At 38.1% G+C, this 144,179-nt stretch overlaps 1 protein-coding gene and 1 long non-coding RNA gene across 6 annotated transcripts; one reads left to right on the forward strand and one right to left on the reverse strand.

Moving 5' to 3' along the window:
- Nucleotides 1-27,389: 27,389 nt before the first annotated feature.
- LOC109274862 (uncharacterized) lies at nucleotides 27,390-82,290 on the reverse strand. Of its 2 annotated transcripts, none has more exons than XR_002083867.2 (6): nucleotides 82,180-82,290; nucleotides 76,307-76,426; nucleotides 76,081-76,192; nucleotides 73,102-73,229; nucleotides 29,589-29,634; nucleotides 27,390-28,734 (listed from the first exon to the last, which is right to left on the reverse strand). It is a non-coding gene; the product is annotated as an uncharacterized LOC109274862 (long non-coding RNA). The 2 variants fall into 2 exon arrangements; XR_002083864.2 differs by having other exon boundaries at nucleotides 27,390-29,033.
- Nucleotides 82,291-82,413: 123 nt separating this feature from the next.
- On the forward strand, nucleotides 82,414-97,207 carry ARRDC3 (arrestin domain containing 3). Of its 4 annotated transcripts, XM_019462790.2 has the most exons (8): nucleotides 82,417-82,911; nucleotides 86,876-86,957; nucleotides 88,870-89,017; nucleotides 89,996-90,098; nucleotides 90,443-90,699; nucleotides 91,036-91,198; nucleotides 91,727-91,881; nucleotides 94,455-97,207. In XM_019462790.2, the coding sequence occupies exons 1-8, from the start codon at nucleotides 82,632-82,634 to the stop codon at nucleotides 94,509-94,511; spliced, it is 1,245 nt and encodes a 414-aa protein (XP_019318335.1). In that variant the 5' UTR covers nucleotides 82,417-82,631; the 3' UTR covers nucleotides 94,512-97,207. The 4 variants fall into 4 exon arrangements, with proteins under 4 accessions (XP_019318336.1, XP_019318335.1, XP_019318338.1 ...); XM_019462791.2 differs by lacking the exon at nucleotides 94,455-97,207 and having other exon boundaries at nucleotides 82,414-82,911; nucleotides 91,689-91,868; XM_019462793.2 differs by lacking the exon at nucleotides 88,870-89,017 and having other exon boundaries at nucleotides 82,888-82,911.
- The last annotated feature ends 46,972 nt before the right edge of the window (nucleotides 97,208-144,179 follow it).

Consider the following 144,179-nt stretch of genomic DNA (forward strand, 5'->3'; position numbering starts at 1 on the left):
CCCAATGGTAGAATGACCATGTATGTATGATTGATAATAATGCTTTTGCCAACTCATCAGAAGGATTAAAATACAAAAGATATATTATCAGCACAAATTTGTAAATTATGTGAAAAGGCTTAGGATAATTAAAAACAAAATCACAGATCATTTTAAAAAAAGTTGTCTTCAATTCCAAATGATTATTCTTACCCTTACTGCAGAGGTCATATCAGCCACCAAGCAACTTCAGACTCACTAGTTTATTTAATGCACACAATAAACATTTCAGGTAGGGGCAGATGAGAGACCAACACTCAGAGAAGCTGAGTGGCTTGACAATGTTATGCATCTGTTCACTATGCCAGGACTCTCTATCACCCATAGCTAAAGATAATCACATAAGTTGACCATGAAAAACCTTCTAATATAAGGATACTTTGGTACACTAATTATAGAAAACCTTCTACTCCTTGCCTTTTTGAAGGCTGGTTCTGAGGTTTTAGTACACACTATAGTCAGTGAGACTTTAAAACATTTTATCATGCAAAATGTAGCAAAATAATCTATTACAATAACCATCTGCGATTTCTTTTGGCTTCTTTGAAGACCCAAAAAGAATGAGAGATGTTTTTCTCTTCCACCTACCAGACAGCAAATGGACATTAGAGTGCTGGAGGTCTGGAGATTCTCTTGCCAAAGGGGAAAGTTAATGGGCTCCATTCAGAAATGCTTCTGCATAGGGGAGCCTGGGTGGCTCAGTCACTTAAGCTTCTGACTTCAGCTCAGGTCATGATCTCATGGCTCATGAGTTTGAGCTCCACGTCCGGTTCTCTGTGCTGACAGCTCAGAGCCTGGAGCCTGCTTTGGATTCTGTGTCTCCTTCTCTCTCTGTTCCTCCCCGGCTTGTACTCTGTCTCTCTCTCATTCTCTATAAATTAAACATACATTAAAAAAAATTTTTTTTCAAAGAAATGCTTCTGCTTACAGAGGCGATAGACTCTGGTGAAGGGCCTAGGGATGACAGCTCTATCTGAGAGCATGAGGATATTTTCTCTGAGCCTGGAAAAATAAAAGGTATTGGGGATGTATGAGGAGTAGAGACCTCTCCTTTTTTGCACATAGTGCCTTGGATGAGGCGGAAGGTTTTGGGATGGACTTTGGGAGCTAAGATAGTGGCTCTTCACTCTGCCTAGAACCTTCTCCCCCCAAATATTCATGTGGCTGGTTCCTCACTTTATCCAGGACTCTATTCACAGGTCATGAGCTTCTGAAAGGCCTTCCTGATCACTCAAAATTAGTCCCTCCTGACCTTCTCTCTTTTTTGTCCTTTATTACTTTCCAGTTCTAACGTCAACCTGAAATTTTATAACATACATGTTGTACCTATGTATTTATATATTTATTTATGTAAAGGCTTATTGTTCTTCTCCCCCACCAAAATTTATGCCCTTTGAAGGCAGGGATTTGGGGTTATTTTTTTTTTTCAACATTACATAATACACGGTAAGGTATCAATAAATACTTGTTATGTGATAAATTTCCCATATACCTTGAAAGGACATGAAGCATTAAAATGTAATTTTTAGGGTCCCCCAAAATTTAACTTTTTGGAATTTTCAAATTTTTTATTAAATATTGTGTGTGTGTGTGTGTGTGTGTGTGTGTGTGCGTGTGTTTCTTATACATGTTAGGTACAAAGAATAAAAAGAGCAACCACGTATCACTGAAGAATTGGCTGAAGACTTGGAACTTTTCAATCTCTTCAAGGCCCCTTGTGAGCCCCTTCCTTATTCCACAGGGAATCACTGCCATGGATTTTTGTGTACTTTTCATCCACTTGCTTTTCTTTATAATTTTGAATGTTTATATCCCTTTAAAAATATTTTATTTTGCCTATTTTTAACTTTATATAAATGAATCATACCCTATGTATTTTCAACTTGTTTCTTTGCCTCAATATATTTGAATGAACTCAGACTGCTGCTTTTAGCCATGGTCCCTTCATTTGTATTTCTTCATAGTATTCCATTGTATGAAAAACACAGCATAGTCATCGAGTGTTCTGTTGCAGGATATTCACGTTTTTCCCAATTTTTTGTTACTACAGACAACACGGCTATGAAATGCTTGTACACATCTCCCATACACATGTTCAAGAGTTTCTCTGATCTATATGCCATAGAGATGAATTTGGGCATTATAGGTATGTGTTTACTGAACTTCATAAGATAACACCAAATTATCTTCCAAAGTAGGTGTATGCAGAGCTATTGTTCAGCTAGTACACACCAATGTGGATTCGCCAGCTTTTAGAATATTGAAATAATTTCCACCCTTAAGAAATACTTGCTCCCCTGAGGGCCCCCTATAATTTCCATGACCATAGGATGACTAAACCATCTTGGTTTGCCTGGAGCTGAGAGAGTTTCTGAGACAAAGGATGTTCAGGGTTTTGTGTGTGTGTGTATGTGTGTGTGTGCATGTGTGTGTGTGTGTGTGTTTGATTTTATGTTTATTTATTCTTAAGAGAGAGAGAGACAGAGTGAGCAGGGGAGGGGCAGAGAGAGAGGGAGACACAGAATCTGAAGCAGGCTCCAGGCTCTGAGCTGTCAGCACAGAGCCCGACACAGGGCTTGAACCCATTAGCTGTGAGATCATGACCTAGGCCAAAGACGGACGCTTAACCGACTGAGCCACCTAGGTGCCTCAAGGATGTTCAGTTTTAAACCAGAAAAGTTCCCAGCAAACCGGGACAAGCTGGTTACCCTACCTGGGCCTCCTAGGCATCAAAGACCATCCTTCAATTCAGTAACTAAAGGGTAATAATGCCTGACATTGGTTAAATATTATGACTGTTGTTTGTTGTTGCACCTGCTTATACTCCCAATAACAGATTATGTGTTTCATTTCTCCCTCTCTTTGCCATCACCTGTTATAGTCCTAATGTTTCATTTTTATTATCCAGCAGTATAAAATATATTCTCATTTTAATATTTTCATTTTCTTAATGTGATGGATCATCTTTTCATAGGATAACTGGCTATTCATGTGTGTTTACAAAAGTGTTTCACCATGGCAGAGAGGGGCTGATATGACCAGGCTAAGCAAATGGCTCCAGGCTGTTCAAAAATTTCATTTTCAATAGTCTTTTAAACACCAAAGCTTTGGAGGGGCTCCTGGGTGGCTCATTCAGTTGAGCATCGACCTCTAGATTTCAGCTCAGGTCATGATCCCAGGATCATGGAATCAAGCCCCACGTCAAGCTCCATGCTGAGCGTGGAGCCTGCTTGAGATTCTCTCTCTTTCTCCCTCTGACTCTCTCTCTCTCTCTCTCTCTCTTTAAAAATAAAAACAAAATAAGAAATAAAAAACAAAGTTTTAGAAAAATTCTCTGTCCCAGCCTTACTTAGAGTGACGTGGCTCTGCATCTCCAAATTGGCCATAGTTTGCACCCTAAGCAACTATCACAATGGCAAAAAAAGGTAAACTGATAACCAAAAGCCCTTTCTTCCTTTTTTCACATTGTGTAGGCCACCTGAGCATCCTGTACCATAGTAAAAAAGAAGAGAGTGACAAATTATGGCTAATATTAAATACCTAGCCAAAGCAAGGTGGATAATTAATACATGGATTTTATTTTACTTAGAAACATACAGCAGTATGGTACTGTTGCTCCTTCATCTTGTGAGCCATATTTACACTCCCCGCACTAGACTCCTGTGACCACCAAAATAAACACAGTAGAATCTGCTCTAAATGTGTAATCCATACAATTATATGTCCAAAGTCAGGATGATAACTAGTACAGTCTTGAAAGGAAAAGCAAATGTAAAGGCAGTCAGAGACTGAAAATGAAATACCATAGTTGGTCCTCTCATCTTTTTAAAATGTTTTATGTCTTGAGGAAAGAGTTAGGCTCAAAGAAGGTAACTGAGAAGGCACCATGGAATTGCTGCAACCCATGTGTGGTCTGAAAACAGTGACAAAACCTGGTTTAAAAAATGTTTGCCCAAGTTCCATGGCTGAGAGGAATAAAGCATGATTTTAACCTTGATAAACAATATTTCTGTGGCTTTTACGTCCTCTCAAATCATACATTCATGATCTGTTATACAGATCTTATATGTGACTTGTATAATAACAGATTTTTTGCTTGCTTTCATGATGTCCTATTTAAAAGAAAAAGAAGGGGTGCCTGGGTGGCTCAGTCGGTTAAGCGTCCGACTTCGGCTCAGGTCACCATCTCGCGGTCCGTGAGTTCGAGCCCCGCGTCGGGCTCTGGGCTGATGGCTCAGAGCCTGGAGCCTGCTTCCGATTCTGTGTCTCCCTCTCTCTCTGCCCCTCCCCCATTCATGCTCTGTCTCTCTCTGTCTCAAAAATAAATAAATGTTAAAAAAAATTTTTTTTAATAAAAAAATAAAAAAAAATAAAAGAAAAAGAATTTCTTAGGCAATGTTTATAGTGCATTATTCACAATATTTTGGTACGTAGATAGCGAGAGTGGAGGCAGTAACAGAGCTGGAGTAAGAGAATAAGTGGCTCACAAAACTACTTAGAATAAGCTTACTCCTGAGGAACATAATTTAAGCTTGGAAAAGAACCATCCAACCCCAAATACCTCCTAACTCTTTGTTGCAACGCCTGGACCTCCATCATTTGATCCTAATTATTAGGCCTTAAAATTTTTCAACAAGAGTACCCTACATATTTCTTTTTAAAGGCAACTATTTTCAGAATATGTAACTCAACAATAATACAGCAGGTGAGAAGGAAATGCCAAAGAAGCTGCATCATCCAACACAGAAGTAAAGTTCTTATAATTCCTATAAATGTTCCTTCTGCCCCTACTCAGTGACCGAAGAAGTATGAAGGAATCAAAGGCAAGACCTATCTTCTTTACAGCCCACCCTGATCAATACTAATAATGAGTCATTTCCCTACCAGCCCCATTGCCACTTGTCATAGCCAAGTAATGATCTGTTCTTCACCACTGCATCTTAAGACACCCAGAGGAGCCCAACCAGCATCCGACCATTCATTCACCAAGCCATGAAGATGGAACATCTGGCCTGCATGTTCTAGTTTGTAGGAAATCTTACACTGACTGTCTCATTTCATAAATACAACAAATGTGGGGGGGGGGGGGGTTACTTTTTAAATATTATTTTAAAAATATAACCTATTAACAGAAATAAAATATAAGGAAACAGTTAAGAATCAGAAAACTAGAGGGATGCCTGGGTGGCTCAGTTGGTTAAGCTACTGACTTCGGCTCAGGTCATGATCTCGCAGTTTGTGAGTTCGAGCCCCGCGTCAGGCTCTGTGCTGACAGCTCAGAGCCTGGAGCCTACTTCAGATTCTATGTCTCCCCCTCTCTCTATGCCTCCCCTGCTCACACGCTGTGTCTCTCTGTCTCTCAATAATAAATAAACATTAAAAAATTTAAAAAAAAAAGAATCAGAAAACTAGAATCAGAAAACGGTTAAGTGTCCGACTCTTGGTTTAGGCTCATGTCATGATCTCACGGCTTCATGGGTTTGAGCCCCGCATTGGGCTTTGCACTGGCAGCTTGGAATTCTCTCTCTTTCCCTGTCTTCCTGCACCTCCACCACTCATGCTGTCTCTGCCTCTCTCAAAATAAATAAACTTTAAAAAAAAATACAAAGGAAAGAAAGAATTAGAAAACTACTTTTTCATTAAAACCTGAATTACTATTCATGTTGAACATCTGAAGGATTTTCATGACTAGCATGTAGCTCATTTACTATTCTGTTATTTTTATATACCATATCTTTTCATTTAAAGAGCTAAATCCAAAGTCACTTGGAGCAGTAAGAGAAATAAGACAAATCTCTACACACATGTAAACATGGAAACTCATGTCTCAAAAGGAAACTCCTTTTCTCTTTAGATGGGCTTTATATGGGCTGATATTTGGGGGTGGGGCCGAGGCCTTTGGGAGGTAATTAAGTTTAGATGAGATCATGAAGGTAGTGTCCTCATAATAGAATTAATGCTCATAGAAGAGGAAGAGCTCTCTCTCTGTGTCTTTCCATGTGCACACACTAAGGAGAAGCCGGGTAAGGACATAACCAGAAGACAGCCATGTGCAAACCAGAAAGGGGTCTCTAATCAGACACCGAATCTGCTGGTACCTTGACCTTGGACTTCTCAGCCCCAGACCTGTGAGAAATAATGCTTGTTGTTTCAGCCACCCAGTCTATGATATCTTGTTACAGCAGCCCAAGCTAACTAAGACACCATGTTATACAAAGGCAGGAGAATTGTGCAGTTACTAATATCTGTGGTTATAGACACAGAGACACCTACACACACATAGGAAAATAAATGTCCCGCTATTTGAAGGGAGGAGATAAGTCAGGCAATTTATATTTTTTAAAATCAAAAGAATAAACAAAATCACATACATAGGATGAACACTGGGGGTGGGGGGAAATAAAGGATTTGGCATAAATATAATTAGTCATATCAGCAGAGAGAGGTACAGGTTGGTTTTAGTAAACACAGGGTAGTTTTTTAGTGGAAAGTAAATAAGTGCACTGAGGTACTGTACTAATCACATTTGTTCTAACATTGACCTTATAATAATTAAAAATTGATGCTTGCAACATAATACAGCTGTGCAATCATATTTAAACCTAATCATTTCATAGAGAGAGGAAAGTTGTACAAAAAGGTCAAAAACACTTTAATTTCATGACAGTAAATTTACTCTTTATTCCCAAAGTGAAAATGTCTAATTTCTAAAAGAGCAAACCAATAATTACTTATTATAAAGCTATTTTAGTCAATACTTAATTTCTCTATATTGATTAGTGTTTAGACATTTAAAATGTACCCTACAGCAAGAATATGTGTTTACAATACTATTCTCTCTACTGATGTTTGTAAGTATTACAGGTATCGATTTAAGACATGTCTCAAAAATGCCAAACTTAATAGAATCATATAAAATGGAGTTTGATTCTTTCAAAACTGGAATTTAATTTTTAAATGTTTGAATAATAGTGTCCTTAAAGGTCTCTGTATCATGATCATTGTTTCTTCCATTACATATTTTAATGACGAGTGCTCGATTAAACTGTGTGTTATAAATTCTGCCCCTCTCCCAAAAGTAATATGGAAAGAAAATATAAAAATGATCAACTCTACCACTCACAACTGGAACAAAATGTTTTCTCTTTATTTTATGTACTTCTGATTATAAAATAAGGACTGGGATATTATTCCCCCTTAACTTGCATTCTGTGTAACTTAGAGCTCTTTGCAATAAAACGAAATGATGCTTCATCAGGATGTTACTGGGAGTACCAAGGCAATTTACAAACTTTCTATCATTAAGTCTGAGAACATCACTGTGAGGCAGGTATTAATATAACACTTCTCTCTTGAGGAGTTCAATGCACTTTACATAACTTTACTTTATTAACTCTTCCTCGAGCTGGGCTAAAAGGCTAAGTAAGATACCTAACCATGCACCTCATATCCAATGTGTGCATAAAAATAGAGAAGACTCTATCTGGCAACATACTTTAAATTCGCTTTTACTTCTAATCTGAAATTAAAATTTAAGATAAGGCCAATAGGATCACTCAATATATTTGGCTTTTGTTAATACTGATTTTTTTAACAGGTTTCAATTTCATAAATTTGAAGTCAGAGTTAAACACTTAGAAGATGATTAATCCTATTAATTCTTAAGCAGTAATTGTTTTGGAAGATGGATGAAATTCAAGGGTAACAGTCAACTTTTCCCTCTACTAAAATACATCAGAAATTACAAAAGCAGAATATGATCCTGCGGACAGTCATCACAACGTCTGTAAGTAAATCTATGCCTTTCTTAGCAAGAGTGCAATGATGCACAAATACAGACACCCAGAAGACAGATAGAAAGTGAAGGGTGGGGCGCCTGGGTGACTCAGTCGGTTGAGCGTCCGACTTCGGCTCAGGTCATGATCTCACAGTTCGTGGGTTCGAGCCCCACATCCGGCTCTGTGCTGACAGCTCAGAGCCCAGAGCCTGCTTCCGATTCTGTGTCTCCCTCTCTCTCTGTCCCTCCCCCACTCACACTCTGTTTCTCTCTCTTTCAAAAATAAATAAACGTTAAAAAAAAATTTTAGGTGAAGGGTACAGAAATACTAATAATAGCTAATAGTGTTTACCAAGTGTCAGCCACTACTTTAATGAACCTACATGTATTAACCCATGTAATTCTCATAATAATTCCCTGAGGAAGGTAATTTTATCCCCATTTGATAGATGAGGAAACTGAGGCTCAGAAAGCTGTGGCTTCCCAAGATTACAAAGTTACTAAGTAGCAGAGCTGGGATACAACCCAAGAAATATGAAATACGGCCAATTATCTAGAAAGGAATAAAGTTGTTCCCAGCGACCCCATCCATGGTATACCCTATCATAGTGTTCCAAGTCCATAATCTTTTTCCATCCAATTGCAACACTTCCCACCTTGAGGTCAACCTCACAATCAATACAGAACAACTGTTCAAGTTTGTGTATTGTGCTTTCAAAATAAGACACCGAGTATTTAGAAAAGGGTACGAGGAGACAGTATAGTATGATCAGGTGTACAGGACTTTAACAAGCTGCCATTAGATAATTTATTTCTACCCAAGCTTCATAAAGTGGAGATCATGGAATTCACTTCCTGATGCTGTAGTCAGAATCAAACAGGTTAATATTAAGGGTTTAACACAGAGGCTCACATGTAGTAAGCACTAAGTAAGTGGTTGCTATTATATAAGTTAATATAAAATTATTCACGCCATTCTCAAAACCCTGAAATTCAGAACAATGAAATTTAGCCCATCACAATACTGGTGATAAATTGAACTTAAATGATTGTTTTATCAAATATATGTTCTAGGTATTATGAATGATCTTATTTAATCCTCAGAATAAACCTAAAATTGACATTGGTTATGTCCACTTTTTTTTTAATTTTTTTTTTTTTTTTATGAGAGGGAGAGCATGAGCAGGCTAGAGGGGCAGAGAGAGAAGAGAGAGAATCTTAAGCAGGCTCCACACCCAGCGCAGTGCCCGATCTTATGACGGTAAGATCACGACCTGAGCCAAAATCAAGAGTCAGACACTTAACTGGATGAGCCACCCAGGTGGCCCATATGCCCACTTTAGATAGGAAAATAAGCTTAGAGATTTTACTTGCCAACTATCCTGACAGTAGTAATTAAATGATCAATCAGTTACCTAGATGTTTCCCACAAAGCAGGATGAAAACAAATAAGCAGGGAGATTATTTGACAAACTCTTTCCTCTCAAAAACTAATGGAATTGAAAGAGTTCCTGGACTAAAGTTTCACCTTGTTTAGCTTTTCTATAATCAGAGTAAAGCTGCGCCCAAAGAGTAGTCAGAACAGAGATGATAAAGAGAAAAAACACTGCCCCAAAATATATCCTCCATGCCCAGCACATACAAGGTGCTTCTGCTCCTTCCATCAGAGCCACCAAGGAAAACAGCAGGGGCCAAGGTTAGGGCTTTCACAGGGGACAGTGTTAGGGGAAGGCAGGCAAGAACTCTGCGCTCAAGGGCTCAGGCCCCAGCCAAAGGGACTGGGACACTGTAAAGCAGATTTGCCTCAAATTAGCTTCCCCTGAACCCAAAGATCCTGTAGTCTGCTTTTGGTCTAACTCATAGAAATCTGCAGAAAAAGAGAAGATACATTACATCAGTCTTTTTCTAACCTCCCTGAACCTTAACCTACCACTATTCTTTAAATTGGAAATGTCTTAGTTATGCAAAACAAAAATACCTCCTGCTGAATTAGGATACTATTCCCTTTCTCTTAATGCAAATAAAAAAGTTTTGTCATTTCCATAATATCTACTGTATACAGAAAGAAAATTATCATTTTCATTTAAAGAATATGATTCAGAACTGATTATAATATATAATTTATTACTACAATGACTGAAAAAAGCTTGAAGTGAAAGAATGGAATTTCTTCTTTCATTGGCTAACATACAAGCCAATATGGAGGATGTGGTACATATAATGTAATCATATATAAAAACAGTCACAAGCATAATGACACAGGGTTCTCTTACACAAGTGTGAAAAAAAGTGAAAAATAATCAACCCATTGTCAGCAAAACTTTACTTGAAAATATATCCATATTGGGGCACCTGGGTGGCTTGGTCAGTTGAGCGTCTGACTTCAGCTCAGGTCATGATCTCACGGTCCGTGAGTTCGAGCCCCGTGTCGGGCTCTGTGCTGACCGCTCAGAGCCTGGAGCCTGTTTCAGATTCTGTGTCTCCCTCTCTCTCTGCCCCTGCCCTGTTCATGCTCTGTCTCTCTCTGTCTCAAAAATAAATAAACATTAAAAAAAATTAAAAATAAAAAAAAGAAAATATATCCATATTATCTCAAGAATCTCAAAGAGCTTGTGTTCCATTACTAACAGGGAGCATGCAACTTAACCATTTCTGCCACATTTAGAATATATGACCTCTCTCGATAACTCATTCAAACTTCTAATAATTGTCATATAAAAGTCAACCTTTTTTTTTTTTTACCTATTTTCAGTCACTCATATGATATGACTGAAACACCTAGAATGATTGTGAGCGCAAACAAGGTACTCCAGAAACCCCTTGTTGATGCAATGGTGATTTTAGTCTATTTTCCTGTCCTCTGACCTTAGCAGAGACAGGAGAAATGCTTAGACAGAAACACTGTAGAGATAAGAGGAAGTTGATGAGGGACAAATGCAGAGTAGAACTGAGGAAAACAATGTGGAATGACTCACTGTGCCCAAGTACAGTATGATCCATTTCAGAAGACGCAGTCAGCCACCAACAAAATACGCATTGTAAAACAAAACTTGCTAAAGCATACACTCAGAAAATCAACTACTTCACTGCTTTCCCACTCAATTCCATGCAAATAATTTCCAAACTATCAATCCGTTTCTAACCCTGACCACTTATGTAACTGTAGAGGTGTATTGGGTGATAAGATGGGATATTCTTTCTCCCCAGTTCACTCTGTCCTTCCTCCATGGCTTTACTGCTAGCATGGAAGGCATCTTCGGTACAACCTAGTGAAAAGAATTGTTATGGGCTGCCGTCGTGACCCACTGTCATTTTAGTAGGAGAAGTAATCAAAATTAGTAAGGAAAAACTGTTTACTTGTCTTACAGATTCTTCAGTCTTTTGAATCTAACAACGTATAGAAAAGACCTGACAATGCTCACGCTGGAAGAAGTTAGAGAAGCCTGGGGGAGAGGGTAGAGAACCCACTGGAAAAAGTGAAGTAAGCAACTGGGTAATAGTAGGACTCTCTGGTAATGGAACAGACTTGCCTGTTATCCCCTGCAACAAAGAATCCAACAAAGGGATTAAATTTGGATACCCTGAAAGCACCTCATACTTAAAATTTCTAAAATTAAATTTCCCCGAGAACCAGTTTCTGCTGACTTCCTTGTTTGTTAAGGGTACACTTGTTCTCTCAGGCTCCAAACATGAGTCATCCTGCCTCATTCCTCACCCACCCCCACCATATCTAATTAAACACTAACTTGGGTCTGTTTTTCTCTTCGGCACTTTTTTGCAACTTTCTGCTGCTTTCTTTTCCCATTGCTTCAACTCTAATTTAGTTTTGACCTCACACCTGACTCCCTGACTCTTCCAAACATTCTATCCAGCAGGTGGCTTCAGCTTTGAATTTGAGCTCTGCCTTGATTGGGTCACTATTCTTATCACAAATATTCTGGGGGCTCCTGGGGGGTTTAGTCAGTTAGGCATCTGACTTTTGATTTTGGCTCAGTTATGATCTCATGATTCATTCAGCTTTGAATTTGAGCTCTGCCTTGATTGGGTCACTATTCTTATCACAAATATTCTGGGGGCTCCTGGGGGGTTTAGTCAGTTAGGCATCTGACTTTTGATTTCGGCTCAGTTATGATCTCATGATTCATTCATTGGTTCCAGCCCCTTAACAGGCTCCCTGCTGACAGTGTGGAGCCTGCTTGGGATTCTCTCTCTCTCTCTCCCTGTCTCTCTTCCCCTCAGCTCTCTGTCTCTCAAAATAAAGAATTAAACTTATTTTCTTGAAAAAAGTATTCCAGATCCCCCTTTGTCTGCTGTACAGATACTCCAAGCTACTTCCAAATGCACCCCAAACTGCCTTTCAGTCTTACCTTCTCCTGACTTCCTGGGCACCAGCCATGCTGGCTATAATTCTGCTCCCTACCACACTCTCCTGCCCTGACGCCCCACCGCCATTGCCTTCTCCTGTTATACAGTCTCCCAGCCCCAGCACATTCCAACCACACACACACACACACACACACACACACACACACACACACTTGTTTTGGTGTCAGCTCAGATGTGTTCCACCCCTGTTAAGTCTCACTTCACCTTCCTACAGATCCCCCAACAGAAGTTTTTCCTGCTGCCTTCATTTTACAGCAAAACATATTGCTTCATACCATCATTATTATTTTTATTCAAGGATCTCAGTTTCCCCACTAGGCTATCTGCCCTTGAAAGGAAGAATCATGTCTTGCTTGTCTTCTTATATCCCTCAGTGAATGGCATACTGCCCCTCACAGACAGAGGGTTCAGGAGCTATTGTATGTGAACAAATACAGAAACAAAATGATTGCTCCATGTACTGTTTTCAAATAGTGCTTTTCAAGCTTTAGAGTGCCATGGAACTACCTGTGATGCTTATTCAGATATTCTGATTCAAAAGATCTGATCTGAGAAGCAAGGATGTATATTTTAAATGCTTTTTAAACTAAAACTCCATTTGTTTCCATGGAAAAGGTGCTGTCTGTGCAATTTATAGTCTGAGATATTGAGATAGATCCCACACTAAACTATCATTCTAAAAAAAAAAAAAGCTTTCTAAAACTGCACACCCCAAATCAACAAAACAATTGACGTGCAATAGTAGTAATAAACACAGATATCATCTGGGGTTAATATTGTTTTAAGGACCAATAATTAGGTCAAATAAATCAAGCAGGGTAATATTTCAGTTGATAGTTTCTACCGAAGATAATTTTCATTCCAAGCAAAAAAACTGTTCACAAATATTTACTATAATGCACTATCAAAAAGTGTACAAAAATAATAACCTCTTTCCTTACAGAAAGGGTTTTGGTTGGCAAAGAAATTTCATTTCCCAAAAATTCAAAAAAAAAAGTGACTTTAAGACTATAGAATAGATAATAGAAAGGAAAAAACCAAAATGATTATCCTTCTGTTTACAATAGAACAGAACCTTTACTTTGTCTATCTTCAGTCTAGCCTCATCTTGCTTTTTTGCAACCATTTCCCATGTGTGCCAAGTTTACTTGCACCTTGGATCCCCACCACAGAATCAGAGCTCTTTAGCCTAGTTCAAGTTCTTAGGGAACTCCCTAGATCTTAGGGAAGACACTGTCCATGCAAGGTGAGTAAGTAAACAAAGAGAAAATTGGAATTTTTCCTTAAGAAGCCCAGGAATTCAGGAGCACCTGGGTGGCTCAGTCAGTTAAACATCTGACTCTTGATTTCAGCTCAGGTCATGATCTCAAGGTTACTTCCTGAGATCAAGCTCCGCATCCAGCTCTGCACTGACAGTGTGGAAACTGCTTAGGATTCTTTCCCTCCCTATCTCTCTGCACCTCCCCCTGTCGCACTCTCTCTCTCTCTCTCTCTCTCTCTCTCTCTCTCTCTCTCTCTCAAAATAAAGTAAAAGAAGAAGAAGAAGCAGCAGCAGCAGCAGCCGCCGACACGGCCGTCCATGAATTCAGAAAAAACTATCTTTTCCGTAGAACTTAAGAGAGGGGCGCCTGGGTGGCTAAGTTGGTTAAGTCTCCCACTCTTCATCTTAGCTCAGGTCATGATCTCATAGTCGTGAGTTTGTGCTACAAATTGAACCCCAAGTCCAGCTCCACATTGGGCTCTGTGCTGACAGTGCACAGCCTGCTTGGGATTCTCTTTCCCTCCATCTCTTTGCCACTCCCCTGCTTGTGCTCTCTGCCTCTCAAAATAAACAAATAAAAAAAAAAAAGAGAGAGAGAGAACTTAGACAATATAAATTATATCTAATTATAAATTCTGACAATTTATATCCTATTACAGAAATTTTTTACAACCAATATAAAAAATGAATATTTTACCTTTAAAGCATTAATTCTAGTTCTAGAAATATAGACAAAATAAATAATCATGCATGTAAAAATTTTGTGTATAAGCTTTAATTACGATTTTTAATATCAAAATAACTATAAATGTTAAAAAGTAAAAAAATGATTAAATATACTATAACTATTAATAAATCAGAATAGTATATAATCACTAAAAGTGTTGCTGTATAAATCTGCTCTATAAAATAATATATAAAAATTAGAAGCCAATTACAAAATACTATATAAAATATTATACCATTTTACAAGACCCATCCAATCATGGAAAATAAACACTAGAAAGACACTCACCAAAATGTCAGTCGTGGTTGTTTCTGGCTTTGCGGTTATTGTTTTTTTTATTTTGTTCTTAACACTTTATTTTATACATTATAATAAACGCAGTATTTTTGTAACCAGTAAACAAAGAAAGAAAAGTCTGGATTGTAGTGATAGCTGGGTCACCTTGACCAAATTGCTTAAGCTCACTCAGCCAGAGTTAGTTACTTCATCTAAAAAAGTGGGCCAATAATTGTACCAACTTTACAGGGTTGGGTAAAAATTGAAATAAGTGATATAATACATGTAAAATCCTTAGTACTGGAACATGAATAAATAGGAGTTTGAAAATACCAGTTAAAGGGGTTGTATAGTAATTTCAAGTTTCCCCTCTTTTTTATTCTTAATCATTTTAATTATCAAGCCAATCTACCCTGGAGTTCAAACTCTCCTGTATCAAATAATTGTCTCACTAACTTGTGGTGGTTTGTTGATCCAAAGAACATAACTATGGCTGTGGCCCAAGCTGGTATTTTCCACTAGCTGCATTACACACTGGTGATTTTAATAAATGGCCATAACAGCCAACAGGGGAAAGAAAAAAATTATCTTCCGAATCCATGCTCTTCGGGAATTCTATGAAGGAAACGCATAATTGCTAGAATTTGGCTGGCGTATTGAACCTGGCACGTTAAGAAAAGGCATGGGACTTCTAATGACAGAAAATGGTCCAGACTTCAGGTTTGTATGTCATCAAATAAAAATAAATCCTTTAAGCAAAGTACTCTAATGAACCCATGTTTTACTTCTGGGTACACTTTAGTCATTTTAACTGGAAAAATATATTGTTATTCTGCATAATTATTATACTTTCATTTTTCTTGGATGTATGTATCACTGTTAATCAGGTAATAATCTGACTGAAAACATTCACAAGATCAGGCATACACTCCCTCCTTCCTTCCTCCATTCATTCACCCAACAAATACTTATCGGTTACTTACTATGAGACATTCATAATGTAGATAGTGAGGGAAGAAGGAAGATCTCTTCTCACAGAGCACAGAACACAGTGGGAAAAGATTATTCAAATGATTTCATGAAAATATGTCATAATAATGTAATTGATGCTACAAAGGAGAGGTGGTACAGTACCAGGTGAAGAGTACAGGGTGTGGAAATAGAAGCATCAAGCTGTTAAGATGCTGAGAGTTTTAGACCATGTAAGGAGGTTTCTCTCGTACCTCTCTCCTTCCCTCCCCTCCTTCCCTACCTCTCACTCTTGCCCTGTGTGTGTGTGTGTGTGTGTGTGTGTGTTGCCCATCATCCTAAATGCCCATCATAGACTATCTGTATGAATGCTTTAACTTTGTAAGTTGAAAATGTCAGAGGTGCACATTAGTTTGCCAGAGCTGTCATAGCAAAATGCCACAGATGGGGCACCTTAAACAACAGAATTTTTCTTCTCATAGTTCCAGAATGCTGGATGTCCAAGATCAAGGTGCTGGCAGGATTGGTTTCCTCTGAGGCCTCTCTCATTAGCTTGCAGAAATGGCTGATTTTTTGCTGCCTTTTCACATGGTTTTCCTCCTGTGCCTGCCACCCCTCATGTCACTGTCTCTTTTTGTGAGGACACTCGGGGTGGATTAGGGCCCCACCCAAACACCTTCATTTTAACTCAATCACTTCTTTAGAAACCTTCCTTCTTTTTTTTTTTAATTTTTTTTAACGTTTATTCATTTTTGAGAGACAGAGAAAGACAGACTATGAGCAGGGAAGGGGCAGAAAGAGAGGGAGACACAGAATCTGAAGCAGGCTCCAGGCCCTGAGCTGTCAGCACAGAGCCTGACATGGGACTCGAACTCATGAACCGCGAGATCATAACCTGAGCCAAAGTTGGACGCTCAACCGACTAAGCCACCCAGGGGCCCCTAGAAACCTTCTTTCTAAATACCATTATACTCTGAGGAATTGGGAGTTGGGATTTCAAAGTATGAATTTTACAGGGACACGATTCAGCCCATAACAGGGTATTAGGGGACAGAGTTGCCACATACAGTTATGACAGTTATATATACTGCACAACTCCAGGATGTGTCACCCACATCACAATTATAAATTTTTGTGTTTTTTATGGAAAATTTTCTCTCAGAAAGCTTTTTAATTGAAAACTTCCTGGAGGAAGATTTACCTTTTACTGATTTCTGCAAAGGACCTCTTGGGCTAGCAGTGTTGCTCTGTGCTGGGAAACCCTTTTCTGGCCCCCGCTTGGCCCTCCCTCCATGCCTTCCTTGAAGAGTGATTTATTCTGAACGATTAATATAGAAGGAGCTCCATGAAGGTCCTATGTCTGCACTCCCATAATAGAGGCAATGTGGGGTAGGATTAAACAGACAACTTCTAGAATAACATGACCTGGGCTTAAAGACCAGTCCTACCAATGTACGACCATAGGCCTTATTTAACATACGTGTGCTTATGATTCCTCATGCATAAAAGTGGGAAATGTCTCTACTTTTTCGAGTTAGTGTAAGATTCCAACAAGATTACACCTATTACAAAGTGTAAGTGATTTATGAGAAGTGCTCCATGATTACAAATGCTTACAGTGGAGTTCTGGGCAGTGGTGATGGCTGCAAACAACATGACTGTAGTTAATGCCACTGAACTGCACCCTTAAAAACCAGTTAAAACGGAAACTTTTCAGGTTATGCATATTTTACCGCGACTTCTTTTTTCATGTCCACTGTGATTGTATGGTGAGAAAAAAGGGAAATTTTGCTACTGAAATACAAGGTTGTTTTGAGAATCAAGTAAGATACTGGAGTGCCTGGCACGTGGCAGAAACTTGATAAAAGTTCCCTTTTCTGTTAGCTCTGGATCGCAACTGCCCCTAATGGTGACAAGTCACCCAGAACGCTCTCTGTAGTTTCTACTTCCAGATAAAAAGGTTCTTCTGAGGGGAGAAAAAAGTCTCCAACCCTTGTGATGTTTCTTGTCCTGATACTGCAGATGGTGGCAACGATCCCTCTGGAAGAAACCTTGCGGCTTGGCTTCTGTTATACTCAAATCTAATATCATAAATTATAAAGTATCATAGGAAATGCTTGACACTATTCAAAGAAGACATGCTATTTACTGTCCATTTTGGATAGGCAACTGTAACATTGGTTTCAAAGTAACAGATTTTTTTCAACGACAGCTCTAGGGAATTTATGTGACTCATGACAAAGTAATTCTGCAGGGGTTGAGGGATTAGAAAGTAAAGTCATTAACTCTTTCTTCAGAGGAAAACCACAATAACCTACAAAGAAGGCATGAAATATATAAATATGAATTTCACATTTAATACACAGCCAATAGTTTATTTTAAAAGATATATTCATCTTCACCTACTAATCATTCTCCTTGAATTTGACTATTTTTTTAAAAAAAATCAACATATTCTTGATTGCCTGAGTTTAAATAAATCATGCCATGATCCTGAGAACTTGGCAAGAACATCAATGATTTTACATCTGGTATCACACACCAGCTGCATGTTGAGGGAATGAAAAGCTTTTCTATTTCTTTACCTTGCTTCATTAGTGAGTATGTGGTGATGCATGCATTACCGCATGTATTCAGGCTCAGCTCCCCATATGGAGAGGCATCCAGCAAAGCCACAGAATCCAGGCATCATTTGCTATGATGTTGAATTTTCAAAAATACAAAGGTGGTATTTTTACTGAAATATTTTGATCTATAAATGGACATATGTTTTTTATCAATAGGGCTACATAGTTAATGGATATTGGTAGAACCTGTTGCAAAAGTCTCTAATGGAGAAATAACTTTAGCTGTCACAGCTGAACATATGTACAGTATGGTACCCATCTTCAAATCATCATACAGCAAAAAAACAATAATTTCCTTGCCAAATCTACGTCCAACACATTTTCTACTTAGTTCTTGACAACTATACTACTTACTGGAAAAATATCTGCACTGCAAGCTCTGTGGTTATCCAATTAAAGAAATCTTTATGTGTCCTTATCCTTACCACAGTTACTTGCCTTATGTTTGCATATTGTAAGTTTAACAAACACTTGTTCTTATTATTTATCTATTGCTGTGCAACAAATTGCCCCAAAATTTAATAGCTTAAAACAACAATAATAGTTTATTATCTTTGGGTCAGGAAGTTAGGAGTGGCGTGGCTGGGCAGTTATGGCTCAGAGTTTCACATGAGGTTACAGTCTAGGTGCCAGAACTGCATTTATCCTAAGGTTTGACTGTGGCTGATGGATCCACTTCCAAGATGGCTCACTCAGGTGATTGGCAAGTTGTCGCTGACTCTTTTGGCAAGAGGCTATCAGTCCTTTCAATGTGGAACTCTCTAGAAAGTTCCTTAAATGTCCTCAAGACATGACAGCTGAATTTGTCCAGAGTGACTGATCTGAGACCACATGGCAGAAGAGGCACTGTCTTTTACAACCTAGCCGTAAAAGTCACAATGCTGGCACTTCCATCACAGTCTGTTTGTCAGACAAACCAAACCCGGCACAGTATAGAAGGGGACTACACAAGGTCATGAATATCAAAAGTAAAAATCACTAGGGCCATCTTGAAGGCTGGCTCCCACACTCCTAAATATTTTTTTTCAAATTTGTAAGTTTTCATTGTACATACACTTTTGTTTGGCTGAAATCTGATTTTGCATATGTCCACTTTTCTGTCTTGTCAGAACATTAAAATAAAAGTATAAAAGTAAAAATAGAGGTTCTCAACCATAATAACAATCTAAAAATTACAAACACATCCATATTTAAATAAAGAAAAAAACTGAGACATGCCTGGATGGCTCAGTTGGTTAAGCATCCGACGTCAGCTCAGGTCATGATTTCATGGTTTGTGAGTCTGAGCCCCGCGTTGGGCTCTGTGCTGAAAGCTTAGAGTCTGGAGCCTACTTCAGATTCTGTGTCTCCCTCTCTCTCTGCCCCTCCCCCACTCACACTCTGTCTCTCTCTCTCAAAAATAAAAACATTAAAAAAAATTTTTAAGAAAAAAAAATTGATATCATCTAACAGCAAAGCTATTTGTAATCCATTGAAAGCATTTACCTAAGAGTAAAACAAAAATCACTTTAAGTCATTGGTTAAAATTAGAGATCAGGAAATTATTTGGAGAGATTTTTCTGTTTTATCTTACTCGATATTCTGAGGTAATACCAATCATTAATCTCAAACTATTTTTTTAAATAAGATAAAGCTTCTGCATATGTTTTATCTTCTGAAAGTTTTTAATTAATGATACATTAAGGGAAGGGAATTATTTGTTTGGCTTTTTAAAGCAATGAAAAGGAAATATTCACGCAGAACTTATCACTAAATTACTTGCAGAATCTTTAACTTGGTACCGACCTTATTCATTCAACAAATACGTCTGAGCACCTTTTGCTTTGAGATACTCTGGGGATATATAGAAATCTAAGCCACAGTCATTGCCCTCAAGAAGTTATACCTTGTTAGGTTGACAAGGTAGGTTTACACACCTTTTAATGCTAAACATTGTACAGTAATTTTCATAAGAGAGGGGGAAAGTGCAGTATGAGTTAGAAGAGGGAGAAATCAATTCTAATTGGCAAACCCAGAAAAGCATATGGAATATTGGCATTCGAGGCAACTCTTGAAGGATGAGCAGCTTTTAACAGTGGGAGATAGTAGAGTGGTTACTACAATGAAAGGAGAAGCAAAATCAAAGTGTACATGGAGGAAATCATTAAGTTACTAACACACCTCGCCCTCCCCATTATAGGCAAATTCTCCCAAAAGTCCCATATTCCATATTCCCACATTCTCCATATTTCAACTTGAGAAGCAAAGTAGATTCTGTTGCTCTAATGACTACATCCTAGTCCTCTTCGTCCTTCATCCAGTACAACATCGTCATTACCTTCCACTGGCCTTTTGGTTCACATTTTCTGAGTCTAGTTTTCCTGACATTCCATCAGCACTATAGTTTACACACTATACTTTCAAAAAGTTCTTTTTTTGTTTGTTTGTTTCAATTAACCAGTGAAGCCTTCTATGTAAGATTTAAAATTTAAACTATTCTGATACAGCTATTGTGTCAGATTGTATTTTCCAACAAGACCACAAAAATAGCCCAAGCTAAGGTCCCAGTCTTAGCCACCATCTGAATGCCACCAAAAGACTGATCTCCAGTGGGAACTCCCTGGCTGAGCCCAGTCCACACCAGGTAATAATGAATGGACTGTGGTTGTTTTAAACCATTATGGCTTCGAGTGGTTTGCTTCAGAACAGTAAATATTAAGGAAAGATTCTGATACCCGGAAGCAGAGCACCGCTATAATAAAGTCCTAAGACATGTAGCATTATCTGTAGGACCAGATTGTAAGCAGAAAGTGGGATGACATTGAGAAGACTGTTAGTGGAAACCTAAAGAGCCTCCGCAGAAGTATTATAGAAGCCTAGAGGGCTTCACGAAGGCTGTCAGCAAGGGCTCAGGCAAAGTAAGAAAAATGTCATTGGAAACAGAAAAGGCTCACTTGTTAAGCAGAGGCCCAAAGTATGGCAACACTGTTGCCTGTGGTCATGTGGAAGATGAGAAATATACCTAATGAATTCCAACATCTAGCTAAGGAGATTTTCAGGAAGTATAACAAAATCACCACCTGGCTTCTTCTCACTGCCGATGATAAAATGCCAAAGAAAGATAAGCTAAAGAATGAACTATTAAACACAGGAGCCAAGACTTGCTATGCTTGAAAATCAAACTATTTCATACTCTCAGCCTATCTAGACAGCAAATGATTCTAAAATTAAAAATAGTTTCATAAAAGCAGGGGCGGCACACACCTGGGTGGCTCAGTCGTTTAAGTGTCCGGACTCTTGATGTCAGCTCAGGTCATGATCTCGTGGTTTGTGAGATTGAGATTGAGCCCCGCCTGCAGGCTCCATGCTGACAGAGCAGAGCCTGCTTGGGATTCTCTCTCTCTGTCTCTCTCTCTCTTTCTGGCTCTCTCTCTGTCTCTCTCTCTCTCTCTTTCTCTCTCTCTCTTTCTCTCTCTCTCTCAAAAATAAATAAAATAAACTTTAAAAATAGTTTTGGGGCAGAAATGAAATCTAGTGCACTATCAGAAAAACAGTGTCTAAAAATGAAACTGAAGGCTTGATAAATTATTTGGTAGGATTTTAGAAAGATCTAATATAGTACCTCACAGAACCTTCCAATCAGACCAGAAGCTTTTTAAGGATCTTCTCAGTAAAATAATAAGCCTTTAAGAATCTTACGGATGGTCATCCCACAGCAGTGTCATACTGAGCCCAAGTTAGAGAAGTGCTTAGCTTGAAGAAATAAGATTACAAAGTGATACATTTATTTTTTTTTTAATGTTTAGTTATTTATTTTGAGAGAGAGAGAGACTGAGTAGGGGAGAGGAAGGGAGAGAGAGAGAGACAGAATCCTAAGCAGGCTCTGAGCTGTCAGCGCAGAGCCTGACATGGGTCTTGAACTCACGAACTATGAGATCAAGACCTGAGCCAAAACCAAGAGTCAGATGCTTAACTGACTGAGCCATCCAGGGGCCCCAAGTGATACATTTAAATACACACAAACACATTGTTTTTAAGAGAGTTATTCTGGTGGAACCACAGCCAACCTGTATTAAAAAGGACAAATACCAAATATTAAATAAAAAGAGGACTTTTTACTACTCTCTATATTACATGCAAAAAGCAGGCTGAGAAAGCTGCTTCATTGCAAACTCAGAATTTCTTTTTGGGAAAAAGACAAGGATGACTTGGAGGGCAGAACCAAAGGTCCAAAGGGTAGAGCCAATAGCCATGACAAATACCCACCAAGCAGGTGGACTGAGCCCTAAGCCAAGCTCTGGAAACATAATTAGGGGAAAAAGATTACCCACTCTCATTTAACAGTCCAGACATGAGCATTTCAAGGCCGACAAAGTGGCTCTGCTTAAAAGGTTATCCAGGGATACAATCTTTTCATGCTGTTCCTCCTCCAGAAACCTCCTAGGGTTATCTTCATTGACAGAGTCAATACCACCATATTTACATTGTCACTTGCAGGAAGGGGGAGACAGAGCAGAATGGATGACAAAAAAATTCCTTATTAAAATAGATTACAGAACTTCCACCCATTATTTCTCCTGTCCTCCCATTGGCCCAAACTTAGAGCCACCCTAGCTACAAGGAAGGCTAGGAAATATAAACTGTACTTGAGCAGATATATACTTAATTTTGGCACAAAAATTCTAAACATGCCCTGTGATCCCTGCTTCTTGGTATTCGCACCCTTGTAAAATCTCCTCCTCTTGAGTGTGGGTGGGACCTGTAACTTGTAACTATTGGTTAGAAGCATCTAACCAATAAAATATGGTAAATATAATGGGATGCACATGACCACATTATTTAAACCCATTAAGGCCATTCTGATAGGAGAATCTTTCCCTTGCTGTCTTCCAAGATGCAAGCGGCCATGTTGTGAGCTGCCATATAGAGAGGGCCACACAACAAGGAAGTGAGAGCAGTGCTTGTCCAACAGCCAGCATGGAAATGAATGCTGCCAACAACCCCAAAATCCTACAGGTCAAAAGACAGAGAGTAGTTCCACCCTTCAACAAGAGAGTAACAAAACATTGGTACCCAACGGCAAACTTAAGGCAGTTAGTAAAAGACCACAATCACAGGGAACCAACCACTCCGTCTGCCCAGTGAGCCCAAGTCATAGAAGTCAAATTACAATTAGCAGGTGAGCATGTAATCAATATAAAAAAGCTATAGTATGAATCAAATGCTAACCAATGCCACAGCAATTTGTGATATGACCATGGCACAGTATGGACAGATAAACCCTCAAATCTGACTCCCCAGAACAAGGACTGGATGAACAATGTTAATGTTTTTTTCAGTGACTCTCTTCTGTTTGCCAGGTAAGCTGACCAACCTCTTTCTTTTCTGGATATTCTTGTAATCCGAACATGCCAGGTAAGACCACAATGCAGTTATACACATTGTATGGATTGCACCGTATAGAGTGACCACATATAACCTGACAACATTGACTCTCATGTGAATTTAATATATTTGCATATTTATTATGAAATTTATCTGACCAGATGGAAATCATGTGTTTTGAGGAAAAGGTACCATTTTTGGTAGTTCACATAGAACTCTACAGAGGGTCTGAGCAATTGACTAATGAGAACATTTTCTAAAATGCATTCAAAATTTACTAAGTAGACATACTCTATCCAACAAAAAAGTATACTTACAACATTAAGGGAGGGGAATGAAGACAAGCTTTTAGGGACGTGTCCCAATTGGATATTATCTTGCTTTCTAACTCTGAATCATATACTTTCTCATCAACCCTCAGCCTCAACTTGGGACTCCGCTCTGGTCCAGGGTCTCAAATACCCTCCTGAAGAATTTCTATCTATCCCCAAATATGAAAAGTCCCACACTACTGTCCTTTCCTGTGCCCCATGAACTCTGATACCTCCAGTTTCCACCTGATTTTAATGCTCATTTTTCTCTGCTCCAGTTTCTGCCTTCTCTGAAAAGAGCAGTGGACTTTGACCCCATCAGCACAAGGAAGAAAGTAGATGCCATGATTCCATATCAATCTTTCTATACATAATAGTTGCAATACATTTCCTCCTGAATTATCTAAAGGCATACACACCACCTCCAACACCAAGCATATCAGTTCCCTAGGGTTTCCATGACAAATTACCACAAACTTAGATGACTTAAAACAACAGAAATTTATTATCTCAGTTCTGGAGGCTAAAAGAAATTAAGGCAGCAGCATAGCCATGCTCTCTCCAAAAGTTCTGGGGAAGGATCCTTTCTTACGTCTTCCTAGAAATCACTCCGGTTTCTGCTTCTATAATCACATGGCATTGTTCTGTGTCTGTGCCCTAATTTCCAACTTCTTATAAGGTCATCGGTCATTTGATTAGGGCCCAATGTAATCCATCTTAACTTGATCACATCTGCAAAGACTCTACTTCCAAATCAAGTCACATTCACAGATACTAGGGGTAAAGACTTGAACATCTTTGTGGGGACACAATTCAACCCATAACATCATCAAGGACTGATTTTCTTACATAGGCAATGTAATCTAGTTTACCTGAGGAGAGTATACTCCTGCTATCAATGCGACTTAGACCCAACACCCAGCTAAATAATAACTTCAATTGATGGTGCTACAAAATTTACACCTTTTATAGGACTTGAGATGTTTTTTTTGTATGTATGTTTTTAACTGTCTAGCTCTCTGGAGCTGTTGAGTTTGCAACCTCTTGGATAGAGTCCAGTTTGTAGGCCTGGAACCAATCACACTTTTAAGGTGGCTATGTACATATCTGAAATATCCTCTTTTGTGTTGTTCTTAAATTTTAACTCTTAAAGGATAAATTTTATTTCAAACTTCTAAAGGAAATTACCTCATAATAACTGCCACATACTGACAACATAAGCTTTGTGTTGCTTTCTAGATTAATACATAATGGTTCAGTGGTGGAGGTTAATAGAGATGTAGATTTTACTAATTATGAAACAAATTTCTAACCATTAAAGTAATCTGAGGGGTGCCTGGGTGGCCAGTCAGTTAAGCATCTGACTCTTGACTTTGGCTCAGGTGATGATCTCATGGTTCATGAGTTCAAGCCCCACATCGGGTTTGCGCTGATAGTGTAGAGTCTGCTTGGGATTCTCTTTCTCTCTCCTTTTCTCTCTGCCTCTTTCTCTCTCTCTCCCTCCCTCTCTCTCTCTCTCTCTCTCAAAGTTAAAAAAAAAAGTAATCTGAAAAGGTACTGGAGACTGGTCTACAGTAGTGAGTAGTCTGCCCCATAGGTGTTTAGTCAGAGGGTCAACATGCTGTAGATTAAAGAGTGCACAGTGGCCACCATATAGCAAGTACTCAATAAATAATAGCTGAAGCAGTAACAGAGAGAAGGTTCATCTGAGATCTCATCCAAATCTGAGACTGTCAGATTGTCTATTTAGAAGAAAGTTATAGTTGTATGTCTCAAGTAAATACCTATGCAAGGTAGCTATTATCATTCCCAATTTACAAGTGAAGAAATGAAGGCTCGGCCAGTTTATGTGATATATGGAAGGTCACACAGCTAATAAAATACAAAACCAAGACTCAATCCAAATCTGACTAGCTCTAAAGTCATATTTACCACTCATTACATTATTTCAAAGAACAAAATAACTGATTACCCTTCAGAGACATAATATTAAATGGATACTAATTTTCAAGTAAGGCCCAGACAAAGATGTCATCAAAGATACATATTTACATTTTTTACTTAAATCAAGGAGGTACTATTTCTCCTCCTTGAAGAGATCTCATGAAGGAAAGGCATCAGATGGCTAGATCAGAAGGGTATTTTACCTTTGCTGAGACCCATCCTTCGGAACAAAACCCAAGAAAAAGTCTCACTGAGGCTTCCAGCGACCACTTTAAAGGAAGTTTGGAGCTATATACCAGAGATTACTGCTGGGAGAATTTGCAAACTTTGGAAAATTGTCCAGTTTATTTATCTCATTGAACTCTTTTTTCCAAAATGATTACTTGAAAACTCATAAAGAGAAAAGGACCGGGGTGCCTGTCTTCAGGCATATTAAAGAAAAGGGAGATATGTTTTTGTTTTTTTGTTTTTTGTTTTTTTACCAACCATGACACATGGAGAGAATAAAGACCTCTGATGACCCAGTTGGCAGTGGGAGGGTCTAAAAGAAAAGTTCAGTGTTAAGGGAACAAGTTAACTAAGGTAAGTGGCCAAACTATGTGGCAAAATAGAACTGAAACGACCTGGAGCTGATTGGAGCCTGTCTCAACAAACAGTAGAACACTGCACTGTCTCCAGTGGGACACAGAGATGATTGACCAAAGGACATGCACTCCAGTTGCTCCGTAGGAGTGGTTCTCAAAATGTGGTTCCCAGGCCAAAACATTATCATCACCAGGGAGCTCATTTGATGTGCAAATGATGCAGCCCCATTCCGGACCTACTGAACCAAAAACTCTGGGGACGAGGCCCAGCCATCTGTATTTTAACAAGCCTCCAGGTGATTACGGTATCTGCTAAAGTTTGCAAACCACTAAGGAAGAAGATTTGGCTCATTATGGAATTTCACCTCAGGAGGTACTGTTCTCCTGATGCAAGGTAAAAACAAAAACAAGTTTATTAGGAAGTCACTGTGCTGAGAGAGCTAGACAAAATGATTCATTTCCTCAATATTCACCAACAGAAAGTATCACCAAAGAAGCAAGGCAAATAATTCATTGAACAATCATGAGTCATCACTCTCAATAACATCTATACCCTATGTATATTGCTGCACAATCCACATTTGTTTGCTGACAGTTTTACTTGTTAACCAAAACTCACTATAAATGATATAAAAATAGGACTTAAAATTAGTGAAACTTACCATATCAGTTAGCAATGAATTTGGCTGAAAACAACATATGCCTAAGATAAACACATATTATTCATTCCAGTCAGGCACATTAAAGAATAAAAAAAGAAAATTAAGAAAAAAATCCAGACTCTGGTTATCAGTGAAGTATAAGGCACTGATGTCCTAAAATGAAAGGTTAAGTATTCAAATATACTCATGAACTTATTTCAAATGTGACAAATGCTACTGCTCAAGACACTGGTAAACATGTGTACATTCTAATGAGATGGAAAAATAAAGAAAAAACAGTACACATGTTCACACCCAAAACCATCTGAAACCATGATGTTTTGTTACCCAGATTGTTACATGAATTTTTTAATTTAAATTTTTCATAACAAATAACCAATGTCCTTATCATTATATCATATAGAGCCCAATTTCAAACTTTTTTCTTTCTTCAGACATTGAGTACCTCAGAAAAGGAAGAAATATTTTTAAACAAACATTTTTATTGAAGAAAATGAAACACAAGGCCTCTCCCCATTAGTAGAAATAAATCCCATGAGGCTGCATAAAGGTAGCTAAGCCATAGATAAAAGCAGACTCCCGGCTGCAAAACATTACACAAATGTCAATGATGCTGGATTAATGCCAAAACTCCTCAGCAAGAGGTACTGACAGCATGAGTCACATAGCTTTGCACAGTGAGAGGGAAGAAGAGGCAGTCCTGGAATTCTATCTGCTATAACCATGGTAGGTGACAGCAGACATTCCTCATCTTCAAGTGCTTAAAATTTTTCTTTATTACAACAATGATAACTCGGAGAAGATACTAATGTTGGTGGGGAAGGTGGGGGGTGACACCAGAGCAGCAAATGGTTTCAATTTCGTTCATACATTTCTCTTTCCAACCTTGCTGTGTTCAGAGACACCTAATTACATCACCATATGTTTCGAAAAGAACATTTTTTCACTGCATCTAAAACAAACATATGGTGAAATGTTTTTTCAGTGTCATCTTTTAAATAAAGTGAAGAAGAATTGACATAGTATATAATACTTCTAATATACAAGAAGTTTGAAGACCTTTGAGATCTGACATCAGAATAGAAGGATTAATAATTTTCTTGACATATTTTTGCATGTTTGATTAATTAATTGGTGTCTTGAGACTATGTCATTTTATATCAAGATCTGAATGTACATGGGTTAATTTAGTAATGGAGATCATTTTAATTGGATTCAAAATTGGGGTATATGTCTCTGAGGATCTTAACTGGTCAGGGTAGTCAAAAGTATTAATTAATGCACTTCAGAATATTAACTTATTTTCTAACTGCTTTATGGTCCTCAGAAGTTCATAAAGTTTTCCTCTCAGCACCAACTTATTATGCCCATACATTTGGGTGTTATAAAAGGTTAGTCAAATGTAAAATGACAAAAAAAAAAAGCAAAAAAATGTTCATCATAGGCCTTCTGTTACTGATTTTTAAATTAGTTTACTAAAAATGTCCTTGCAGCATCTGGAAGAAAGTCAACTGTGTGTTTCTTGGATAGCTAAATCTACTTTCTATCAAATAACAATGCATCAGCCAGCATTATCAAATTAAGCCATTTAAACAATGATTTTTGTCAATCTGTTTTGAAAATATATGTGTCAAAACACGTCAAGTGGTTTGGAGATCAGAAAACATGACAATTAGTTGTGGCTCTTCGAATGATTTTTGCAACTCTGACAAAGTTACCTGGTCTTTTTGTGTCAGGTGCCCTTATCTGTAAAATGCTGCTGCACTCTGACGCTGCCATGGTTCATTAGAGTCTGGGTCTGTGAAACCTGCAGAGAGAAGAGATTGGGCCTATTTGCTAACTCTCTTGTGCTTATTGAGATACTACCAATCACTTAAGGACACCAAGTACAAGGTATTGCACACCCTGCAGTTTGCAGATGTGAGGTTTGGAGAAATTCTGTAGCCATGTCAGTCCTAACAATAACCAGAAGCCAGCCTCACAGTGCTCCAATACGCATCCGTGAATTCCAATTTATTCCAAGAAACCTCCTGAGGTAAGGCAAGTGGTCCAGGAATACCTTCCAGGCAACATGCAAGGGATGCTGGGCGTACCCTGAGTCCTGCTCTATGAGAAAACAAAGCATAGTCCTTTATGCACATTGTCCTCTGTTTTATATTCTTGTTGCATGGGTGAGTAAAGGCTCTTCAGTATTATCTAGAACTAGAGGGAGACAAAGCCTCACCAGTATTTGACGTGGCCTATAAGGCCCTACATGGTTTGACCACCTGCTTACTTCTAATATCACCTACCTTGGCTAGCATTGGGGATCCCCTCACCCTCCATGCTCCAGTCAGAACAGCCATCTTGCCCTCTGCTTCAGGACCTTGGTACCTGAGGCTTCCTCTAGAAGGCTCCAATTACATGCTCCACAAGCTCCCACACAGTCTTGATCTAGTAACTCACTCAAATCTATTAAAGTATCACTTTCTCAGAGAACCCTTCCATGATCCCCAAGTCTAGATCAGATTTGTTTGTGATGGACGCTAAACAATATGATTCTTTCCTTGACTTACCTACATTTGTAATTATGATTCATTGATGGGATTATTTCAGTAATGTGTGTCTCTACAACCCAATGGTAACATCCATGAGAGTGTATAGTTTGAGCCTTCTACTCACCAGTTCTGTCATTTAAGGTCATAGTTGCAAACATCAGAAACCAATTCTGAAAGATTTACAAGATGGTATAGATAGAGGTTAAAAACTTATGTCTAGCACCAAGCTCCCTGGGTTTGAATCCTGACTCTGCCATTTATTACTCTATGGCCTTGGACTCGTTCCTTAACCTCTGTGTGCTTCAGCTTTTTCATATGTAAAATGGGGATAATAAGAGAATCTACCTATTAGGACTGTAGTGAGGACTGAACGAGTTTATTCAGATAAAATGCTCAGTAAGAAGAGAACAAAGCAAATATTAAATACCCGATAAATTTAAGCCATTACTGTATAAGCAGAAAATAAAATGCATTAGTATTTATTTTAAGGGTTATTAATATAATAATTAAATACTGTCAAAAGGTTATTGGGTAATAGTCTATGATTCTGGAAAAGACAAAACCATAGGAATAGAAGACACATTAGGGCTTGGGGTAGATGAAGAGTAACTACAAAGAAGTGGTATGAGGAATCTGAGGCATGATGGAACTGTTCGATAGCATGACTGTGGTGGTGAGTCCATACTTCAAACGTCAGAATCCAGAGAAATGTCTACCATGAAGAGTGAATTTGTTGCATATGAATTTAAAAAATGAAGTTACTTGACAGCTCATATTTTTATCACTGCAAGAACCAGACCTAGAGACTGAGCAAAAATTATTAAAAAGCAAGTCCACACTGAGAATCACAGCCCAAAGTAGTTCCATGGGGACAAGGTACCACCACTGCTAGATGCTGGACACCAGAGCACACAGCACCACTATCAAGTAGAGCAGGGAATGTGCTAAGCTCCACTGGGTCTCACTGCACCTGTGTCCCTAACTGCCCTTGAAGACTGGATACTAAAACTTCCATGGCAACCACCGGCCAGCTGAGAGGATTTTCTGCCCTTACTTCTTGGGCCACTAGCTGCTGACTGAAAGTCAAGGTGGGTGCAAAAAAATTAGCCAAGCCTAGATCACACAGACATATCTTAGCTGCAAGGGAGGATGGATACACGAGTGTCAGTTTCAGTTCTATAATTACAGGCAAATGCCTCCCCCAACCACATTAATAAGGTAGAAAATCATCCTGAACAGAGGGATGGGTTCAGATGCTGGGAATCCAAAATAAAAACTAATACAAAAGAAATAGGTCAATGATAGTTTTCAATAAACACTTGTTGAATCAGATTTATAACAGAGAGGTAAAATTAGGACTTTCAGAAAAGCAGTTCTTATTAACAAATAACTGAAGTGGTACCTAAGTTTTTCCTGTCCAATTTAATCATAAACCAGCATTTAACGGGAAGCAGTATGTTCTAGTGGAGAGGGAACCAGGTGACCAGAGATCTTGAATTCACAAACACCTTGACCCCCCTTAAGGCTTTACTCTCATCTCTACCAAACAAAAATTGTTTGATACTACACAAAATTGTTGTGATGCTGAAACAAGGGAAAGATGATGAAAGTTTTTAAAACTCTAAAATCCTACGTAAATTTATTAGGGGAAAAAATGGCACCTTTAAAATGATTTTAGTCTCTGTGTGCTGAAATGGTAAGATCTCCAAGCTTTGTTTGCTGGAGAAGAAATCACTATCATTCTGCTCATATTTCCATGGCAGCCCACGGGACAGGGCACACTCCTCTGCCATGCTCCCAAGCCACCTCTCCACCTGCTTCCCAGCCACTCTTCTGTGTCTTAGGAGAGGACGAATTGTTAGTGTCATCAGCCTCATTCCTGGATCAAATTTTACTGGTGGCAGGGCTACTACTCTTAAAAAGCTAGAAGACTTCCACTGGCTTTCTATCGCTTCCTGCTCCTATGCTGTCAGTTCACAGAGCAGAGCCTGGCTCAGGCACAGGCCAGCCATGCGTATCCATGGACCAGCTAGGTAACAGGACTGAGACAGGAAGCAGGGAGCAAAAAGCCCTGCTTAGACTTCTTGGTCTCTCCCTCACAGACCACTGTCACTACATAAGGCAAACTTCCTTCTAAAGATAGGGGCACTTGCCCAGCTATCCTGTTTTAGAAGTCATTAACTGTAATTTGCTCCCCTCTTCCTCCCCTCCCCGATTGAGGTATTGTTTCTTAGTCAAGAGTCCTTGAGACCACACCTGGAACTAATATAACGTTGTATGTTAATTATAGTGGGCTTAGGTAATCGTCGTCGTCGTCGTCATCATCATCATCATCATCATTATCTCCAACTCAGAAAAAAAAATCCTAGAGAGAAGGTGGATCAGTGGTGGGGTTTAGTATTATCATCATCATCATCATCATCATCATCATCATCATCTCCAACTCAGAAAAAAAAATCCTAGAGAGAAGGTGGATCAGTGGTGGGGTTTAGTATTAAAATTCCACCCAAAATAGCAACATTTTTTAGATGAAGAAAGGAAAGCTTTAGAACAATATCTATAATTCTGTTTCTGTCAAAGTTAAAATATCCCCAAACTCTTTGCATGTCCTTATATGACTATGAGAAGAATTTTGTAAAAAGTCAGAAAGGATGCAAACCAAACTCTAACCATGCCTGTCATTCAAGAGGAGAATGGGATGGAGAAAGAGAGGGAAAATGTGAAGAGAGATGTTGGCTTTTTCCTCTGTATAGTTCCGTATATTGTTACATTTTTACAATGAGCAGATATCCATATCTTATGTGTAAGGGTTTTAAAAGATAAGGTTTACTAGTTTTTAATACACAGAAAAATAACTTGCTATTGAATGTCAGAAATCTAAGAAACAACAAATCTTGTACACAAAGGATTTCCTTAAGCAAATGTACGGCCTTATCTAAAACACAATCTCTCCACCTACCCACCCCCTGAAAAACCATAAGAACTATAGGAATTTGTAAGAAAAGCCAGTAAAGATATGTTACAAAATAATTCCTATTTTAGGTTTTACCCTTGGTTTGCTTTACTTGCTGTCACCTCTGTGTGGGCCTTTCCTAGAACCAGAGTGTCAAACAATAGCTATTTTGAGTGGTGGATGAAGGATTATGAATTCTCTAAGAACAAGAGAGGCCATAGTTTGCCAAAACAGGAAATGATGTGTGTCTTCTCTACTCAGGGGGTATTTGTACCTAATGCTACATACCAAATATATATATATATATATATATATATATATATATATATACACACACACACACACACATATATATATATATACACACACACATATGTATATGTGTATATGTATATGCATATATATACATATATATGTATATATGTATATATATTCTATATGTACATATATGTATATATATTCTATATATACCTAGACACAAAGCACACATATGTACACATATATATTAATATAATTCACACAAAATGATACCTGAATCCTTGGCATCAACACAAATGTTGTAAACTAGGTAACAACATTTTAGATACCATTGATTGAAGACAATGCTGGCCAGTTAAATACACTGTCATTTAACCTGTAACTTACTAGGTAGGTATAATGACCTGAACTATATCCCCCCCACCCCTTCATATGTAGAAGTCCTAATGCCCAGGATCTCAGAACATGACTCTATTTGAAGCTAGGGTCTAAAGTGGTTATTAAGGTAAAAATGAGGTCATGTGCGTGGGCCCTAATCCAATATGACTATTGTCCTTATAAAAAGAAGAGATAAGGACACACACATCGAAGCAATACCTTGTGAAGACACTGGAGGACAACAACCATCTTTTTTTTTTAATGTTTATTTATTTTTTGAGAGACAGACAGAGAGACAGAGTACGAGCAGGGGAAGGGCAGAGAGAGAGGGAGACACAGAATCTGAAGCAGGCTCCAGGCTCTGAGCTGACAGCACAGAGCCCCACATGGGGGTCAAACCCACAAACTGCAAGATCATGACCTGAGCCAGTTGGACGCTCAACCGACTGAGCCACCCAGGCACCTCAACAACAACCATCTTTAAGCCAAGGAGAAAGGCCTTACTTGGACTTCCAGCCTCTAGAATTGTGAAAATAAATTCCTGTTCTTTAAACACCCAGTCTACATAGTTTATTATGGCAGCTTTAGTAAACTAATACAGTAGGTTAGTTATTTTATCCTACTACCTGATTCTTCTGAGATTTACTCAAGTCCTGCTAGTGTAATGGGTATCTGTTTTGGTAACAGTACCCTGTTCTTTCTAAGGGTTTCTATTCCATGGAGTCCTGAGAGGTCTACTACAACAAGCACATGATCAAGACTATGCTATGTTAAAATTCCTCCCCACCGCAACTGGCCCAGGGAAGACTTCCAGCCCACGCTTTCAATCAGCCTTTCTCTCTTAGGATGTAAAACCTGAGTAGAGTCACACAAGGTGGAAGGACTCTGTCAACTCTAGTACCCTAAACAGACTTTCCATGAGTTTTTACCATAGAGATCCCTGGAGCCACCCTGGTTGTTGACCTTCCTAAGGCCTTACATTTTTAATTTTTTCTCTGTTTCTGACTCAATTCATTTCCATTTTTGGCCTAAGCTCACTAGACACAGTCTTAGTTCCTTAAAGCCAAAAACACCTCGGTGATACACATATTATTTTGTACAATGGAGTCTCTCGCATGATAATCTCTTAATAAATGGGATAATTGTATATTCTTGGGCTCCTTAAGGAAAAATGCTTAAAATATATTGCGAAATAGAACGCTTCATCACACCTATCCAATGTGACGATGCCATTTCACGGGTGAGAAAGTCAAAGAACAGATGCTAACACACAAACAGACTTTTGCAACACATCAAACAGAACTTACTAAGAATATTAGGGGCAAAAAAAACAACAACATGGAATTCTGCATTGAACTGCAGAAGTATACAATTTTCTCAACAACCAGGTACCTGTAGCACACTATGACACAGCTAATCACAAGCTGGTGAGTAAATGAGCTCCAGAGTTTTGCAATGATAACTTTGCCCTACTGAACTCTCACACAAAACCCAATGGTTTCTACAGAGAATCCACTTCATTACCAATCATTACTTAACATCATGACTTGATAATACAATTTTAAGATCATTTTCAATAGTACTGTTTCCTGATATCCCTACACAAGTAATACGCAAAAAAGTTATATTTGCCAAAACAGTGATTTACCACAGTGGAAACTACTTATTCTGCACTTATTACTTATATCACTTGCACTTTGTTGGCATAAAGTTTATAAAAAAAATACTCTCCCAATCCCCTATCATTTACAATTTTTAAATTGCCTAGATCCAGATAATACAATTAAATCTCTGAATTAACATAACCCTTTTCTGCTTAAATTTTAAAACATCAATATAGCTTTCATTTACTTTTCCATCCTCCTTCAATATTAGAAATTAAATTTCATTAGGTGGCTTTTTTTAAATACCTGGGAGATTTTTATTTGAGGTCTCTGCTTTTCCGTACCCAAAGAACTACTACAATACTTTTCAAAAGCTGCATAAGCCACAACTTAAACCGATTTGATCATTCATGAAACTGGTATCATGCACACTGCCAGCTTGCTACCTTGATTAGTAAGTATTAGGAATGACCTTTTTACATTCCAGGGAAGTAAATCACCTCCTGAGGTCGGTTAACTAATGGAATCAGCAGGAAAGCCTTATTATCATATCCTACACCTAAGGAAGTTTGCAGGTGTCCCCATTACTAGCTACTGAGCTAACAGTTATTTGCCCAACTGCAAATCTACAAATCAAACTCTCTCCTTTCCTCTCCCTCCCGCCTCTTTTCTCCCTCTCTCCCCTCTCATCACCTCTTCCCCCTCCCACGCCACCCCCTTTGGCTTCTGAATGTTTTCATTTCAATATTCTGGATCAGTCCATTTCAACTCAGCTTCCAAGTAGAGACAAACACAGGAAGAGAAAATGGCTATGACTTATGAGGTCCTAAAAGCCTCTGTGGTGCTTTTTCCTTTATGTAACAGTTAACAATGTCCCCAAATTCCCACACTAATTACCCCAGGAGAAGTTTAAGGCCTGGTCTCTCCAGATCAACGCTGTGAAAGTATACACAGCTGCAGTGGAAAGGTAGCACATGAATTGCCATTAACATGGTAGGCAATCATGTACTAGGAAAGAAAAACCCAAACAGTAAGCAGTATAGACAGACATTTAGCCCTGACGTGAACCAGTCATCAGTAGAACCACAGATTTAAAGACGGGAGTGAAGAAATAAGATAGTGTAAGGAAGTTATGATCTGGAAGGAGGTAAGGAAAAGTCTGCACACTACAGTAAACTGCCTCAGTGAGAATGATAGGGGCAGACTCATATTTGTATGGTCTGTAGCATTACATATTTTTTTTTCAAATGGCACAGAAGTATTGGTTTAGAATGAGAAAAGAAATAATGATGTATTCATTTTTAAAAGCTGACAAATATGACAGACTTTCAATATTGTTTTTCCACATTTTTAATCTGCATACTCCTTGACCACTTCTTCAAATGACAACAATTAAGTCATATTTTCTATAAAAAGAATACAAAATAATAATCTTCTAGCACAGTGGATAGATTCCAGGGTTGTTGTTTTGTTGTTGTTTTTTTTAATCACTGCTGGATTCTAAAAGTTTCTTTTAATTTCACAATGCCTGACCTTTTTCTAATCCAACAAAGCCTCTGTCTTTTTCCTATATGATTAGTTTCTGGTTCTATACCTTTCAAACATTGTTTCTCACCACAGCCTACATACCTTCAGTGCCAAGAACACATTCACACCGCAACACGCTGCCCGGTCTCACACCTTCAAATCCAGCTGCCACTGTCAGAAGCAGTTTTACACTTCTTATACAAGTAATACACTGTGTTTGTTTATGAGCTCACACGGCAAAACACAGAACACACATCAATTTTTGCATCATAAAATTTCTCTGTAACCAAGTTATGAGATACAGAAGCATTGAGAGTATCAGGCAAATCTACACCCACTTTTAATTGTACATTAAATGGAGTAAAGAACATGAATTTGCTAATAATTTCCTCACCAGAGCACTTGCTTCTTGTGTGATTTGGCTTCCTTCCAGCCCTTTTTAGATAGTAATGCTGACCAAATTATCCTGTTATTCAAAAAACTCAATGAAACATTAGATCATATTTATTTCCAATAATTAAATTCATACCCAGCTGCTGAACAAGAAAAGCATTCTTTCTAACGCAAACCAAAATCAGTTTTTAAAAGACATTGGTCACAAAGAGTGCACGTAATGAACCAGAATATTCCACATTTAAAGCTACACATAGTCATGTAGACAACTATGGATTCATTAATTTGCAGGCAGTAAGGGGAAGTCCTATTCACATTATTTCATTCTTATAAAATGTAATGTTCTACCATAAACTAAACAGTTTACTAAAGAATTGATAATCATCCCAGAGTGCCTAATATAGAAGCCCGATTTAAAAACCACAAAATAAAAACAATATTTCCATAGACTTAATTGAAAGCATCTATTCACCCTATTCGTAGGATAGCTATGAAATTTTTGATTTGTGTCACAATGACTTTATAAAATTAAAACGCTATATGGGTTTTTTACTCTGAATTTAATAATTTAATAAAATGGAAATCTAACAATACTTCTTTATCACTCATTTGGTCCTTTAGGAAATTCCCAGAGAAAAGAAAGTTTAGAAGTTCAAGACAAAATAAATATGTTTTAAAGTTTGCTTTAATTAAAAACAATCGTAAAATGTTAAAGACAGCTGTTTTCAATCATGGATGCATATTAGAATCACCTGGGGAGTTTTTAAAACAACTACTGTCCAGACCACACCCCAGACAAATTAATTAGAAATTTCTGCATATAAGACCCAGGTACCAGTATTTGTAAAGTCCCAAGTGATTCTGGTGTGTATTAAGAATTACAAACAATTGCTTTATAGGGACATCTGAGTGGTTCACTCAGTTAAACCTCCGACTCTTGATTTTGGTTCAGGTCACAATCTCATGTTTAGTGGGATCAATCCCCACGACCTGTTCTGCTGCGCTGACAGCATAGAGCCTGCTTGCGATTCTCTCTCCCTCTCCCCCCACCTCTACCCCTCCCTCAAAATAAATAAATAAACTTTAAAAAAAAGAACAATTGCTTTATACTATGTTATAATCAGCTGGCAGGCAAGAACAGACAACACATTTAAGAATATTTGCTATGATTTCATTCAGAGGGAAAAGCTATACAAAGTACCAAAGTGATTTGGTACCCAGCCTCTCCAGATGGCAAGAGGTCCTCAAAGCAGGAATAAGAAGGGTAAAGATTATTTCAATGTGGCTCTAAGACTTTTTGATAAGACTTCAGAAAAACTGACCCTCTCCACTAGACAAGCAGGCTTCTGTGATGAACATGGGCTTTGTCTCACATACCCTGACAGGCAGGCAGGCCAGGAAGGGACCTCTTACAGAGATTTGTGGATGTGGCTTTTATTTAATTGAATAAACCGCAGCAAGATTTATAGAAAGCCCACAAAACTTTTAGAAAAATTGTACTAACAAAAGCACCCCCAACTTAGACTAAAGGGGATGAGGGAGAAGAGCCCATAGTGCTACCACTGTTCTACAGACGGTTGGGAGAGGGCTTCTCTGGCCACCGCCACATGGGCCATGGATGAGAAGGAATGACACAGAGGGAAGATCTGGTGCCCAGATGGATTTCAGAATTGTTACTGGTCAGAGTACGTGTTTCCTATCACTACCGTAAAAAGTTAGCACACATTTTTTTTTAATGTTTATTTATTTTTGAGAGACAAAGAAAGATAGAGCATAAGCAGAGGAGGGGCAGAGAGAGAGAGAAGGAGACACAGAATCCGAAGCAGGCTCCAGGCTCTGAGCCGTCAGCACAGAACCCAACATGGGCTCGAACTCAAGAGCCAGGAGATCATGACCTGAGCCAAAGTCAGACACTTAACCGACTGAGCCACCCAGGCGCTCCAAAAGTTAGCACACATTTAGTGGATAAACACAAATTTATGATCTTACAGTTCTCTGGATCAGAAACCCAGTATGAGCTTTACCAAAATAAAACCAAGCTTTCAGCAGGGCTCTGTTTCCTTCTAGTTCTGGTTACTGGCAAAATTCAGTACCCTAAGATTACAGGAATGAGTTCCCTATTTTCATGCTGGCTGTAAATGGAAGGCCTAATCCAGCTTCTAGAGGTCATCACATTCCTTGGCTAATAACCTCATTCTCCATCTTCAAAGCCAGCAGCAGCCTCTGGCTGGCTCACTTTTCTGAGTTCCTCTTCCACTTTTAAGGATTCAGGTTACTAGATTGGCCTACCTGGACAATCCAGAATAATCTTCCCATCTCAACTCCTTAACTTTAACATATCTGCAAACATTCCTTTTGTCATGTAAGGTAACAATACTCACAGGTTCTGGGAATTAAGATATGGACATCTTTGGGAGCCTTTTTTCTATGTACGTTGACCACTATTGATCACTAAGTGCTATAGGCTTTCTGTTGTCCTTTTGAATGGGAATGTCTACTTTGGTGATCTTATCTCTCTGTTCTACCAGGGTACATGTAAGGGTGGCAACAGGAAGGGCTGGCATGGCAAAGAGGGACAGATAACTGCTCTTTTTAATGCACAAGTCTTCAGAGAAACTGGATCTGAACTCAAGGAGCTGTACCCAAACAACCTCAACCATGTATGAGGAGCCTCAGCCACATCTGGATCTGATTCAGATGAAGAGCTCTTTAATTTTGAACTGATGCTGTAGCAGAATAACATTTTGTAGGACCTTGGAATATTTTGCATGTGAGAGGGATATAAATAATCTGCAACCAGAAGGCAGCCTGTGGTAGACTGAAGATGACTGATATTTTTTGCTACTGCTCCCATGACAGGTGGAATCCACATCCCCTCCCTTTAAATCTTGTGACTGCTTTGACCAACAGAGTACGGCAGAAGTGATGCAATATGACTTCCTCAGCCGATTATTGTGCCTGTCAATACCAATGCTCAAAAAACATGTGTCAAGTGAGTGGATAAACAAAAAGCCTACCCTTTGAAGGAGTCAAGGAAGAAGATTATCTTAAACATTAATAATTGTGTAAGGTCATATAACCACTTATTGGAGACTTATTATGTGCCAGGCAGTATGCTATGTGCTTTAAATCATGTATCATAATTTTATTATCTGCACTTGATAGATGAGAGCAGAGAGATTAAGAAATGTGAATACAATTAGTGGCTTCACAGGTATTCACACCTGGGTCCCTGTAATGCCAAGAGTCTCCTTCCTTTCTTTCCTTCTTTCCTCCTTTTTCTTTCTTCTTTCTTTCTTTCTTTCTTTCTTTCTTTCTTTCTATTTCTTTTCTTTTCTTTTTTCAATAGGGAGAGTGTGAGCAGGGGAGAAGAGCAGAGGGAGGGAGACAGAGAGAGAATCTCAAGCAGGCTCCAGGTCCAGCACAGAGCTTGATGCAGGGCTCGATCTCCCAACCCTGGGATCATGACCTGAGCCGAAACCAAGAGTTAAGACTCTCAACCAACTGAGCCACCCAGGTGCCCCTCTTTTCTTTTTAAATTCCTATTAAGTTATTCACATACATGGCAAAAACAAAACCACAAACAACACAAATCAGTGAAAAAGAGTCAAAACTATGTCTCCCTGTCATCACTAATCCTAGTCTCTATTCCTCTCCACAAAGAAAAGCACCACTGCTAGTTTCCTGTGTATCATCCTAAATACACACTAGGGCATTTTTTTTACACAAATGGTAGTATTTTTTTTAATGTTTATTTTTATTTTTGAAAGAGAGGGAGTGCAAGCAGAGGAGATGCAGACAGTGGTGGTGGGGGTGTAAGGAGAGTACAGAGGATCTGAAGCGGGCTCTGTGCTGACAGCAGAGAGCCTGATGTGGGTCTCAATACAACAGTATTATGACCTGAGCCAAAGTTGGATGCTCAACTGAATGAGCCACCCAGGCACCCCACAAATGGTAGTATTTTAAACATAATAATTCAACTTTTTTTCATATAACCATGTCTCCAAAATCTTTAAACAATATACTGCATCCACACACACACCTACAGAGGTAAAACCTGGGAATCTCAAAGCAATTTGAGGCAGTCTGTTTGTTTAGACAATAAAGCAATTCATGTGGCCAAAACAAGTATTTTATTCCTCCATTTTTTTTCAGATACTGAAAAAAATATCTTAAATATCTTACAGATATTTAAGATTTAAATATCTTACAGATATTTAAGATTTAAATATCTTAAATATCTATTCCATACTTCATAATAGTTTAGGGGCATCAAGTATTATGTTCATTAAGAAAATGAAAAAACATATGATGTAATTTAAATAGTAATATTAAAATTTTATTCAAGATATAGATGCCTATAGAATCTTGAACAAAGGATAAATGGAAGAGGTTTATGTCTGACACTATCTACTGATTTTTACTAACCACTAGGGAAATAGTATGAGACATATATAAGGAAAACACATGGGCATTTTCCACAGAGTTTTGAAATATTTATTCTTAAACATCCTGTACCTATAGCTAATTATCATATGGAAAAAATTATCTTGGCCATCTCTTATGCTGTGTTTGTTTCCATCTATTATTGATGCAAAATAAAATTTGAGTGTTCTAAAGACATAGCAGAAAAGTTTTATTAGTAAAAAGAAGAAAATAAAAAATTCACAAAGGATGAAAGGAAGATTTTACAATATGAAAAATTAATTCAGTACTTCAAGAATAACTCCCCTGGAATAGGCATTTATGTTGAAAAATATGAGAAAATTATCAAACTGCATCTTTCAGGATCAATTTGGCTGATAAATGTCACACATAATAAAACTATCAATTAATAAAACCTGTCTTTCCTTTAGAAGTAGGGAAACAAATGGCCCAAATGTTTGGTTGTAAATTTTTCATCACACCTGAGTAGCTTATACATCAAGGTGACACACTAAATAATAGATATACACAAATAATTCACATTTGTCTTAGTATGGATTTCGCCCAGAAACATACTCTGCATCAAGGATTCTCGTGCAAGTAGCTCATTTGAGAGGAAATCCCAGGAAAAACTGTGGTGGGGTGGGAAGTCAGAGAGGGGTGTTTTATCAAGGCAGTTAGCACTGTGGGCAATCAGACTTGATAGCCCCTAAGAAAAAAAAAAAAACTCTGTTGGTGTTGAACATGCCTAACCTATCAGTATTTATCCACTAATTATCATGGTTGAGGACTGATCCCCAAAAGTGTTGATTGTGGACACTTTAGATCTGCTGAGAATACAGGCAAGGGTGCTCAGACCCAGAGAAAGCCCTCAGTGACAAGGCCCTTGCACTACAGGGGTGGAACCTGAGGGAATATGAACAGTCTTGACTATAGTATTTTAAACCAGGGGCAGGCAAATGTTTTCTGTAAATGTCCAGAAGGTAAGTATTTCAGGCTTTGCAGACCATTTGCAGCTGCTCAGCTGTGCAGTTGTACCACAAAAGCAGTCATAGAGAATACACATACATAAACATGGCTGTATATCAATAAAACTTTAGTTATAAGCACTGTCATTTGAATTTCATATAATTTTCATAGGTTACAAAATGTCACTCTTCTTTTAATTTTTTTCAGCCACTTAAAAACTCAAAAATTATTCTTAGTTTGCAGCTATACAAAACAGGTGGTAAGCTGTATTTGGCCCACTGGCCACAGTTTCCAACTCCTGTTTTAGTCTACAAAGATATTTACTGAACCTAAATAAAATCCCATGGGAGATAACATTCGATTTGTAAGAATATCATAAAATATTTAATAACCAACCTAACATAAAAACTGCCCTAATGTTTTGAAAATAGTTTATTCCTATATTAGTTTATTGATCTACAATGAACTTACTAATGAGTTGTTAAAGGGAACATATGCATGAAAATCCACATGACATAAATGATCTCATGTTTGTTTAAAAGCAGAGAGGTCGGGCGCTTGGGTAGCTCAGTCGATAAAGCTCAGGTCCAGCTCTCGCAGTTTGTGAGTTGGAGCCCCACACTGGGCTCTGTGCTGACAGCTCGGAGCCTGGAGCCTGCTTCAGATTCTGTGTCTCCCTCTCTCTCTGCCCCTCCCCCACCTCTCTCTCTCTCTCAAAAATAAATAAACATTAAAAATTTTTTAAATAAATAAAGTGGATAGTTCATCTAACCTGTTCTTTTAAGTCACAATCTTATATCTGATGACTGAAAAAGATATATATATATATATATATATATATATATATATATATATATGAATTCCCTTATGACAGAGAGTTTTTCATCAGTCTTTAGTGCACTATAGTAATCTTCATATTTAAATTAATTATGAAGTAGGGGCACCTGGATGGCTCAGTCGGTTGGACGGCCGACTTCAGCTCAGGTCATGATCTTGCGGTCCGTGAGTTCGAGCCCTGCGTCGAGCTCTGTGCTGACTGCTCAGAGCCTGGAGCCTGTATCAGATTTTGTGTCTCCCTCTCTCTGATCCTCCCCCGTTCATGCTCTGTCTCTCTCTGTCTCAAAAATAAATAAACGTTAAAAAAAATTTAAATTAATTATGAAGTGTACACAACATAATCTAAATAAGCCAAGTTCAGAATGTCATTTTATAGAAGGAACTTGGATGAAATGCTTGGAAGGCAGGGCTAATCTTGGGCTCTGTTTGCATAAGAAGCATGTTATTTTTCTTTAGGTCACAAATTTGGGATTAATATATAGGACAGAGGGAAGAAATGCTGTATATCACAGAAAGGTATAAAATCTCCTGAAAGTGTCTCTTTATGCCAACACTACACAAGGCAAAAGAGAGAACTTAAGTGCAAATCTTCCACACAAGGCATTTTAACTTGGGGAACCCTGATCATCATTTATTTTTTTAAATAGTCATTAAACACCATAATACAAAAAGCACCTTGCTTGATGCTGGAGTCAGTCAGATCCTGCTTTGTAAGAGCCAAATATTTAAAAGAAGATGTGGGGTATGAATATTACTGAGCCATAAAAAATAACAAAAATCTTGCCATTTGCAATGACATGGATGAAGCTGGAGAGTACCGTGCTAAGTGAAATCAGTCAGTCAGAGAAAAACAAATACCACAGGATCTCACTCATATGTGGGATTTAAGGAACAGAACAAATGAGCAAAGGGAGGGAAAAAAGAGAGCGAGTGGAAAACCAAGAAACACTCTTAACTATAGAGAACTGATGGTTATCAGAGAGGGGAGGGGGATGGGTGAAACAGGTGATGAGAACTGAGGAGGGCACTTGTGATGGAGCACCAGGTGTCTTATGGAAGTGTTGGATAACTATATTGCACACCTGAAACTTATATTACATTGTATTGTAACTAAGTGGCATTTAAATAAAAACTTAAAAAATAAATTTAAAAAATGAAAGTCCAATATTTAGTGGACAGATCACAATTCAATATCAGTGGTCAATTAAACATGTCCACAATGAAGTGTGAGATCTCAGAAAAGAGAGTGACCATCAAGCCTTACACAGAAAATATTTCAGCTAATTCCTAAAGGATAAGCATGGCAGGGCATGTTGTGAGAAAGAGTTTAGAATTTCTCCTGCAAACAAACAGATGAAAGTTCTCTGAGATGGACTGTGACAAGGAGCTATAGCATAGGCAGCAAAGGTATGATAAGGAATCAGATTGAGAGCCATATCTGAGCTAACATTGGCTGTACTTCACTGATTAGATACAGGATGAAACAGAATAGTAGTCAGTTAGGACTCACACTGCTAGCAGATTTAGTGGACCAGGTGAACTGTGTTGACATCAATTGAGATATATTATACAGAAAGAAAAGAATTTGTGAGAAAATCACAGTTTGCCTTTGAAAGAAATGTTTAAGTTACCTGCATTATACCCAGAATACCTACAGTAACACTGCAGCCTAATATTAAAAGAAATGTCTGGGATAAAGGGTTAGATTTAGTAGTCTCTATTCCATGGAGAGCTGTAAGAGAAAATAAAAGAGGCTGAAGACAAAATTCTGGTAGACACAAAATAGTTCCTGTTTGTAAAATGGATATAATTGTGGGCTCCAGAGAAAGCATTCAGAATTCACAGGAATCCATTAAGAGGTTCTGTTGAACATTATTTGTTGATTCAGCCAGTATCTATCATATTTGTTCTAAGCCCAGGTTCTAAGACCTAAGCCCAGGGCTAGGTCTTCACAAGTTTGCAGCAATGAACTAGAAAGAGAAATTCAGTGAGTCATGGAACTTAGTCTATGTGAAGACACACTTAACAAGTAAACAAAGCAGTAAAATAAGTCCAGACTGTTCCAAGTACTAGGAAGAAAATGAACAGAGTACTATGATATAGAGAATAACAAGGGACGTACTTTTTTTTTTTTTTAATTATGGCTTGTCAAGACCAAATTTCTCTGAGGACTTTTCATTTAAGCTAAGACCTGAAAGAAACAATGGGAATTGTTTCTATTGTTTCTATTGTTCCTATTCCTAGAACAGGAAACATTCTAGGAAGATGACAGCAAGTACAAAATCCTTTTTTAAGGAAGAGCTTGATCCGTTCTCAAAACTACCAGAATGCCTGCATGACTAGCAAATGGGAAGCAAGATAGAAATAAAGATGGAGGTAGGGAACAGATCTTATAACCTCAGGTAAAATATGAGGCTAAGATTTGAGAGAAGAAAGAAAGAAAGAAAGAAAGAAAGAAAGAAAGAAAGAAAGAAAGAAAGAAAGAAAGGAAGGAAGGAAGGAAGGAAGGAAGGAAGGAAGGAAGGAAGGAAGGAAGGAAGGAAGGAAGAGAAAGAAAGAAAGAAAGAAAGAAAGAAAGAAAGAAAGAAAGAAAGAAAGAAAGAAAGAAAGAGAAAGAAAGAGAAAAAGAAACAAAGAAAGAAGTTTTTTTATTTTATTAGCTATATTGATAGTTGTGTAATTTTCAGAGAAAATAAATACCCAAGAAAAGACACATTTGGGGCTAAAATCTAGAATTTTATTTGTACATATTAGTTTGAAGTATGTACAAGGTGCCAAGTGGGAATGTCAAAAAGGCATGCAGGTATACAAGTCTAGAGTTGAGAAGAAAGGTTTGACTGAAGAAATACTTTGGGGGTTATTTGTCCTATTTGTGATATTATAAGGTATGAGAAGAAATGAGGTTCTCCGAGAAGAATGATACATCATTCAGTGAATGTTTGCTAAATGAATGAGTGAATAAATTTACATAGGTCTTTTAAATCAGGCAGATAAAGATTCAAATCTTGACTGTGCCACTTGTGAGTTGTGTGACATGGGATAAACAATTTAACCAAGCTAAGCACAATTTTCTCATCTGTAAACATGGGAACAATAAAAAATGCCTCACTTGGTCATTTTAGAAAGTTACACCTGTAACTTGTAAAACTTTTTACACTTGTAAAACATTAGCAAGTTACAGGTGTAAAGTAACATTTAGCAAGTTACAGGTGTAAACATCTAGAAAGTTACAGGTGTAAAGTGCCTAACAGTGCATAGCATATAACAAATTCTGATAAATGTTAACTCTTCACCACCTCACTTCCCCAATACCCCAATGTCATAGGTGAAACTTCTTACTGTATCTTTATCAAAGCCTTGTATGTGCCAAGCAGCAAATTATCTCCTCTCCCTTCTGCCTTTTTCTTCCTTCCTTCCTTCCTCTTTCCCTCTCTCTCTCTCTCTTTCTCTTTTCTTTCTTTCTATTAAAACCCATTGAGCATCTACTTAACATTTAATGCTTCCTTTGGTTACTGAAGACACAGTAATGAACAAAAGTATGGTAGGAAAGAACACAAATGACTCTGCCTTTCATTGTCCCAAAAGTAAAATTAAATCAAATACCTACATACTCTAACAATGATAAAAGTCAGTCACTACAAAAGAAAAAGATCGAAAAAAATCTGTTAAATCAGTTTTTCTAGGATAATTTCATAAATGAGCAATTGCAATCACTCTGTTAAAATAAAGTTACCTTTCCCCCAAAACATTCACATTTGTGTCCTTAATGTCTTAGACTTAATTCCTGGGACAGTTAAAACTGAGTTGACACTGCCTAATATGAAGGGTGGCTGTGGGAAGTAAAGGAGACCACCTACCTAAAAGATCTTGCACAATGCTGAGAACAAAGGAGACACTAACAAAGTTATTTCCAGCTCCCTTCCCCTTTTTCTTAGTGTATTTAAAAAATTTCTGATATTAAACACACACACACACACACACACACACACCCCTAGCTCAAACTTTTCTAGATCTGAAAAAATTAATTTAAATTTTATTGAACAGAGACAAATATGATTTATTTTTTGGAAATCTTTTATATTAAGAAAAAGGTGATCATTTTAACTGTGTAAGTCTCTCAAAACCAAGTATAAATATCAAAAACTCAGGACTGAAATTCTGTCATGTAACCAGTTTATACTGTACAGAAGTATGTCTTAATTTTATGTGCACAAGTTCTTTAAATTGCACTTGAAAAATTTTTACTTATTTAATTAATACTATTTATGAGCAAGTGTAAAGTTATTCACAACATTTCTTGAAAAACAAGGTCACAAAAGGGAATCTGAAAAGCTGGTATTTGGCCAGCAGATGGCGCCAACCTCCCAAATATCTTTTTGCTAGGCAAACAACACAGCATTCAAAAGTTAATTTAGAGCTCTGAGGTTAGTTGCTTCTTCTGTGTTTTTGTGGTATATGTACAACCATCCTAATTATTTCCTATGGGTCAAGACTCCTTTATGGGATTCTATCAGATTCCTGCTTTAGCTGTTCATATTTTTAAAAAAAAATTTTTTTTAACATTTACTCATCTTTGAGAGACAGAGAGCGAGTGGGGGAGGAGCAGAGAGAGAGGGAGACACAGAATCTGAAGCAGGCTCTAGGTAGGCTCTGAGCTGTGTCAGCACAGAGCCCGATGCAAGACTCGAACTCACTCAAACTCATTGACTGTGAAATCAAGACCTGAGCCGAAGTAGGACACTTAACCGACTGAGCCACCCAGGTGCCCCATAGTTATTCATATTTTAATCTGTTGAGTTTTCAAGATACTTTTTCACTGCCAGAACTTTACCACATAAACTCGGTGAAGAATTTGTTCATTAAATGTTAGGCCATGAATGAAGTAAAAATTAAAAATGTTAAATAAAATTGCTCCCAGATGTTAAATTTTAGTTATTTTAAATCCACAGTAACATGATAGAAACTGATTCAAATCAGCTTTCTCAAAATCATTAAGGTTTGTAGTAGGAAGAGGAATTTTAGATGTATTAATGAGACTTGAAAATTTCATTCTTGAGGGCTGCATAGCTGCTTCTTTTCAAAAGAGTTTAAACTTCATATGTGTTTTAGTTTTCAACTTGCCAATTTCAATATACTCAGGTGTGTTTTTTAAATCTGTCCTACATGTTCCTGCATGTTGCTATGAGACTCCGAGTCTTTATTGTTGATCTCACTGAAAAGATTCAGGTTTGATTTTTAATTTCAGCATAATTAATATACAGTATTATATTCATTTCAGGTATACAATACAGTAATTCAACAATTCCATATAGTACTCAGTGCTCACCAAGATAAGTGTACTCTTAATCTCCTTTACCTATCTCACCCATACCCCCATCCACCTCCCTTCCAGTAACCATCTGTTTATTCTCTATAGTTAGAAGTCTGCTTTTTGATTTGTCTCTTGTTACTCTTTTTGTTTTTTTCTTAAATTCTACCTATGAATGAAATCACATGGTACTTATCTTTCTCTGACTGGTTTATTTCACTTAGTTCTATCCATAATACTCTCTAGTTCTATCCATGTTGTTGTAAATGGAAAGATATTTTATGACTGCATAATATTTCATTGCAGATAGATAGATAGATAGATAGATCACCTCTTCTTTACCCGTTCATTATCTATCAATGGACATTTGGCTGCTTCCATAATTTGGCTACTGTAAAACTGCAATGAATGACGGGATGCATGTTTCCCTTCGAATTAGTGTTTTTGTATTCTTTGTGTAAATATCCAGTAGTGGGATTACTGGATCATAGGGCAGTTCTAGTTTTAATTTTTTGAGCAAACTCCACACTGTTTTCCAGAGTAGCTGCACCAGTTTGCATGCCTACCAACAATGCACAAGTGTTCCTATTTCTCCACGTTTTCTCCAACACTTGTTGTTTCTTGTGTTTTTTACTTTAGTCATTCTGACAGGTATGAGGTGATATCTCATTGTAGTTTTGATTGGCATTTCCCTATGATGAGTGATATGAGCATCTTTTCATGTGTCTGTTGGTCATCTGGATGTTTTCTTTGGAGCAATGTGTGTTCATGTCTTCTGCCCATTTTTAATTGGATTATTTGTCTTTTGGGTGTTGAGTTGTATAAGTTCTTCATATATTTGGAAACTAACTCTTTATCAGATAGGTCACTTGCAAATATCTTCTCCCATTCAGTACACTGTCTTTCAGTTTTGTTGGTTGTTTCCTTCCTGTGCAGAAGCTTTTCATTTTGAATGGAGTCCCAAAATGTTTTATTTTTCCTTTTGTTTCCGTTGCCTCGGGGACACATCTAGAAAGATGCTGTTAGGACTGATGTCAGAGAAATTATTGACTATGCTCTCTTCTAGGATTGTAATGGTTTTAAGTCTCACATTTCGAACCTTAATCCATTTTGAGTTTATTTTTGCATCTAGTGTAAGAAAGTGATCCAGTTTCATTCTTTTGCATGTAGCTGTCCAGTTTTCCCAATACTATCTGTTGAAGAGACTGTTGTTTTCCCAATGCATATTTTTGCCTCCTTTGTCAAAGATTAAGTGACCATATAATTGCCAGTTTCTTTCTGGGCTATTATGTTCCATTGATCTTTATGTCTAGTTTTGTGCCAATACCATACTGTTTTGATTACTACAGCTTTGTACTATATCTTGAAATCTAGGATGGTGATACCTCCAGTTTTGCTCTTCTTCAATATTGCTTTGGCAACCTTTTGCGACTTCATACAAATTCTAGGATTGTTTTAGTTCTGTGAAACATACTGTTAGTATTTTGATAGGGTTTTCTTTGGGTAGTATAGACACTTCAATAATATTTGTTTTTCCAAACCATGAGCATGGAATGTTTTTACATTTCTTTGCCTTTCAATTTCTTTCATCAGTGTTTTACAGTTTTCAGAGTACAGATCTTTAACCTCTTTGGTTAAGTTTATTGCTGGGTATTTTATTATTTTTGGTGCAATTGTAAATGGGATTGTTTTCTTAATTTCTCTTTCTGCTGCTTCATTAGTAGTGTATAGAAATGCAATGCACTGATTTTGTTTTTTGTTTTTGTTTTGGGGGTTTTTTTTGTACATTGATTTTGCATTCTGAGACTCTACTGAATTCATTTATCAGTTCTAATAGTTTTTTGGTAGACTCTTCATGGTTTCTATATGTAGTATCATGTCATCTGCAAATATTGACAGTTTTGCTTCATCTTGCTGATCTGGATGGCTTTTATTTTCTTGTTGTGGGACTGCTGTGGATAGGACTTCCAGTACTATGTTGAATAAAATAATGAAGAGTGGACATCATTGTCTTATTCCTGACCTTAAAGGAAAAGCTCTCAGTTTTCCCCACTGAGTATGATATTAGCTGTGAGTTTTCCATATAAGGTGAAGAATCTTTATTTTTAAATGTAAGAAATACCATATATTGAGATGGTGTGCATTTAAAATTTTAAATGAATTAAATTATGAATTTAATAAGGAAATAAAGAAAATTATAAATTTTACCATTTTTTTTAATGAGGTTTGTATAGGTATCAATAGGTTATGCTTCTATAATCTACAATCTCCAAAATTTCAGTGGACTAAGAAACAAGGGTTTACTTCTTATGCACACTACAAGTCCATTGCAGGTTATTTGGGGTTCTTTCATACTACAGTCATTTCAGGACCCAAGCTGAAGATCATTCACCAAGTGGAATATTCCTGGTCTCTATGGCACAGGAAAGAGGTAGTAAATCTACACTGGCTCAAAAGCTTCCAGCTGGAATTAACACATCATTTTCACTCACATCTAATTGGCCAAAAGAAGTCACATGCAAATACCTAAGACCTGGAGATCTGGAAAGCATTAAGCTAGAAATATATAGTGAAGAGTCACTATAATTCATAAATATTCAATCATTATACCCATATATATAACACATATTCAGGATTACTATAAGATAAAACACTTTATATGAATTTTATGTCCTTATCACCAAATCCTCTTTGTATTAAAGGAAATGCAAAAAGTTCTTTCTTTTACAGACATTAAGGCTACCTAGAGAGAAAAAAAAATATTTGAAAAAGAAAATTCTTATGCAACTAATGCCAGAGGTTTTAATAAATATTCTCGGGGCGCCTGGGTGGCGCAGTCGGTTAAGCGTCCGACTTCAGCCAGGTCACGATCTTGCGGTCCGTGAGTTCGAGCCCCGCGTCAGGCTCTGGGCTGATGGCTCGGAGCCTGGAGCCTGTTTCCGATTCTGTGTCTCCCTCTCTCTCTCTGCCCCTCCCCCGTTCATGCTCTGTCTCTCTCTGTCCCAAAAAATAAATAAAAAACGTTGAAAAAAAAAAAAATTTAAAAATATTCTCATACGTGCAAAGGAAGATGGGTGAGGAGGTACAGGTGTTACATAAATAAGACGAACTGAAGGAGAGGAGGTTTGATCTTGGCATTACAGGAAGTGTGGAATTTGTAATGAAGTAACAGGAGAACACTAGAGACAACAGGAATGACTATGAGAAAAGACAGAGAAATGGGAAAAAACATGACTTTTGAGTATGCATTATGCAAAACAACTGAACTCATTATGTTTTCCTGAACTGCAAAAATGTTAAAAGAGAGAGCAAGAGAGAGAGAGAGAGAAAGAGAATGTGTGTGTGTTTCTGAGGTGGGGAGAAGTAGGAGAGGTAGGAAGAAGGCAGCCATAAAAGTTACCAACTTGTACTTTTCCCAAGAAAGATCTTTTTAAAAATTCTTTCATCAACTATCACTATTTTATGAAGAAATACATTTTACCAGAAAAAGCAGGAAAAATCTCAAAAATTTACATTTGGGGGCGCCTGGGTGGCTCAGTCGGTTAAGCGTCCGACTTCAGCTCAGGTCACGATCTCACTGTCCGTGAGTTCGAGCCCCGCGTCGGGCTCTGTGCTGACAACTCAGAGCCTGGAGCCTATTTCAGATTCTGTGTCTCCCTCTCTCTCTGACCCTCCCCCATTCATGCTCTGTCTCTCCCTGTCTCAAAAATAAATAAAACGTTAAAAAAAAAAATTAAAAAAAAAATTTACATTTGGATAATTTTAACTGTATATAACTCTAACCACATTATCCGTATTTTTATCATTTTACTGTGGTTGCTGAAAACTTTGTCACAAGCCAGCTTCTGTGAGGACTGGTCTAAAAAATGGAGAGTCCAAATTGAAACTAATGACAAAGTAAGAACACCTTCAAAATGAAGCTGAGTGATTTCATCTGGCCGGCAATAAATAACTACTGGTTGTCTTTAAGTAGAGCACTAACCAAAATTGGGGAGTGGAGATGGAAGGGGGAGCTTAGAAGAGACAACTTCCAAAATGACCTGTAGTAACCTAGAAAGTATAGGGATCTGGATTAGGAGGCAAACAGAGGAAAAGAAAAGGCAACAAAGATGAAAACCCAAGAAAAAAACCTTAAAAATAGAGGTTGATTCCCCTAAACCCCCATGCCCAGAAAAGTTAGTTTCAGGGTGTTTTTTTAATGATTTGTGTAACAGAGTCAAGTGTCTAACACATCAAAAAGCTCCATACATCTTGAAAAAATGCTACATAAACAAAACTATAACTAGACAATGAGAAAGGAGAGTATTTCAACATCCTCCACGGGTGGGGCCTATCACTTAAACCTTCATCTAGCCCTCATCAGAGCCACCCAGGCACCCCTGAAAAAATAAAATCTTAAAACAATATAACCGTAGTGATTTTTTTCTGTTTTAATTGTAGAATATTTCAGGCCTATCACAACATATAGAGAGCAATAATAGAAATATCTAAGTACGTCTCTCCATGAGCTTAAAACAAAACAAAATCTAATTTGCTGTGCACTTCCATACACGTGCTAATCCTATCCTCTTCTTCTCATCCCAGAAATAAACAGTCTCAATTTGATATTTGTCATTATGATACTGCACAGTTGCTCTATATTTCATAATGTAAGCATCTATAAACAATGTGCAATATTGTTTAGTACAATTTAAAACTTCATACACATGGTATTCTATTGTACTATCCTTTCTCACTTTGTTACTCAACTTCACATTAGGATTTAGCCACAGGTTGACACATACAACTATAGGTCATTCATATATTTTCCATCGCACGTTATTTGCTTATCCATTCTCCTATTGTTGGACAATTTGATATTTTTCTATACGTACATTATGAACAATGCTGCCATCAACCTTCTTGTCCCAATCCCCTCATATACACGTGCAAGACTTTGTCCAACCTCCACATCTTGATGTACACCCTCTCACCAGTAGTATTAGTTTTTGTAGATTCTCTCCCTCACCAAAACTTTTTATGAAATTTTCTGATTTTATGCCAGTCTGACAGATGTGAAATCGTGTTGCACTGAGGTTTTACTTTCCTTTTTCCTGGTTACAAATGAGATTAAGCATCTTTTTTTGTATCAATGGACACTCAGTTTTTGTCATATATGAAATGCCTCTTCATAGCTTTGCCTGTTTCTCTACTGGGTTGCTGATTTCTTTAGTATTAATTTTGCAAGATTCTTTGTATATTTAGAATTATCACTTGAAAGTCAGTAATAAGCACTGCAAATATCTTCTTTCCATTTATGGCTCAAATTTTTACTTTTTACTGCTTTTTTCTAATGTACATAAGTACCAGGAATACGTACCAAGCAGCTTCATCTCTTTTGCTTTATGGCTTGTATTTTTTATATCTTATGTCTTATTTAACATAACAATCACACCAAACTATGGAGAGAGCCCAAATGTCCATTCACTGATAAATGGATAGAGATGTGTGTATACACACACACACACACACACACACATTGGAGTATTACTCAGCCATCAAAAAAATTAAATCTTGCCATTTGCAACAACATAGATGGAGATGGAATGTATTATGCTAAGCAAAGTAAGTCAATCAGAGAAAGACAAATATCATATGATTTCACATATATGTGGAATTTAAGAAACAAAACAGATGAACATATGGGAAAGAGGGAAGAGAAGAAAGGGAAAAAACCACAACAGACTCTTAATGATAGAGAACAAACTGAGGGTTGATGGAGGGAGGTGGTTGGGAGATGGGCTAGATGGGTGATGGGTACTAAGGAGGGCACTTGTGATGAGCATTGGGTGTTGTATATAAGTGATGTACCACTGTATTCTACTTCTGAAACCAATATTGTACTGTATATTAACTATTTTTAAAAAGAAAGAAAAGAACAATCACTATTATCAAGGCATAGGGAGATATTCTGAGCTTCCTATTATTTTTAAGCAGCAGGAAACTTTCAAAGAGCAAAGCTTTATCTAAATCTTTATCACGTATCTGAATTGTTTTTCTATAGGTGAATATAAATTTTAAGAAATTTTACAACTACGTGTTTAAAACATTGAGAAATGAAATTTATATAATAGGTCTATATTTTATCTTCACCAACTTAGCCCCACAAATTTTAATATAAGACTGATTCTCACAGAAATATTTCATATTCTTGGGGCGCCTGGCTGGCTCAGTCAGTAAAGCCTGTGACTCTTGATCTTGGGGCTGTGAGTTCAAGGCCGACGTTGGGTGTAAAGATGACCCCAAAAAAAGATAAATAAACTTCAAAAAAAAATTTCATATGCTTATGATCATTTCAAGTCAAAACAATCAATTCAAGATTTTCCCCTTTCCTCTGGGATAGCAGTCAACATCATGAACCACTGTCAACAATGGTACAATTTGCTAAGAAAGAGAGAGAAGAAAGGAGAGGGGGAGAGAAAGAAAATGAGAGGGAGGTGGTGAACATGGGGAGAAGCCCCTCTACCCCACACACACCACAGTTCAGTGCTCACCTTGTTTCTTGTCTCCCTGGTTCATCTGTTGTTTGCTTAGACTCTTTTTCCCATATGTCTTCTCAAATATGACAGCCCATTTGAGAGCCAACTTGTGTGATGATAAAGTGTGGTGCCTCTGTAGCTAGACCACTTTTGTTGAGCCCTGGCTCTGTCACTTTCTAGTTATGAGACCTTGGGCTTATGATTTAACCTCTGTCTGTACCAGTTTCCTCACAGGTAAAATGTAGATAAAAACAACTCCCACCTAGAGGTGCATGGGTGGCTCAGTGAGTTGAGCCTCCGAATTTGGCACAGGTCATGATCTCATGGTTTGTGAGTCTGAGCCCCACATCAGGCTCTCTGCTATCAGCAAAGAGCCCACTTGGATCCTCTGCCCTCCTCTCTCTGCCCCTCTCCTACTCATGCTTTCTCTCAAAAATAAACAAACATTAAAAAAAAATGACTCCTACCTAACAGGGTTGTTGTGAAGAAAAAATGCAGATAATGACTACTTCTAAGACACTTAAGAAGTATCATAAGTACCATTTTTCTGCTTGTAGGATTTGTTCTTTCTGCCTAAAGTCTTGTACCATTTTCTATTAATGATTAGAGTTCAGGGATTTTATCATGACATACTAAGTATGTTTTCCCTCATCTCTCAAACCTAGAACTTGGCAAGATATTAGAATCTACAAGCTAATTTCTTTCTCCATCAAATGGAAAGTAACTTCCATATTTGTTTAATTATTGTCTGACTTCCTAAAAATAATTATTGTCTGACTTCCTTTCTCTTCTTCTACTAGAACTCTCATTACATGTATCTAACTGCTTCCCTCAGATTCCCATCTCTTTATATTTTTACTCTGCCTTTAAGATACGTCTTGGCGTTGATTTCTATTTGACTATTCCAGATTTTAACTGTGTGCATCCTCTTTCCAAATTCCTCTAATAAATTATTTATTTGAATTTTTTGTCACAGAAATTCTCATTTATGCTGCATGTTTATTTCTTTGGGTTTATTTCCTTCTTACTTTTGAGTTCAGGATTTCCTTTGACTTCTCCAAAAAGCTCTATTACACTGATTATTCTGCCTGATCTTTCCCTCTCCGGTTTCTTGCCCCCTTGACATACAATGTCATTTTTCTTTTGGCTCAGAGGGACTCAATTCTAGCTGGTAGAGAATGCTGGTGAAAGACTAAGCTCTCTCCTAGGCAGAGAAGCCGGCAAACTGCCATTGCCCAACTGAAGCACCTCAAGGAAGCTTCCATGCGATCTGTCCCTGCTGAATCCTCCAGCCTCAATGTCAGGGAAGACTCAGTCAGTCAGCCCATAAAACTTCTTCACTTTTTGGAAGCCAAGAAGACTGGATTTACTCCTGCTGAGCCTGTAATGACCTTGTCCCTCAGCGATCCAAAGTGTCCCCTGAATTCACTGCTTTCTGGTCCTCAGCTGCCTACTCATTCATTGGGCCTCACTCCTCACCTGCATTCATCTCTTAAGAATTTGGTTCAGGAGAAGCCCATAGACTGGAATTGGGAGTGGAAGTGAAAGAAAGATGTTCTAGTCACCCTCTTCCCAATATCTTTTTATGCAATTTATAAAACTAAAAGGAAAAAAGCTAGAAAAACACACAAATCACAAAAGTGTGCAAGATATCATTTTTATGGGTAGGCATATTATTTCTATAATTTCCAAATATTGTAAAACAAATATTTATCATTTAATAAGCAAGAAAGTTACATGTTATTATTCATCTTAAAGCCAACTGTTGGTCACTCTTATGCCATTTTAAAAGTCTAAGCTTTATTAATAATATAATTAATGATAATATAATTATAATAATATGTAATATTAATAATAATATAAATTCCAGCTAGTTAACATGCAGTGTAATATTAGTTTTAAGTGTACAATGTAGTGACTCAGCAGTTCCACACATCACCAGATGTTCACCACAACAAGTGTACTTCTTAATCGCCATCACCTATTTCTTACCCATCCCTCTACCCACCTCTCCTCTGGAAACCATCAGTTTGTTCTCTATAATTAAGAATCTGTTTCTTGATTTGTTTCCTTTTTTTTTTCTTTGCTCATTTGTCTTGTTTCTTAAATTCCACATATGAGTAAGATCATTGGTATTTGTCTTTCTCTGACTGACTTATTTACTCAGCATAATACTCTATAGTTTCATCCATGTCATTGCAAATGGCAAGATTTTGTGCTTTTTATGGCTGAATATTTCATTGTATATATACCACATCTTCTTTATCTATTCATCTATTGATGGGCACTTCCATAATTTGGCTATTGTAAGCAATGGATCACTTTCATAATTTAGCAATGAAAATTTTCTATTTCAATATATGAAATAATATATTGAAAAAAATGGCTAAACATAATGATATTGAGCTCTATATATCCTTAACTTTGAACTTGTTCCTCTCAATTAAAAACTCTAGATGCATGATTGAGAAATTTAAAACAGTACAAAAGGTACACAGTGAAAATGAGGCTCAGGTCCCACCCAGAATCTCCCATCTCCCTCCCAAGTATTAACAGTTTCTTGAGTGTCAGTCCCCCCAAATATTTATATATTAATACAAGCATATATGCACTTAAATATCTTTTTAAAAAATGCAAACATACATTACACAGTCTCTTGCACCTTACTTTTTTTTCAAGCAACAATTTATCTAGGCAATCATTTCATATTTTTTTTTTATTTTCTGTGCAGTGTTCCATTTCTACACAATCATTAAATGGGTTTCATACATCACCGATCACCCATAAAGATAACTTTTTTTTTAAAAATAACAAGAGTTAACACTTGCAAAGCACTTACTATGTGTCAAGCACCTTCTATAAATATGGATTATTATCTCCATTTTACTGAATAAGGAACTGGTGTCCAGGTTTCACAGATAGGAGAGTCAGGATTCAGAAAAGATTTATTTTAATGTTTATTTACTTTGAGAGAGACAGGGAAAGCGAGAGCAGGGGAGGGGCAGAGAGACAGCACAAGAGAGAATCCCGAGAGGCTCCATGCTGTCAGCACACAGACCCACACAGGGCTCGAACTCACTAACCATGAGACCATGACCTGAGCTGAAATCAAGAGTCAGAAGCTCAATGGACTGAGCCCCCCAGGCATCCCCTGATTTTCAGCTTCATAACTTGAAAATGTATTTAATTCAGTCATTATTATGCTTCTGTGAAGAAAAAAGATACCACAAAATGGTTCTATTTTACCAACTGCTACTATTCCTGGAATGATTTAGTTTTGCAGAATTCTTTTTCACTTCCACATGTCCTATCTTGCCTGATCTGCAATCAGCAGGACACTGGTACTGCCCTGCAGTGGGCTCAACTGCTGAAGCTAAGCCTAGCAATACTTCCATTTCCCGGGCCATCTCCTTATGTGAAATCTTGATTTCCTCTTCTCCAGCTCCGGAAACTCTTCAATCTCTTTCCTTTCCTTTTTTTTTTTTTTTTTTTTTAATTTTTTTTTAATGTTTAATTATTTTGAGACAGAGGGAGACAGAACATGAGTTGGGGAGGGGCATAGAGAGAGGGAGACACAGAATCCGAAACAGACTCCAGGCTCTGAGCTGTCAGCACAGAGCCCGATGTGGGGCTCGAACCCACCAACCATGAGATCATGACCCGAGCCGAAGTCGGACGCTTAACCGACTGAGCCACCCAGGCGCCCTTTTTTTTTTTTTTTTAAATCAATCTCTTTCCTTTCAACGTAAGGTTAAAACACGCAGCTCTTCTTATAGGGTAGTAGGTACTAGACAAAGTTATCTGACTACAAGTGAAAGCAGATTTGGGTGGCCATCATCTCTAGGCCATGTGCTTGTTTTCACTGTAATCTCCGGCTGCCTTGAGGAAAGAGCAGCAGAGCTGGTTCTGGTGGGGGGGCCTGACAGTGGCTCTAGGGCCAGTGTGGCCTCAGGCAAAATGAAAGCCACTTCTTCGTATTCCCCTTCCCAAAGGAGACAACACTAATTGATCCCTGTACTCCAGGCTGCTGAGTCCTATTCAGGATTCACAAGTGGCAGGCACTCTGAGTGACTACCAGCGAGGTTACACTATCCCCTCCCTGGTTGATGTTAAACCACAGATGAGGCAAGTTACATTCTTCCACAGTGACGTTACTTTCTCATTATATACGTAAAGTGGTTCAAATATTTTCTTCTTATTACCTCTCCTATTTTTTTTAACTTGAGTTTTGATAAGCATAATATTATTACTTTATTTTATTTAGGCCTCAGTCATAGACAATTTGTCTTTTTAATTATTTGATGCTGTTAAGTGTAATCTTACACTTTAGTTACTGTTTAGTTACTTAGTTTAGTTTAGTTACTGTTTAGTTACTGTTTAGTTAGTTACTTTAGTTACTGCATTACAGTTTAGTTACTGAGTTCTCATAGTTAATCCAAATAAATCTATTTAACTTGTCTGTGCTCAGGGCTTTGCTGATGACCGGCTTAATTTATCTGTGATCTCACTGGTAGAATTCTGTTCAAAGACGCACATTGGCAGGAATATCAAACGGTAGCTGCGTTTGCTGTGAAATAATACTGTGCATTTTTATATCTTACAAGGATAAAGTTTTTGTTTATTATAAGCATATAACTAACCATCCAACATACCCTAGATTCTGGACACGAGAGGATAATGTCTGAGCCTAAAAAGGTGAATGGAAATTTATATTTCATTGTAACTGAAATGGAAACATGTCTATATAATTGGAGAATATTTATCAAGTTTTAGCAAAAGGACCATAGTCTAGAGGATCTTGGTTCATATAAGGCCCTAGTTTACCTCATAATGGTGTTGCTTCTGGAAGGCACTTGCCCAAAATATTAGCTCAGAGTCTGACCCTGGGCAACAGTGGAAAGACCTGGGCTTTGGAATTAATCACTGCTCAGTGTCTTACTAGCTAAGACAGGTTATACTAATCCTTAAGTGCTTCAGTTTCCTCATCTGTAAGACGGAACTAATATCCCCTAACTTGCAAGGATGAAGTCATAAAGATTAGAAATAGATTAAAAATTTTAAGAGAAAACTTTACTGGTTATTTACAGAGTTGTTGTTTCTGATGCCTTTATTAGAACTGAAGCTACAAAGACAGTGCTACACAGGCCTGCACCTGAGAAGTGGCCCCAGCACTAATTAGCAAGAAATCCATAGTGAATGGTTGCCCTCCTCTCTAGTTTGGATCTCTGACTTGGGCTCTCAGTCCCAGAAATTGGCATCTTCCTTCCAGGTAGAAATGCCTTCCCAGATGTTAACCTTTGGAATGTATACACAAAATATTTTTTTTCCATTCTATCACCTAGGTGTCCATTGAAGCTTCCCTGTCACTCCAGACCCTGCAAATGCTATCTTAGTACTTTATTCTCTTTGTAGCTTTTTCACTATTGACATTACACTCTCAGTATAGAAGTTAAATTGCTCATTATTTGACCCTAATGTTAAAAACACAAATTCCGAGGCGTCTGGGTGGCTCGATCAGTTAAGCATCTGACTTCAGCTCAGGTCATGATCTTGCGGTTTCTGAGTTCAGGCCCCACGTCAGGCTTGGTCTTGGTGCTGACAGCTCGGAGCCTGCTGCTTCGAATTCCATGTCTCCCTCTCTTTCTGTCCCTCCCCTGCTCATACTCTGTCTGTCTCTCTCTCTCAAAAATAAACATTAAAAAAAAAAATTCCATGAAGGAAGGCAATTTGTCTCTTTTTCTTACCACTGGATCCTCAGTGCCTAGAACAGAGGCCAGAACATACAGTAAATTCAATAAATAAGTGTCAAGTGAATAAATCATCTATTTAAAAATTGTACTCACTCTGTGCAGCTGAACATAAAACTCAGTTATGATTCAAGAACTACTAAATAATTCACTTACAAAAAAATATTATTGGGCAATGTTGATTACACCAAAGATTTTGGATAGGAAATGGAGAAAGGATTTATATTGGCACTCTTCATTAAAATTGCTCAACCTCACTCATAACAACAACAAAAAAGCCTGAGTTGTTAGAGCCTATGAAGAGTGAAGAGAACTTCTGCAGGAAATGATGGGAGAGAGAAGGGAGGTATCTGGCACAGGCCCAAGAAGACTGAGTTAAGTATTAATGTGGGAGAGGAGCAGTGATGGGAGATGTGTTACATAAAGGGGGTATCATTAAATATTTAAGGATAATGTGAAATACATTTCTCACTGTCAGAGAAGGGAATTAAAAATATGGAAAGGGAAATAACTAAAATGAATCATGTGATGTTGGGTAAGAAATGAAGTTATAGTATCAACTCATAGGTTTTAAAGTTTATTTATTTATTTTGAGAGAGAAAGAGAGCACGAGTGGGGAAGGGACAGAGAGAGAGATAGAGAGAGAGAGAATCCCAAGCAGGCTCCACACTGCCAGCACAGAGCCTGACACATGGCCTGATTCCACAAACCATGAAATCATGACCTGAGCCAAAATCAAGAGTCAGACACCCAAATGACTGATCCATCCAGGAGTCCCTCAACTCATAGTTTTTAATACAGAGAAAGGCAGGAAGTAAGGGAGGGAGGGAGGGAAGGAGGGCAGGAGGAAGGAATTGTTTATTAAGAGGGTCTAGGAACAAGACACTTCAAAAGCAAGGAACACACGTAGCACCATATCTTGGCTTCTAAATACCATTCTCCATGAAAAATGTCCTGAAGAAATGGATGACTCCAGGTCAGAGACAAGGAAAGTACAAGATGAGCCTGGAACATCTCTGAATGAGAAAGCAAGGAAGTGCTCACAGATGATGGAGAAAAGTCAAAAGGACAGAACAGCCAGCTTGAAGGAGCTCCCACTGACCAAATCTAGGACAATTTGATCATCAAAATAAATAATGATAGAAACAGACTATGACCTACTGAATATAATAGAAACCATGGGTCCACAATGACATTACTAAAAAGAAACAAATTGATAACATTGAAATTTTAACAATGAAGCTATATACATAATTTCAAAGTACTTTATAAAACACTAATTACAAAAGGAAAAGACTAAATTTACAGTAGAGAAACTTGGCAGCCAACAATTTAATGAAATGATCAGAATAACATCATCAGTAATGCACTAAATCAAAATTGTGAGTCACCTGATAGGTTGCAACGAGAGGAACACAGCATCATTTCTGTTATATTCCTGCCAAACATGTATAATCTGAATTGACTCAAAAAGAAATGTCAGGCAAACCCAAATTGAGAGACATTTTACAAAATATCTGGCCTATAATCTTTAAAAGTATCAAGTTCACAGAAGTGAAAGAAAGCAGAAGGAACCATTTCAAATTGGAAGATACTAAAGAGGACCAGCAGCTAATCACAACACATGATTATGGACTGTATACTTTTGCTATAAAGGACATCCTAGGGATAATGGACAAAACATGAATGGAGTCTGAGAATTAGACTGTACTAATGTATCAAAACTAATGCTCTCATATGGATGGTTTTATTTTGGTTACGCAGCAGAATGTCCTTGCTTGTAAGATATACACCCTACAGTATTCAGGAGTATAGGGTCATGATGTTGGTAACTTATTCTTAAATAGTTCAGTGGGGGCGGTGGGGAAGCATTCTTTACATTTGTAATTTTCCCCTAAATTTGAGATAGTCTGCAAATTTTCTTAAATTGAACTAAAAAAAAAAAAACAGTGCTAGAGCCAAGATGCCATTTGTCTCCTCTCAGGTTTGTGGAAATGTAAAAGCTTGACAATACATTGTGCTGGCAAAAATTTGAGAAAAGGGGGACTTATCTCTGTTGGGACTATAAATTGGTACAACTACTTAGGAGGGAAATGTAGTAATGTTTATCAAAACAACAATTACATATATCGTCTCCAACAATATCACTACTGGGAATTTATTCTATGGGTATACATACACTAATGCAAAGTAAGGTCTATATACATTTACATGTTGCAGTATTGTTATTAATGGAAACAATCACAAACAACCCAATGTCCATGAATAGGTTAAATTATTGTTCTGTACCTTAATTTTTTTCTCTGTACTACATATTTTGGATATCTTTCCTATCAGTGCATAGTGAGCTTTGCAATTCTTTTACATTGTTCCAGTGTACTCCATTTAATCTATGTACCATAATTAATTTAACCTATTTATGGACATTGGGTCTCATAGAATAAATTCTCAGTAGTGGTATTTTTGGATAAGATACATGTAGCTGTAGTTTTTTTTTTCTTTTTCTTTTCTTTTTTGTTTTTTTTCCTTTTCTTTTTTTTTTTTTTTTTAAGTTTTTAACTCCAGTTAGTTAACATACAGTGTTATATTACTTTCAGGTATACAATATAGTAATTCAACATTTCAGTATATCACTACGTGTTTATCACAACAAGTCCATTGACTGGACTCTCTTGCTCCCTTATTTTTTTTTTCCCTTTGCTTGTTTGTTTTGTTTCTCAAATTCCACATATGAGTAAGATCATATGGCATTTTATCTTTCTCTGACTGGCTTATTTCCCTTAGCATTATACTCTCTGGCTCCATCCATGTCCTTGCAAATGACAAGACTTCATTCTTTTTTATGGCTGAATAATACTCCTCTGCGTGTGTGTGTGTGTGTGTGTGTGTGTGTGTGTGTGTGTATCTCTGTCTCACATCTTTATCCATTCATCAGTCAGTGGATACTTGGGCTGATCCCTTATCTTGGTTATTGTAAATAACATTGCTATAAATACAGGGATGCATGTATGTATGAGGAACCTCCATACTGCTTTCCACAGTGGCTGCACCAACTTGCATTCCCACCAACACCTGTTGTTTCTTGTGTTGTTGATTTTAGCCAATCTGACAGATGTGAAGTAGTATCTCAATGTGGTTTTGATTTGCATCTCCCTGATGATAAATGATGATGAACATCTTTTCATGTGTCTGTTGGCCAACTATGTCTTTTTTGGATATGCATTTATAATTTTTTGAATATTCTTTTTTTATTTTATTTTATAAAGACAGTAAGCAGAAAGGGGGGAGAAGGAAAGAGAGAGAGAATCTTAAGCAGGCTCCACGCTCAAACTAGGGCTCCGCTCCATCCCATGACCCTGGGATCATGACTTGAGCTGAAATCAAGAGTTGGATGCTCAACCGACTGAGCCACCCAGGTGCCCCTGCAATTGTAATTTTGATAAACATTATTACATTTCCCTCCTAAGGAGTTGTATTGATTTATACTTGAAACAGAAATGAATGAAAGTGTCTATATTCTCAAAGTTTTACCAACTCAGTGTATTATCAAACTACCCACGAGTAGCTTATCAAGTAATTTTTCTAAATACATTCTTTGCCCAAGAGAAACTTTAATGAATGAGATATCTTCCACCTCTTGAGGTATTCATTTACTCACTAGTGGTGCCCCTCTATCCACAAACATACCATTGTCTACCCTGTGACCTTTTTCTGCTCTTCGATTTTGGTGGGTCCTGATATACATGAGCCTCCATCCCCCTTATCTGATGTTGAACTAAGCAGCATCTATCTCTAAATAGGCAAAAGGCTCTGCCCAAATTTGGAGAAACATTTAAAACTAGTCAAAACTGAGGATTTTTGGCTCAAACTCAGGATGAGAAGGATAAACCCTGCCCAAATGGAATCTAGTTCTGATATATTTTCCCACCTTTCTAACTAAAGCCAAATGTTGGAATATTTCCTAAATTACCTCTGAAATTCACTGCATTATTTTGCCTTTTAAAAGCAGACAAACTTACATTTTCATTGTTAATAGATTTATTTTAACACATGCTTGTTTTTCAGTTTGTCATGGGGTGTTGTGAATCTCCACTGTGACCAGCCCAATGTGCTCTATTCTTCGGTGGACTGACATAAATCTGCCTGGGCTACACATGTACGAAAGAATTATGGGAGCTACAAGTGGTCAGAATGCCCACTGCCACAACTTTTTGGCATTATTTTGTTCCTTGACAATGATTCAAGGGAGCCAGGGAAAAGAATCCAGGATATTAGTGAACAGTTAACACCAAGAGGACAAAAAGTGAAATCTTCTGACTTGACTATATTTCAAGTATAAAATAATACTCCCAGTACCAAACATTTCAGTAGTGCATTTCAGAATCCACTATAGGTGTTAACCCATTTGATTTCTATCATTTCAGCGAATAATATTGATTCCCATTCTTTAAGTCAGGAAATGAAAACTCAGAGATGATAACCACATCTCCCCAAATCACACAGCTAGGAAGAAACAAGCCTATAAAGTACCTGAATTAGGCTAATCTTCAATGATCTCAGAGTAAATCTCTGTGATTATTAAGTTTAATAACTCTATCAGTAATGGATATTTCTAAATTCAAATGAGTTTAAAATTTTATGAGGCTATCTAATGCCTCGAGAACAGTGTCTACGGAGGCTGGGAATTCCAGAAAATAGGAGCTAAAAGGTTAATTTATTCTAACAGAAGGATGATTAACACAAGGTAAGATTACCTATCTCTAATTAACCTAGTCCATTATTGAGTTCTTAACAAGAAGGATATGGATAGCAGAAATGTCACTCAAAAAGAATTCAGCTGAGAAAGTTTGAAGACAGTACTGCTCTGGGAATGATAATCATTATACTTGTTAGCCATTGGGAATGCTTAAAACCATCTTAATGTTTAAGCCAGAACCTAAAATACTTCTTTATTCAAACCTCTCTGTTAAGGGGACTATGAGGCATAAGATTAACAAGTAATCTTTGAAAAGGTCTCAAAGGAAAATATGTTTATTGTTTTTAAATAAACATCAGTCTTGCTTATTGTATTCAAAGCCCTACTAAAAAAAGTTAAACATTGTTACTAAGTGAGATATATTCTTGACTGATCAATGATTTAATAATAGGCCTAACTCCTCTCCCTCACTCTGACATCTATCTTACACCTGCTATATTCCAAGAGGAAGTCAGACAAAACACCTATAATATTTTCACTAATAATACTTCTGATGATCTTTGAAAATCAATGCTACTCTAAGCATACCTAACTTAAAATCTTAGGTACTGAAAAATTTGGTTTGCCATACCCTGTGGGTTAGTTTGTGTTTTGTTTTGTTTTGTTTTTCATTGTATAACACAATGTCATGTAAGAATGAAGTATATCATTTACTTTAGTTTTGTGCTATTATAATGGCATGTTAATGGGATTTTTCTTGTTGTCTTGGAATTGGTTATTCTAATTGAAATATGATGACAAAATTGTATAAGGATTCCATACTTTTAAAGGCCTCTCCAACCAATGAGGCCAAAAGTCTCCCTGAGGACATATTCAGAGGCAAAGGAACAACCTCTCCCATTGCCAACCGGCATAACACCCCTAAGTGGGCAGAAAAATAGTTCCCCTCAACCCACCAGAAGTCAAGTAAAGAGGGAATTTCAGTGAAATATAGAAAGTGATCACTGGCAAGGCAGAAAGTCTGACAGCCTACTAGTTAGCTAAATATTTAGAGTCAGGGAACTAGAGACCAACCTGAAGCCTGCCTTCAAAGTGCAGTGAGCCCTATGAGGGAGTATGAGGGAGAATGTGACCTGTGTCTTTTGGAACTTGGGAGCATATCTGAACACCAAGAACTGTGCCTCCTTCTTTTCTGGAGATTTTGAAGGAGGACTTGCTGACTGAGCCCAGGAGAACGGGACAAAAAGAGAGCACGTTATAGGGAAATTAGGAAAAAGGTGGAGGAAGTCTCCAACTTGATTCCAGTTTCTTTATCTATCAGAGAATGCAGAGGAGGACTTCCGGGTTTGACTCAATACAAAAGAATATAGAGAAGAGAGGAGAAAGCCCAAGCCCTAGAGTTACCTGACAGCTTGCTTTTTAAGGGGGGGGGGGGGGGGGGGGGGGGTGGAGGGAGATATGGACCAAAGGCAGGACTAAAGGAAGACATGGGTGCCTCCTCTGCCATATCCTCAGAGAGGTAGTGCACCAAGGTGAAGCTAAACAGCACTAAAAACTGCACAAACTTATGAGAAGATCATCACATCCTCAGTGACCACCAGCAGCAACAGAAGCATGCACATTCTTGGGGGGAGGGGTACTTCCTCATCTTCAATAAGCAATCCCGGCCATCTCTTATATTCCTCCTCCACAACAAAGGAGTGAGATGCTATAAAGGGAAATGAGAGGATCATATCTGAATCAGATTTGAGCCTGGATTTTTACACTGGAGTGAAATTAGTTTGGATTTGCTTTGTTTTTTTTAATAACTGAAAATGATGACAAAGATGCAGAATATGCTCAGGAAACTGTCTTGGGAGATTTCTACAAAGCACTACTGGGAATTGTGATCGGAGAAAAATAAAAACATTATTATGTTAATATCCACGAAGTAGAGTCTACTCAATAAAACTGTTTATACTAACATGCTGACTTACTAAGGCAGGTTGGGAGGAGTTTTGGGGGGGAGGAAGGGGGTCACACATCATCTCAAAAATAGTGGACAATAAAAAGAACAATAACAAAAAAACAAGTCAACTCTTACATGCAGGAATTAAGAAAGGAGACATTAAAAGAATAAAAAAATCATTCAGATTTGATTTTATTGTATAAGTTGAAGAAGCCATACTTACTTGCCTATGTCTTTGTTAAAAGGAAACATTTTTAGTAAAAAATATCTTGGATGTGTATAAGACCTTTGAAAGTTTTCAAGGTACTGGGTTTGAGGGGTTTTTTGCTCTGTTTTGTTTTTTGTTTTGATAACATACAGTATAGTCTTAACTTCGGGAGCAGAAACCAGCTATTCATCACTTACATATGACATCCAGTGCTCATCCCAAAAAGTACCTTTCTTAATGCCCATCACCCATTTAACCCATCCCCCCACCTCCCCTCCAGCAACCCTCAGTTTTTCCTCTGTGTTTAAGAGTCTCTTATGGTTTGCCTCCCTCTCTGTTTTGAATTTTACCTTATGAGAAAAGACCAAAGTCTCATTATTCACTTTCATATCCAAGGTGTATGTAATGAACCTTAGAAAGTATTCAAACCATGATTTTCAAATCAATCTATCACCTTCTACCCACTTCTCCCTTCTGCTGTCTTATCTTCAATTCATTGAAGATTTGGGGGAGGGGGATAGTTTTAATTATTTTCATAAGATACATGTATTATTTTTGTAATTAAAAAAATAAAACAATGATTAGCATTCTATTCATCATCTTCCTCTCCTATGTAAATATGCTTTATTCTATTTAACTAACAACTATTCATTTCAACATTCAACAATTATTTCCTTCAGATCAACTTCTCTAGCCGGTATCTTCAGCTTATTTGCGCCATGTTTTTCTATTTAAATGTTTGCCCGATAAAAACTGTCTTCTCCACTCCTAGCACTGGGGCTAACGGTTGGTATCTCAACTCATTTTCGGTTTCGATTCTCAGATCTTCCATAACACTCAGAAATTTGTTTGTTTTGTTTTGTTTTTGCTCATTTCACTTTTTCATTCTCTACAGTGATTTCAGAACCCTCTCCACTGTCCTCAAACCTCCAACTAAATCTTAGCATGACTGCACAGAGAAAGTAAGAGCCATAAGATAGAAAGTCACTTCTCTTCCAGCCAGGAAACTCTCAAACCAACCTACATTGAAGCTTTTTTCCCTTCCCAGTCTCTTGAAGTGGGAATTTGGTGTTTTCACATTCCTACAACTAATCCTGTCTCTTCTATATCTTTAAACTTGCCCTCAGATTGGCATCTTATAAAAAACAGGTCTTTCCTGAATGAATAACCTTTTAGCTACCACCCTATCTTTTTCATTGACAGGTAAATTGAAATTGTTGCATATCTGCCCTGCTTGTGGAAGGGGCTGGGGGGAGTAGGAACAGCATGGGAGTCAGAGCCCACCTCATAGAGGGTAAAGATGTCCTCACACAAAGATCAGTCTAGTGTAGAGAGGCCAAGCCTGAGTAGGATGAGGATTTGTCCATTTAGAGGGGCACAGTGTCGATGGCAGAGCCTGCACAGGGGAACAGTGCATCTACAGAGGAGAGGGGATGGCAGTAGAAAGGGGAGACTGATTACATACAGAAGGATAGGGCAAATAATCAGACCACTGGGAGCCAGGTTTCTCAGCAGCAAGGAAGGGGGTTACATATATGAAAAGGGAGAAAAATAGAATAAATCCTGAAGAGATAGATTAAAACTAATAATATCAGCATGCATTCATGGTTTAATAGATAGATGGATAGATGAAACGTAAATGTGTGGACATACATTGATATATACATGTGTCTATATCTTAGCTCTCTCTAATTGAGAAACTTTGAAGCACCACACTCCAAAAACAAAGAGCACACCTAGTGCCCAGACTTTATTTTCTAAATGTTATTTTCCACTAAAAAGACTTGAGGCTAAAACGGCTAATTCCAGGACCAGGGTAGGGAAAGTACAAGGTGACCTTATTCTATCTTATGCCAGAAAGGATAAAGTCAAAAAGTGACTTGAGACACGTCAAGAGAATACATAAACCACCTTCAAGGGGCTTCCATTAGCTAAACTGGGAACAGCTTGAACATCAAAATAAATGATAGTAAAGAATTAAGACCCATATTAATCACCAGTACTATAAATAAATAAATGAATAAATTGAAAGTTTCATAAGAAATGGGCTATTTGCAAAGTCTCAAAGAACTTCCTTACAAAGTACTTAACTAATTACCAAAGGAGGAAAAATTTTAAAAAACTAAATAGTTGAGAATCCTGAAAGACACATTCTTAATCAAGTGACCATTAGTAACAGGACAAATCAAAATTGTGTGTCATCTGATAGGATTCACTAAGGAGAAAACAGCATTACCTTTGAGGTATTCCTGTCAAAATCTATTAATTCAGTCTTTTTCAACTGTACCACAGAACACACTATTTCCTCAACCCTCTCAAGAACAATACATAATTAACACCATTCTAGATGTATTGAAAGAAGTTAATTCTTTCATACAATAGATGCCAATTGATGTTGGTATCTAACTCTCTCCAGTTGGAAAAGGCCCAGAGGTACATTCCATAAAATAACTGGTCAGTAATCTTTAAAATGTCAAGGTCACTAAAGACTAGAAAAGACCATTGCTGCTCTCAACTGAAAGACACTAAAGAAGTATTACAACTTTATGCAACAGGTGACTTTTAACTACAGCCTCCCATTCTAAAGGACAGTATTGAGACAAGTGGCAAACATGACTGGGATTTGAGGATTAGATAGTAATAACCCATGACTTGATTTTCACAGTTGTATTATGGCTATGTAGGCACATGTCCCTATTGGTAGAAAATACCTAGTAAAGTATTCAGGAGTGGTAGAGTATCATACTGGCAAATTACTTTCAAATGGTTCTGGGGGGAAATAATGGTTGTATACTATGCCTGCAAGTTTTTTTTCTTTTTTTTTTTTTTAATATGAAATTTATTGTCAAATTGGTTTCCATACAACACTCAATGATCATCCCAACAGGTGCCCTCTTCAATGCCCATCATTTACTTTCCCCTCCCTCCCACCCCCCCCATCAACCCTCAGTTTATTCATTTCTTGTTTCAAAATTTTAAAAATCAAAAAAATTAAAAATGAACAAAAATAAAACTGAACAAAAGTAAATTCATCATCATCTTCACTCCTCCGCACGTTCCTCATCTCAGCGAATGACTCCACCATTCAGTCAGCAAGTTGCCTAATCCAGAAATCCAGGGTCATCCTTGACTTCCCTTCCCTTCACTAATATACACCCAATTAATGTGTCTCCCTCTGAACCCAGATCTAATCATGCACCAAGTTCTGGTGATTCTACATCCTAAATATCTCTTGAACTTAATCCATTTCCCTTTAGTCTCTCTAATACTATGGAATTCTGGCCACCATCCTACTCTACTGTATTACCTAAACGGCCTCTTAAAATAATCTACAAGCCTCCTCCAATCTATTTTCCAAGATCAGAGTTATTCTAAAACATAAATCTGTTCATGTTATTCCTCTTAAAAAACTCTTCAATATTCCTTATTGCTTCTAGAATGAAAACCAAACTCCTTATACTGCCATATATTTTGGTTTGCCCAGAATGATTTTTATTTCTATTGTACAAATACGGTTATTATTGGCCTCTCTTGCACTCTCAGTAGCGTCTCAACTAGGACAATGAATCATATGTTCTGGAAAGCTATAAGGTTCTGACAGTTTGGTCTCTGTTTACTTCTCTAGATTGATCCTGACTTCTCTCTCATTTCTAGTAAATCTCAACTCTTTTGGAAAGGCTCTACCTGAGCACTGGATCAGGATTCAGTACCTTTGCTAGACATTTCCTAATACTATGCAAGTCTTGTTAGCAACATATATCTATTGCATACATATCCTTATTTAACTATTTGCTTATATTTCTCCTTAAAGTGTAAATTCTGTAAAGGTAACTCTACCACTTGGGGGTGTGACCTTGAGCAAGTTACCAGATCTTTCTAAGCCTCAGTTTCCCCATCTTTAAAATGAGGATAATTGCATTATTATGATCAAATGATATAAAGCATGTAAAGGCTTAGCCCACCATACTCACCATTTTATGTTTTAAGAATTATGTAAATAGTTGGGGCGCCTGGGTGGCTCAGTCGGTTGAGCATCCGACTTCGGCTCAGGTCATGATCTCACAGTCCGTGAGTTCAAGCCCCGCATCGGGCTCTGTGCTGACAGCTCAGAGCCTGGAGCCCATTTCGGATTCTGTGTCTCCCTCTCTCTCTGCCCCTCCCCTGTTCATACTCTGTCTCTCTCTGTCTCAAAAATAAATAAACGTTAAAAAAATTTAAAAAAAAAAAAAAAAAAAAGAATTATGTAAATAGTCAAAAGCATTTTTTCCCTCTAGAGCTCCTTAAAATTGTTTTCTTTTCATAACCAATCTTTTGATTTTTTTATGTACCCTACTTATCACACAGATAAACTGTTTCTTCTTAACATAAATCTAACAAGTCTCTTCGTGGTAGAGTTATTTCTCATTTTATTTATTTGCTTCTTTAAAAAAACGTATGTTCTGGGGTGCCTGGGTGGCTCAGTTGGTTAAGCGTCTAACTCTTGGTTTCAGCTCAGGTCATGATCTCACAGTTTCATGAGTTCAAGCCCTAAATCAGGTTCTGTGCTGGCAGTGCAGAGCCAGCTTGGGATTCTCTCTCTCCCTTTCTCTCTCTGCCCCTCCCACACTCATGCTGTCTCTGTCTCTCTCTCATAATAAATAAATAAACTTAAAAAAAGAAAAGGTATGTTCTAACAGAAAGTTATCTTGTGAGAAATGAGATAACACCAGAATCTATTAGCACTGCTCAGGCATGGAATATTTCTTTCCTCTCTGTCCTAGTGAGTAAGCACATATAAGTCCTCACAGGAAACTGAACACATACACTGTATGGTATAGTATTATAAGAAAATATGCTTTTGAAATATTATAAAACAATGAAGGCCAAATACATAAATTTGTAGAAAACAGTGTTTTTATCATTTTAATAGTTGTTTCTTAATAACTAAACAATTTTTGGGAGAAAAAGCCATATTGTAAAAAAGTAACGATTCAATTAATTAATGGGCCCTACATTGACAGATTGAACATTGTATACCATACATTTAAAGCTCTTTTGAGTCCCATAATTGATATTGTGTTTCTTTTATAAATTTTAAACTAAAAGTTCTGGCTGCCAGAGATGAAAATTTAAAATTAATTACATGATTGTAATTTCTACTCACAGACCACACTCTTTCTCTAAATTTAACTATCATGTTGTACCTTTGTTAATTGTACAATTTTATCATTGATCTCCTTTGTTTAGTAAAATATGCAAGATAGCGGGGCGCCTGGGTGGGTCAGTCAGTTAACCGTACACCTCTTGGCTTCAGCTCAGGTCATGATCTCACGGTTTGTGGGTTCGAGCCCCACATCAACCCCAGAATCGGGCTCCGTACTGACACTACAGAGCCTGCTTGGGATTCTCTGTCTCCCTCTCTCTCTGCCCCTCTTCCACCTGCTTTCTCTGTCTTTCTCTCAAAATAAATAAAACTAAATTTTAAAAAATATGCAAGATAATACATTAAACACATCCTCAGAACTTTTCTTTCATTTATTAAAGGAAAATTAATTCACCATTCAGAAGTTAAATTTATACACATAAATTTAATCCACAGCCATTTAAGAAACAAAACAATCAAGCAAAGGTGAGAAAAAGAGAAAGGCAAACCAAGAAACAGACTCTTCACCACAGAGAACACACTGATGGTTACCATGTGGGAGGTGGGTAGGGCGAGGAGTTAAATAGGTGATGCGGATTAAGGAGGGCATTTGTGATGAGTACATAACTTGTGTTATGTGGAAGTCTTGAATCACTGTAACATACACCTGAAACTAATATTACACTCTGTTAACTGACTGGTATTTGGATAAAAACTTTTTAAAAAATGTAATCCACAGCACTTACCATTGCTCATACTTTCTGCTCTCTTGTAAGAATCCAGAATGTTATATCTCATTTCCATTCATAAATCCACAAAGTTCTGTTTCTCCACAGCAATATTGTAGTGTTTTCAATCTAAGTATTTCACTGTTCTTAAAAATAAAAAAAATTTTGAAAATATATGCAAAATAATTTTTAAATAATATATATTTTCATTTTTAATATTTTCTTTTTTTTTTAATGTTTATTTTTAAGACAGAGAGAGACAGAGCATGAATGGGGGAGGAGCAGAGAGAGAGAGGGAGACACAGAATCCGAAGCAGGCTCCAGGCTCTGAGCTGTCAGCACAGAGCCCGACGCGGGGCTCGAACTCACGGACCGCGAGATCATGACCTGAGCCAAAGTCAGACGCTTAACCAACTGAGCCACCCAGGTGCCCCAATATATTTTTTCAATGACCAGGTTTTCAAATACCTGACTGTCAAATTTACCAAACTTATAAATGAAAAGTGTTTGTCTTCAGAAATGTTTTTAGTGATTTTAATTTTTTTTTTTAATTTTTTTTTTAACGTTTATTTATTTTTGAGACAGAGAGAGACAGAGCATGAACGGGGGAGGGTCAGAGAGAGGGAGACACAGAATCTGAAACAGGCTCCAGGCTCTGAGCTGTCAGCACAGAGCCTGACGCGGGGCTCGAACTCACGGACCGCGAGATCATGACCTGAGCCAAAGTCGGACGCTTAACCGACTGAGCCACCCAGGCGCCCCGATTTTAATTTCTAAGATAGGTATCACCTACACATAATCTCAATACATATATAGCAAATAAAATATTACAAAATCAAGATCTTTGATTTCTATGACCTACTTGCAAATCTGTTCAAAATACTTCTATTAAATGGCAGATATGAAACTATATTAAAAATATAGATAAGCAAGTTTCATTTAAGTTTCCCAAATTCTTATAGTCAGGTATTTTGCTCTCTGCTATGGCACACAACAGCATTTTTCCTAAGCAATCAAAAGCAAGCTGGAAGATTCTTTGTTCATTAATTGTAAATAATGTATCCAATAAAAGTAGAAAAATGCTGAAAAGTGATATATGTATTTTAATATGATTATTACTTTAAAACCATAAAACTTTACTTTAATAAAGGCAGTAATCTTTACTTTAGTAAAGGCAGTTTACTTCAACTGGGATTGGACAATAAATACATCATGATGATGACCTTGAGGCAATCAGCACATACTTATAAAATGATGGTTTGACCTTATATCTTATTTTCTTTTAATTTTTAATTTTTTTTTAATGTTTATCTATTTTGAGACAGAGACACAGAGTGCGAGTGGGGGAGGGGCAGAGAGAGAGGAAGATACAGAATCCGAAGCGGGCTCCAGGCTCTGAGCCATCAGCACAGAGCCCAGCACAGAGCTCAAACTCATGAGCTGTGAGATCATGACCTAAGCCAAAGTCGAACGCTCAACCGACCGAGCCACCCAGCTGCCCCTGAACTTATATCTTATTTTTAATTCATCAGCCTCATGTGGTTTCATGTGGGTATCTAGAAAAACTTCCCATAAGATTCGACAATCTTTCAATGGAAAATTGCTTAAAGATAACATTCCTTTATCAACTTACCACATATCAGTACACAATTTATTAAGTGTGTATTATGTGCCAGGCACTATGCTAAGTACTGCAGATATAAAAATGATTAACACTTGAGCCCTAGATAAGAGTACCCCTGAGGGGCACCTGGATGGCTGAGCCGATTAAGCCTCCGACTTCAGCTCAGGTCATGATCTCACAGTTCATGACTTCGAGTCCTGTATCAGGCTCTGTGCTGACAGCTCAGAGCCTGGAGCCTGCTTCGGATTTGTCTCCCTCTCTCTCTGCCCTCCTCCACTCACACTTTCCCTCTCTCTCTCTCTCTCTCTCTCTGTCTCTCTCTCTTAGAAATAAAGAAACATTAAGAAAAAAAAACTAAAAAAAAAGTGAGAGCATGGAAGAGACAGTAAAATAAACCACACAAAATATTGTTAAGAAACAAAGTTTTCAAAAGGTGTTGTGAGGGGCCCCTGAGTGCCTCAATAGGTTAAGCGTCAGACTTCAGCTCAGGTCATGATCTCACGGTTCATGAGTTTGAGCCCCACGTCGGGCTCTGGGCTGACAGCTCAGAGCCTGGAGCCCACTTCAGATTCTGTGTCTCTCTCTCTCTCTGCCCCTCCGCTGCTTGCACTCTGTTTCTTGCATTGTCTCAAAAATAAGCATTAAAAGGTGTTGTGAACAAAGAAGAGGAACATATAATCCAAACTAGGGAGGAGAGGATGGTTACAGAAGCCTTCTTGGAGGCTTACTGATAAATAAGTCTACTGCCTGGCTTTCAGCATGGCCTACTGATTAAGAGAATTGATTCAAATCCTAGTACCATCTGTTCCTAGTTGTGGGAGTATGGACAAGTTACTTCATTATTCCAAGCTGGTTTCCTTGTTTATAGGATGGATACAATAGTATTTACCTCATAGTGCTGGTAAGAGGACCAAATAAGATAATGAGCAGAAAGCACAGTGGCTGCCATAAAATATGCTAGTATTCTGATTGTTTTAACGGTGATCTCTTTCTCTCTCTCACACACACACCCCTCACCTAGCAAACAAGCTGGTGGTTTCTGGATTTCCTGGCCAATGTATGTATGTCCTATATACCTCTAAAAGAAAAACTTGTTTCATCCCACCTAGCCTGCCCCCCTGCCCCATTTTCAGTTATCAGACAGGCTTCCTGATCCCATGAAAAGTCTCCCTGACTTTCTTTAGTCATGCCTGTGCCATGTCCACTCTTTGAATGTGAGCCTGACCACTGAGAAATGTCTTGAGAAGACCGTAACTCTCCTGTCATCCTTCTCTGTCTCCATATCCTCCCAGAGACAGATCTCTTGCCCTTCACCCTCACACTACTCTCTGAAGATTTGGTGATTTTTGGTGATTTTTCAAGAGTTCACTTACCAAAGTTTTGGTGATTTTTCAAGAGTTCACTTAATTGGCTTTGTCCTCTTAACTATTGGCCACTGCTGTCTCCAAGCCAGCAACCAACACTTCATTTCATTTAGAGTGATCACTGCAGAGACAGAAAAAAATAATGTGATTAGAATACAAAATCATTGAAGTTCATGACAATGAGAGAAAGGCTTGTGCTAGAAACAATAAGAGAATGACCATTTGTTCTTCTCACCTTATCCTTTTTAGGATCATGACTCTATTTGACAATCATTCCCCTGCCATTGGCCACTTATTTATCAAGCAACTCTTTCTAAAAGGTTCTTCTCTCCTTCCTCTTCATTTGCAGAAAAGCCTAAGGGGAGAGGTCAGGCTAAGTTCAGTATCTTCTTATACGTTTATCTTTCTAGAGCTTCTACCAAGTTTCACCAAAACAGATTGAAATAATATCAAAAGACAAAAATAAATGAAAAATTAGAGTTAAAAGGCTTCTCCCATTCAAGGGGCCCATTGGCAGAAATAAAGTATTCCTTATCTGTAAGAGTGTAAAAGATGATTTGGACATTAAAATTAGTAGGTAAAATTCAATCTACTCTAGCTTCCTAATTTTGTCTTTAACCCGTATGTTACAAAATTATTTTGACTTTACTAAAACATTACTCCCACTTTCTAAAGACAAAGATACACTATATTATTTCAACTTGTAAATTACTCACTTATTTTTTTTTTTTTATTTGAGAGAGAGAGAGAGCATGAGAGCAGGAGCAGAGGAGAGGTTCAGAGAGAGAGAATCCCAAGCAGGCTCCACGCTAAGCATGGAGCTTCACACAGGGCTCAATCCAACTACCCTGGGATCATGACCTGAGCCACCCAGGTGCCCCAATTTGTAGATTATTCATGATTTAATTCTGCTCCTCACTTCAGACGCTTTGTGCATCTTCACAACAGCATGTGTACCCCATATCCACAAAACTCTTCAAAGAGTTTTGAAGAGTTATGTGTTTCAAAGAGATATATGTTTCAAAGTCTAAAATATTAAAGCATTAAGGTCCTACCAGATTCTCCACAGCAAAATAATTGGAAATTCATACACTCTACAAAAACCAATTATCAACTGACTATATCAATTACATATCAATTTTATATCAATTTGGGGCAGAAAATTTCAGTTGCCTCAAGTTTCCACTGAAATGCATTGACTTAAGTAGCTTATTCATAAACTAAAAGAAAAATGTTCATGTTACAAAAACAAAAAGTATAAAACCAATTCCTGATTAAGCCACATGTGAATTTACTAAGTCACAGATTAAATGTGTGATTTCAAAGCTTAGCTATCATGTAACTTGTTCCCTGACTCTGAAACAAAAGATCATTTGAAACACTTAGAGTTCTGGATGCAGCAAACTTTTAAACTGCCTTTCCTCCTTACAGCATTTCTCAACAAACTCTTCCTCCATCATGGCTACTTCTTCAATGGGATAACAAGTAAAATTCCTCAACAACAGAAAAAATAGTAACAGGAAAACTAAGCTGATTCAAATGAATGAGAAGAAATAATTCTTTTTACAGTTTTTAAGTATGATAACATAATAATAAACAACAATAAAACTAACCTTACATAACAGACCCTTGGAAAATGCTTCCATTCAACAGTATTGAAAAAATAGTGACAGTCAATAATAAGTTTCGGGTTTTAAAAATCAACAATAATAAGGATCCTCTTCATCAACAGAAAAAAAATGTAGATGACTGGAAAGGCAATATTCTCTAAGTGAGATATCGAATATGAAATTCCATTTAGCAAAATATGAATTTCAGGTAAAAAAAAAACTGAGAACTTGTTGCATTCACTTATACTTTCCACTAAAACTCAGTAATCATCAGAAAATGTTAGCTATTATAATTAGATTTTGTTTACATTCATTACATAAAGTTGTGCCAGGTCAAAAGTCATAAAATAGTTCAAAAAAGAAACTTAGCATTTCTGATTCTCCCCATAGGCCCGATGCCACTCAAGCCTACATGAATAAACTTTACCAAGTCATCTAATTTAGCAGGACCTAAGTGTTACAAATTCATTCAAGAGATTTTCCCTTGGAGCCACTAATCAAATCTGTTGTCAGAGAATTTTAATTGATATGAATCATTGTCTTTACTTCACCAGCAATGCAATAATGCTTATTATTAATAATTCTTTATTAGTTGTATATCTAGATGGAAATGTAACAAAATGTTAACAGTGGTATATCTGGGTGGATAGAATTATGGATGACTTTACTGTAAATTAAAAAATCAAGGGGTACCTGGGTGGCTCAGTTGGTTAAGCACTGGATTCCTGATTTTGGTTCAGGTCAAGGTCTCATGGCTAGTGAGATAGAGCCCTGAGTTAGGCTTTGTGCTGATAGTGCAGAGCCTGCATAGCACAGAGCCTGCTTGGGGTTCTCTCTCTCTTCCTGTGCCCCTACCCAGCTCATGCTCGCTCTCTCTCTTTCCCTTTCTCTCTCTAAATAAATAAAATAACCTTTAAAAAAAAAAACATACTTTAAAAAAAAAAGACATCAAAAATAAAAGATCAACTGGTGTTCACATAACACATACTACATCTTAATGAGGAGGGAGAACACAAATAGAAATTTGGAACTGAAATTTATGATGAAATTCAGAATACATTTGAATGTCTATTAAGTATGAAGAACATAAATACACCATCTAATTCACTATCAAATATAAAAAAACTCACTTATTTTGCTAATAACATAGCAAATCTTGCCTCCAGTCTTTGCGCCAAAGTCATTGTATTTTGAGGATGTTAAAGAGTTAAGTCAGAGTCACAAAATCCTGAAATATGAAATTGAAACAAAAAGAAAACAAAAACCAAACACCCTTAGTTCTACACTACGTAAGACAATCAAGTGTTAGTTGAAATAAGGATTAAACATGGATTTCATTTTTTTTTTTTTTTTTTTAAGAATAGGTCTGGCTCCTGGTGTGGTTTTTCTTACAATCATACATGAAAACTTTCTGTTGAGATGGCTTGGTGTTTTTTTAATAATATTGAGCACTATGACATATTATGTAAAAATCTCCAGACTTGGCAGTAATTTTTACTTACCACATGAATACAAAATATCTTGATAGTGATCATCATTTGTCAGTTTTAGATAGAGTTCTTGAGCTTGAGTTTAATCCTTTGTACAGTAAGGTGGAACAGCCATCGAATTTAAAATCCAAGGAACAAATACCATAAAGAGGGATTTCTACTTAAGCTCTGAAGAAGTTGTAAAAAGGGAAGGGGGAGCTAGTTATTCTGCCTACTTGGAATTTTATTCAGTTGTGCCCAACTGAATCTAGTAGAGGGGTTAGAAGAAGGGAAAGGAGTTAACAGCAGTGAGATGTTGTTCTGGGCACAGAAAACAGCATGCAACTGCACACTGGCAACAGCGAGACAGGCTAACAAAGGGGACAGAAGATGCACTTGACAGGAGTATAGAGAGTCAGCAGAGGAGTAGGAGGAGAAGGCATACGAGACGTAGACTGGAGTGCAGTAGGAAAGAGCCTTAGTGGTAAAGATGAATAGCTTAAACTTAATGCAAAATACAATAAGGGCCCAGTAAGACAAGTCCAGAAGACCAAGAAAACACCTAAAGTACAACATTTCAAGTTATCTCAAAGGCAGAGTTTTAGACAAGGAGTTTTGAAAAGGGGAGGTTACAAAAGCCACAAGAGAAAACATTTAGTCCAAAATTTAGTCGAAGTGGTTTTTTTCCTTTTAGACACAAAAACAAAGGGACATCTGGCTGGCTCAGTTGGAAGAGCATGAGACTCTTGATCTCTGGTTGTGAGTTTGAGCCCCATACTGGATGTAGATATTACTCACATAAATAAATTTTTAAAAAACTGAAAACACAAACAGGAATTTAAAGGTGCCAGGGTTGTTTGTTTGTTGTTTGTTTGTTTCTGGTGTTTCCAGAGTTTGAACAAATAGGAGGAAGTAAACAAAATGAAGCAAGTAAACTCAAGTTTAGACACTTAAATAGTTACATGACCAAATCCAAATCAAAGAAAGGTGATAGTTAGGATAAATGAGCAGAATCTTAAGTAAAAGTGACAGGGGATAAGAATTTCCTGGCAACTTGTCATTTAGTTTAAGAGGTGTTTAGGAAGTGTTTATGAAGACACAGAGAGAAAATAAAGAGAAAGAGCAAAGTAAGTAATAAAGACAGTAATTTACAATATCCTAAAAGCTTCTAAGAGAAGGAATAATGCCCTATAGCCCCATGAATGAATCATTTAATGTGGTAAAACAATTTTCCAAACTACAAGTAAATCTCTTAGGGTTCTTTCTGATTAAATGCAATTCTAGTTCATTTAAAAAACTGATTCTTATTTTTTCAGATAGAAGTTATATTACGACAAGAAAATTTTTACTTAAACTTCTGAACAATTTAGCCATTGTTCACGAGCCCTGAGGTGTTTAAAACAAATTTAGTAATGAAGGTCTCATTGTGTACTGCACTTTTAAATCCATTTCTTGCCCAATGTCATTTGAATGCTTCACAAGTATCATTTGACCCTAAAGCTGAGAAGCTGACATTTTAGCAAATTCACCATTTTACCACTAGGTGGCAAAAAAACCCAAGTAGTATCTGTTACCAAAGCTAGTACAAAATTCCAACTACTTGAACAACCAGAATGAATTTCCACCAGGTGTCAACCAAGAGGGGAAAAAAAAAAGAAAAAAGGCTGTTTCCCACTCAGATACACAAATTCAGTTTTAAGCATAGCCATCTAAACTTTATTAGAGATAAAAGGCCTGCCCATTAACTCTCCAAATAATTTGCATATTTATATATAATGCTGAAGCCAAGATAACTACCTTGTCAACTAAAATCCAACGAAATTGTTTCTTCCCCAAAAAGCAAGAAAACAGTAAACCAATGAGAGCGGTCAAAAATCTTCCAGTGTATTTAATTATGAATATATAGTTCCAGATTCCTATTTTTCCATCTACATTTCTCTTAGAAGCAGCTCTGTTGATTGCAAAAATCTAGAAAAGTTTATGCTGTTATGCCTTGAATCCCAGTGTGAGTTTATGAAAACATTGCCATTTGTTACCAAAATGTTCACAATATAAATTTACTTGTCTTTGATTAAGAGGATTACAATGTTGAACAGTCTAAGACCGTTGGACTTATAAAAATTAATATTAGAACTTTACAAAATTAAGCTCTATTTATATACCACATCATGCTTTTTAAAAACCATCTTACAGGCTTCACTAATTTCTAACAAAGATTTTCGATTCTGTTGTGAACATGAGGTCAGTTAAAACACTATGTCATGTTGCCTCTTATAAAGTGGTACTTTTTAAGGCCAAACTCTATTTTTAATCCTCTGGACACAGGAGTTGTAATCATGTCATACCCTGCAAATCTAGCTGTAGGTGGTGTCTTTAAAAAGCCTCTTTTCTTCCTTCTAGGAAGTGGTCAGGCCTTTTCCCCCCTGGCGTCATCATGCAAACAACTTGGTTGCTTTTCGTTTCTATCTAATTAAGAGATGGAAGAAAAAGCAGTCGAGGAGTAAGCAAAACCTATTGATTAAAAAAAGAAGAAGAAGAAAAAAAAAAAAAACTATTGATCATAGTTGCCTCTCTTTCTTGCTCCTTCTGGTCTTCTCTCGTAAGGTTCCTTTGGCCTCGACTGAGCTCCCTTCCACTCTGCCTACAACGCACTGGTCTTTTAAATAATCCAAGCCAAGAATGCTCTTGTCTACGAACATTGTTTCTTGTCTAGTTTTTATTACGTTTTCTTTTGAAATTCGTTAGATTATGCTCGGCAACCAGCCGCTTGCCCAACCGGTTTCTCCCCTTCCCCCATCTTTCTTCACACATCACTTTTTCCTCCTTCCATCCAAGTAGTGGGCAAAACCCTGCAGCGCCGGTAACGCTCGCTTCGGTCTGGTCACTCAGCAGTTTATCCCTACTTGGTTTTGCAAACATCTCCCCACCCGGCGCTTGTCCCCCAGTGCCCCACTCTTTCATTATCTATTAGAGTGTGCTCGGTAAGGGGCTCCAGATAGCACGTCGAGGGTTTACGGTAGCCTGCCTACCAATAGGAGCCCACAATGAAGAGAAGTCAGGTTCAGCCTCCCGACAGCCCGTGTCTTCTTCCCTTAGCTGTACACCTACTGTACCCGCGAGCAAGCGAGGGAGCGAGCCGGGCGCGGGAGGGGACGCGCAGGGAGGGCGGACAGCAGCCGCGGCGTGCGCATGCGCACTGGGGTTGTTTTTCACAAAGCTGCTCTTAAAGTGAGCTGGCAGCCTCCAGCCGCCCGTCTTTGTAAGGAGACCACTGAGACTAGCAGAATCGTGGAGCAGCAGCCTCTGTGCTGCCCTGACTTTTTAAGAAATCTCAATGAACTATTTGTAAAGAATCACTGATCTTGCCTGCAAGCTTTTTGCACGGCAAAGACATCGATCAGTGTTAGGTGAAGATCACATTTTATATGTGATCTTGACTTTTTTTGTCTTACATTATATTTTTATAGATTTTGTTATAAACATGGTGCTGGGAAAGGTGAAGAGTTTGACAATAAGCTTTGACTGTCTTAATGACAGCAATGTCCCTGTGTATTCTAGTGGGGATACAGTCTCAGGAAGGGTGAATTTAGAAGTTACTGGGGAAATCAGAGTAAAATCTCTTAAAATTCATGCAAGAGGACATGCGAAAGTACGCTGGACCGAGTCAAGAAACGCCGGCTCCAATACTGCCTATACACAGAATTACACTGAAGAAGTAGAATATTTCAACCATAAAGACATCTTAATTGGACACGAAAGAGGTAAGTTTTTATATTATACAGAAATCATTAGACCTTGATTTTCTTTGAAAAGTACCTTTTCAATTTTCCTGAATTCGTGTTAATTCTACTCCTGGCATAACACATAGCAGTTTGATAAAGATTAGCAAAGTTGGAAGATTGGGATTCTCCTTGACATTCATCGTGTGTTAAGCCGTAATGCATGCAGGCATCTGCAAAGTGACTGCAAACTGCACTTATTCAACTACCTCTGTCTATACCCGGCTTGGTCTGTGCCATACGCACTTGGAATACATTTCTATCTTACTTGTAAATTCTACTTAAATCTCATTCAGTAATTTTACTAATAAGTTTTCAAATGAATTGCTAAAATCTGCAGTCCAATATTCGATTTTTTTCCCTTGTACTCTGCAACCTTAGATCTTAAAAAACTAAGCTTCAGTGAAGAAATGGAGTAACATTTTTAAGTGGGTAAATAGGTGGTTTTCATTTTTAGTATTGACACGCAAAATATTTTAAAGAATTGATCGTTGTTCTTTGATAAAGGATTTCTGTGGCTTATTTTGACATATGGCATCAACACCCCACGTGTTTTTTCCCTATTCTTTCCAGATCCTTTATAAATTTACATCAAGCATTCTCTATTTTAAAGGATAGTGTCTATCATGATGATAGGTTTCAAATCAGTTTTAGAAGCCATTTCGGGTCAGTAATTTTCTTTTCCGAGTATGATGCCTAACTTTGGAACGTGCATTCAATGAAACCTGTGCCAGTCAAATGGAATTGAAAAGTATTCGGCACATTGGATTTGATTTTTGGTTAGAAAAGGAAGATGAAGGGTTGTCAAGGGGAGAAGGGGTCCTAAGATTTCCAATCTATTGTTTAAGTGGTTACATTGTGGAAATATAGGAGACTCTAAGCTTGTTTTTCTAAGTTTCCACCCTTTGTTAGAAGCGGTTCAATCCTGTTTCGGACCAGTTCTGGGGGGTGGTGAGGAGGGGCGCTTGTTCTGCTCTCAGCAGATTGGTTACACGCGTCAGGTGGTGGCGATGACTTAATTCCTAGCCGAAGAAGAATATAATGTTAAAACTGGTTATGTAATTTTATGCTTCTCCTTTTTCATGCAGTATTTAGTTCAAATGTTGAGGATTTTCAAAAAGTACAGGACATCTTTACCTTTTTTAATATTAAAAAGTATACATCCCTGAGGAAGTGCTAATTGAACTAAGGCAAGTGTCGAAATGAAGGATGCTTGGGAGTTACAGCATTTAACTCTTTTTTTTTAATAGATTAAGATGAAATCAGTTCTTTGGTTGGGTTTTCACGGTTACACATAGGTCATTTGTATTCTGAAATAATTTCTAGTTAATCCTTCTGAGCAGTAAAACTGATGTTAAATGTAAATGCCTAATGACAGCTTTGGTATTTGTTGAGAAGCAGGCACACGAGTTTGTGTTTGAACCTTTCTGGACATTGCAGCTTTTTATCAAACGGTTAAGAAACAAAGGTTTTTAAGGAGCTGAGGTTTGCAGTGGGATAAAAGTAGAATAACGACTTATGGGGGCAAACGCAGTTTGATTAGTTACTCGATGATTTCACGGTAAAGAAAATTATGTACCCCGTACCCCAACGAGATGCCCCTCAACCCCTGCAAGGCGCGGACGAGCTCTTAGCTGGAATAGTTTCAATGACTTAAAAGTGGGACCTCTCAAACTAGCCTGGTAACTGAGACCCCGCCCCGGGCGACCGGCGATAGGCGGAGCCGCGTTTGTTAGCCTGTTGCTAAGGCGATGCCAGGCTCTGATTGGATTGGGCGCGGGCGGGTGGGGAGAGTGGGCTCGCGCCGGTTGGGGCGAGGCTTGGAACCGGCGTGCGCCGGTAAAGGTCCCTCTAGAGTGGCCGCCCCCGCCCGTACTCGCATCCCTCCCCGAGGTTGTGGAGGCGCCGTGGTTCATGTCACGGAATGTTGTCGCCCCTCACCTCGGCTTGCTTGGGGACCCCAAAGAAAACGATCTTGGGTTTCAGCAGAGTAGAGGGGGAGAAGCTCCTGCTGGCCTTACAGGTGCCGAACGGCCCTGGGCGTAACTTCAGCTGACAATTCTATTCTGAAGGAACTTGGGTAGGCAGGGTTAGGACCCCATTTTCCTGTTCTCGGCTGGAAGATGTCAGCTGGCTTCTGTAAACGCTCATTCCCTGAGCTGAAACAAAGCGTGTTGTGTGGACCTATGCAGTCCCCAGACCGGCTACCTTGATTTGACCTGAGGGACTGACCGTAAAGGCTGGCCAGGAGGAGAGGGAAAAGTGCCACTGACAACGAAAGCTGGGGTCGGGACCTTGGCGAGTATTCCCTGGCCCCTCCCCATTGTTTCCCAGGGACTATGCAGCCCTGCCCACCCCCCCACCCCGCCCCAGTTTCCCTCACCGCAACTGTAAAGGTGTCAGGGTGGCCCGAGCCAGATCGAACCGGTCACCGGCTGGGGCGTGTAAAGCGGAAGCGCCGCGGTGCGGTCGCCCCGCCCCCAGTCCAGCAGGGTAGGCTGCGCGAACGCGAGCGCGAGCGCCGCGCGACGTATGCCGTATGTATAGCGGGTCGCGCGGGCGGCGGCGGCGCGCGGGCGGGCCGGCTGGGATCTGCTCGCGCCGGTTTAGGCCGGTCCTCTCCTGCTCCGGTCTAGTTCTTGATTGACAGCCCGGCACTTGTTTACCACGGCGCGGCCGCCGCAGCTCGCCTCAATGAGACTGCTGAGCTGGCACAAAAAGGGAGAGAGAAGGGAAGAAAAGGAGAGGGAGGCAAACTTTGGGCGCCTTCGAGGGGAGCGAGTGTACATGGCCCCCAACTCACCAGCCAATTTTCAGTGCTGAAATTCTTTCAGAGGATTTGCACAGGGGACGAGGAAAATAGTACTGAGATATGAGGGAATCATCGTGGGTTTTGAATAAAACTATCCACATATAGACGCGCTTTTTTCCTTTTCTCCCTTTGATGTAAGGGAAACATCACGTTTTTTGTGTACCTTCGATACTTTTTGGTGAGGGAAAGTTAAATGATTTTACCAATCCCGTCTCCTCTCGTGGTAAATGATGGTGTCTACACTAAAAAGTACGTTAATAATAAGACATTTATGTAATTATAATATTTAGAAGGCTAAGAAAAGTCATTTTAAGAATCCAGAATCCCCGCCCGTATTTTCATTAAGTATATTTATTATGGAGAAATTTTTAAAATAAGCTCTTTGGCCGAAAGAAATTGGTTATAAAATGAAAGGTCATTCATCTGGAAATTGGAAACAACCTAATTGGAGTTCATTTTTCAAGGATGTAGAACATGTTTCCCCGTAAGCAGGCAACCTTTAAAAGATCTTAAAGCTATTTAAGGGTTTTTTTAATATACGTATGCAAATTTTTAGCTGTTGCTAGGACAAACTGAGTGTGGTCATCATTTTAGGGTCAATAAAGAATTTTTATTTTTAGCTTTGAAACTGACATTAAAATCACTGTTCCGTTTTTCTTTTTAACGTCAACATTTGACAAAGTTTTCTAATGGTTTTAGAATTATTCATTTAATCTGTATCAAAACTGACAGACTTGAAAGGTTTACCCAGTTTTTATTACATGTCTCATAATAAGCTTAAACCATTGGAGACCAAGATAACATGTTAGTGTGAAATTTGAGCTCTTCCTCTTTTTGTTGAGCATGTACTATATTGGATGCAGATCCTGTAGAGTTGGCTCATATACCATTAAAATACTTGCCTTTGGGGTAGAAGTGTTAATTATCCCCATCTTACAGATGAGGCAACTGAAGTCTCAGGATTTGTATTTCACCCAGGGGAAGTAACCAAAGTAAGAATTGGCATTAAGACCTCTCAGACTACAAAGCTTGTGGCCTTAATTATTATAGGAGTATCTTTAAAGTTATGCCACTATGAGGAGTGTGTAAAGGTTTAACGTCAAGCTTCTTTTTCCTTTTTCTGTTTGTTTTAAGATGATGATAATTCTGAAGAAGGCTTCAACACTATTCATTCAGGAAGGCATGAATATGCATTCAGCTTCGAGCTTCCACAGACGTAAGTATTATAACAGGCATTCTTCATAAACCTCCATTCTTTTAAAATTATTCTAAATTTAAATATTTTTAGTTTAAAAAAAAAACCCTTTTCATTATTGAATGTTGCTAGAGGAAAACAATACACTGAAAGAAGTAGCTACTTTTTAATCTAGCCTGGCAAAATTATAGAAAGCAAAGCTCAATTCTTAGTACTTTGTCTCAAGATCTGTGAGGTTTTTAAAACTTGAATAGTATTTCACCTAACGTGAGTGAATTAGAAGATTCTGCTCAAATAGTAAGCATTTTATAAGTACTTTATTTATCATCAATTGGTATTAGCAGAAACATAGAACATATCAAGTCTTTTCTGCTAATGCTAACCAACAGCAGTAAATTAAAAAGATAAAAATAATTAGGAATAGATTAACTTTAGAAGTGATGTTCTTTAGATACGGATTCAGCTTCTGTGCAAAGAGCTAATTGAAAAGGTCCCAAAAGAGATACCATATGATCTGAACTTAAAAGGAAACACCCATCATGTACCTAAATATAAGGCTTGGAATATAGTATGGAAGAAGAAAAGAAAGTGGTTTATTTTTAACATAAAAATAGATCGTTAAAAAAAAAAAAATACTCCCCTCAATTTTTTAATATCTTTGATAATTCTAGTACTTGAGTTAATGCGAATAGTTCATAAATGGTATTTTTCAGAATATTCTATTTCCTCCATGCCCTAATCTACTTTTTAAGAGACATACTGCAAGTGTGAATATAATGCTAATACTGGGCCTGAATATTTTTCAGGGTGAAGGTAATTTAATATTTATATGTTTTTTAAAAATCTGTAAACCAAGGTCATTTAACTTTTTTTAATGTTTATTTATTTATTTTGAGAGAAAAAGAGGGAGAGCGAATCCAAAGCAGGCTCTGCACTGTCAGCTCAGAGCCGGACATCCCACAAACCGTGAGGTCTCGACCTGATCCAAAATCAAGAGTCAGATGTTTGACTGAGCCACCCAGGCACCCCAAACCAAGGTCATTGAAAATAAAGTCTGGAAGACTAACTAACATAAATACTGCATTTTATTTTTCTGTGCTATACACATTAATACAGGAGTCTAAAATACAAAAATATCTGTAAAAACAACACTACTTCTCACGCTAATCTAAGTTAGCACTTTACCTTATACATAACTGAACCCTGGGCATTTTTCTAAGGAAATTATGAAAGAAGAAAAAAAAAAAAAACTAAGCCTACCGAAATAAAACCTTCCACAATTAATAAAATTTGGGAGAATTGAAAAACACTTCTGATTTTCTTGACACAGATTAACAGAAATGTTTCTTTTTCTTTTTAAACCTATAAAGTTAGAAAACCTGGCCAAAAAGAGTTAGAATATGAGTAAACTAGGAAATGGGAAACCAGCTTTTTAGAGTTTCAGTAGACCTATAAAATGCAAATTTTTTTAAATTATAACAAATGGCCTATGCCTTTTCTAGACCTTCTTAATTAGTTACTACAAAAAGAGATTTCTAGCCAGTGGGTAGAATTTCTTAATAGAAATACTTAAACCATTCTTAACTTCATTTTTAGATTAAACTTTTGATATTTCAAGAATTGTTCATTTCCAAACTTGCATAATTTTGCCACCAGCATTAAAAGTAGCTTCTTCTTAGTTTAAAGGGATTGTATTCTTCTGGCTTTTTTAAGCAAAATTACTATAATATTAACTGTTAGCTATTGTCATTTGGAAAACAGAAGATTTTTTTTCCCCCAATGACTTATCCCTTTGGAAATTAAAAAAATTCTATGTTTGATACCTCATTGATAATAAACAGTGCCCTGTAGTAACACTTCTATATGCTGACCTGCTGTATAATTATTAAAAAGAGGTATAAAATTAATATATTGAACTTTATATTCTGCACAGACCACTTGCTACCTCATTCGAAGGCCGACATGGCAGTGTGCGCTATTGGGTGAAAGCCGAATTGCACAGGCCTTGGCTTCTACCAGTAAAATTAAAGAAGGAATTTACAGTCTTTGAGCATATAGATATCAACACTCCTTCATTACTGGTAAGAATTGACTGAATTCTTCATTCTTGTTTTCAGCATATAAATATTAAAGAATAATCACCTAAACTATGCAATACGTATAAATTTTAAATTGTGATTTATTTTAAAATTCATAACTATTTATTTTTTAATATTTATTTTAAAAATACAGTCAAGAGCACACAAATTAGCGAAAAGTATGCTCATATTTTCTGACATTGTAATAACTTCAGCATATGGTATGAAATAACTCTTACTCAAAAGATAACAATAACAAAAAATAGATCTGTTCCTTGGATAATTCTAGCAGGAGAGGAACAGTAGTATCAGTTATTATTATAAGACCATATCACTTACCATGAAAAGATCATAATCTAAAATTCGCATTGCATTCTTCCAACATAGGGATAGTTGTCAAATGTTGGGGAGATTTTGTCACTTTGATGAAAAAACAATTCCATTTTAAAAGCAATTCTTTTTAATTGCATTTTTCCACAAGATTCAAATTTGACTTTAAAAACTTTATTTGGTTTAAACAAATGATAACATCTTCAAGCAAATAACATTAAAAATGAGAGTTTTCCTTTTTTCACATAATTGATTGTTACATTCTTAAAGAAAGATGTTAACATTTGGGATTATAACCAAACTGCTTTCTAAGCTGCCTTTTTTTTTTTAAAGGCAGTTCATGTGGAAAGGGTTTTTTTGTTTGTTTGGATGGTTAGTTTTTAATTACTGTATATATAAAACTATGTTTATGGAATGTGATGTTAAACCTTGTACCCCTTTTTTTAATTGAATGGAAATTTATATATAAACAAAAATAATTGTATAATTCAGGAGCCATCAGTTAGGTTTTTTTTGAAGTACATTTGGATACACTTAGGAAAAAAGCAACACTGCTTTTAATTCTCCAAGAATTTGGGATTTTTATATTAAAACATTGTTACTGTCCCAATTTCATGCATTGATCTTTTTCTCCAAATTTATTTCTTACAGTCACCCCAAGCAGGCACAAAAGAAAAGACTCTCTGTTGCTGGTTCTGTACCTCAGGCCCAATATCCTTAAGTGCCAAAATCGAAAGGAAGGGCTATACCCCAGGTACGTATGAGATGGCTTCCCAAGGAAAACAATCCTTCATTTAGCTTTTATATATAAATTTATGGAATGTCTCTAAATGCAAACATAATACAGTATTCTTTGGTAAAGTAACTCAGTTTTCTTTCATAAATTGGAATGTAGTGTCCATTTTTAAATAGCTACTGTAAATGAGTAGTTCTTTTTCATAATTCTAAATTACTTCCTGCTTTTGGGACAGTTTTTTGTCCATGTAGTCCATGTAGAGCAATGAACTTACATTTTAAGTTCTTAAGAATCTACATTTTTGGGTTTGTTTTACCTTTTTCTGCTTTTTTAACAGTAGATACATATTTTTTTTTCTCTAGGTGAATCAATTCAGATATTTGCTGAGATTGAAAACTGCTCTTCCCGAATGGTAGTGCCAAAGGCAGCCATTTACCAAACACAGGCCTTCTATGCCAAAGGGAAAATGAAGGAAGTAAAACAGCTTGTGGCTAACTTACGTGGGGAATCCTTATCATCTGGAAAGACAGATACCTGGAATGGAAAGTTGCTGAAAATTCCACCAGTTTCTCCCTCTATCCTCGACTGTAGCATAATTCGTGTGGAATATTCACTAATGGTATGTATAGAGTTAAGGGTTTGTTGTTGTTATTTAGTATTAAAGTCATGAGGATATTATTTTGTCTTATATCCAGGATTTGATTTTTATATTCCATATATGATATATAAAAATATATGTAAATACTGAATTTGGTTTATAATTAATCGTTTACCTCACGTGTAAACGTACTATACAGTATTATACGTAACTAGAGAAATTTTTCTTGTATGTTTTACGTATATATAACTAAGAAATAAAGTAAATGAAGGCTTCAACATTAAAATTGGGTTATTAGTTTTTAAAAAAGAAATAATACTTGGAATTCTAAACGTAACATCTTTTTTCAATGTTTAGGTATATGTGGATATTCCTGGAGCTATGGATTTATTTCTTAATTTGCCACTTGTCATTGGTACCATTCCTCTACATCCATTTGGTAGCAGAACCTCAAGTGTAAGCAGTCAGTGTAGCATGAATATGAACTGGCTTGGTTTATCCCTACCTGAAAGACCTGAAGGTAATTTGATAATGCATGTTTAAGCTTAATCTCTTAATATTTTCAAGAACATAATTTTGCTTCTAATATTTTATAGATACACTTTTGTCTATACCTGCAGACAGTACATGTGTCCCTAATGTTAGATTTAAAACTTGGGGCACCTGGGTGGCTCAGTTGGTTGAGCGTCTGACTTCAGCTCAGGTCATGATCTCACAGTTTGTGAGTTCGAGCCCCAAGTCGAGCTCTGTGCTGACAGCTCAGAGCCTGGAGCCTGCTTCAGATTCTGTGTCTCCCTCTCTCTCTGCCCCTCCCCTGCTCACGCTCTGCCTCTCTCTGTCTCTCAATAATAAATAAACGTTAAAAAAAAACTTTAAAAAAAATTAAAAAAAAATAAAAAAAAAATAAAACCTATATCCCTGTAGTTTTGATCACAAAACAAAAAGTTATATTTTTTATCTTGACATTCTTTTTTAATATCTATTATTCTGTGTATTTTGACATGCATAAGAACATGCTGTTCGAATTGCGTGTATCTTTTTCCTTCAGCACCACCCAGCTATGCAGAAGTGGTAACAGAGGAACAAAGGCGGAACAATCTTGCACCAGTGAGTGCTTGTGATGACTTTGAGAGAGCGCTTCAAGGACCACTGTTTGCTTATATCCAGGAGTTTCGGTTCTTGCCTCCACCTCTTTATTCAGAGGTAAGCACTAGCTCCTCAAGTATGAAATAGGCTAGCTCTCCTGGGAAATACTATTGTAGACTTTTTTAAAAACGTAGTTCAGTTTTGATTAGCATCATATTAGAAAAATAATTTAAAACAACAGGATTAAGCATTAAATTATGGTTGTCCAGATTTAAATAAGTTTCATTCTTAACTTTAATAAGTAGGACTCATTGGGGAAACAGGGATAGTATCCAGTCTCATGCTCACAGAATGTCAGTTAAAGGAATAATTCATTTTTTTAAGCTTATTTATATTTATTTTGAGAGAGAGAGAGAGAGCAAGCACATGCGGGGAAGGGGTAGAAAGAGAGCTTTACAGAGAATCCCAAGCAGGTTCTGCACTGTCAGCGCAGAGCCTGATACGGGGCTTGAACTCACAAACCATGACATCATGACCTGAGCCAAAATCAAGAGTCAGATGCTCAACAGACTGAGTCAACCAGGCACCCCAGGACTAATTCATATTTTAAGCATCAATAGAAGTGGCATTTTGCAACCATAAATTAATTCAGTAGCTTTAATTCATCTTACTCATCAGCCTTTTCCAGTTTAATTCTTGCATATTTTAACAGTCATAGGGGAAAAGAACATGTGCAAAAACATGTTAGACAAACATTTCTATTCATCTCCCATTGATGACCACCAAGCATGTAGGTGAATAAAACATGGCCCTTACTTGAGAGAAGCTCACAGACTAGTGAGAAGAACAAATTTAGAGATGAAATATTCCATAATAGTATGATAGGAATGCATGCAGTTCATTTGAGAACAGTTCATTAGGACTTGGGAATCAGGAAAGGCTTCCCTGAGAAGGTAATTATTAAGTCAGATCTTCAAAATAAGTAGTCCTCAAAAAGTAATATAGTCCAGGCAGGAAAAACAGCATGTGGAAGGCAAGGAGGCAGGGTAGAAAGCCGGGAATTTCGGGATACTTCAGAATATATCTTAATATATGTTTGAACAGGGGCGCCTGGGTGGCTTCGCTGACTTGGCTCAGGTCATGGTCTCACAGTTTGTGAGTTCAGGCCCCTTGTTGGGCTCTGTGCTGACAGCTCAGCGCCTGGAGCCTGCTTCAGATTCTGTGTCTCCCTCTCTCTCTGCCCCTCCCTTGCTCGTGCTCTGTCTCTGTCTCTCAAAAATAAATACACATTAAAAAAATTTTTTAAAAATACATATATGTTTGAAGGGCTTTAAAGTTGCCCTTGATACCAGCATAATACCAAATAGTTTTGTAAATCACTGGAATCAACCTAATCCTTTTGGTTATCATAGTTTAGCAATTTTACTACGTATTATTACTCTCAAATAAGACATAATGGGATTGTTTCACTCTGCAAGAAATTGCTCCTTTTCTCCCTTAACATCATTGCCAGAAGAGTGTGTTTTCCTTTGAATGTGGTTAATAGGAGATCCACTTTACTCATTGAAATGTAGAATATTTAGAATTTGTTTTTGTAAATTCTTATGGTTTTCTATCCTAATATTCTATTTCATAAAATTTCCCTTACAATGTGAAAAATGTTCTCCCACTTACAGATTTTATTACATTTTTACACTGATGTTTCTGTCTTAAGTCAGTCACTACTGATTTGATCTGAGGCCTTCTGGCTGTACAACAGGCATTTTAAAAGAATGACAATCTAAGCAATTTGTAGTAAAATTCTACTTCCTTCTTTTAAAGTGAACTAAGATAATTGAGGGAATTTAAAAACTTTTAAAACCCTAAATTGTTTCAAAGTGTGATTTAATAAATAGCCGCATGGGGGGAGGAGTTCTAGATTGTATTACAGTGATTTTTTTTGTCTCTTTTAAGTCATTAAAAGGTAGATGCTTTTTTTCCTCTAAAAATGTGTTTTACCTAAAGTTTCTGAGGCACTTTGGACTGTGCCACATTTAAATACAAGTAAAAATGGGTGTTGCCCAAACGATGTCTCACAAAAAGGAACGTATTAAAGGCAGCTATTTGCCTTCCTATGTCAATTCTCTTTCTAGCTGAGAAACAGCTGAAATATACTCACGTTGCTTAAATGTATGTGCATATGAAAGTCACTGTAGAAATGGAGAAGGTGGGAAGACTGTAGAGCATTTTGGGTTCAGCATTATTTCTTGATACACACTGTTTTTCTAGGCCCTCTGGGGTTTTACACAACTGCACTCTTCTCAAAGCCTAGAAAAGAGAGGAGTTGACTTTTTTGTAAAAGGATAAAAGGGATACTTCATAAAAGGAGATCATTGCTATGAAGATGTTTTCCATTGTGTATTTGAGTCTTCGTTCCTACTAAGTGTGGAGTAAAACAGCATTCTCTGATAAAATTTCACCATTACCTTTTGGAAAAGAGAACTATTTGGGCATACCTTTATAAATTTTATTATTAACCTAGTAATTAAATCTAAGACACTTTATAGATAATACTAGTATCCTTTCTTCCCTTAAATGCTGCGTAGGTTCTTTCTGATTAAATTCCTCAGTGGTACTCAAAATGTTAGTCATTAGCTGCATTTTTACTAGACCTTATCAAATAACTATTTTTTTTTCACTTTTCTTTTTAGATTGATCCAAATCCTGATCAGTCAGCAGATGATAGACCATCCTGCCCCTCTCGTTGAAGGAACTGTGTTAGATCAACTTGATGTGGGTTCTGAACTGTATCTCTTCCCAGCTGAGGACAGAGAAGTATCTTGGAGACACGTTTTCAGAGGAAGTGGAATTGCTTTTGCCCAGAAAAATGGCAGATACATGAAACAACCAGTGATCATGCTTTAGAAGCCTACAGCAACATTCTGGGACTGCTCCAACATGCTTGAAGATCTAAGCTTTTCTCCTTTAAAACAGGCACATATTAAGAGCAGTCTTCTTAGCCTATGGTCATACGTGTCAAGACACCACGTTGTAAAGAGGGATGATTTCCTTCTTTTGATTTGAAAATTTGCACATGCTCAATGCTTACATTGTGCAGTTCCGATGTCACTACAGCTTTTTTTTTTTCCATTTATGCCAGACTCTTGATACTCTTTAAAAACTTGTTTGTGGTCAGCACAACAAGGAACAAAAGAAAGCTTTGAAAAAACTTTAACATGAAAAAAACGCACTGACTTTTTTTTTAATTTAATATAGCCTGGACTTTACCTGCGTATGCACATGCTCAGAAATGTCCTACTAGGCTGACCATGTATCACCTCTTCAGCTTGGATCCTATTGTGGATTTATTTACAAACATCAAATGCCTTCAAGCCAATCCTTCTTGCTGTATGTTTTGCAGCCTACTGTAGTAGATACGCAACAGATATGTGGGAAAAGAGATAAGAGGAGGAAGCTAATAAGAGACTTTGTCAAGATTGTATACCTTCTTGGTTTCTTTTAAGAATTTGTTGCCTTTCTACTATTACAGCAAAGCAGCATTTTGTTACTGACTGCCTAAAATCACTTAATCTCAGGTGAACGCATCACTTGCCAAACTGTTGGAATGCTATTTGTGTTTTGTTGCACTGTTGAGTTATTTTTTTGTTTTGTTTGTTTGGTTGGCTTTTTGGAGAGGGAAATTTGGAAAAGGGACATACACAAAAGTGATAACCCACCCACATTCCCTTTTTATCATTACATATAAGAAGAAACTAGCAGAGCTAAGAATGGAGTAAAGAAAGGCAGTATGGCAGGCACCAGCAAAGAGTTAAGGGCTTGTTGCTCTTAAAAATGATTGTTATTTTTATTATTTTAAGAGTATGAAAATTTTCCAGTCACTGGAAAGGAGGAGAAAGTGCATTTATTTTTGTACGGAGTTACTTAATTACCTCCAAAACACCTATGTTGGAAATCATTTTTGCTGGTGCAAAGTGTTTTAATGAGCAGGAATATGTACACACACACATACACACATACACATTAGAGAGTTCAATTTATATATTTCGTGTCCTGCTCAAGCTTCTCAGAGCTTGAAAACCCAAGTTTATTCTAAAAGTATATAACTTCAGAATTACAAGTATACTAGAATATGTGCTGGGATGATAACTGTTTTATATTTTTGTGGGGTTTTTTTTAATGAAAGTATTTTTTCCATTACCTAAAGAACATTTTGCTAAAAATGAGAAACAACTCACTTTGAGTATATATAGATAAGAGCAACCACATCAGTAAATTATAGTTTATATTAAAGATAATTTACAGTTGGCTCATAACAAATATACCAGCATTCATGATGACACTTAAAAACTGCATTTTCCAAGGTACCAAGTTTACCGATCGTCTTACTTTGGAAGGAATTCAGCTCTGATGTTTTTAATGAAAATCAGCATCTCTGATATTGCAACATACGTGTGAAATGGGTGTTACATCTATCCTGCCGTTTAACCCCACAGTTAATAAAGTGGCTGAAAATAATAGTAACTCTGGCTTGGTGCTTGACCTGGTTAAATACTGTCTTAAAGCTTCATACAAAACAAATAGGCTTTTCCATAAGTGGCCTTTAAGAAAACATGGAAGACAATTCATGTTTGAAAAATGCTGACAGGGTGAAGAAAGCCCAGCGTAAAAATGAATCGCGTTTTAGGTGATTCAGTAAAGGGTTTGGGCTCCCGTAGCAAACTAATACTAGATAATAAGGAAATGGGGGTGAAATATTTTTTTATTGTTGTTAAATCATTTTGTGAATGTCCCCCTCAAAAGAAGCTAATGGAATATTTGGCATAAAGGGCATTTGGTGGTTTTATTTTTGTTTGGGGGGGGGTGTCTGAAAATCCCTTTTCTTTTTTCTCTTATGTCTGACTAGGGAACAATTGTTGATATGCATAGCATTGGAATACTTATCATCATATACTCTTATAAATAACACATGAAACAAGAATGACCAATATTCTAATAATTGGCACTAGGTCACAAAATAAAATGTGATTAAATTTTGAATCTATAAAACTTTATCAAATAAAGTTTTATTTTCCCCATTGAAAGTTATTTCTTTACTTATTTAGAGGCATTACTTTACTCTTTTCTAAATATTGGTCAATTCCTGACATAAGATGTGAGGTTCACAGTTGTATTCCAGTATTCAAGACAGATTCCTGATTTTCCAATTAGGAAAAGTAAAATCCAAAATGTTAGCAAAACAAAGTGCAATATTAAATGTTTGCTTTATAGATTATATTCTATGGCTGTTTGTAATTTCCCCTTTTTTTCCCCCTGTTTTATTTGGTGCTGAATATGTCCTTGTAGGCTCTGTTTTAAGAAAACAATATGTGGGAAATGACTTAATTTTTCCTATTGCTCTTCCTTGTGGAAAATAAAGTGTTTTGTTTTTTTCTTTTTTGTAAAATTGTTTGGAGATTTATTTCAGTCTTAATCATGTTAGTAATTCGTCATACTTGCAAACATTAAGACTACAATTAAACCCTGTTTTAAGCCATGCTAGGTAAGAATAGTTTCTAGATATCAAAGAAAATCACTGAAGACTTACAGGAATTTTTAATACTACTTATCAGTGTTTGCCTTAATAATTCACCAAGTTACAGATTTTTTTTTTTTTTATGAAACATAAGTTGGTTAAATAATTTCAAGTCCTCTATATGAACCAAACTTAACCAGGTAGTTTCACTTTGAGGTACCAATTCCCTCTTGCTGTGAAGTATCTAAGTTTCTAGTACTTCAAGAGCACTTACATTTAAAAGGTGTATTAACTAACCTTACAAAAATATTTTTCATGAATTTTAAAATAACAGTATTTTTCTTAATGTGAATTTTAGTGATTCATAACATCATAGGTACTTTGGGGATCACATTTAGAAAAAAAACTTAAGTATTTATACATTTACAGATTAGCTATCAAGTTGTATATGATTGCCGCATATTCTCAAACATATATACACATAAAAAGTGTTTTACAAAGAAGCGTTTAGACATTATACATTTAAAATCAATTTTATGGAAATAAGAGCAAGGAGCACCTAGGTGACTCAGTCAGCTAAGTATCTTACTCTTGATTTCAGCTCAGGTCATGATCTCATGGTTCATGGGATCAAGCCCCAAGTCAGGCTCTGCACTGACAATGCCAAGCCTGCTTGGGATCCTCTCCCTCTTTCTGCCCCTCTGCGCGCGCTCTCTCTCTCTCTCTCTCTCTCTCTCTCTCTCTCTCTCCTCTCAAAATAAATGAACATTAAAAAAAAAAAAAAAACCCAATCTACACAATGTCTAGACAATAACGAATAATTATGACTGAGGAGAGAGGAATAATAGCATGAAAAAGAGAGTTCTATGTTTTGCTTTCTATAACTTTAGATGTAGCCTTGAACAGGATGTGTGAATTTTGATGTCTTCATCCACAAAGTAGAAAGTAGCTATCCAAAGTCCACTTCATCATTGAAGGCACAAGGTTGTAATATATTTTTAGGTAAAGAAATAATGCTCTAAGTCCATTACAACATTGGAAGTTAACCATGTTGCTTCTAAATTTGCATTAGAATACTTTGAGGCTGAGTTAAGTACATGTCTCAAGTTATATACAATTAATTGACTGTTACTTGGCTTTGCTTTTGCATTGTCATCTATACTTAACCAAACCCTATCACTAATTAGGATTTACTGAATGACAAGCTCAGTATATTTATCAGGATTTTTTTACTGTAACAGGAAGAAACTCAGACTAGCTTAAGTGAAAAAACAAACAAACTGTATTAACCAGTAATTCCAAGGATGAACTATATATATTAAGCACATTTGGATCCAAAAATCCAAATAATGCTGTGGAGACACACTCTTGTCTCTCATCTCTGTTAACTTACCCTTTTTCATATTTGCCTTATTCTTTCATTTCAGATGGGCCAGGAAAGATGACCCCAGCTTCTATAGCTCCTGGAAGAAAAGCCATCTGGACTCTCCAAATCACTTGTTAAGGGCGATTCTGATTGGCCAATATCTGGGTCATGTCTCATGCCACATAGAATGGGTTTCCCAATAAAAAGAAATATGTTTCCAGAAGAAAGGAGAAAAGAGGTTACTATATATTCTTGCTATTTCAAGTGTTGTCCAAACCAGCAGCAATGGCGTCACCTGGGAGTGCATTAGAAAAGCAGAATATCAAGGTCTACCCCAGAATACTGACCCAAAATTCCTGTTTACATGGTTCTCAGGTAATCTGTAAGTACAGTAAAATTTAAGAAGCTGTGTAGCGCACCAAAGAGACAAAGACAAAACAGGCAACTTTGTTTTCAGGAGTCCCAAGCTGTAACTGAGTTGAGGATTTGGAGTACTTGATAAGTGAAAAATAATTGTGGCATTTTAAATCTCAAAGCCTGTTTATGGCTTGATATTTTTGAGATATAACTTTTTAACTATAATAATTGGTGGCAATTACACCTTCAGAATTCCTATATCAACAACAGTATTTCTCACAACATCCATATCTGAATGATGAAATATTTTGCCTTTTTATGTCTTGATTTCAAAATCAATAGGAGATACATTTTTCAATACATGAGAGAAAAACTTACTGATAAAATTAATTTGACTTAACTTACTGATAAAATTAATTTGACTTTTGAGGAACTAGTCTAAATAACCAGGAAATGCTGTGGTAAATACATGAGTATGAAAAGATGACTTCAAATCCAAGACAGCTGGTAGTATAGAAAGCGAAACACACCAGCCCAACTGGAAATAGAACCAGTATCACTGTCTTTACTGAATAGCACAAAACTAACACATAAGGACAAGAATATATTATTTTCAAACCAGCTTCACAGACACCAACTTTGGCAGATGGTGTCAAGATATTATAAAGCCAGAAAAGGGGGGAAACATTGCTTTAGAATAGGTTCTAGCATTTGTATGTTAAGGTATATAGCCTAATGTGATTCAAGAGAACAAGTTTATGACATACTAGGAATTTCTAATACATTGTAGCTAATTCTAAGTAGAAATGGATTTTCCTACTTCTAAATTCAAGACTTACATAAGTTCTCAACATCAATTTTCAATCCAAAAAAAATGATTATTACCTCTGGCACTGGTAGGTCTCTGGGAATGTTAATAAAGTTAAAATAGTGTATTAAAACATCTTGGTATAATTTAGAGATCTATTTACTAGTTACACAAAACAGTCTTACCAGTGAACAGAAGAATGTGAAAGATTAAAATACACTGTCCTAAGATGATAAATCTAACAGTTTCTTCTAACAACTGATGAAAGTCAAATTATTACATTCTTATTACTTTAGATGACATGAATTTTTGCCAAATGAAAAGCTATCTGATCCTTACTGAATATAGGAAAGTATATGAATTAGATCATTTTTCTCTAATGAATTAATAGTGTAACTAATGATAGAAATGCAAAAAATTGTTAGAATAAGCATCCAGTTTCTGCTTTGTTTTTTTAAGGAAATCAACATTTCTACCTCCTAGTGCAAGGCACACTTTTATAATGTACACATATACATGTGTACACTCTTAATAAGTCTGAATCCCGAAAGGTTAGTACTCAAGATGTTTAGATCAAAAGGAAAATAACAGGAAACTAAGATATAACACACGCATCATGTAAACAAACAGGATGCTAGCAGCCTACAAAAGCATATCCAGAGCCCACAACAACAAAATCGCACATGCATTCTTCCCCAAATTGTTAATTCCAAAATTAAAACAGCAAAGAAAAAAATGTTCACTCTGCTTACTATTCTTCCTCCTATGAGGAGAGTCAACTTTAGGAAACCCTTGTGAGGAACCAGCCATAACAGTGCATGCTGTGTAGAGAAGTAGTGGACAAATGCCTCAGACTGATAAGCTTTTATGAGTGCCTTGAGCAGACTGACCAGGAAAGCCCAATAAACTCCTTCATTACGCCGTCCTCTGTATTAGTTTCCTACTGGCTGCCTTAACAAAGTACTTTAGACCAGGAGAGTTAGAACAACTAAACTTTGGGGTGTCTGGTTTAAGCATCCAACTTTGGCTCAGGTCATGAACTCATGGCTTGTGAGTTCAAGCCCCATGTCGGGCTTTCTGTTGTCAGCACAGAACCCATTTTGGATCCTGTGACACCCGCCCCCCTTGCCCTCCCCTGCTCATGTTCTCTCACTCGCTCACTCTCAAAAATAAAATAAACATAATTAAAAAAAAAATTTTATTCTCTCACAGTTCTGGTGGCTAGAAGTCCAAAATCATGGCAGGGCCATGTTCCTTCTCAAGTCTGGAGAGGCAGAGCTTTCCTTTTCTTGCTTCTGGTGGTGGCTGGCAATCTTTGGCAGTCCTTGTGTTATAGATGCATCACTGGAATCTCTACCTCTTTATCTAATGTCCATCTTCTCCCACTGTATCTCTGTCTCTTCTGGCTTTCTCCTTTAAGTCTCTCCTCTTCTTATATAGACATAGTCATAATGGATTAAGGGCCCACCCTACTCCAGTACGAGCTTATATTAACTATTTATATCTGCAATGACCCTGTTCCAAATAAAGTCATATTCTGAGATATTGGGGATTAGAGTTTCAACCAATCTTTTTGGGAGATGCAATTGAATGCATAACAACTTCCTTTCCTCCAAAAGAGAAAACACGGTAACAATGTAGTACCTATAAGGAAAAGCTACCTATTTAGAGGAAATACAGTTAGCCATTATTCCTCACTTTATAGAGCAGATTTAGCCCTGAGCTGTAAAACCACTATAGATCAAAGGAAACATTCCCTCCCTCTCCCACCCCTTTTCCCTGATGAGATACTGTATTGGGTGAGCACTCATATGGGAGACAAGGAAACTAAGTTCTGGTCCACAGACACTAAGTGGCTAAATGAACTTCAACAAGGCATCTGACTTTCCTGGGGTTCCATTTCCTATTTCCTAATTGAACAAACTCTAAAAAAAAAATAAACTCCTCTTGCAGCAATACCTTTCTATTCAGAGAACGTTACATAATTGAGTTAAAATACCATAACCTTGTGCCCAGACTCTGGACTTCAAGACTTTATATTGTAAAACTTGTAATTTCCCTATATTTAAACCAACATGGTAGCTTAAAACTTAACACAACTGAGTTTCACTCTAGAAAAGAATGTATGTAAGCTGCTGTTTTATTTCAAAACAGTAAGAGCTCACCATATTCTTTTATAGCTAGCCATGATATCATCCAATAACCATGGTGTTTTAAAAAGTGCATTGTTGGGTCCTGGCTGGCTCAGTCAGTTGAGCAACCCACTTCCGCTCAGGTCATAATCTCACGGTCCATGAGTTCAAGTCCCACATCAGGCCTACTGCTATGAGGGCAGAGCCCTCTTCAGATCTTCTGTCTGCCTCTCTCTCTGCCCCTCCCCGACTCATGATCTCCCAAAAATAAACATTTATAAATAAATACATAGATATATTAAAAATAATAAATAAAATAAATAAATAAATAAATAGCATATTATGTCAGGAATTAAGAATCCTAGACCCCCATCTTCCTCTAGCAAGTTGATCCCCTTGTACATATCAGTGACCTCTCTGGACCTCTGTTTCTTCAATCTTCACCATTTAGAATGAAACTTTACCATGGCTTCTGCAGTTTCTTCTAGTCAAATAGTCTACTAGGCTACCTCTTATTCAAAGGGATGACATTCATCTGAGACACCGCTTTTAGAATGCCACATAATCAAGCTATGGGCATACCTTGGAGATATTGCAGGGTCAGTTCCAGACCATATCAATAAGGTGAATATTGCAATAAAGCAAGTAAAATAAATTTTTTGGTTTCCTAGTGTATATAAAAGTTATATTTACACTACACTATAATCTATTAAGTATGCAAAGCATTGTGTCTAAAAAAAAAACCAATGTGTACACCTTAATGAAACAGTAATTTATTGCCAAAAAAAAAAAGGTAACCATCATCTGAGCTTTAAGCAAGTAGTAATCTTTTTGCTGGAGGATGGGCTGATGGCTGCTGACCAATCAGGCTGGTGGTTGCTGAGATTGGGGTGGTTGTGATAAATTCCTTTTTCTTTTTTTCTTTTAATGTAAACATGGGACTCGAACTCACAAGAGTCACATGCTCTACCAACTGAGCCAGCCAAGTGCCCTTGGTTGTGGTAATTTCTTAAAACAGGACAGCAATGAAGTTTGCCACATCAACTGACTCTTCCTTTTATGAGTCATTTTTCTGTAGCATGTGAAGCTGTTTGATAGCATTTTACCTATGGTAGAACAATCAAAATTGAAATCAATCCTCTCAAACCCTGCCACTTCATCATCAACTAAGTTTACGTCATATTCTAAATCTCTTGTCATTTCAACAGTCTTCACAGCATCTTCACCAGAAACAAATTTCATCTCAAGAAACCATTTTCTTTGCTCATTCGCAAGAAGCAACTCCTCATCTGTTAAAGTTTGATAGTGATGCTGCAGCAATTCAGTCACATCTCCAGGCTCCACTTATAATTCTAGTTCTCCTGCCATTTCCACCACATCTGCAGTCACTTCCTCCACTGAAGTCTTGAACCTCTCGAAGTCATCCATGAGGGTTGGAATAACTTCTTCCAAACTCCTGTTCCTGTTGATATTTTTACTTTTTCTCATGAATCACAAATGTTCTTAATAGTATCTAAAATGGTGATTTATTTCCAGAAGGTTTTCAATTGACTACCCAGATCCATCAGAGCAATCATTATCTTTAGTAGATACATACAGCGTAATGTATTTCTTTAATAACTAAGACTTGAAAGTTGGGGCTCCTGGCTGGCTTAGATGATATAGCATGTGACTATTGATCTTGGGGTTGTAAGTTCAAGTCCCACATTGTGTATAGAGATTACTTAAAAATAAAATCTTAAAAAATAATAATACATCTTTGCATACACACACACACACACACACACACACACACATACACACACACACAATTACTTGAAAGCTCCACATGGTCACCAAAGAGTCCAATGAGGGGCTCAATCTCATGAACCATGAGATCACGACCTGAGCAGAAATCAAAAGTCAGATGCTTAACCAACTGGGCCACTCAGGAGTCCCTGGAGTGGCACTTTTTAATTTGCTTCCAGAACTTTTTCTTTTCATTTACAACTTGGCTAACTGTTTAGCATAAGAGACCAATCTTTTGGCCTGTCTTGACTTTTGACATGCCTTCCTCACTAGGCTTATTTATTTCTAGTTTTTGATTTAAAGTGAGAGACCTGTAACTCTTTCATATGAACACTAAGAGGTCATTGTAGGGTCATTACTTGGCCTACTTTCAATAATGTTGTGTCTCAAGGAATAGGGAAGCCCGAGGAGAGGGAGAGGGAGAGGGACGGGGAACAGCCTGTCAGTGGAACAGTCAGAACACACACAACATTTATGAATGAAGTTCACAGTCTTATAGGGGTGTGGTTTGTGTTGCTCCAAAAGAATTACAACAGCAACATGAAAAATTACTGATCACAGATCACCATAACAAATATGATAATAATGAAAAATTTTGAGATATTGTGAGAATTACCAAAATGTGACACAGGGACAACGAGCAAATGCTGTTGGAAAAATGGCCCCGATGACTTGCTCGACACAAGGTTGCCACCAACCTTCAATCTGTAAAAAACAGTGTCCACAAAGTGCAATAAAGTGCAGTGTAACGAAATGAGGTGTGCCTATACGTAATTTGGGATTCATGTGGTTATTTAGGCAAAAATCTCTCTCTTACTTAAGGTAACTAAAATCTTCCCAATTCTAACATGAAGATATGTATTTTTACCTATAGCATTGAACAACTGTAATATATACTCCTAATGCTAAGATATAGATATAGATCTGAAATATTTCATGACATGACTAGTAAATAAGGAATATATTTGGTTTTCTAAAACTTATCTAGCAAACATTAATCCACAGAGTAGCCAAGTCTTAGTTGGTATAAGGGTCAGAAGAGAGTAAAACTTCTAAGATCTGGCTCTTATTCAGGAGCAACTGCAAAGTCACCTGCCTGCTCACTTATGGGAAAGATACCAGTGACTCTGGTTTACATAAATGGAGGGAGGAAGGTGGTAGGCAAGCTGACACATTCCTTTGAAGGGAACTTGAATATTTCTCTGTTCACCTTAATGTTGTTTACTTCAAAGATAATCTCCAATTTAGTGTTAACACTAGATTCTCTCAAGACGAAAAAATGAACCTGGGATATTTCCATTTGGGACAAGGCTGCTACGGTACACAGTAGAAAAACCTGGAGAAAAACAGCCGTATACAGTTTGGACTACAATCCCCTCTTATTACATAGTGAAATTTTCTTCCAAAATACCCTGGGCTCAGCTCTAATGGAATACAACATAATAGAGTTTTGTTACCTTAGGGTATTATCTATACCATTCTATGCCTCTTTGACAGTTAGCTTCTTGATTCAATAAAGAAGAAGAAGAAAATTGGTCCAATTTAAGGAAAATCTATTAACTTGTTTAGTTCTCTAAGGTACTATTCTTCAGCACATTGAAGCACTAGCTAACAAAATAACATCATAGAAATCGAAAAGATCTGACCAGGTAGAACTGGGAGTATATATTCTTAAATTAGGGGAGAGAGTGTATGTCTGTCTGCCTTAATCTTCTTCCTCATAAACCCACGTAGAGTGATTTCTGGAACTATGGCACATGTGTATTTTGCCTTGGCTTGTCATATAAAATACCCTCCTATGAAGCTCCTATAATATGCCAGGTACTATGCAAGGTCTCTTCATGTACGTCTACCTTATTTATGCTTACAGTCACTTTCAAAGACAGTTGTTACATGTATTTTTCAGTTGGGAAAACTGTTTTCAAAAACGGTTAAGCAACTGTCTCAAATCATACACCGGTCAAATTAAAGACTAACGATTCACATCCAGGACTATCTGGATTTAAAGTCCTGGTATTTTATGGATACCTGGCTAGCTCAGTTGAAAAAGCCCCGGACTCTTGATCTCAGGGTTGTGAGTTTGAGCCCTACATTGGGTGTAGAGATTACTGAAATAAATTTTTTTTACTATGTATTTATTTTTGAGAGAGAGACACACACACAGAGTGAGTGGGGAAGGGGCTGAGAGAAAGGGAGACACAGAATCCAACACAGGCTCCAGGCTCCAAGCTGTTAGCACAGAGCCTGATACGGGGCTCGAACCCACGAGCCATGAGATCATGATCTGAGCCGAAGTTGGTCACTTAACCAACTGAGCCACCCAGGCGCCCCTGAAATAAATGTTTAAAAGCTTAAATAAATAAAATCCTGGCATTTTATTATAACATTAAATACATTATTAAATATATTAAATATATAATATGCATTTAAATTAATATATTATTAACTCCTTATCTGACTCAATTCTTTGTCTTCAGAAAGCCCCAAGATAGCATAAAATTCATTGATCCACACCAGGACTCCACAAGAACTAGACATTAGAATGGCAAATACTGCTAGCAGAAGAGAAGAGGTTGGAGGATCTAAAATATTGGGTACAGTTGTGGGCAGCTCTGAGCTCCAAAGGGAGGAGGGAGAAATTCAAAGGCAGACCAACCACACGTTGTCTTCACAAAGGTAGACCCAACCGTTAGCTGCTAGTACAGGAAGAAAGGTCACTGAGAGCAGAACTGCCAAGAGAAAGCTGAGGTAGGCCCAGGAGAAAGGACCTGCTTCCAAAGGGAAAACTAGGTCATAGTGCAATGCTCTCCCAGGATCCCTGCCCACTGGGAATGCCCCAGTGAATGTACCTGGACTAGTATGACAGTCAGATGACTCCTCTGAAAACTGAGCTAATTAACCCCTTCATGTGATGGAAGGAATATTTCAGCTTATCATTTCTTCAGTGTATAAGTAATAAATGATGATCAAACAATCAATTAAATGGAAATGGGAAAGCTGCTGGACTTTAAAACATCTCTGATGCATAGTAGACATTGTGGATTTTAAACTTCTAACATTCATCCATTCTATCATCAACCAACAAATGATCATTTCACATGACACTTAGTTCTGTGCATGCCCTGAGAAAATCAGAACTAAATCCATCAAAGTTTCAATAGTCTCACACCATCATGCCACTTGCTATTGCTAGATACTTCAGGGAAATGATTGTTAGCCCTTTTCTTTCCATCCATCTCTCTACATATTTTCTCAAAGAGATCATTCATTTCCTTAGCTTCAATTATCAACCCCATGATAAAAACTTTCTAAAAACTATTATTTCTGGGGCGCCTGGGTGGCGCAGTCGGTTAAGCGTCCGACTTCAGCCAGGTCACGATCTCGCGGTCCGTGAGTTCGAGCCCCGCGTCAGGCTCTGGGCTGATGGCTCGGAGCCTGGAGCCTGTTTCCGATTCTGTGTCTCCCTCTCTCTCTGCCCCTCCCCCGTTCATGCTCTGTCTCTCTCTGTCCCAAAAATAAATAAAAAACGTTGAAAAAAAAAAATTTAAAAAAAAAAAATAAATAAAAACTATTATTTCTAAAATAATCCTCATCCTTCTGCATGGACCCAATCCCACCCCCATAACTTCCCTCTTTATGGAATTTCTGATCTCTGTTCAAAGATCCATTCTCCTCACCCTTTCATTCCATGTCTCAGTTATGAAGTCCCCTCTATGCCAATCAGTTATGAAACTTTCTCAGTCTTTTCTGTAAGACCTCCATGGTACCTGGCCCTTTCCCTCAAGCCCCATTGCTACCCTCCTCGTCTGGGTGTTTATCCTTTCACACACTTCATACTTCTTTCCACCAATTCCAAAATCCTAGCTTAAGCCTCAAATTCTCCATACAGTTTTTGGGCCATTCCAATCTTCAGTGATCCCGGCCACTCTGGAGTTCTCCCAGCATTACTCTACCTACCTCACAGCATTTGTTCTAGTTTATGATTGCCGCCCAGTGAATATTTCATCCTGCCCCACCCAACCCCCAACCATCACAATGCCCAGTCCACCTTGGACACAGAACAGATGCTCAAAAAATACTTGGGCAATGATTAACATCTCAACACTGCTATCTGCTGAATCTGTTCCCCCCCCCCCTAATTAATATGGTGAAGCCCTAATGCCCAATAGGACTATCTGAAGATAGGACCTTTAGATGGGAATTTAAGGTAAATGAGGTCAGAAGGGAGGTATCCTAATCCGGTAGGAATATGGCCTTAGAAGAAGAGGATAAGAGAGTTCTCCTCCTGTTTGTCTCTCTGTCTTTCGCTGCCATGAGGACACAGCAGAAAGGCAGCCATCTGTAAGTCAGAAATAGAGCTCTCACCAGAACCCAGCCACACTGGCATCCTGATCTTGGACATGTCAGCCCCCAGAACTGTGGGAACATAAATATGTATTGTTTAAGGCTCCCAGTCTATAGTATTAAGGTTTCATCCTCATAAAAGAAAAGAAGGACTACCACATGAAGTACTTTTTTTTTTCTATATGTGAGGTAGCAACTCAGAGGATGATCATACTTAACGAAGTTTCTTCCTAGCGGTGTAACTTCTAAAGAAGGTGTCTCTGTCCAGCTGTCTACATCTCCTTCAGTGTAATAATTTTCCCCACCGCACCCTTTTAGCCATGAGGTATGGATGAGCTAATAAAGAATAAGCCCTGGTTAGCTCAATCTTGTCACACTGGCCACATTTAAACATTTAAGGATGGGCAAATGACCCACTGCTGACCAGAGATGTATATAAGACTTTAGTGAGGATTTCTGGGAAATTTCCTTGCTCTTACCAAAAAGTGATCAGGACAGATACTCTCTTTGCCACAGGAACTACTATATGTGGAATTGCTTCAGGTGTTTATTTACAGTGTAGGAAGCCAGGCTAAAAATGAAGCAGACAATCAAAGAGGGGCCGAGCTGAAAGACTCAATGGGAAATAGAATTGTAGTCTTGATCTGGTTATGCCTGAAGCCTGATCTCCCACTGCACTCTATTGAGCCAGTAAATTTCCTTCATTGCCAGTTTGAATCTGGTCTTCAATTACTCACAACCGGAAACATCTTTCTTATAGAAGGGAAAGCCAAGCTAAGCCCATTAAAATGAGGATATTATTATTCACAGGAGAGAATTCAGAACTTTTCATTCTTTATGTCTCAATCTGACCCAATTCATACCTGAAATGCTTTCTAAGGACATTTGTAACTACTTTACAATACTGTATCTTTCTGTGAATGCTGGTCCATTCCACAGCCTAAGGCACTGTGAGTACACTAAATTGACATTACATTAATTTGTCCTCTCAGAACAACAAACTAGAGCCTCTGATCGAATAGATAAAACAACAGAATAAACATTTGAAGATGCAATGCAAAGGCATATCTTTAGGAGGACCAAAACTCTACTAAGAAGAATTGAGGACTAATCATAAGACAACCGAAAAAAGCCTGGGTCCTACAAAAAAGCAGAAACAGAATCAGCAGTATAAAAACTGTGGAAGACAATGAAGTAGCAGGAGGTCCAGAGCCACATATTTTTGTTATGGTTGAGATAACACACTTTAGTTAAATTCTGTTTCTGGTTCCAAGCCTAATTAAAAAAAAAAAAAAATCATTCTCAGTAGAAAAATTCAAAGAAGATCTAACAACCACAGATTAAGATCTATGAAGAAAAGTTTAAAGCCAGGATAATATAGCCCAGGGATCACAATACCAAGTGCTTTCAGTGACCGGGCAGGTACTGTGTATGAGCAGACTGTGTGTAGTGGGGAGTGGAGAGGACTGAGAATTAGTGCTCTGTTCAAAGTGCACAAGGGGTACTCCGCTTCAGTTGATTCCTGCCCTGTAGAAATATTAGCCTTGTGTTGCCAGATTTTCTATTTTTTTTCGAGAGAACCTGGAAATGTGAGGGTGCCTGGGTGGCTCTCTCGGTTAAATGTCCAACTCTTGACTCAGCTTAGGGTCGTGAGTTCAAGCCTCACATTGAGCTCTGTGCTGGGCATGAAGCCTACTTAAAAGAAAGAGAAAGAGACAAAGAGAAATTGGAAATGTGGGTATATAGGGAGTATGTGTGTAAAATCAGCTAATCAGGAAAATAAAATAAAATAAAAAAACACTGCTCAGTCCAAAACAAGGAAAAAGAAAAAAGAAAGTCAGTGATCCATTTCTCTGAGCTATTCTGTAGAGAAGTCAACTTAAAGGTTTTTCCAGCTTTTTCTGACCACAACCTAAAATAAAAAATACATTTCATGTGGCAACCTAGAACAAATATACAAAATAAACATAATTGAATTAGAGAAAAAAAGTTATTTTAAGGGTTGCACTTGATGGGGAACCTGGGTGGCTCAGTTGGTTAAGCATCCAACTCTTGATCTCGCCTCAGGTCATGATTTCACAGTTCATGAATTCAAGCCACACACCGGGATCCACACTGAAAGCATAAAGCCTACTTGGTATTCTCTCTCTCTCCCTTTCTCTTTGCCCTCCCACTTCTCTCTCTCTCTGAAAATAAATAAACTTTTTAAAAAAGGTTGTACTTGATATTTTTATTTAATTTTGTTTTATCTTATCTTATTGCATTATACTTTATTTTTTTAAAGCTGGTTGTGACTTTTTTTTTTTAAATTTTTTTTCTTAATGTTTTTATTTATTTTTGAGACAGAGAGAGACAGAGCATGAGCAGGGAACGGGCAGAGAGAGAGGGAGACACAGAATCAGAAGCAGGCTCCAGGCTCTGAGCCATCAGCACAGAGCCCGATATGGGGCTCGAACCCACAGACTGTGAGATCATGACCCGAGCTGAAGTCAGACGCCCAACCGACTGAGCCACCCAGGCGCCCCTGGTTGTGACTTATTAAATAGATTTTATAACTCATGAATAGATTATGATATAAAGTTTAAAAAACACTCCTATTAAATTTTTCTTCAAATTCCTCTATGCATTTTTTAAATTTTTTTAGAGTTTATTAATTTATATGTGGGAAGAGAGAGCACAAACAGAAGAGGGGCAGAGAGGGAAGGAGAGAGAGAATTCCAAGCAAGCTCCAAGCCGTCAGCCCAGAGCCCAATGTAGGTCTTGATCTCATGAACCGTGAGATCATGACCTGAGCCAAAATCAAGACTGTGTGGGACTCTCAACCTATTGAGCCACCCAGGCCTCCCCCTTCTATACATTTTTTAAAATGTATCTTTCCTTCTCTTCAAAGAACAGCACAAGAAGGGAAACAAACCTGTAAATGTTGCTTGAGGAGTGTAGGTCAGCAGAGATGACAGTAATAGCTACCAGGGGTTGAGCACTTTTCCAGGAGTATGGTTCAGCCCATGTGCTCTACGACCACCCTGCAGGATTCTAATCCCAGCATGGCCACCTACAAGCTGTGAAACCTTAGGCGAGTTACTTAACCACTCTGTGTCCAGTTTCCACATCTGTAAAAAGGAGATAACAATGATACAAATGCCTCATGAGGCTTTTGTGATGATTGCTGTAAACTTAAAGCTGTGCACGTATAAGACAATGTATCACACATAGCAAATACCACAGTAGAAGTGTTTGCCATTGTCATCAGTAGTACTTCATAGAAGTTATATTATTTAGCTTTCCAATAATCATCAGGAACAGTATAACAGAGCCGTTAAACGGTCCCATTTATAGCCGTTAAATAGTCCTGTTTATACTTCAACAAAGAAGTAGGTAGGAATGGCTACCTTTTATTCAGGGCATCCATCCTTCATAGGTGACTCAGGGGTGAACCCTAGCTGGTAAGGTGATCACAATAAACCTTCTCCCTTTGCCTGTGATGGCTTTAAGAAAGAGCATGTGAATTACTTCTGGCCAATGAACCACATGGCATCCAGGAAGTATTTCTCCCTTAAAGTGAAATGGAAGGAGAAAACATCCTATCTTCTTCCGCTGCATGTTGTTATGTCTAGATGTGATGCCAGAAAGGGCAGCATACCTTTAGCAATCATGAGGGAAACCAGTAAAGAACAAAGGGAAAGGAAGACTTGCATATACAGGGAGAAGGGACACCATCCCCATTACAGATGGGGAAGGTGAGGGATAAAATAGGTATAGGAAGTTTTCAAAAATGACACTCAGGGGGCGCCTGAGTGACTCAGTCGATTAATCTCATTTTCTTGGGGTCCGTGAGTTCAAGCCCCCCATAGGGCTCCGTGCTGACAGCTCAGAGCCTGGAGTCGGCTTTAGATTCTGCATATCCCTCTCTCTCTGCCCCTCCCCCACTCATGCTCTGTCTTTCTCTCTCCCTCTCTCAAAATAAATAAACATTAAAAAAAATCACACTCACAAAGTTGTCCATTCTTTACCCATTATGCTACAACAGACCTATCCTAAAGAACGTCAATTTTTTTTAGTTTATTTTTATTTATTTTGAGATAGAGATAGAGAGCTAATGGAGGAAGGGTGGAGAAAGAAGGGAGACAGAATCCCAAGAGGGCTCTACAATGATGGGCTCAGCAGACTCAGTGCAGAGCCTGATGCAGGACTTGAATTCACAAACCGTGATATCATGACCTGAGACAAAATCAAAAGACTGACGCTTAACTAACTCAGCCACCCAGGTGTCCTGGAACACCATTTAAAAAAAAAAGAGGGGCGCCTGGGTGGCTCAGTCGGTTGGGCGTCCGACTTCAGCTCAAGTCACGATCTCGCGGTCCGTGAGTTCGAGCCCCGCGTCGGGCTCTGGGCTGATGGCTCAGAGCCTGGAGCCTGCTTCCGAGTCTGTGTCTCCCTCTCTCTCTGCCCCTCCCCCGTTCATACTCTGTCTCTCTCTGTCTCAAAAATAAATAAATGTTAAAAAAAAAAATCAAATAAATAAATAAATAAATAAATAAATAAATAAGAAATGTTTATTTATTTTGAGAGAGAGAGAACGGAGGAGGGGCAGAGAGATAGGGAGAGAGACAATCAATCCGAAGCAGCCTCCACACTGTCAGTGCAGAGCCCGACACAGGACTTGATCCCACAACCATGACCCGAGGTGATATCAACAGCCGGATGCTCAAACGACTAAGTCATCCGGGCACCCCAAAGAACATCATTTTTTGTTAAATGTCCTGAAGATATGGGAAACATTTCCAGAATCAGTTGTCCATCTCAAGACCTTTAAGGTTACTTAACATGGTCATTTGTTGGGGGTAGGTAGGTTGTGATCCTGTCAATATGTACAGTATTGATATATTTACTTTATGCCATACTCTGCTACTTTGTACATGTTGATTACTTTGCAGCTATTCTCTTCTTATTACATGTCTATAGATTAGTCTCTCTCTAACTAAGCTGTCGATTCCATAATTATTCTGATGAACAACCTTAAGCCAAGGTGTTATTGACTAATAATAGATTAACAAATCCCTGTTTCCAGACTATGTTTTTAACATGCGTCTTCACTAAGAGAATTTAAATACTCTGTAATTACAGAGACTCTGGCAGGGATATAAGACATATTAAGGGTGCAAAGTGACCATTTTGACCCCTAAAAATAACACCCCTTAATCAGCTGCCTTGGTCTCTGAGTCTGACATTTTTCTTCTAAAACCTAGCAGGCATAATATTCTCCATGGCAACCTCCCTTATTATTCCAGTGAACGCAAGAATACCTAAATAAAAAAGTATTACATAGGCATGATGTTTAAGTATAAGTCACAGGGCACCTGGGTGGCTCAGTCGGTTGAACGTCCAACTTCAGCTCAGGTCATGATCTCCCGGTTCACTGACAGCTCCGAGCCTGGAGCCTGCTTTGGCTTCCGTGCCTCCCTCTCTCTCTCTGCCCCTCCCCTGCTCACACTTTGTCAATCTCTCTCTCAAAAAATAAATAAACATTAAAATAAAATTCAAACAAATAAAATGTACTAAGTCATTTCACAAAGCTAAAACAACCTCATTTGGTTTTTTGAATCAATATTTTGATTCTAAGAAACACACTTTTATTTCACATTTTAACAAGTCTTAAATTGGTTAGTATCTTGCTACCTTTGTTGATTCTGGCTGGAATCATGATGCACTTGCCACTGACTGTACACAAACTTTTAGTTATTTCTGGAGGCAACACTGAAAACTCTAAACCCATGTCATCTTAGGACCCGTTGTGTTGCACTTGTCCAAAAACCTTCTGATGATACCTTTTGGTAAGATGAAAAAAGCCACAGGGGCACCTGGGTGGCTCAGTCGGTTAAGTGCCTGACTCAGGTCATGATCTCACAGTTTGTGAGTTTGAGCCCCGTGTCGGGCTCTGTGCTGACAGCTCAGAGCCTGGAACCTGCTTCAGATCCTGTGTCTCCTTCTCTCTCTGCCCCTCCCCTGCTCACACTCTGTCTCTCTCTGTCTCCCAATAATAAATAAATGTTTAATAAAAAATTTTTTAAAGATGAAAAAAGCCACAAGCATCAAAACTTATAAATAGTGTTAGAAGCTTGGGAGCAAAATGTAGAACAATCACAGTAAAGTTGTCTTTTTGAAAATGTTGCATTAACATCCATAGGCATTGCTAAATGCAATTCAAGAGTAAATCTGAAAAGCTGGACTCTAAAGAAATTTTCAAAACACCCTAACTAATTATTTGGTTTCTATTTTCCTTTTTCTATATACAAAAGTAAAATACAACAAAATGTATACCTAAGTCTAAAAGACCTCTTTCAAATGTCTTTAAGGTCGTGAATTTAAGCCCCACATTGGGCATAGAGTTTACTTAGTAATTATTTTTAAAAAGCCAACCTAAAAAACCACACATATCAAAAAAAGCAATAATTCTACCTTATAAAAAGAATTAGGTCATAGTTTAACTGGCATCATTTTTTCTTTTTTTCTGTTTTTTTCTTAAGGTCATGTTTATTATTTCCAAATAAATATCCACATATTCTAACACCATTTATTTTTTAAAAAGCTATCCTTCATTGAATTACCTTAGTGTCTGTGTAAACAAACAAAAAAATCAATTGGTATTTTGAATGTGGGTCTATTTCTGGACTCTTAATCTTAGCCATTGACCTAGATGTCTACATATATTTCTTTTTTTTAAGTTTTTATTTTAATCACCCAGTGCTCATTACGTTAAATGCACTCCTTAATCCCCATCAATTATTTCACCCATCCCCCTACCCATCATTTTTTTTCTTTCTTAATGATATCTAAAATAATGGTGCATTTGCAAGTCAAAGACATCTTGAAGTCTATGAATATGTTATTCACAGAAGAGCAAACAGGATGAGAAAGGCTAAATGGCTTACGCTTACACACACACACACACACACACACACACACACACACACACACACAGTTTCCACAGGACTAGAAAATGCATCTTTTCCATGCACTGCAATATTTTGCCTCTCCTTTGATGAGTACCTGGGCATGAACTAGTTTCCTAAGGTTCTCTCTAATCCAAAGATTCAATTTGGAGAGTATATTTGCCACCCGTAGACTGTTATGTGTATTGTTTCTATAAGACATAGTGCATATGAAATGGAAAATGACATGGCAGGGGTAGTTTTTTCTCTTAATGTAAATCACTCTGAAGGAAGAACGTGATTGTCCAGATTGTAGGCAGGGACTGCAGTCTGTAAGACACAGATTGTATATGTTAGAGGAAAAGCCACATTGCGCACACGTGCTCTGTCTGCTATGACACGTATGCTCCGTGGGGTCCTATCGGCCCCTGGAGAAAGTTGTGTGCTTTTGCTAGGCTGACGTGCAAAACACACAGTGCAAAATGTTCTGATGATCTGATGACTATGTTTCAGAGTTTAGCTTCAGTGATCAATTGTGTAAAGAACAGATCAAAATCTTCCAAGATCTTAAAATGTGAAAGTGCCTTAAGGGAATTCTAGTGTGATCCCACAGTGTTTGTTAGCTCAGATTCTTACGAGCTCCTGCTGGACTTGCAAGTAAACATTTCTCTGAAAGAAAAAATACCCTGAGGGAAAAGTTGGACACAATATTAAGAGTTCCTGGACTGTGTGATGGTGCTGAAGTACTTGCAGTTTAAGAGATGAGTCTAGCAAAGATTATACACCTCTTAGTCCACATGGAGAATGCAATGCTTTAAATTAAAAACAATAAATCTTCCTAAACTCCAGTTTTCTGCCAATAATGATCTGGAAACTGAAACACAGATCATTCATTTGAACAGATCTATGAAAGGGAAAGGACAAAATCCAAGAGAATTTTTCCTGTCATGAAGCCTTTGAGAGCAGTTTGCCAAAAGGACAGTTTCTGGTTACACTGACTATTGAAGTGGGGTCTTTAGGAAGTGGGGGCAGGGACAAGAGAAAGCCTCATGGATTGTAAAGAGACAAACAGATGGGCTCTCAATCAGACCAATGCCATTAACACCTTATTCTAATTTGATTTTACCTTCTTTTTTATTTATTATTTTTTTTAATGTTTTATTTATTTTTAAGACAGAGAGAGACAGAGTGTGAGTGGAGGAGGAGCAGAGAGAGACGGAGACACAGAATCCAAAGAAGGCTCCAGGCTCCGAACTGTCAGGACAGAGCCTGACGCGGGGCTTGAACCCACAAACCTCGAGATCATGACCTGAGCCGAAGTCGGACGCTTAACCGACTGAGCCACCCAGCACCCCTGATTTTACCTTCTTTAAAGCAAGTTATGAACTATTTAACAAACTAATTTAGGGTTAGATGTTCTGTCCACTGTGATCTCAGCAGCTAGTTGAATTTAGAGATTTTTAGATGATAATTTATTCAACACAATTTCTTGCCAGTTCTCAATTATAAAGTATTATGTGGAATCTCTAATACCCTTAAATATGAATTATTTTTTGTGTGAATCTAAAATATTCAGGCCCTGTACCAAAGCATCAACTTAAGTTCTTTCATCTGTACCCCTCCTTCAAATAAAGTAATTTGGTACCTATACCAAAATAAATAAATTTTTTAAAAAATAAAATAAAATAAAATAAAATAAAATAAAATAAAATAAAATAAAATAAAAAAGAGGCAGCTGCATGACTCAGTCGGTTAAGCATCTGACTCTTGGTTTCAGCTTAGGTCATGATCTTGCAGTTCATGGGATTGAGACCCGGTAGGGCTCCGTGCTGAAAGCTTGGGATTCTCTCTCTCCCTCTCTCTCTCTTCCCCTCACCTGATCTCTCTTTCTCTCCCAAAACAAATAAATAAACAAACTTTAAAAAAATAAAATAAAAAACAAACTTAAAAATAAAATAAAGTAATTCAGGCCCTGTGTTCAAGAAGAGGAAAAAATAATCATCAGCCAAAACACTTCTAAGTTATTGTCAGTATTTGTTTGCAATTGGCCTACTTCCTCTTAAGGAAGTGTTATATAAATAATCAGGAACATATCTCAGTTGTTCTGGGAGATTATGTCAGAGTTAAAAGAAGAAAACCTTGAGAAGTATCTTTTTATGAAGTTTAGGCAAAAAAAGTGTTTTTAGGAGTTCCTGGCTGGCTCAGTGGGTACACACGTAACTCTGGATCTCAGGGTTGTGGGTTTAAGCCCCACGTTGGGTGTAGAGATTACTTACAGATAAAATCTTTTTCTTTTTAAGGGTTTTTTTGTTGATGTTGTTGTTGCTATATTTTTCTTTCCTGTAGTGATAGAAGGCTTTTAGAAAGCATAGTTAAAAATAATGCAACATAAAATTTGATAATGGACAAAACCCCTTTTCCAAATCAGTTCCCTTTTCCCTTATTATCCATACAAATTGAAATTTTATTGTAGAATACTTCCAAAAGCATTCAGTTTTGCTGTGATTTTCATCTCAATTATTTTCGGAGAAGCCAGTCTGGGAATTTTGAACATTTCTGAGATCAATTTCAAACAAAAGAATATCTAGGTTTCACAGAGACCAGTTTTCAAATGGGTCGATTTTGCATCTCCCCTACCCTTGCCAAACTCCAGGGGACATTTGGCAACGTCTGGATACAGTTTTGGTTGTTACAGCTGGGGGAGAGGCGGACGTGCTACTGGCATCTGGTGGGTTGAGGTCAGGGCAGCTGCTAACCATCCTACAACACACAGCACAGCCGCTACAACCCAGAATTATCCCTCCAAAATGTTCATAGTGCTGAGGTTGAGCAACCCTGATACAGACATATCTTTGTTTCTCTTTATTTGAAGAATGTGAAGATCTGTGTGCCCACAGATCCCTTGGGACACAATGTGGTGCACAGAAAGAGAAAACACTTTATCACACACACTTTCTGCCATGTGCACTGTTGGCACCCTAGACTATTCCACCATGAATTCTTGTTTGGACTTCAACAGCCTCCCCACTTCTGCTCCTTTTATTCCATTCCTCCAGAAGCAGCCAGAGTTGCTTAAATGACAGGGGGTCTCCCTTGCTGTAGGCCACATTAAGGTCAATACCATCTGAGGCCCTGCAGGATCCCCCTCCTGCCTCCCTCTCTTGCCTAAGCCACACTGGCCTTTTAGCTGCTCCTTTGGCCCTCAGCCTTCCAGTTTTGTCCCCAGCCCTCTTTATTCCTTTTTATCTCACAGATCTAATCTCAGTTCCAGGAAGTCTTCTTTAATCCATCTGCACTAGATGAGCTCCATCTGCTAGAAACCCCACAGCCCCTCCATACTTTTTTCTTCATAATCTTCATAATTTGCAGTATATGCTTGTGTATATTTTTTAATAACACCTATCTATGCCAGTTGACTGTAAGTTTGTGAGTGCAGTCACTACCTAATTTGCTTGTTGTTACCTGGCCAAGGCCCAGCCCAGTACCTGATACAGGAGCTCAATTAAATGTTACCGAATGATTTTTTGCCTTCTAGGATAGTTGGTTGACACAACTGACAGGGTTGGAATAAATGTCTCTTATGTTTATCCATTTGCCAATATAATGCATCTACTTGATATGGAGGGGGAAACACTGGAAGGCATAGTTTACGTGAGAAGAACTTAAGTATTAAACTGCTTTGCAAGATAAAACAACAATTTACAAGGTTTGGAGACAGGGGTGACATGGGAGGGGCCAAAACTGGGGCCTTAAAAATATATAACTTGGGGCACCTGGGTGGCTCGGTTGGTTAAGCATCTGATTTTGGCTCAAGTCATGATCTCACAGTTAGTGACTTCAAGACCTGAGTTGAGCTCTTTGCTGTCAGCACAGAGCCTGCTTCAGAACCTCTGTCTTCCTCTATCTCTAGCCTTCCCCCAAGCAGCTTGCTCTCTCTCTCTCTCTCTCTCTCTGTCTCTTTCAAAAATAAGTAAGTAAACATAAATATATATATACGTATATATATAAGTAGGGGCACCTGGGTGGCTCAGTCGGTTGAGCTAATGACCCTTGATTTCGGCTCAGCTTATATCTCATGGTTTGTGAGATCCGGTCTTGAATCAGGCTCCTCACTGACAGCACAGAGCCTGCTTGGGATTCTCTCTCTCCCTCTTTCTCTGCCTCTCCCCTACTCATGTGTGTCTCTCAACATAAATAAAAATAAAACTTAAAAAAGGTTATATATATATTTATATAGCTATGTATTTATATATAACTAGAAACAAGATGTTCAGGAGACATAGAAATTCTCTGATAGGAACTAACCACTAGATTTTAGGAGTGACGGTAATGATGTTGAAGTTGTTTCCTGTACTGTGGAGCTCTGTAACCTTTTACTGTTAATACAAATTCCAATTCCAATTCCAATAAAAGCCTTTGTGCACTTGACCTTGTACCAGTGGTGCTTTGTGAAATGGGAATAATCCACGTTGTGTCCAATGCTGGGAACAGGATGGAAAAAAGACATTGGAGAGGGGCAGAGTCTGAGATCTCAACAGAGAATAGAAAACTGGAGTAGAATGAAGAGAAATCTAAGCCCCTTGAGGATTACTAAAGACAATGAGATAGATGCTGAGTTTCCCCCATATTTGTATAAAGGGCTTGAGATGGATTTTCAATCCATTTTAGAGGTCTAGTTGCTCCTGAGCAAGCGACACCTTGGCACTGTGTCGTCTGGGTTACATAACAATGGAGAATGAAGAAAGACAGGGTTAAACTCGACAATATCTGTGTTTTCTTTTTTTTAGCATTTCCCCTCTTTATTCTAACATAATTAAAGGCTGAAGCATAAATCTGAGAATAACTGCTTTTGATATTAACATTTGAATGTGTGTACATTTCCTCTGGCATGTCCAAGTGTTATTTCTTTTGTTCCTTCAGCACTCCTCTGACAAACAGGCAAATGAAAATCATACGTAACCTTTATTCTGAAGTTCCCAGAAAGGTTTACAACTTCCTAACTAAAAGTTACCAAGTGACTCATTATGGAAAGAAATGGGAAAAAGAGTTGTGACTTCTTCACAGCTAATGTTTAAATAGTTCTGTTAGCTAACATACACAGCCAAGTTCTGTGTTTAAGTGCTCTCATACATGAATTCACTAAATCTTATCAACTCTATGAGGTAGGTACTACTGTTATCCCCATTTCACAGAGAAGTTAAGTGACTTACTCAAAGTCACATAGCTACTAAGTGGTGAGTCAAGATTAGAACTTAGGCAGTCAACCTCTGGAAGCTACACACTTAAGCAATGTGTATTCATGCCTCAATTTGACGAAGTTCATGCGGATTGGCTCTTGAAAGTGGCACAGTGCTAGGTGAAACACAAGATGAAATCTCAGTTAGTGCTATTTCCGCCCTTCGTTTGCTCAATCCAGAGACGCATCCTTGAATTCTGTCTTTTTCTTACATCCCACATCTAATTTGTTGGGAAGCTGCCATGGCTTGGCCTTCAGAATATATCCAGACTACAACTGCTTCTCATCATCTTCACTACTACGGCCCTGGTCTACCTAAATCACTGTGACCTCCTCACTGTATTACTGCACTGATCTCCCAACCATTTTCTCTGTTTCTAGCCTTGCCCTCTAGTAAGCTACTCTCAACACGACAGCCAGAGGGATCTTGCAAAAATAAAAAAGAGATCAGGGCACCTGGGTGGCTCAGTCAGTTAAGCACCCAGCTCTAGATTTTGGCTCCGGTCAAGATCTCACAGTTTGTGAGATCGAGTCCCACGTTGGGCTCTGCTCTGACAATGCAGAGCCTGTTTAGGATTCTCTCCCCCTCTCTCTGCCCTTCCCCTGGTTGTGCGTGTATGCTCTCTCGCAAAAGAAATCAATAAACTGAAAAAAAAAAAAAAAAGGTGAGATCAAGTCAGTTCTCTGCTCCAACCCAGTTAACGGTTCCCCATTTCGTTCACAGGGAAAGTCAAAATTGTTATAGTGGTTTATGAGGGTCTATACTCTCTGGACCTCCTCCCTGTTCGTGATGACTTCATCTTTCTCCAGCAGAGCCGTCTGGCCAAATTTCACTTGATTATTTGCTCTTCCTCTCCTTGAATATTCCGCATGGGCTCTCTGCCTTAGGACTTTTACACTGGCCAGTCCCTCTGCCTAGAATTCAGCATGGTCATTTGCCTCACTTTCTAAAAGTATTCATTCAGGGGCACCTGGGTGGCTCAGTCAGTTAAGCATCTGACTTTGGTTCAGGTCATGATCTCATGGCTCATGAGTTCAAGCCCCACATGGGGCTCTCTTTGGATCCTTTACCTGCCCCCCTCTCTCTGCCCCTCCCCTGCTGGTTCTCTCTCTCACTCTCTCTCTCTCTTTTCCTCTCTCTCTCAAAATAAATAAACTTTAAAAAATTTAAAAAAAATATATATAACTCTTTACTCAAATGATAGGCCTATTGTGAAAACCCTATTTAAAATTTTAAATGGCTACTGCCCTGATCCTGCTGAATCCTATTTCTCTCTGTGTATATTTTCTCATGTATGTTTTCCTGTGAGACTTTATACTTCCTTTTTTGTTTTGGTTTTTAAGAATTTTAAGTAATCTCTACACCCAACGTGGGGCTGGAACACACAATCCCAAGATCAAGAGTCATACCCTCCAACAACTGAGCCAGTCATGCACCCAAGACACTTATTAGTTTATAACATAATATATAATTTACTACTTATTTATTGTATTTATTGTTTGTCTTCTCTACTAGAATTTAAACTTATCAGCACTACATGTACCTTAAGTGCCATACAGATTTGTTGATGAAACAAATTCGATGATGAATGAATGAAAAAGCGGTCATAGTTACTGACCCTAAGTGATGAGCACAGCTAGTGTTTAGTATCAGGAAATTGTCCATGGAAGTATATGAAATGTATTATAAATGGGCATTTTGGTTTTTTGGCATGTAGATGTGTTTAAAATTTTAAGAAGCTAAATTTTCCTTCCCATGACTCACCAATATTAAAATATAAATTGGAAAGCAATGAATATTACCACTTTAATGGTGGAGATCCCCATGCCAGTAATGCCTCTTGCCGTTTGCCTTCGAGGCCCCCAAGAGGAACAGGAACAGTTGTAGAAAAATTACATGCAGGGAAATTTTGATTTCAGAACCTTTCATCCTCCCTGTGTGCTCAGCACATCCTTGAAAATGTTCGTCTCCCAGAGAATCACTCCACTGAAGCCTTATATCCTTGGGATAACGTACAGAAACGCATTCAGGTGAGTGGTAGGAAGGACTCTGCCAGAAGGCATCACATTTGCTGTATGCTGGCTGTCCACGCCATCAGCACCTAAAGTGTGGTCCAGGACAAGATGCATCATGAAGCCTGGGACTCCAGCTATCCTTACTGAGTTAGAGTCCCAGGAGAGAGGGCCAGGAGTTTATATTTTAGCTTGTTTCTGGTGTGTTCCTTAAATCCCTCGATATTTAAAAACCACTATCTTAGTCTAGACTCTTCCTGATCTTTTTCCCAAGTTCAAATTTGTCCTTCCCAATTCTCACTTTTTTGTGCCTGATTCTCTGCCATGGCTAATTTTCTGAGAGATATTTAGGCAATAATTATGGGTAGTGTTTTAATGTGTTAATTCCCAAGATCTCCTCTCTCTAATTGCATTCAAAACCTTTCTGCAAACTTGAAAACTCCCTAACACCAGGAACTGTCTGCATCTTGCAGCCTCATAGGGAAAAGGATTTGTGACCACCTTTCTCCCACTCAAGGCAATTCTTGTTCTTTAATGTCCTGTCCTGGGTATGAGTTTGAGGGGAAGAATGCTTCTCTCCATGAGAAATTTTTCTTCTTTTAATGTCTTCTCATTTAAGTCATATATTTAGAAACAAAAATCATGTTCTTGTATATCCCATGTAGAGTTTATTTTACCACGTACCAGGTTGATTGAGACAAAACCAGGATAACCTTAGAGTGGCATAAATTATATTTGAACTTGATCCTTAATATTTGCTGAGTTATATCAAATACTGACATAGGTAGGTACTTCTGGTATTTATAAGAATAAAGTGATTCTGAGAATTCCAATAGTCTTGTTTGGGTAGCATTCCACTACCTGGCAGGTGTTTTTTTTTTTTTAAGTTTATTTATTTATTTTTGAGAGAGAGAGAGAGAGAGCAAGCAGGGTAGAGGCAGACAGGGAGGGAGACAGAGAATCCCAAGGAAGTTCCACACTCAGCACAGAGCCTGATGCTGGGCTCGATCCCACGAACCATGAGATCATGAGCTGAGCCACAACCAGGAGTTGGGTGCTTAACCGACTAAGCCACCTAGGTGCCCCTTTAAAAGATATTTTTAAAGCAAGACTCCAATATAAATACAGTTGATTCTCATTATTGAGGGTAGTTATATTCTATAAAGTTGCCATGAACATTGAATTAGTGAGCACTGAACCATTGCTTCTAGGGAAAATACAGTTAGGTTCCTGCAAGCCTTTGGTCGCAATATACATTTTTTTAAGTTTATTTATTTTGAAAGACAGAGAAAGTGTGAGTGGGGAAGAGGCAGAGAGAGAGAAGAGAGCGAGAATCCCAAGCAGGCTCAGCACTAGTGCAAAGCCCATGCGGGGCCTAAACCCACAAACCATGAGATCATGACCTGAGCTAAAGTCGGACACTTTACTGACTGAGCCACACAGGCACCCCTGGTTGCAAAATTTTTGTCAACTGATCAATGCATAATTTTATTTACATATTTTCCACTGAAATACAACTTATTTAATAATGTCATAGTCATCCACACTATAATTCATGCTTCCTTGAAGATTCTCGAACACCTAAGACACATCATAGCCTTATAGCACTTAAGACCAGCACTTCAGTACTATTCTTGGGGGCTGTTTTAAACAGCAAAATCTCAAAAAAAAAAAAAAGGCACAAAAATGAGAAAAACATGGTACTAAATAGCCTACAAAAACAGCATTTTACACTATAAGAGCTAAAATAAGAAGGTATAGTGTCACCTCGTTTGACTGTGGTTAGAAACAGGCACTTCGGATAACTTGGTTTTCCATTGCTCTGTGCATGCCCATGTCTGCAAACGATCATGGAAGTGTTGATTTTAATTTTATAAATAAATTGTAGAAGTCGGCAAAATCATAAATATGGAATCCATGAATAAGAATTGACCATATTTTCAAGAATAAAACACTAATAATAATATACCTACCACTTACTGAAGACTTAATGTTGTGCCTAAGACACTTATTAACTTACTTAACTCCTAAAACAACCCAAATTTATAGCTGAAGAAATTGGGATTTAGTGAGATCATTAATTTTCTCAGATCACCACACTCTAAATATCAAAGCAAGACTCAAGAATTTGAGATTTACTTTAAGATGAGGCACCTGGCTGGCTCAGCCAGTAGAGCATACAACTCTTGATCTCAGGGTTATGAGTTTGAGCCCCACATTGTGTGTAGAGATTACCTTAAAAATAAAGATTTTTAAAAATAATTAAATAAATAAATAATTTTTAAAAAATATTTACTTTAAGACAACTTAAATATTTTAAGACATGAAACTACAAAAAGAAAGAAAGAAAGGAGAAAGAAAATAAATATCCCAAGACATACAAAGGTTTGTTTGGCCTTTTTTTTCTTTTCCCACATTTAAAATCTTAATTCAAACATTATTAGTCTGAATTTAATAGAAGGAATTTTTCTGACATTACTTTACATCAGTGGGAAAATCAAAGCACAAAGACATTAAATTACTAACCAGGCTCACAAATTCAATTTGTAAGAACAGGAGTTTCAACATCCAGGGGCACAGCCCAGGCATAATGACAATCATACTCTGTGGATACAAACAAATAGTACTTCTATTAAAATAAGTGCCATATGGATTAAATTTGAATTTGCCAAACTATTCCTAACTTCTTATTAAATTAGAGTGGCAACATTTTTCTGAGGATATTTGAAGGATCATTGTAATCATAGCAGAACATAATCTTCACAATTTAGTACTTTTACTGTATCACAATATTAGATAATATATAATACTGTTAGTGAAAGAGGAAATTAAAAGTTTCACGAATTCCTCTCTCTGTGTCATTTCCATAGCACTTTGCAACAATCTCTATTCTACCACACACTGCACGGTACTATAATCATATGCTTACATGTCTTTCTGTGCCACCACAATAGGAGTGTCTCAATGACTAGGACCCCATGTTATTCCCTTTTGCATTGTTTAGTATAGTACTTGCCTCAGGAGGTGCTCAGTGAAAGGTGAATGAATTTGTGAATGAATGGCTGGATGAATGAATTAATGATTAACTGAATGACGTTTGTCTATTATTATATATGAGGTCTTGAAGAATGAGACTGGGTCAACTGTTTCTTACTTGCGCTTTGTTCATACATTTAACACATACTTGTTGAGCACTGCTATGTGCCAGCCACTGCACTAGGAGGGCATAGGAGATAACATAGTGCAAAAAATAAAAAAGGTCCCAGTCATAAGAAAATTAATATTTTAATATCTTTAGTGGAGAAGAAGACACTAACTAAACACATAAATGACTTTATTTATAGTAAACAGTATAATGCAGGAAATAGTAAATAGTGTAATGGAGGAAAAACCCAACAAGGTCATGTGGGCACAGTGACTGGGTTAGGGTGAGGGTAGTCCCTAAGTGGGTGACATTTGATCCGAAACCTGAAGGGTGATGGAGAATCCATCATGCAAAAATCAGAGGGCTCACTGCCTCAGCCCAGAAGTAACAGATCTCACTTATGCTCACATTTCATTGGCTAGTATTGGACACACAGAATCAACCGACTGCAAGCATGCTAGGAAGCAGAGTCCAAGAAAAAAGGGGAAATGGGATCATGGCGAACCAGTAATGTCTACCCAGTGGCTCAAAGAAAAGGGAGCAGCTAAAAACTAACTTTACTCTTTGAAGATACAACCAATATTTAGCGTTTAGTATGGCTTTAAAAATCAGAGAGGGGCACCTGGGAGGCTCACTTGGTTAAACGTTCACAGACTCTTGATTTTGGCTCAAGTCACGATCTCACAATTTGTGACATCAAGCCCTGCATCAGGCTCTGTGCTGACTGTGTGGATCCTGCTTGGGATTCTCTGTCTCCCTCTCTCTCTTTGCCCCTCCCCCACTAGTGTGCACTATCTCTTTCTCTCTTTCTCTCTCTCTCTCTCTCTGTCTCAAAATAAATAAACATAAAAAAAAATCTGAGGGGGGTTGCCTGGGTGGCTCAGTCCATTAAGCATCTGACTTTAGCTCAAGTCATGATCTCACAGTTTGTGAGTTTGAGCTCTGCATCAGGCTCTGTGCTGACAGCTCAGAGCCTGGAGCCTGCTTCACATTCTATGTCTCCCTCTCTCTCTCTGCCCCTCCCCTGATCATGCTGTGTGTGTCTCTCTCTCAAAAATAAATAATAAACATTAAAAAAAATTGTTTTAAATCAGAGGAGCTTCTAGGTGGCTCAGTCCATTGAGCATCTGATGCTTGGTTTCAGCTCAGGTCATGATCTCCCACTTTTTGGGTTCTAGCCCTGCATCAGGCTCTGCACTAACAGCACGGAACCTGCTTGGGACTCTCTCTCTCCCTCTCTCTTTTCCCCACCCCTGCTCATGCTCTGTCTCTCTCTCTCTCAAGATAAATAAATAAACTTAGAAATTTTGTTTAAAAATCAGAGAAACAATTGTTCCACGTAGAGGGATTGGCAAGCAGTTGGCACATAAAAAGAACAGAAACGCCAGTGCACGGTGAATGAAAAGCAATGTTGCAGGATATGAGGAGCTACAGGACAAAAAGCACAATGTGGGCCAAGCCATGGGATATGAATTTTACTCTAAATGCAGAGAGATGCTTTTATGAGGACAGACAAGTAATCTGATTTAAATTTTTAAAGTCTCTCTTTGGCTATTGTGTGCAGAATAGATTTCAGGGGCGGGGGAAGCATCATGGTGGGAAGATAGTCAGGTTCTGCTCTACTCCAGATGAGAGAGGATGGTCACTAGGCCTAGGGGAGGGTAGCAAAGAGGATGAAAGATCGTTAACATAGAAGAGATAGAACTCTGTGGTAAACTGTATGTGAGTGGGTAGAAAATAGAGAAATCCTCACTCATAGACAGTGCTGGACACTTGCCTGTCTTCCCATCTTTATCTTTATCCACAAACTTAAAGATGCAAGAAAACATGCAATACGCTCTTCATTGAAAAAGTTTTATGCATTGTACGAAATAAGGAAGACGAAACATGAGGTAGTAGTGAACAACTGTAAGCTTGAAAGTGAAACAGATTACTAGTCCTAGCCAAGCCAATTGTTCTCTTTTAAAAAATACAAAATATTCTTGAGTTTGGATTTTAAAATTTACCTCATGATTCAGGATACACAACTGCAGGGTAGAGTTTATATTGAAAGGTTTCTAGAAACTAATATATGATTGCCTGATGTAGTCCAAGTATTACAGTAGCAATTAAATTGTATAAATCTCTGCATTCATTGTCAATGCAAATTACATGCTACAAATGCAATTTGTTAACTCACTACAATCACTGGTGGCTTTGTCATTACATTATAAGACCAACATTCCTAACCTTATTTTTAGAAATGCTAACTGCAGCCTTCTATTCTTTTATATTTCATATAGAAACACACAGGTTATTTTTACACAACATTTTTTAAATGTTCATAGCTTTTAATGAATAGAGATGTAGGAAACAATGAAATGCAAGCATTGGCTCTTGAGATATAGTGAGATTTGCCTTTTTGTTACGTTCTAGTCAAGAGTGAGGTGCAACAGAACAGACTATTTGCCGTATGAACCAGAAATATACAAGACTAGTCTGAAGTAGAGTTATTGAAATATCTATTTTGTTGTGCAATGTGACTGGACATGTTTGAGACACAAAAAAAGCTGAGTCACATCCTCCATAAGGTTGAACACCACTGTGAAGCAGCTGTATGGTGTGATCATAAGACAAGGCTCACAATAAATGGCTGCTTGTAATCTTTTATCTATTTTTCCATATTTTAAATAAGGATTCTTCCAGTTCTAGATCTATCTGTATACATTCTTCTGATGCATATTATGTACAACTTTCTTATCAGATGTGGAAACCACTCCAGGAACATAGAGAAGGTCCCAGATTGATCCAGAGACCCACTCTTCACTTGTGAGAACCTGGCTGATTTTTTGAGTGAGCAGGAATCATTCCATTAAAGGGACATATTATTGCCCTGGTTGCCTAGTTGGTACTGGTGAGACTAGACTGCCCTCTGTAACACTGCCTGTGGGAGAAACTTTTTTTTTTTAATTTGATATAGTGAGGATCTAAAGGGATTTACCAAGATAAAAGATACACTGGAGAGAAAAATGGAATGCCAACAATGAAGAAAAAAAGAAAATTAGAGAACGGGGACATACCAAGTTTGGAGGGTTTTGTTTTGGTTCCTTTGAGAAATGATTTTGAAACTTTTGGGGGGGCATTTTATATCTTTCTCTTTTTTAGATTTGGAATGTGTCTTTCTGTGAGGTTAAGAAGGACTTACTGTAAATGCATACATCTATTTCTCCTCTTTTTACTAAGAAAATTGCCATTAAATGTGCTGCTGCTGCTCCCTTATTTTGCACCAAGTAAATGTTTAAATATTTTAAAATAAACATGTTTCAGCTGACTGCTGGGTGAGATTCATTACAGCCAGGAGGAACTCAGTGGGACTGTTCAAGGAGATCTGGTTAATATCCCCATGATTTATGCTTGCGGTGGAAATAGCACTAATATTTACATGAAGGGCATGGTTTGGGGGCAATGGCAAGGCCTGATTGAAGTGGGAATTTGCAGTCAATACCCACTAATGAAAATAGCTACAGTTCAGTGCCCTTTCCAAAAGCATAATTAGGCCCTTCAAATGACATGTTATTTTCACATTTTTACTCTTAAGCTGCAAACTTTTTCTTGCTGTTCAGGGTCTGCACTGAGATTATTACTTTGCAAAAATAATTAAGCAAGATAATACTACACTACTAGGTAACTTCTTAAAAAAATGTACTTTGTTTTTTCTTTTGTAAGCTTTACCAATGGGGGAAAAACCGTATTTTCTTGATATATACATATATATATATATATATTTTTTTTTTTTTTTTAATGGTCTATGAGTTATCCTTATAGTGTCAGAGTGACATTGTAGAACTGCATTTCTTGGTATTCTATACACTTGAGTGACTTCCACGTGGGTAAAGAAGAAACTATAGACCAAAAGTTACACTGCAAATACAGGGGTGCAAAGGTCCTTGTGGATGTCCTCATTTCAGTGATCCAGTGGGAAATCTCTGACACTGGCTTTGCTGGGTTTCTATGTTTTCTTTTTCTTGCTTTCCAAGTTCAAAAGTTCTCTAATTTGTTTGGGAAGCAGAACATTCTGGAAGTCAAGGTGCTCTTCATGTCATATGACAAAATACAAATATATTTGTTTCGATACAAAAAACTCTGATTTAGTACCAAAAGACTTATCTATATATCTGTATCTAGATATAGATAACTATAGATATATAAATATTTATGTATTTACTTTATGTTTCAAGATACTTTATGTTGGGTATTGTAAGTCACACTCCCGGTTATTATATTTATAAATAAAACAAGGCTACTTCCTGGTTTCCAGTTAGGGCTGTTTCCATCTTTTCCTATTAGTATTTGTTTGCTACTTGATTGCTCACTTTTGTCCTAACAGATAAGATACAATCACTGATGTTTTAAGAACACTCCAAGAGAGAAAAATCCAAAATTTCAAAGGTTCTATCCAGTTAAGATTTTTCTGAGAGCTGGGAAAATCCATTGTTCGATTTTAGTTGTGAAGACGTTGATCCAGTTCATAGTCCAGCACTAATAGATCAGAGCATAGCTTGCAAACTATTCTTCTAATTATGAGAACCCATTACAATATCTAATTGGTGCTCAGAAGATAGATGATATTATTATGAGCCAAGGTTAACTGGAAGGCAGCTGCCTTTTTAAAAAAATCTCATGGGTGTCTCAGTTGGTTTGGCGTCCGACTTTGGCTCAGGTCATGACCTCACAGTCTGTGAGTTCGAGCCCTGGGTCGGGCTCTGTGCTGACAGCAGCCTGGAACCTGCTTCAGATTCTGTGTCTCCCTCTCTCTCCGCCCCTCCCCCGCTCATCCTGTCTCTCTCTGTCTCTGTCTCTCTTTTAAAAATAAAAAAAATTAAAAAAAAATTTTTTTTAAATCTTTTTTGAGCTGTAACTATGTGCCAGGCACTGATTTAAGCTCTCTGCATGTATTAATATTTTTAATCTTAAAAACTCTAAGAGGTAGATAATCATTTGTTCATTTATTAATACTTTGATACCAGGCACTATTCCATGTCCTGGGGATAGAAAATGAACAAAACAAAGTCCCAGCTCTTCTAGAGGGGTACAATTCTGTCTTTGTTTAAATCTCTGCCCACTCTTCCTTTACAAGTTCTGTGACCTTGGGCAGATTACATAACTTCTCTGTGCTTCAGACTCTTTATCTGTGAAGTGTAGATGATAACAGTTCCTACTTTAGGAGGTTGATACGAAGTGATATGATATGATACTAATGAGTTAGTAGTTGTAAAGCTCTTAGAACAGTGCCTGGCAGATAGTAGGCATCATGTCGTGCATGTTTTTTGTCAGGATCATTGGCAACGTAAAGTGCTTCCTCTGTGTCAGTCACTGTTTTAAACATGCAACACACACCTGGAGTGGTAATAAATGATATGAAGAAAAACTAGGTAAGAGAAATAGAGAATGACTAAAAACAGATGTGGGGGTTCATTTCGTATAGGTGGATGGGAAAAGCCTCCCGGCAACAGTAACATATGATACCCAACAGAAGTGAGAGACCAAATCGTGGGGACCACATAGGGGAGGAGTGGCCTGGACAGAGGGAACTGCCATGTGCAAAGGACAGAGGTGGGAGTGTGTATGGTGTGTTCAAAGAACAGCGAGGAAGCCAACACAACAGAAAAGGAGTATGATGGGAGATGAGGACAGAAGGAGCAAGAAATCAGTTTTGTTTCTTAGAAACTAATGAATTTCTGGAACAGAAAAAGAAACAAACTCCACCTGGCCTAGACAAAGTAGAGCTTGATCACCAGGGCAGTGCTTGTGAAGCTGAGCCATAAAGCGTCTAACAGTTACCTCAACTTTATTATAATTTTAAGATCCCTGCCCTGGGAGAGACGTAAGCTTTATTAACATAACATATAGCGCACGTATAAGTACGTCGTCTAAGTGCACACATGCAAACCTATGCCCAACTTCTACATGCAATGCTCAAACTCCCCCTCTCTGAATATTCATCCTAAACCCCAAATAAAAAGAACGCTTTGGGGTGCCTGGGTGGCACAGTCAGTTAAGCTTCCAACTCTTGATCTCATCTCAGGTCAGTCACCATCTCAGGGTTGGTGAGTTAGAGCCCCACATCGGCTATGTAGAGCATGCTTGGGATTCTGTCTCTCCTTCTCTCTGCCCTTCCCCACTTGGTGCACATGTGCTCTCTGGCTCTCTCTCTCTCTCTCTCTCTCTCTCTCTCTCTCAAAATAAATAAATAAACTCAAAAATTGAAAAAAATAAAATAAAAAAGAACCCCTTTAGGCCTGCTCAGGGAGTCATGGCATTGGAAATCATTCCCCACAATCCCCTTATTTGCTACAAATAAAGTTGACTTTGTGCAACAATTCCATTCAGTGTAGTCCTTATCTGCAGCTCACTAAGTGAGCTCACATTAGTTCAATCACAGTATCTGGAAGAGCCTTGTATGAGAACTTTCTGTTTTAATCAGAACTTTACTCTGGGGGCACCTGTGTGGCTCAGTCGGTTAAGCATCCAACTTTGGCTCAGGTGGTGATTTCGTGATCTAGTGGTTTATGAGTTTGAGCCCCACATCAGACTCTCTACTGTCAGCACAGAGCCTACTTCGTGTCCTCTGTCCCCTTCTCTCTCTACCCCTCCCTTGCTATCTCTCTCTCTCTCTCTCAAAAATAAACATCTAAAAAAAGAACTTTACTCTGAATAAAGGTAAAAGCCTCAGAACAGACTCCCAATAAGTTGTACCCATCTTCCTGGCCCAGGTTTTAAATAATTGGCCAAATGAAGGAAGACATTTTTATCTGTTTTTCTCTTTCTCCCCCTCTCTAACATACCCTGAGCATTGGAACAGTATCAAGCATATAGCAATCTCTCAAAAAATACCTGATGAATGAATAAAGGGAGAAATTCGGTCTCAAAGTAAAAATGGAAGCCAACAAATCAGCTTTATTACTGCTTGAGGTAGTTGTTAGATGCTGTTTTGGGTTCATTAACCAAAGTGGACTTGCTAATATGGAACCCCAATATATGAGGCAGAAAGAAGCGCTGATCAGTGTATCAGTTGGTGGGGCCAAGGCAGCCTAAGAAAGATCTACATGATGGCAGAGCATAAGACAGCCCCTGCTTTCTGTTGGCTGTCACTCTCAGAGGGTGAAGTGCCATACCTGCTTTTCTGTCCTGCACTTATCAACCAGATAAGTCAATTCATCTTCCCAGGAGCAGAGTATCTAGAAACAGAGAGAAGCTAGGAATGTGTTTAGGAACTGCACCCTCCATACTGAAACCAGGAAGAGAGAAAGTATATCCTTCTGTGGAATGAGATGGGCACATATTCCAGGATCTGGGGCAGGGGAGGACATTCCCTGATTTACATTTTTAAAGGATTCTTTCCATTTGCCCCACCAGATCCACTCTTTACTCACCTCCTCTTGCTCAGTGCTCCTCGGAGGTGAATAGAACTGGACCCTAGGAGGGCATCAAAGAACTCAGGCTGGGAATTGTGTGTCTCCCTCTCTCTGCTCGTCCCCCACGTGCACTGTCTCTCTCTTCCCAAAATAAACAAACATTAAAAAAATTTTTTAAAGGGGTGCCTGGGTGGCTCAGTCAGTGGAACACATGACTTTAGCTCAAGTCATGATCTCGTGGTTTGTGGGTTCGAGCCCCATGTCAGGCTCTGTGCTGACAGCTCAGAGTCTGGAGCCTGCTTCGGATTCTTTGTCTCCCTCTCTCTCTCTGCCCCTCCTCCGCTCACACTCTGTCTCACTCTGTCACTCTCTCAAAAATACATAAACATTAAAAAAAAAATTAAAAAAAAAAAAAAAAGACCAGTAAGGAGCCAGCGGTGGTGCGGGGCACCCAGGTGCCCACAGCAGAGGTGATGGGGAATGAATGGCTGGAGATGGGATTGAACAAATGTACAGGCAGAGCCAACAGGATTTGCTGATGCACTGGATATGGGCTCTAAGAGAAAAAAAAAGTGTCAGAAAAGACTCACTTTACAAATCTGTGGAGCACCATGGTGCTCTTTAGAGGCCTGACAGACAGAGAATTAGCTGTAGTGGTTTCAGAGGTGGGAGGATATCCTCCAAGAATTTGCGAGATTGCTTTACCAAATTTTTTCCTATTGGTATTTTCATCCCCAAACTGTAATTCCCAGAGCCTGCCCTGCGGCCTTCTGTGGCTTCTCCAGTGATCTCTAGACTATTGCAGACTTTTCCGCTGAAGGGAATGAATTTTAACCTACTTTATTTATTTATTTTTAAAATATATTTTCTAAGCTTATTTATTTACTTTGAGAGAGAGAAAGAGAACGGGGCAGGGGCAGAGAGAGAGACAGACAGACAGACAGGATTACAAGTAGGCTCTGCGCTGTCAGCGCAAAGCCCAACACCAGGCTCAAACTCGCAAACCATGAGATCATGACCTGACCTGAAATCAAGATTGGACACTCAACCAACTGAGCCACCTGGGTGCCCCAAATTTAAACTCACTTTAATGAAAAAAGCAAACCTGTATATACGCCATGTGGCCTTTTTTAAGGAAAAGAGGGAAAGGAGATATTTTAAACCAATTTACAAAGGGATGTTGCAATTGCAAAACTCTTGTTAACTAATGGCCAACAGAATAACGCCCCAAGTTTCTGAGCACTGAATCTTTTCACTGGACGCATCGGCCATGCAAACTTCTGACTACTACTGTCTTCATATGCTGAGCAAATAATACGCATATTCAGCAGTATCTTAATAATACACGGGTGCACGTGTGTGTCATGAAACAAAAACTGAAAAGACATGAACCAAATTTCTAGGACATTAGGTAACTTTTTATTTCCTCTTTATACTTGCCCACAGTCAGGGTTGTCTAAAATAATCAGGTATGAGTTTTAGAAATATCATCTATTTTGATATTGAATCTTTATACTAGGCTTCTCCGACATCTGTCTAAAATAGTGATATGTCTACCCCACCCCTACTTTCACACAAATAAATAAACATACTGCTCTACTCTTCACAGCACATATCACAGCCTGAAATTAGATTTGCTTATTGTTCAAAATCCCATCAATAAAATTTAAGCTGAAAATGTGATTTCCTGCCTCGTTCACTCTTTCAGTGCCCAGAGCTGTGCCTGGCACTTAGGATGATGATCAATAAATGTCTGTTAATTCACAGACAGGCAGGCACACATGCACGCGCACAAACACACACACACACACACACACACGCACGCACGCACTTTTCTTTTAAAGGTATTTTGCAGCAGATTGTCATGGTGATTCTAAAAAATCTACACCACTTGTAGGAGTATAAATTGATACAAATTTTTTAAGGAGAATTTTACCACATATTAAAAAAGAAACCTAAGAAAAATCGTGACCTGGATTCAGAAACTCTACTTGTAGGGCTTGATAGGAAATTCAGACAAATAGTTATTTACAAAAGTATCTTTGTAACATTTGTATAACAGTGAGAAAAATAAGGAGGCTTAAATATATTATGAAAAAGCCATAAAATAATTAATCATTATAGAAATTACACTGCTGTAAGAGGTATATCATCTATTATTAAATTTTAAAAATAGGTAACAAAGTAACATATTCAGCATAATTTCTTAGACATAGAAAAAAACTTGAGGAACTCTAGAATATTAATTGTGGTTATTTTGGGGTTGTGAGATCGGAGATGTTGCAGTTTCTTCTGGGTATTTATCTACACACTTTAAGATGTCTATAATAAATTCATGAAATTAGGGGTTGTTTTGTTTTATTTCACTTTTCAATAGTGTTAAAAATTATAAGCAGTCCAAAGCGGATTTCCTAAGGACTCAAAACTATAGTATCTCAAAATGGAATTTCCAAGTGAATTGGAATCACAAACATTTCTATTTTCTCTCTTTGTTCTACCCATTTAACTGTCTCAAGTGGAACAACATTTCTCTGGGCTCAAAAAGGGACTTGTGGAGTTACTACCATCTGTCAACAGAAATTATTATTGCGAATAATAATTAGGTTGACAATGAAAACCTCGGCAGGTGGTGGGGGGGATGGGGGTCAATACAAAAGCCACAACTCACCATTCTTCTTGAGTATGACCTACAGAGGTTGGGCTCAAGTAGTGAGGTCCTCTTTCCAATTCAAATTGAATACATGGAAGTAAGCACTGCTACCTGCATTGGACCCACTGAACCAAGCTCTGCAGAAACACAGAATGTGTGATGACATTGCTCATCGGGGACTATATTGACTGATGCAACTGAGAAAATTCTCATTGGAAAAGCTGTTTTGAGTGAGCGCGTAAGATGGCATTAGAGGTGAAGAGTGGCATTATGGGCAGTATGGGTTACGTCCTTAACCTGAGCCACAGGGTGCAAAAATGGGATCTGAGGGGCGCCTGGGTGGCTCAGTCGGTTAAGCGTCCGACTTCAGCTCAGGTCACGATCTCGCGGTCCACGAGTTCGAGCCTGCGTTGGGCTCTGGGCTGATGGCTCAGAGCCTGGAGCCTTCTTCCGATTCTGTGTCTCCCTCTCTCTCTGCCCCTCCCCCGTTCATGCTGTGTCTCTCTCTGTCTCAAAAATAAATAAACGTTAAAAAAAAAAAATTAAAAAAAAATGGGATCTGAAGGTTGGTATCAGTCCTGCAGACATGTAAACACTAAGAGTGCTTAAAAATAAAAGTTTAAAATCGTACTCAGTTCTTTTCAGACATAGATTGCACTTTGCAGGTAGTTCAATGCACAGAGTTCATTCATGGGCTCCTACGGGTATAATTTTTGGTCCTCCTATCTGAGCTATTCTTGGATCCCTAATTGAAAGTTAACCAGCATTTGTCAAACAGAAAATCCAGAGAACACTGCTAGTTCCTGACCAGTATGAAAGTCTTGTGCCATTAAATTTCAGTAATGGTTCAACTTCCATAATTCTCAGGAAATAGCTACTAGATAGGATTTCCTCCTGGGCCTCTTTCTTAAAGCTTTGTCCTGCTGCTGTTTATCTGCTGGGGATGAAAACTAAGAAACAAAAAGTAGCAAGCCAGTGTAAAGGGAAAACAGGAAACAAAAAACATAGTAAGGGTCTATGGTACTGGGAAAGCAGGTGTAGATCAGTTTCTGCGGGACTTCAACTGCCAAGATATCAAAATTTGACTTTATCCTGAAGATAATCAGAAGTCCTTGATAGAGAGATAGAAGAAAAATTTAAGAGCTGCCTCTAAATTTCAGAAACGGAATCCAATGATAAGAGTCCATTTTAAAGAGGAATCCCCACACTTGGGGCATGAGGTCATGCTTGTCAAACAATTTTTGTCAGTCTCTGGATTAGTAATGGGTGACTTGGCCCCCTGGCTGATGACCTGGCAAGAAAGGAGCTATCATGTGTCATATCACAGACCGCCACAGACACCCGGGGCAATGTGATTTGTCACTTCAAGGAGGAGGCAGCCTGAGAGTGTCCCATCCTCTGGCTGCTGAGTCATCCTACTCCAGTAGGTATTTAAAGAGAAGCCTCCGACAGACACACCAGCAACACCTCACTCGGACAATGCCCACACTTCCAGAAGTCATGTCTAGCTTGGACTGCCCACAAATGCAATTTCCAAAAACAGCTTCTGTCCTCTTTTCCCCATATTGTCACACTAGGGTTCTGACTTCTGGCTCCTTTCCTCAAAACCAGCCTATCCAGCCAGTCCTCCTAGGACACCTTGGCCCCAGAGGCCATCAATTCCTGTGCAAGTTTCCTCATGGTCTCTCTGACTTCACTTTCTTATATTTCTTTGATGTCAACAAATACTGGCTGAGTGTCTGTTATGGGTTAGGCACTGAGCTATAGGTAAGGGCTGGTTAAAAAACAAGTAAGACACATTCCTTGCCTTTCAGGAGCTCCCAATCCAGTGGAAGAGACAGTCAGGAAACCAGACAACCACAATGCACAAAGTGATGGCTCTAAGACAGGTAAGTACAAAATGGCATTTTGGACCTTAATTTTTTGTGGGCGAGGCACCACTAATCTTCTCTAAGAACCGTCAACCTCTCTGTATGGCCATCTGGGAGGAATTGAAGGGATGAGGAAGGATGCATGCTTTAGAAGGGCATTTCGTATCTGACAGTGTATCCGCATCGCCACCTGTCCACCAGCCTTTGCCCTGTTTGACCTGGGCCTGACGGCTGCTCTGTCTGGCTGTGAGGGCCGCCAGTGGTTCTTCTCCCTGCCCATGATCTAGGTGCTGTCTTCGGTGTGTCAGATGAGGACTCCCTTCACATTTGGCTGTCATCTATCAGCCACAACTGCCCTGTCCAGAAGAGCTGGCTTTGGCTTTAGAGCCTGCTTCCTGGCCAAGCCTCTCTACCACTCCATTAAGGATACCGTTTGACATCACATGTGCTGCAGGTGCTGTTGATGAAAGTGCTAAAGGAGCTGGATGTGACTGACGTCTTTGGGAAGGACAGGATTTACCATGCGCATGCAGTTGTTGTGTCCAAATGCCGTTCTTACCTCCCGATGGAAAGGTATTGTAAATAAAGAGAAAGGGCACTTGCTTATTTTAAACACCAAATATGAGCAAGGAGCTGTTCTTGGCACTATGTAAAAGCTTTATTTAGTTCTCACAGTCACACTGTCCTTCTACTAGAGTCCCATTTTATAGACTAAGGAAATTCTGGCTCAGAGAGGTTAAGAGACTTATCTAAGGTCACACAGCTGTAGAGTTTTTTGTTGAGCTTGAATCTGAACACAGGTCTATGTGATTTTGAATCTTGTGTTCTTTAAACAATTGGAATAGTTCACAGAAGCAGCTGTAGAATACTAACATGGCAGTAAGATTTCTGATTCCAGTCTGATTATCAATCTTCCAAGAGTGATATAAATACAGGACATATAGCACAGATTTCTGCATCTTTGTTTTGAAACATGAAATCAATCGGAATGAACTGGGGTAGAAGGAAGCAACAAATCTATAGTAAAACCAAGCTCATCAGATGAAAATGTGGATGAAAATGTTTACATTCCCAGAACTGTAAATGTTGAAAAAGGAGAAGACACGCTGAGAAAATATGTCTGTTTTTATGACTTGTTGATATCCAGGGGGTTTTTCCTTAAGCCTCAAAACAATTTACAGCATTGCCAGCAGCATTCAGTACATTCAGAACAGGATCATTTCACCCACAGCTGAATGAGGGCCATGCTTGGGACAGCAACCAGAAGAGCCTTCCAGCAGACAGGCCAGGGAGGAAGCCAGGGTCAGTGAGTGAAGAGGAGAACAGAGCCATTTAAAGCAACACGGTTTATGTAAGTGTGATCTGACTGCTTCCACTGGAAATGGGTCAGATTGAGCAGAGAAAACCAGGGGCCTTGATGACCCCAGTGAAGTCAGATTATGGCTTTTCTTTCAGTCGCTTTGGAGAATATGGCCTTTGATGAAATAGTGGTGCTTAGATCCATTTCAATCTGCTGTGTTTCCCATCCTCTTCTTGCCTCCTCGTAGTTGATTCGCATTTTTTTTTCCTTTTTGGTTAAACACGTTAAACTAAACAGGATATGTCAGATGACAGACTGTGATAAATTTACTATTGGGAATAGGGGAAAAGTATGGGATAAAGAAATAGGTCTTTTTTGTCTCACGGCCATGATTCAGTTCTGACTCAAAAGGAAGTGTGCCACCTACTGAATCACGGAAACCACTTCCTGTAGCTGTTTGGTTTATTCCAGAGGGGCATTAGGCCAAGTACTGCCCTGCCCTGACCCTGACTGGCTCTTCAGAACCAAAGCGTTCACAACTTGAGGTGGTTTGGCCTGGGACGCTGAGAACATTACATATTAAATTACAAGTGTTTCGTTTCCTAGCAAAGAGTCTTTAGCAACATGAAAACGAACATGTGTTATTTGCAAAGTGAGTGTCATTACTCAACCTGAATATCCTTACTTTTTCATAAGGTATGTATTCCAGATGACCACTCTCAAGATCTGAATGTACACTGGTTCTGTTTTCCTGAGGGCAGTTTGGGCAGTCTGTAGGGTGGCAGTAACCAGATGAGGTTTCAAACATACCCTTTCATTAGTGAAGCAATACTAGACTCGTATTCATTCATGCAATGTATTTTTGAGCACGTGCTTATTGCCATGTCCTGTGCAAGGCAGGTAGAGAGAATACAGTGGCAAACAAGACCATATGGCTCCTGACCTCATGGTGCTTATGATCTGCACTATACGGAAATTATGTTCGCTCTGCTAGAGTCAAGAATCATGCTTAGTGCACAATTCAAAGGAACATCAATTAAAAGAAAACTTGTTCCCTCTCTGCCCACAGGACATTTTTGACCCCAGATGTGTGTGGGTTTCTCTACACCAAGGAATTCTCCAACTCTCAGCAACCACTGACTATCCTGCAATTTAACTCAATTCGGACCATCATTGGCCAGAATTAGCACAGATCCCCAGAGTTACAGGCTCAGTCTCACAAAATTGCACTTCAGGTTCCAGTCGTAAGACCCACATTGTCACCTGCATTTCTGATCAACCGGATATAAATTGAGCGTTTCCTCCATCTTCTCTTTGGGTTCGATAATCACCCGGAATAGCTCAGAGAACTCAGAAAAATACTTCATTTACATTTACCAGTTTATTATAAAGGATACAACTCAGGAACAGCCAGATGGAAGAGATACATAGGGTAAGGTATGGGTAGAGGGGGTGTGCAGCCTCCTGCCCTCTCTGGATGTACCACCCTCCCAGCATCTCCATGTGTTCACTGACCTGGAAGCTCTTCGAATCCCATAGCTTAAGCTTTTTATAGAGATTGCATTGTGTGGACATGATTGATTTAATTATTGGCTATTGGTGATTAAGTTATTCTCCAGCCCCTGTCTTTCCTGGAGGTCAAAGGGTAGGGCTGAAAGTTCCAACTCTTAAATTACATGATTGGATCCTCTGACAACGAGCCTCCACCTTCCAAGAGTCACCTTATTAGCATAAGCTTAAGTATGGTTTAAAGGGGCTTATTATGAATAATAAAGATGCTCTGGTCACTCCTGTTGCTCAAGAAATTCCAAGGGTTTTAGGGGCCCTGTGCCAGGAACCAGGGAGGAAGACCAAAATACATATATTTCTTACTATACCACAATCATACAGCCCCAGCATCTAGCATGGGCCTTGCATAAAGGAGCCCCTCAACGCTTGTTTGAGTAGATTCACATGAAAGAAAGAACAAAAGACAGAAAGAAGGAAGGAAAGAAAGAAGGGGAGAGCAAAGGGAGGGAGGAAAAGAAGTCGTCCCAAAATGATATTGTATTTGCAAGTGAAGATGTAAATATCCAGCTATTTGTTTTTCTTCTGTATTGTGAATGCCAAATAGACTAAAGGTTTGTGCCCTTACATGCATCTGGAGAGTCTGTGATGCTTTGTGATATATATATGGGCTCCTAATCAGGGAAGTTCTAGAACAAAGGAGGCCCATTCTGAGAGCAGGTCAACATGACAAGTCCTGAGAACCATCTCTGAGTGTAAAAGGCTCTTTGTTCTCCTCCTCAGAATAGGCCAGAATCCTGGATGCTAGATAATCTATCATTGCTCTGGTAGTGCATGCCCAAAAGATGTGTGAAAGGATGGCTATAAATCTGTGTAACACTGAGCAAGTACCTTACCCACCTCAAAGAAGAATAGTGAGAATTCAGTGAAACAATGTCTAGAATGGCCCTTGGCACACAGGAGGCTCCTATCACCACTACAGCTTCTCTTAATATCATTACCATTATTACTTCCACTACTGCTACTTAGGCTACATCCAATAAGGCCAGCAGTTTTTCCAGAGTATGACCAATGGCTTTATGTTTAATGACAGAATTCTAAGGTTCAGTGTCACGGCCTCCCTAAACCCATGTTCTCCTTTTGACAATCATAAGAATTATAAATTGACCTTCAGTTGAAACTCATTGTGAAGAAGAGACTGTCTCAGTTACTTACTTATGTTTAATTTATGAGAGGAATATTCTCCAAACATCAAATTATATACTATTGAATCCTTTAAAAAATTATATGTAACCTAAATATAACTAGTGTTATAAGATAATCAGAGGCATATTACAAATTGTAAGAGTTTATTTGAGCAAAAACTGAATCTAACTGGGCTGTATCAAACCAGAAGTGGTCATGAGTGCTCTATGGACAGGAGCTAGGGGAAAGACTTTTCTAGAAAAGACCCAGAAGCAAGAAAATTATTTGATTGTCCATAGCTTATGTGCTTGCCTTGCTGGGGTAAGGGTAACTGACTGTGATTTGTTGTCCTTAGGATTCAATTTCTTAACCTTGAGGCATTACAGGCTTAGGTTTTAGTTTGTTAGAACCAGTTCAGTCCCGGGGTGCCTGGGTGGCTCAGTTTGTTGAGCTTCTGACTTGGGCTCAGGTGATGATCTCGTGGTTTGTGAGTTCAGAGCCGGCTAGGGATCCTCTGTTCCCTGAGCTCTCTGCCCCTCCCCCACGTGTGTGTGTGTGTGTGTGTGTGTGTGTGTGTGTGTGTCTTGTTCAAACCTTGACGAGTTTCCCTCAGAGTTCTCCTTTCTATACAAATCCAACATTCCCCTTCACATAGATTCTTGTTCACTCAGATGACACTTTTCTACCTGTCCCTCCAAATCATCCCAGAGTCTCCCTCTGTTTCACCTTCCCCTTAGCTTTCCTACTTCCCTTACTGATCATTGGCTCAACAAAGGATGGGAAGTTAAACCCTAACTGAAGTTTTCAAAATCAAGGCATTATAAAAAGCTGTTTAGCCAAGAATTATGATAACAATTACAGCAAGCAAATAAATTAGTTCACAAGTCTCAGAAGCTCAACAAGATTTTAAACCCTCATCTCTATGTACAGTTTCATTACCATTTTTGTTCAGTGATACATCCCAAGTGCCTAAAACAGTACCTGGCAAAAATATTTATTGAATAAATAAATTAGCTTAAGAGTTAACATTTTAAGTAAAACAAAGTACCATTAGATTTCCCCTTCTTTTTCCTTTAAGTATTCTGTGTGAGACAAATAGTCACAAATACATCCATATGAAAGAATATAATTTTCTGTCATTAATTTCTTATTATGTCACTTAAGGTCAAATGTCACAGAAAATTATATTGAACTCTTGACCAACCTGTCTATTTTTCCCATTGGAATATTGGCCTAAGAAATAACATCAAGGAAAAATTATTTGTTGGCAGGAAATTATCCTCTCTAAATTCTTGTGTGTTTTGTTTTGATTTTTCCTTAGTGACTAGAGGTCAGTTTCAATCCGCTGAAGCACAGATTCCAAATTTTCAATCTGGTTTTCTTGAGTACTGAATGAGTGCCAAGAATGAGGCAATGACACAAAATCACTACCAACATACACACACACACACACACACACACACACACACACACACACACTTCTAGAGCCTGTTCTGATGATTTGCAAGCTTCTTCCTCTCTAAAATTTATCCTTAAGTTCATACTTTTAAACCTGAAGTGGATCTATTCCCTCTCTCCCTAGAAAATTCTTATGATTTTTTTTTTTTTTTTTTGGTCTAATACACTGGTCAGGGTATTCCACACCCTAAAAGACATAACAGAATCATCTATTAACCAAAGATTATGTGTCCTCTGCTTATCCTTTCTTGCTTCCTTTTAAAAGTTGAATTTTATATGCTTAAGGGTAGGTTAATGACTATAAATGTAGTTATTGAACAAACAATCATTTTGTGTTCGCCTAGAAAAAAGGAAACTAAACATTACTTGGCAGCACCCAAAACAATCACATGTTTAATGGAGTGGAGGGACAGTGCCCTAAAAGAAAGGGTGGCATGCTGGACAGCCAAAAGAACATCCACTACGGGTAATGTGACTACCAGGTTTGGATGAGATCCACCTCTGCTATGAGACAGGGGCAATTCACTTAATCCAAGCCCCAGTTTCTTCAGCCATGACTAGAGATATCAATACCTGTCTACCTCTTTTGTGAATCTCTTTACTAAAATGAACTGTTATCTGTTGTTCTGTGATTCTATAAACCTCAGAATAATCTTTTCCTGTTATAGCCAAGTTCTCTATCATGGTCAGAGATATTCACCTGGTTATTTTGGCTTCTCTAATCCTGCTGGTGAAAACACCTCCAGGGGAGCTTTTGGTCAGGAGCTGACAATGGCATTTAAGGTCACTTGTGCTCTTGGTAAAGGAGAATTTGAAAGGAGACCAGGATTTACCCACCAATAGTATACTTTTTAAATTTGGACCTAGTAACTTCCCTGATAAGGTTATTTAATTCACATTTGTTAAGTCCTTATTAATGCCAAGCTCTTTTTATGGATTATGTTATTTAATTCTTACAGTAATCCTTTGAGATAGGTTATCAGCTAGGGTGTTTGAATCACTGTAAATTACAGGAAAAAACAAACAAAAAAAAACCTCCAACTGACTAAAACAATACAGGCACTTGGTAGTCTAGAGAGAGAGCAGCTCCAGGATTGGTTGATGACTAGTGGCTTCCTACAGTCACCAGGTTCCCAGGTTCTATCTCTGTCCTTACATCCAGGGTTGGATTCCTCCTAACACCAATTTCCCTTTCTGGCATGGCTATCAGCCGGAAAACCATTTCCTTATTTATATCCACCAAAGGTGACAGGGTGCCCCACAAACAATGAAAAAAAGTGAAAAACTTGCCTTCACCTCCTTATGAGCCACCTTTACCCAGTTGCTTATCTCATAAATAGCTACTGGGGGTGAAGTTGGGGGGAAGAAAAATACTATGGTAGGATTAACTCACCTCCTGATCCAGAGTGTTAGGGTTATCT

The sequence above is a fragment of the Panthera pardus genome, unplaced genomic scaffold (genome assembly GCF_024362965.1).
Source record: "Panthera pardus isolate Hobbes unplaced genomic scaffold, ASM2436296v1 HiC_scaffold_2, whole genome shotgun sequence".
NCBI lineage: Eukaryota > Metazoa > Chordata > Mammalia > Carnivora > Felidae > Panthera > Panthera pardus.

Bases quoted from the DNA above. Each gene is read 5' to 3' on its own strand.
- ARRDC3 (XM_019462790.2), top strand. From the start codon at position 82,632: ATGGTGCTGGGAAAGGTGAAGAGTTTGACAATAAGCTTTGACTGTCTT. The intron at 82,912-86,875 runs GTAAGTTTTTAT...GTTTGTTTTAAG, and splicing joins CTTAATTGGACACGAAAGAG to ATGATGATAATTCTGAAGAA. The intron at 91,882-94,454 runs GTAAGCACTAGC...TTTTCTTTTTAG, and splicing joins CTCCACCTCTTTATTCAGAG to ATTGATCCAAATCCTGATCA.